General features: G+C 50.6%; 9 protein-coding genes across 27 annotated transcripts; 3 read left to right on the top strand and 6 right to left on the bottom strand.

The window, feature by feature from the left end:
* Nucleotides 1–1,480: 1,480 nt before the first annotated feature.
* Nucleotides 1,481–6,843, bottom strand: ALDOA (aldolase, fructose-bisphosphate A). Of its 4 annotated transcripts, none has more exons than XM_032430974.1 (9): nucleotides 6,685–6,843; nucleotides 4,134–4,260; nucleotides 3,837–4,048; nucleotides 3,210–3,264; nucleotides 2,954–3,114; nucleotides 2,518–2,601; nucleotides 2,234–2,408; nucleotides 1,872–2,071; nucleotides 1,481–1,783 (listed from the first exon to the last, which is right to left on the bottom strand). In XM_032430974.1, exons 2-9 carry the CDS (start codon nucleotides 4,243–4,245, stop codon nucleotides 1,688–1,690), a joined length of 1,095 nt encoding a protein of 364 aa, XP_032286865.1. In that variant the 5' UTR covers nucleotides 4,246–4,260; nucleotides 6,685–6,843; the 3' UTR covers nucleotides 1,481–1,687. The 4 variants fall into 4 exon arrangements, with proteins under 4 accessions (XP_032286865.1, XP_032286864.1, XP_032286867.1 ...); XM_032430973.1 differs by lacking the exon at nucleotides 6,685–6,843 and adding an exon at nucleotides 5,573–6,163; XM_032430976.1 differs by lacking the exon at nucleotides 6,685–6,843 and adding an exon at nucleotides 5,292–5,425.
* Nucleotides 6,844–6,987: 144 nt separating this feature from the next.
* On the bottom strand, nucleotides 6,988–13,230 carry LOC116648754 (keratin-associated protein 10-2). 4 transcript variants are annotated; one of them, XM_032430979.1, is made up of 5 exons: nucleotides 13,160–13,230; nucleotides 12,888–12,923; nucleotides 11,978–12,121; nucleotides 11,633–11,788; nucleotides 7,215–7,737 (listed from the first exon to the last, which is right to left on the bottom strand). In XM_032430979.1, exons 2-5 carry the CDS (start codon nucleotides 12,891–12,893, stop codon nucleotides 7,624–7,626), a joined length of 420 nt encoding a protein of 139 aa, XP_032286870.1. In that variant the 5' UTR covers nucleotides 12,894–12,923; nucleotides 13,160–13,230; the 3' UTR covers nucleotides 7,215–7,623. The 4 variants fall into 4 exon arrangements, with proteins under 4 accessions (XP_032286871.1, XP_032286870.1, XP_032286869.1 ...); XM_032430978.1 differs by having other exon boundaries at nucleotides 13,179–13,213; XM_032430980.1 differs by lacking the exon at nucleotides 7,215–7,737 and adding an exon at nucleotides 6,988–7,054 and having other exon boundaries at nucleotides 12,888–13,225.
* A 12,039-nt stretch (nucleotides 13,231–25,269) lies between these two features.
* TLCD3B (TLC domain containing 3B) lies at nucleotides 25,270–31,500 on the top strand. The gene is made up of 5 exons (XM_032431192.1): nucleotides 25,270–25,725; nucleotides 26,596–26,679; nucleotides 29,320–29,554; nucleotides 29,999–30,094; nucleotides 30,346–31,500. Exons 1-5 carry the CDS (start codon nucleotides 25,601–25,603, stop codon nucleotides 30,631–30,633), a joined length of 828 nt encoding a protein of 275 aa, XP_032287083.1. The 5' UTR covers nucleotides 25,270–25,600; the 3' UTR covers nucleotides 30,634–31,500.
* A 303-nt stretch (nucleotides 31,501–31,803) lies between these two features.
* CUNH16orf92 (chromosome unknown C16orf92 homolog) lies at nucleotides 31,804–32,608 on the bottom strand. The gene is made up of 3 exons (XM_032431193.1): nucleotides 32,500–32,608; nucleotides 32,031–32,189; nucleotides 31,804–31,914 (listed from the first exon to the last, which is right to left on the bottom strand). Exons 1-3 carry the CDS (start codon nucleotides 32,561–32,563, stop codon nucleotides 31,823–31,825), a joined length of 315 nt encoding a protein of 104 aa, XP_032287084.1. The 5' UTR covers nucleotides 32,564–32,608; the 3' UTR covers nucleotides 31,804–31,822.
* A 5,455-nt stretch (nucleotides 32,609–38,063) lies between these two features.
* On the top strand, nucleotides 38,064–43,507 carry DOC2A (double C2 domain alpha). 3 transcript variants are annotated; one of them, XM_032430654.1, is made up of 11 exons: nucleotides 38,064–38,203; nucleotides 38,858–39,135; nucleotides 39,479–39,558; nucleotides 39,759–39,833; nucleotides 39,956–40,065; nucleotides 41,695–41,821; nucleotides 41,918–41,977; nucleotides 42,058–42,221; nucleotides 42,304–42,385; nucleotides 42,474–42,570; nucleotides 42,673–43,507. In XM_032430654.1, exons 2-11 carry the CDS (start codon nucleotides 38,871–38,873, stop codon nucleotides 42,816–42,818), a joined length of 1,206 nt encoding a protein of 401 aa, XP_032286545.1. In that variant the 5' UTR covers nucleotides 38,064–38,203; nucleotides 38,858–38,870; the 3' UTR covers nucleotides 42,819–43,507. The 3 variants fall into 3 exon arrangements, with proteins under 3 accessions (XP_032286545.1, XP_032286548.1, XP_032286547.1); XM_032430656.1 differs by lacking the exon at nucleotides 38,064–38,203 and adding an exon at nucleotides 38,250–38,395; XM_032430657.1 differs by lacking the exon at nucleotides 41,918–41,977 and having other exon boundaries at nucleotides 41,695–41,822; nucleotides 42,056–42,221.
* Nucleotides 43,428–51,731, bottom strand: INO80E (INO80 complex subunit E). 3 transcript variants are annotated; one of them, XM_032430666.1, is made up of 7 exons: nucleotides 51,424–51,731; nucleotides 51,198–51,268; nucleotides 50,930–50,982; nucleotides 48,171–48,249; nucleotides 47,963–48,074; nucleotides 47,469–47,585; nucleotides 43,428–43,788 (listed from the first exon to the last, which is right to left on the bottom strand). In XM_032430666.1, the coding sequence occupies exons 1-7, from the start codon at nucleotides 51,502–51,504 to the stop codon at nucleotides 43,567–43,569; spliced, it is 735 nt and encodes a 244-aa protein (XP_032286557.1). In that variant the 5' UTR covers nucleotides 51,505–51,731; the 3' UTR covers nucleotides 43,428–43,566. The 3 variants fall into 3 exon arrangements, with proteins under 3 accessions (XP_032286557.1, XP_032286558.1, XP_032286559.1); XM_032430668.1 differs by lacking the exon at nucleotides 43,428–43,788 and adding an exon at nucleotides 43,963–44,422 and having other exon boundaries at nucleotides 51,424–51,559; XM_032430667.1 differs by lacking the exon at nucleotides 47,469–47,585 and having other exon boundaries at nucleotides 43,542–43,788; nucleotides 51,424–51,559.
* Nucleotides 51,732–51,824: 93 nt separating this feature from the next.
* On the top strand, nucleotides 51,825–54,978 carry HIRIP3 (HIRA interacting protein 3). Of its 2 annotated transcripts, none has more exons than XM_032430653.1 (7): nucleotides 51,825–52,289; nucleotides 52,367–52,481; nucleotides 52,588–52,702; nucleotides 52,942–53,954; nucleotides 54,055–54,223; nucleotides 54,307–54,405; nucleotides 54,488–54,978. In XM_032430653.1, exons 1-7 carry the CDS (start codon nucleotides 52,225–52,227, stop codon nucleotides 54,649–54,651), a joined length of 1,740 nt encoding a protein of 579 aa, XP_032286544.1. In that variant the 5' UTR covers nucleotides 51,825–52,224; the 3' UTR covers nucleotides 54,652–54,978. The 2 variants fall into 2 exon arrangements, with proteins under 2 accessions (XP_032286544.1, XP_032286543.1); XM_032430652.1 differs by having other exon boundaries at nucleotides 52,367–52,487.
* Nucleotides 54,979–55,086: 108 nt separating this feature from the next.
* On the bottom strand, nucleotides 55,087–74,623 carry TAOK2 (TAO kinase 2). 3 transcript variants are annotated; one of them, XM_032430650.1, is made up of 19 exons: nucleotides 73,853–74,620; nucleotides 70,620–70,786; nucleotides 70,365–70,436; nucleotides 70,165–70,266; nucleotides 69,624–69,669; nucleotides 69,396–69,492; nucleotides 69,131–69,244; nucleotides 68,933–69,024; nucleotides 66,373–66,466; nucleotides 66,205–66,286; nucleotides 65,229–65,396; nucleotides 64,793–65,071; nucleotides 64,468–64,629; nucleotides 62,435–62,800; nucleotides 62,148–62,351; nucleotides 61,598–61,837; nucleotides 58,253–58,465; nucleotides 57,123–57,305; nucleotides 55,087–57,030 (listed from the first exon to the last, which is right to left on the bottom strand). In XM_032430650.1, the coding sequence occupies exons 2-19, from the start codon at nucleotides 70,749–70,751 to the stop codon at nucleotides 56,509–56,511; spliced, it is 3,168 nt and encodes a 1,055-aa protein (XP_032286541.1). In that variant the 5' UTR covers nucleotides 70,752–70,786; nucleotides 73,853–74,620; the 3' UTR covers nucleotides 55,087–56,508. The 3 variants fall into 3 exon arrangements, with proteins under 3 accessions (XP_032286541.1, XP_032286542.1, XP_032286540.1); XM_032430651.1 differs by having other exon boundaries at nucleotides 55,088–57,030; nucleotides 64,793–65,053; nucleotides 73,853–74,619; XM_032430649.1 differs by lacking the exons at nucleotides 55,087–57,030; nucleotides 57,123–57,305; nucleotides 58,253–58,465 and having other exon boundaries at nucleotides 59,299–61,837; nucleotides 64,793–65,053; nucleotides 73,853–74,623.
* Nucleotides 70,712–86,432, bottom strand: TMEM219 (transmembrane protein 219). 6 transcript variants are annotated; one of them, XM_032430661.1, is made up of 6 exons: nucleotides 86,300–86,432; nucleotides 85,060–85,261; nucleotides 84,786–84,975; nucleotides 78,487–78,716; nucleotides 76,955–77,124; nucleotides 75,417–75,518 (listed from the first exon to the last, which is right to left on the bottom strand). In XM_032430661.1, exons 2-5 carry the CDS (start codon nucleotides 85,222–85,224, stop codon nucleotides 76,987–76,989), a joined length of 723 nt encoding a protein of 240 aa, XP_032286552.1. In that variant the 5' UTR covers nucleotides 85,225–85,261; nucleotides 86,300–86,432; the 3' UTR covers nucleotides 75,417–75,518; nucleotides 76,955–76,986. The 6 variants fall into 6 exon arrangements, with proteins under 6 accessions (XP_032286551.1, XP_032286552.1, XP_032286553.1 ...); XM_032430662.1 differs by having other exon boundaries at nucleotides 85,060–85,258; XM_032430663.1 differs by lacking the exon at nucleotides 86,300–86,432 and adding an exon at nucleotides 85,366–86,293 and having other exon boundaries at nucleotides 85,060–85,258.
* Between the last annotated feature and the right edge of the window lie 35,355 nt (nucleotides 86,433–121,787).

Genomic DNA, 121,787 nt, shown 5'->3' with positions numbered 1-121,787 from the left:
CTGTCCAAATCTCTTTCCACGGCCCCGGAGAACTCTCTGCCATAGAGGACCTCTGAAGTGAGAGGCAGAAAGGAGGCCACCTTGCTCACACCTAGCTTACATCTCAGTCAACGTGACCTCCCTGATTCCAGAAGAGTCCCCGACATCCCTCAGTTGCTTCCTCTTGTCCGCCAAGTTGTATTCCTTTTTTTAAAGGAATCCGTTCTAGTTTCTCCACCTATCACTTACACGTTCTGGAATTCACTCTTTTATAAAAGGTCCAAAGCCCCAGACTGACATTTGAGATGATGGTCTGTAAGCACACTTTGTGGCGTCTGAGCCTTTGCACAGGCTGCTCCCTTTTGAAGAGTCCTTTTTGCTATCTTCTGTTGACCTTCCATTTTTATTTGCTTTACTTGGTTTCACAGAGAATTGAGGCTAGGCACAGAAGTGAGGCCAAAGTTTAGAGGAGCACTAAGAGTGGGTTTGGTTTTGTATGTAGGCAACATGCAAATGTGCATTGAAGGAAAGGACCGAGTCCTTAAAACTCCTAGAAGGTCCTAGTCAGTTAGTTCTATGAGCATCACTACAGGGATTCGGTTAAGTCCAGAGAGACAATAGTCAAGATTATTTTTTCTCTCTAGAAGTAAGCTCAGACAGGAAAGGGCCTCGTATCAGGAAATTCAGGAAATGGCAAGACTCACGAGGTCCCCGGTTATGACCAGGATCTAATTTAACAGCTCAGAAGAGCTGATGCAGTTACTGCTACACCTCAGCCTGGGTGACCGGGGAAGGGCCCAAGGTAAGGCACAGGGGTTAAGTGCAGGGCCTTCATTCTGGCTACATGGAATACAGCAGCTACATTGGCTCAGGGCTTAACCCAGAACCTGAGCCCCACAGTTGTTTGTGTTGCTGAGGCCGCTTTGGAAAGGGATTCCAGGTTTGTCAAGGGCTTCCCCAGCCCAAAGAAGATTAAGAAGCCAGTTCTAATCCCATCACCTGTTAAGATGGGAAAACAGACCAGCTCAACAGTGTAAATGAAGGACGTATGTATTAATAATCTTGTCTTCATCAAGAAAGGGCAATCTCAGGCAGTACGGCCTTAAGCATGGGCACCTACTCATATAGATCACTTCTGTCTCCTGGCTTATAGCACTCGGGAAATGTTGGCTTTTGTGACGGTTTTTGTCACAGGGGCCTTCTGTGTCTCTAAATTCTGGGTCTAAAAGTGCAGCTGAGCCTCACAGTTACACACATAGTCCCCAACTGTGAGCTTTATCAGGTGCTGCTGGCAAAAGGGGGCGAAGCCCTTGGTGGTGGGAAGAAAATTTCACAAGCTCTCTTCTTGAAGCCCCAGACAAGCGTAAAACAATATAGGAAGGTCCTCTCCCAACCCATTCGATTTTCTCCTGCCTTGCAAGGACAAGCAGAAAGGACTCTTCTAGGCTCTGCCACCTCCCCTGGCCCTCCCCGGCCTGAACACCAGACATGGACAGCAGACTCCCCCTTAAATAGTTGTTTATTGGCAGTGGACTGGAAAGAGCGATGGAATTAGCATATACAGACAACACCACACACCAATGTCACGCGGGAGGCAAAGTGATGGGAAAGAGCAGCCTGGAGCCCCGGTGAGGCCCCCTCTTCAAGAGTGAGTGTGGGAGGGGGCAGGGGCTGGAGTGTTGAGGGGGCAGCCTTCGAACACCTCCGCTTAGTAGGCATGGTTAGAGATGAAGAGGGACTCGCTGGCCGCAGCCCCGGCCTGACCGCTTGGGGTGTACTTTCCTTGGCAGGCGAGGCTGTTGGCCTAAGAGGGGAGAGGAGCCAGAGTGAGGTCTCATCAGAATTCCATCCACCCCGACACCCTGCCCACCTCCATCCAGTCCCATCCTTACCAGGGCTCGCTTGACATACTCCTCCTGGGCAACCTTCAGGTTCTCCTTCTTTCCACCCCAGGCCTTCAGGGCAGAAGCCTGCAGGGCTCGGCCATAGGAGAAGGTCAGGGCCCACGGCTTCAGCAGGGGGCACTTGTTGATGGCGTTGAGGTTGATGGATGCCTCCTCCTCACTCTGGCCTCCAGACAGGAAGGTAATCCCTGTAGAACAAGGGGTAAAGTGGGGTAAGTGGTTGTAGGCAAAGACCTGGGGATTGGTAGCAGCCTCTAGAAACGGACGTGAAAATCTGACCAAATGGGCTTAAAGACTGTGGGTGCACTTCATCTACCTCCCAGAGGTCAAGAGGAGGATGTGGGTCTCACCAGTGACAGCGGGGGGCACTGTGCGGCGCAGGGCTGTGACGGTTGCCATGGCGATCTCCTCATGAGAATATTTCTGGGTGCAGGCGTGGCCTGGGGTTACCATGTTGGGCTTCAGCAAAGTGCCCTCCAGGTAGATGTGGTGGTCACTCAGAGCCTTGTAGACGGCAGCCAGCACCTACAGCAGAGCAGGGCCAAGGTGGATCGGGGTGGGGACAGGGGTCAGCCCCAAGGCCCCCGGCCCAGCTGCCCAGCCACCACACTGCCCAGGCAGGCAGGCCCCTTACCTTCTCGGTTACATACTGACAGCGCTTCAAGTCGTGGTCCCCATCAGGGAGGATCTCAGGCTCCACGATGGGCACGATGCCATGCTGTGGGGTGAGGGACAGGGTAGCCATGAGGCCTCCTAACCTGGAGCCCACCTACAGCTCTCCACAGCCACCAGCAATCTTCTGTCCACAACGACAGAGACTCATGGTTTCACAGCCCTCAGCGGACTGCAGGAGACAGGCATGTCCTCCAAGCCACCCACACAATCCCTCTTCTGCCCCTCTGTTCACAGAGCCCTCGAGTATCCTCCACGGGCCCAAGCCGGAAGCTTGGTGAGGATCCAGAACAGGTGCCTTGGCGGGGGGAGGGGGCATGTATCCTGACAGATGGGTGGCAGGCTAGCTGGAACAAAAAGGAGGTGGGAGGTGGCCTGTTGGGGACCCGCCGGCCCACCTGCTGACAGATGCTGGCGTAACGGGCCAGAACGTTGGCATTTTCCATGATGGCAAGGGCCGAGGGGGTGTGTTCCCCAATCTTCAGCACACAGCGCCACTTGGCGAAGTCAGCTCCATCCTTCTTGTATTGGGCACAGCGCTCAGACAGCCCATCCAGCCCTGGATGGGGAGCAGAAGTCAGAGCATGGCGGAGGACGGGATGGGTGCCACCCAGAGGGGTAGGTCTGGAGGGCAGGGAGCAGAGCAGTTCTCACCTTGGGTGGTAGTCTCGCCATTTGTTCCTGCCAGAGGTACCACGCCCTTGTCCACCTGTTGGGGGGGTTGGGCAACAACGTAAGGCGGGGGAAGGGACCTCTAGTACTCCACTCTGCCCTCAACTTTCCTTAATCTCTCAAGCGGTATCTCGCTTTGCAAACGTTTTCACGTAGTTACAATACTTGATCCTAGGAGGGAAAATACATGGGGATGTGATCGGACAGAGCCTGGGCTCCTAGCACTTACTAACTCGGTGAGCCGCACACATCACTGCCTTGAGCTTCTGGTTTTTTTCTCTGTACGATGAAGGGAATACTGTGCTCTGAGAATTACAAGGATTAAAAATGCCAAGCAGGGGCACCTGGCTGGCTCAGTCGGTGGAGCCTGTGACTCTTGATCTCAGGGTTGGTTGTGAGTTCAAGCCCCAGGCTGGGCGTAGGAATTACTCAAAAATAGAGTATTAAAAACAGGCCAAACAGGTCCCCTAAGTTTGTAGCTTTTCTCACATATGCTTTGGAGGTGATCTGGGGCAGACCCCACCCAACATCCATCCCCAGCCTACTACTCTGGCCTTCTCTCCCGGAGCGCTCGCTCACCTCTCACATCCTGAGACCCCGCCCCCTCACCTTGATGCCCACAACACCGCCCTTGGATTTGATCACTTGGGGGAAGGGACGCCCATCATCTGTCTTCTGGTAGAGCGTCTCGTGGAAAAGGATGACGCCCCCGATGCAGGGGTTCACGCGGTCGTCGGCGGTCAGCAGCAGCTGTCGGTAGAAGCGCCGGTTCTCCTCTGTGTTCTCAGTGCCGATGGACTGCAGCCGCTTGGCGATGCTCCCTGGGAGGGGGCAGCATACAGAAATAAGGGGGTCAGCCGGTCACCCTTGACCCTAGGCTCTCCTCCTACCGTGTCCTGCCCGTACCAGTGGACTCATCTGCAGCCAGGATGCCCCTGCCCGGAGCCACGATGCGGTGAGCGATGTCAGAAAGCTCCTTCTTCTGCTCCGGGGTCAGCGCTGGGTATTGGTGGGGCATGGTGCCGGTCGGTTCCTGGGCAAAGGAGGCCGATAGGGGAGGACTGGTTAGCGGGGGCTCACTGTGGTCTTCCAACCAGCAGGGCCCCTTGCCTGGAGGTTGGGATAAAGGTTCCCTACCTCCCCTGCTCCATACAGGGAGGTATCTGGCCACTTCCTGTCCCCAGGCCTCCCCTACACCCAACTTCCCTATACTAGGCCTGCCTCCTGTACCTTTCCTAACACTGTCTGTTGCTGGGTGTTTCCCAGCTGTGGGTGGGGTTGCATACTGGCATCTGGGGCAATGCAATAGGCCAGAGCCATGGACAGACGGGTCATGTAGAAGCCGGACCCTTCTGGCTTGCGCTCTGCCATGGGGTCACCTTGCCTAGAAGCAGAACCGAACCGGAGTAATTTAGAATTTAGAGGGGGTACATAGGCAGAGGGCCCAACCCAAGGACCCAGAGAAGGGAAAGTTCTGTGTTTCAAGTCCCACAGCACAAAGGCCAGAGCTGAGATTAGAACCCAGATCTTCTGACTGCCAGGGCCTTCCAATCCACCCAAGATCCCAGGGCTGGCCTAGGCTCCAAAGCCTCAAGGACATCCCAAGGTCAAGCTTCTCCACCAGGGTTGGGGGAGGGCATTCGGAAAAGGGTGTTAGAAGAAAGGGCAGGAGGGTAATCAGAAGCCCAGGAAAGGGCAGCAGAGGAAGTCCAGGCCGGGGTGGCGGAAAGGGGTAAGGTTTGCCGATCTCACTGCTCATACAGGGTGAGAGAATTGTAGAGAGGCAAGCGCCCCACCCCTTCCCCTGAAAGTGCTCCTGTCTGCTCGCACGGCTGCAGCTGTTCCAGGCTCACCATCAAGGTCACCCAATAAGGAAAGACACGAAAGTGTTAAGGGCCATCAGGCGCCTCCAAGGGGTTTCCCCTCCTCGCCGCGGGTGCCCACCTCCCAGGGCAGGGCCCAACCACGCTTTCGGGAACCCTGAGTCAGTTTTATGAGCTGGCCCCCATCCCTTGCTGCCTCTTAGGATCCCCGCAGAGGCAAGGGGGCCGTAATGCTTTGCACCTGGGGTCCCGGCAAGTAAAGGAGAGAGAGAATGGCCCTTCATCTCGTCCTGCTTCCTCCCTCGCCATGACGCAGCGCGCGGAGCCGCTGCATTGCGCAGCAAACCAAGAGAGCTCAAGCTGGAGAGGGTTGCGGAATCCCGGCTTAGAGCTTATGTGTGGGTGGTAGTGGGGCGCGAGAGATGCTGGGACCGGGGTTGGGGGAGGGGGGGCCGACTGCCGACGGCCCCCAGGATCCTTCTCCACGGTCCCTGACCTTCGCACATGGCGAGGGGCGCTCACCTGGCACGGGAGGGGGCGGGTTTGCGGGGTGCGGCGGCGGAGGCGGCGGGCCGGCGAGCAGACTCACTGAGCGAACGCGGCAGTGGTTACCAGGACCCTGGTTCTGCGGCGCGTTCCAGGAGGAACGCAGCCTATTCAGCTCCCGAGGGGGCGGCACAGGGGGCGGGCAGGAGGGAGGTGGCGCCGGGCTTTATAAGGGCACGGCGCCAGCCTCCGCCGGGTTTTTTCCCTTGAAGGGGGCGGGAGGCGCCCTGGCGTCCAATTGCAGGCGAGGATCGGCGGAGAGGCCGCCCCCGAAAGGCGAAGCCCGGAGGCGGCGCTTGGGCGGGGACAGCGCGGCGAGAACACGATCCCTCCCCCGGCCCCCTAGGACGTGACTCGGGCCACATCCTGCGGGTCGCCGGGGCCCTCCCCTCCCTCTCCCTCCACCCCCCCCACGTTGGCGCGTTCTGGGGCGCCGTGACTCAGCCGACTGGGGCACCGGAGGAGATGGGGAGGGGGAAGGGGGTGCAAGAGCCTGAAAAGACGGAGGCTCAGCCTCCCCGCCCAGCCCCCGCCGGGCGGCCCGAGGCAGCCCCAGCTTCCGGCCGGCGCTGATGGCCGCGTGTGTCACGCTGTGGCACACCCGGAGGTCGGGCGTCGGCCGGCCTCGCCCGCAGGCTCCCCTTGCGGGCTCAGGGGCGCGGGGCCACCTCTCCCTGGGTCATCAGCCCGCGCGGAAGAGCGGCTGCACCGGGAGGAGCCCGAGAGGGCGGCGGGGCAGCGGTTCCGGGAGGCCCGCCCGCGCGGGTGTCTGCGCCCCGGCCGCGCCCGTCGGGCTCACGGGCTCTGGGCCCAGCGGGCCAGCCTCGCCGCGCATGCGCAGGCGCTTTCCGCCCCGGGCCGGAGCCGACCTGCCTGCAGCCGCCACCGCTCGTCCCCCCCCCACCCCGAGTCTGGGGACGCGGCGCCAGAAGCCCCGCGAAAACGTCTCCCTGGGACCTGACTTCCCCCTCCAAATCAAACCTGTCCCTAGCTGGTCAGCCCCCAGATACATTCCGAACCCCCTCATCCTAACCTGGACCCCGTAGGCCGCCCCCCCCCCGCCCCCGCTGCGTCCCGCCGGCACCCACCTGCGAGGAGGCAGAAGGAGCGAGCAGAGCCTGGTCAGCAGCGAGTGAGCCGGGCCGCTCCCGGGCTGGGTTATAAGGCAGCTCCCGCCCTCCCCCCAGTCCACGTCTGCAACCTCCTCCAGTGACCCCTGCCCTTTGCTTGCCACGGATCCGCTGGCAGGGACCTATATTTAGGGAAACATGAAGCCCCTGACATTCATGCCAGCGTGGGGCCTACAGTGAGGGAAGGGGGAGGAAGGCCTGGGCCTGCCCTAGTTGGGGGGCAGGGGCGTGCCCTGCCCACTCACCGGTACTTTGGAGGACATTTCCTTGGAAATCCAGCCTGAAGCCCTCAGAGGTTGTCAAGAGAAATCAATCTTTGCACAGGGATCTGTGGGGAGGGAGAAGAGGAAAGGAGACTCGGATCTGTGGCCCTCCCTGCCTCCTTCTCTATCCTCCCTCCCCTCTGGGCCCTGATGATGGCTCTTGTGATTCTGGGGAGACCATGCCTTTGGTGGGAGAGCAGATGCAGGCGCGATGCTCACCTCAAGATAACCGAGAGTCCATGGACACTGTGTGGTTGTGGTACCCCTATGTCCTGATACTCCAGGCTCAAGTTTGTCCCATGAGGTGGTCTGTGGTGAGCAGTGTCTCCCACCCTCACCTTCAATTATAATAGTTTATGTGGCGAGGAGGAGAGGTGGGCAGGGCGCTAGCCCCTCTCCCTCCTGGCTCTCCAAAGGGGCTGCAGTCCAAATGGCCAGGGGCTCTCTGAGTCCTGCTCTGCAGGGAGCCAGGCTCTCCACAGCTGGTTCCCAGGCCGATGAGCTGCGCAGGCCATTTGTGGTTCCAGGGGCCTGGAGAAAGGTGCCTGGAGGCCCCGTCAGGGAGCGGGGCAGGGAGCGGGGCATGTGGGCCCCGGGGGCTGGCCACTCCCCAAGGGGCAGGGACTCTGGGGCCTCATCGGAGCTTGATCTCGAAGCAGAGACAGTTGAGGCTCTGGCAGTCCGGAGGCTGGCAAGCACAGGCACAGTCACAGAGCGGACAGCAGCGGGGACAGCCAGGGGCCCAACCCTGAGGGAGAGGAGAGAGGGGTGAGGGAGGGGGGCAGGAGGAACGGTGACCAGTCCCCTAAGCTGTTTCCCTCTCCAGGGAGAAGGGAACAGAGAGGCCTGGGAAGCCCCATTTGCCCAGTGGAACAGAGGGTACCATCTACCATTTCTTGGGAACAAATCAGTTCCCTGTGCTGTTGAGAAATCAGCTAGGAGGTGGCGTTCCAAACAACTGAGCTCGGGAGCTGGAAGAAATTATTCAGGGGGTTCTTTCCTTCCCATTTTATAGGCAAGGAGACTGAGAGATCAAGTAGCCCTGTTCCATGAAGTCCCTATGTTCAGCTCAAAGTTGGTTCTACTATATCCTTGTGGCCTCCTTCAGTTCCAAATGAGGAGACGAGGGAAAGCACACACACATTTTCCTTCTATGATAAAAAGAACTTGGTTCTGTTTTCTTCCTTGGCATGAGACCAAACTGCAGGACCTCTTTCAATATTTCTGAGCACCTACTCCCTGCAAGCACAGACTGTATTCATGAATCATTCTGAAAAATCTCCCAGTTGTCTTTGAAAATGGTAATTGGCAGATTTTTTTTTTTTTTAATGTTTTCAAGAGTCCCCTCTCTTTTATTTATCAGAACCTTGGGCAGGGGGCCTCTTTACAAAAGAGGAAATGGAGGCTCAGAGAGGGAGAGCCCCCTTGACTCCACTGCCCCCCAGAGCCAGAACTATAAGCTTCTTTCTGGGTCTGCGGGGACAGGGACAGTTCATCTCATGTCACCAGTGAGCTAGCATGAGGACTCATCCTTGGCAGGTATGTGAGATACAAATGAATGTCGAATGAGTGGATGAATCAAACCGTTTTCCCCTCTTTGGGCAAAGAAGAAAGAAGAGGACTCCTCAGCTCCCGGGGGGGAAAAGAAGGGTCTGTCTCTTGGGGAACAGGACAGCATGTCCCTCGCGACAAGAAGGGAGAACTGGTCTATTTCAGCCTCCTCCTCTCCTGCCCGGTGACGGGTGATCTGCGACTGCTTCACGCATGGGCTGGAGTCAGGCCAAGTGGCTGGAGTGGGACACACCCCGGACGTGCCAGGAGATTGGCTCCTTGAGGCCTGAGGCCAAGCTAGCTGACAGTCCCAGTTGCACACCTCAATCAGATGCCAGGCCAAGCCAGGAATAGGGGAATGACCTTCGAAACAGCTGAGGTTTGGGGGTGTGCTGTCAGACGACTGGTGAGATCAGATATCACTAGGGGCTCCAGTGAGGGGAGGGGATCTGCTGGCTGCAGGGACAGGGGTCTGAGCTGGGCTGGTGCTGCTGTCAGCAGGACTGTCTCTCCAGGAGGAGGCTACAGGCGTCATGGCGGAAGGGGGAGTGAAGCGGTTTCCTTGTATCTGACGAAGGGGTGGTTTGGGGCATCCCTGGGGAGTCCCAGTTTGGGATGAAGTGGGCTCTGTGAGGTTTTGGAGGACCACACTGTCATTCTGCGTGCAGCACTGGTGGCTGAGAGAGCCTCCGCCACCCTCACCTCAGAGGAGAGGGTATTAAAAGCATTTCTGGGCTCTGTCCACTGGAAGGGTTTAGAGCTAGTCATTAATAACTGTCTAATGGATTGCTCGACTCTCACAAGCAGCCATGTGGCTTCTGGAAGGAATCTGCTACTTCAGTACATAAGCAAGAATGCCACAAGCCTGTTAACCCTTGTGTCTCTCTAGGCTCTGCAGCTTCGGCTTCGATTCCTTTCCCTGTGATTTTGTGACGGCCCGCCGTCTCTGGTGTCCAGAGCTCAGGCCCAGATTTGAATCAAATCCAGGGCCAGGTTTGGCTCACTCATGTTTTGAGCCTCAGTTCGGTCATCTCTGAAACCAACTGAATGCCTGCTCCAGAGGCTCACGGTGGGGCATCAGGGGAAGGAGCTGAGCCCGATGCCTAGTACATGGTGAGCACTCCAGAAAAGGCAGTGATTCTTGCTACCGCTCTCCGCGGCCCCGGCCCCGGCTAGACCTACTGGATGTGGGGCCCGGATGCCTGGCTTTGTGTCTGTCCCACCCGCGCTTCTGATCACACACAGGGCTGAGAACCAACCACCGTGCTATGTATCACTTCGTTTCTCATGCTCTAGCGTAACTGCCTACTTCCTCCTCTCTGCCCTTCGTTGCAGTGGAAGCCCCGTGTGGGTTGGGACCCAGTCCAGCTTCTTTCGCAGAGCCCCCAGGGCCTGGCACAGTGCCTCAACGATGACTGCATAGATCTTTAGTAGGTGAAGGAATGGGTGAACGAGTGAATGAGATCCTTGCCACATGCTTGGTGAAAGCCCAGAGCAGGCAGGTGTCTCCCCCAGAGAGGAAGAGAAATCTGGGTTTGCGTCCTGGCCTGGGCCTCAGGTAAGTCACTCCAGCCTCTGGAAGGCTGTTTCTAACAGCTGTAAAGTAGGCAAGAGCTTTGTCATATTTGTGGTTGTTACTGTTACTACAAGGAAACTGAAGAACAGGCACTTTACTGTACTTTGTGCAAAGACAGCTCAAGGACAGAACGATCCTGCCCTGCCCTGTGGCCATTCTAGAATCCTTCCTTCCTGGCTCTGGCAGAAGCCGGGTGGATCAGGCCCTGAGGTCTCCAGGTCTGGAATTCCCTGGACCTCACCCTGACCGAGGAGGAGAGGCCCAGACTGACAGAAGGGGCAAGGAGCAGCATGCCCCCGACAGGGGACCAGAAATTGCTTCGTAATTGAGCATTTCCTATAAAACAGGGAGTTTTTAGGACCTAGGGCCGTCTTCTTTTTCCCCTTTGCCCCCTTAGCCTCAGTCCTGGGCTCCCTTTCCCAGCTATCCCTAGGAAACCAGAAGCAGATTTTTTTGTAAGAGGAGAGCCCCTTGCCCCATAATTTCCTTCAAAACTCAAAATATCTCCCGGGAATTTGACCAACTATGGTCAGCCCAAGTTATGAATTTGCTTGTCTTTCATCCTCCCGCTTTCCTCCTGGGGAAGGTCACCACTTCAAGGGCAAGAGCTTCGCTGTCTTAAATCCGAGCCCCAAATAGGAAGGTGGTCAATTACATTTACCATCTTTCAACCCACAAAAGCGAAAATGGCCTGCCCTCCAGGAGCCAGGCTTCTCCCTGAGGATTCTATTTCGACGCACAATGGAGCAATTTACTGTGCACCACTCTACTATGTAACATTGTAGAAGCGACTGAACCTCCCTCCGCCAACTCCCCCCCCCTGCAAAAGGACAGAAATACTTCCCCCTCTACATACACAGGCACGGAGAGGAGGTCAAGGTGTGATGTCAAGTAAAAAGGGCAGGTAGCAGAAGTGATGAAAGAGTATTTGGGGCATGACTGCATCTTTGCCGAATACGGGTAGCTAACACAGCAGTGACAGCAGTCTTTCAGTATATGAGGGCGCACACAAAGCATAGTGGCCCTGGTTACAGAGCCGGTTTATACGCTGACTGGTGCCTTCTACGTATTTCTACATGCACACTTTGTAATCAATGCTTTTCATACTCAGAACTATATATATCTAGGTTTTTAAAAATACCCAGCTCTCGGGGTTGTTGAGTAAATGATAATGTCAATAAAGTGGCACAGAATCTGGGGCGTCGGACTCACTCAGTGAACAGAAGGAGCTCTGTGCCGGCTTGTTTTTTCTTTTAACCACCATTTTCAGAAGCCAGTGTGCCCTCCAGGTTACACACCTGTCCCCAGCTGCCACCCTGTTTTCTTTCCTCCAAGTAGCTTTCAGCACCAGAAAGTCTGCGATGTGCTGTTTACCGTGTCTTTGACTGTCGCCAACTGACCCGGTCCCCAGAGCCGGTGCTCAGCAATCCATGTTGTTGAACACCACCAACAAAAGAAATGCCCAGAGAGGGCCCGGGTCAGGGCTCAGGGCGCCAGGGCTGGGATGGGAACTCACCGCTTCTGTGGGCTGGGGGCAGCAGGCGTCCAGGCAGTGGGCTGGGCTAGGCAGAGGGAAGTCACAGGCTTCTGCACAGGTCCAGCAACAGTCCTGGGGCCTGGAGGCACCTTGCTTCCTGCAGGGGGAGCTGCAGCCGGTGCAGCCACCATGGGCCTAGGAGATGCAAAGGGGCAGGATCCGGGCCAGATGGTGGGGGGGAGGAGGGGGGGACACGGCACGGAGGGATGGACGCGGTGGCTAAATGGCAAAGGAGCCTCAGGGTAAGGGCCTGCCGATGAGGGCACTGACTGACCACTTCCTCTTCCCCGGAGCCCCCCCTTCGGCCTCCGCCAGGCCCCTCACCAGTAGGCAGTGCCTAGCCAGCAGCACTACGCCGAGCAGCAACAAATAGACGCCTACAGCGATGAACACGATGGCAGGGATGGGGAGCACCAGGGGAGGACTGCTGACGGGAGCCGGGGTGGGATTCCACGGGCCAGAGGAGGCCTGCACAAGCACAGGAGGAAGGGGTGACAAGGAGGTGGGAGGGGCTGCGGGGAGCACCAAAATACCAGGAGGGACACCTGGACGCGGCTGGGATGAGAGGAGGAACAGCCACCAGATGGCGGGGAGAGAGTCATTAGGACTACACTATCCTGATCCCCAAACGTGACTTTTCCCAATCACCCCCTTTTCAGGACCATCAGTACCTGCTGGTCACTCGAGAATTTTCCAAGACTTGTTGATCTTCCTCTCAGAATGCCTCTCCACACAGACCTATTGTCTCTGATTCCTCGGCCCTACTTTACCATCCCTCAGGCCCTAAATGTCTTCCAACCTGCAGTTTTGCCCCTTTCCACACCAGCTGTGTTGTGTAACCCTCCCTTCCTTACAATCCATCAATGTCTCCCACGGACTCAGTCCAGACTTCTTATCTCAGTGACAAAGCCCCAGTCTAGCCCTGCCTACCTCTCCCTCCCTCCTCCTCTGTACTCCGGCCAGACTGAAGTCTCCCTGCCCAAGCTGTTCCCTCAGCCTGGGATGCCTTTAAAGCCTCCTGGATTACTTGGCAAGCTTCTCATCTTGCCAGAAAGAGCGGGAATGTGCTCTCCGTGTGCAGTCTATTCCGGGCACTCTCTCACAGCTCTGGTCCTGAGCTCGAAGGGTCTCTGTTGGGTAAACAGCCCCCTCTCCAGTCTGCGCTCGGGCTCCGAGGCGAGTTTAAGGCCCTGAGGGGGCCGCTCCAGAAAAGGGGAAGGGGCCTAGGACTCACGTCCATGGGTCAGGACAGCGCCAGTCAGTCCAGGAGCTGCAGAGGAGAGAAAGTCCTGGGTCTCAGAGGCTGAGAGGGGCCATTGGACTGGGATGCCCACTCCGCCCCCCCCCCCCATTCCCCGCTTGGAGAAACTGAGGCCGAACGATGGCTCCTGGTCCGGACAGTGGGGATCGGGGGTCCGGGGATTCGGGGCGGCGTCCCCCTCGCAGGCCCCAGCCTGACCCGGCCACACCCCTGGCTGTCCCCACCCCCCGGCTCCCTCCAGTGACCGGTCCCCGGCGCCTGCACCCTCGGGGCCGCGGGCAGTTCGCGGATTCCGCGCCGCGCTCGTCCAATCGGCCGCCGCCCAGAAGCTCCCGCTGCGTCTGGCCGTTGCCATGGGGATCCGCGCGCCGCTCCTACGGCGGCCGCCGAGACCCAAATTCCTTCTCCCCGCCGCTCGCCGCTCTTCCCCGGCCCGATCCTCTGCGGCCGCCAGCCCCTCCTAGTCGCGGGCCTCTGGGTTTTCCCGCCGTTACTGAACGGAAAAGGCGATTTCCCCGCTGCCACCTGCCCGGGTCGGGTCCTCATCCCGTGCTGGGTCCTGCGGCGCCGCCGAGGGAACACCGACCCGCCGGGCGGCACCACCAACGTGCTGGGTGACTTTGGCCAAGTCACTGCGCCGCGCGGAATCCATTTCCTCCTCTGCAAAACGGGGAAACTCCTGCCTTACGGGGATGCTGTAAAAATCAAAGCTAACTTGTCAATTGTATAGCGTTCTACTTTTTTTTTTTTTCTTCTACTTTACCCCACTCATTTTTTACTGACTGTGCTCCAGTTTAAGACTTGGGCGGGTCTCCTCAACCTTCGGTCACTGTCAAAGTCATTTCCTGCCACCCACCTCAGATCTTGTCCCTTTTCTATTTTAACCTTCCGAAGGACAAAGTTCCTCCAAAGGACAAAGTTCAAATGCTTAGCAGACTGTTCACCTCATCCAGTCTGGGCCCCTCCTATCTTCCTTTTGTTCATTTACAGCATATCTCATCTAGGCTCGGCCTCCAGCCGGGAATAAAACAGATTTCCTGTCCTCATGGGGCACACATTCCACTGGGGGAGGAGGAGCAGATAATCTGTAAACAAATAAGTAAGACTGTTCCGTGTTCCATCATTCATTCTTCCAGTCTTCCACCGTAGGATGTATTCAAGGTTCCTGAGCAAAGGGTTCCACAGCTCCACACATTTGCAGATACTGTTCCCTCTGCCTAGCACACCCTTCCCCTATTTCCCCCTGAAGAACTCCCTCATCCTCCAAGCCTCTGCTCAATTTTGCCTCAGGGAGGTCTCCCTGCCAACCTCCGGGGGAGGTCGCTGCTTTGGGCACCTTATATGCATGCCCTATTCCAGCACTGATGACTATGTATTTGACTTCTCCCCTTCGGTGCCTGGCTCCCTGGTTAGACAACAAGTGCCTGGGTCTGATTCATCCCCATATCGCAAGCCCTGGCAGTTGGTGTGGTCTTGGGGGCCTCCAGCGAGTACTCACTGATTCTAAGAACGAATCAAATCCAATGCCATCCACCAATGAAGGGTGGTTATCGAGATGCCCTGGTCCCATGGCTCACAAGCCACTCAGACCTCCCACTTGCATTCCTGCCCTTTGGGATCTACACAGACATGACTGCACTCTGTACACTCATGTAAGCACACCAAGGCCTCAGACTTCATCCAATAACTGCATCTGGCCATGTTCCCCTGAAAGCAGTGATGTTGGAAAGAACATTAGGGTTCGAAGCTGACGGCCAAGAAAGAGTTCTTGAGACGTCTTTGGTGCAAAAATGTGATTTTTATTAAAGCACGGGGACAGGACCCTCCCGCAGAAAGAGCGGCAATGGGGTCATGAGGAGTGGCCCATTATATACTTTCAAGTTGGGAGAGGGTTAGGGATAGCGTAAGTCTCTAAGGAATTTTGGAAGCAAGGTTACCAGGACCTTGAGGGGGCTAGCTATTGTTGGGAAAAGGTCATTTATTACCGTCTAATAAACCCTTACTCATGAGACCCTTCAGATGTATATCAGTGGGCCATATGCTTGGGGGATGATTGCCAACATGTATCTTGGGGGGTTTAGAGATAAAGGAAGTTTCCAAAAGAATTTGTATATGTTAAAGTAGGCTTACAGGATCCTGGGAGGTGGGGGATGGGCTAGGATTGTCTTTTGCCCTTAGCAAAGTGTCAACATGGAGGCAGTTGAGTCCCTAGAGGAATGTCACTCTGCCCGTTTCAAGGACTTGTCAATGAGCTGTAGGAAATTTAATAGTTTGTTTCTGCCTTTGTTTCCCACATCAGCAGTACCACCACATACCTACTTCTGTCCACATCCCCCCCCCCATGTACCTCGTCCCTGCTGCTGCCCCTGGGGATTTCCAGCACCCCGAGGCAACCCCAGAAATCGCCAGGGTTTGTGTCCCCGGGTGCCAAATCTCCCTTCTCACCTTCAACCACACTGACAGAGTCCCATCCCTCCTCTGCCACCCCCAGCCCTCTCAGAGGGAGCTTCAAACCCAGGAGACAGGAAGCTAGCTGTCCCCAATGTCACCATTGCTGACTCTAAGGTAGAGTCAGGTTGCCTTCTTGGGGCTGTTGTCTTGTCTGCCCCATCTTCTTTGCAGAATCCCAAGGCCCAAGATGAGGCCAGTTCCCACCCCAGCCCCAGGAAAGGCCTCAAGTGACACAGACTCCCTCCCTCTGTTCTGTTCCTGCCAACAGAGAGATGTCAGCCTTGGCAAGACCTCTGGACACATCCATGGCCTGCAGTGGTCAGACTCACTGCTGATGGTATTCTGTTCCTACCATGGGCTCATACATTATGCAGGATGGTGGGCAGTGCACCGGGCCTGCTCTCTGCAAGACAAACCAATAGGACGGGTGATGTATGCACCCACTTTGCCAAGGCTACTTCTGCCCACATCACACCATTTGTTGGAGGCAGGAAGAAACTGACTTCACGATGGCCAAAGAACCATAAGGTCTCCCTCTCCCTCAAGTTCAAAGCTGGAGATGTCAGATATGATCGTGTGGAGTTTTGCACTGACCCCAGGAAGGAAAGAAAAAGATGATGTACTCTCAGTCCTTGTGGGGTGGGTGGGAGATCTGAGACCCACCGAACACCCAGGAGATGAGAGAAACCCAGCCAGGCCTGCCCTCAGGCGAGAGAATGGAACCCGGCTGCTCCGATTTTGATCTTAGACTTTCGGCCCCTCCTACGGACATCAGACGATATTGCCTCCCAGAGGTTATCAGCGTCCTTTTAGGAAAATGAAAGGCCTGTGCTCCGGTAGTCACGCCCAGGGAATAAGAAGTGGAGATGACCAGAGCTAGAGCAAACATCAATCAAACCCTCTTCCCAGACTCTATTTTATTTAATCCTAACAGTAGACCTGAGTGGCATGAACAATTATTTCCATCTTATTTTAATTTTTATTTTTTCTATTTTATTTATTTATTTGAGAGAAAGTGAGGGGGGAGGGGCAGAGGGAATGGGAGAAGCAGACTCCCTGCTGAGCAGGGAGTCTAACACAGGGCTGGATCCCAGAACCCTGCGGTCATGAACAGAGCCAAAGGCAGACGCTTAACTGATGGAGCTACCAGGCCCCCCCATTATTTCCACTTTATAGATAGAAAAGAATCCTGACCTGGTTGAAAAGAATTTTAGGTCAGGCAATGGATTCTAGTTGTGCCACTGCGTATCGGTGTGACCCTGGGCAAGTCAGCTGACCTCATGGAGCCTGAGTCGCTCATCCGGAAAGTAGGGATCACCTAAGATGCAAGGGGGCTCGTGATGATCGGAGAAAAGGTTATGTACAGTCCCCAGCATAGAACAAGGGCTCATGAAAAAATAGAACCCGAACAAGTCGGAATGCATATCACAGTGAGAATTTACAAGGGGCCACATCGGAGCACATCTCATTCACTCATCCTAGCAGCCCGAGGGAGAAGTACTGCTCCAGTCCCTATCCTCATTTTACGAAGCGAGAAAGCACTTGCCCAAGTTCTCCTGGCTAGTGAGTGACAGAGCTAGGATTTGAGCTCAGGCAACGGAACTTTGTGGGTATACAACTGAGGCTCAGAGAGGTTCTGACACTTGACCAAGGTCACACAGCCAATCTATGGCAGAAAAAAAGGGCCTGGACAAACTCTTCCTTTTCTCGCTCCACTCATCTATCCTCCCCCTCAGCTTTTTCTACTGCACAGATAAAGGGTGGGACTGGGCTTGCTTAAACAGTGCCTAGCCTGGGACAGGTACAATAAAAGCACTAAATAATAGATGCTCTGGCCTGCTGGGCGGGACTCTCCCCAGAGCACGGGTGGGGGGAATTGGACCCTTCCCTGGGTATCATGTGGGAAACAGGCCACTTCTGGCTGCTTATTGTTTACTTATTCACAGCCTCCCGTGCTAAGACACCTGCACGCCTCCCAGGGCCGAGGCTGCGCAGCACCCAGGCAGAGAGGATGCGCAGGACAGCATTTGGACTCAGGAGCCTGGAGTAGCAGGAAACCGTAAACTCCAGGCCCCAGGTGAATTGTGTGACAGGTGTGTGAGGACCGCGTTGGGGTGGGGGTGAGAGACTGCCCTGGGGAGCCAGGCTGGGGCGGGGAAGCGGCCGGAGTCCCTGGAGCCTGGACGGGCACCTGGGGAGCATGACCCACGCCTAACCCCTCTCTGGGGGCGCGGTCCCAAGGGCTGCACCCCCCCGCCCCCCTCAGAACTGGTGCAGTCTCCCCTCCTCCCCCGAGGAGTTCAGGGCACCCCTAGAACGTCCTGATGAGGGATCACAGTGTGTGGAACGCGTCCGGTCTCGGGTTTATTTAACATGCTACACCCATCTGCAAGGAAGTGGGCGCCCGCGCACGAAAGCTATTCTCTTTCCAATTCCTCTTCAACACTTCTGATTATTACAGGAGCATGTCTCATTTTGCTGCCAGAAGCCCTTTAACACCTCTCTACCCGTGCTTATCTTGCCACGTCTTGTCTTTAACAAAGGGAGTGCAGGCCTCCAGCTCAGAATGCGGAGCAGGTGAAAGTATCTAGCTTGAAGGTTAGAACACTTTTTTTCATTGTATTTATTTCTTGGTTACTTTCTATTTACAGCAATTGATACTGGCTTTCTATTTTCAGTAGTGATAAAGAGTTTCCTTTTAAAGTGCTTGGTTAAGGGGCGCCTGGGTGGCTCAGTGGTTAAGTGTCTGCCTTCGGCTCAGGTCATGATTCCAGGGTCCTGGGATCGAGCCCCGCGTGGAGTCCCGCATCGGGCTCCCTGCTTGGCGGGAAGCCTGCTTCTCCCTCTCCCACTCCCCCTGCTTGTGTTCCCTCTCTCGCTATGTCTCTGTCAAATAAATAAATAGAATCTTTAAAAATAAAAAATAAAAAAATAAAGTGCATGGTTAAGAGTGGGTACTCTGCCAATTAGACTACTAGGTTCAAATCCTAGCTGTGCCCACTTAACTGCCTGTGTGACCTTGAGAAAATCACACAACTTCTCTGTGCCTTGATTCCCTCCTCTGTGCTTCGATTCCCTCCTCTGTAAACGGAAAGTAATAATGGTATGTCCTCCTTAGGTTATTGTGACCACCATATTAGCTAGTATACGTAGAAGGCACAGATTGGTGCCTGAAAGCTAGTATGTGCTGCACGGTTGTTTGCTACTGTTAGGTCAAATAAGGCAAAAACAAACAGACAAACAAAACCCTAGAGAAAACCTCTTTGGACCAATCCCACCATGTTCCATGTGAGAAAGCACAGTTTTGAAAAAGATAATTAAGTGGCTGAGCTAGGATCTCTGTAGGACTCTGGATTCCCGATCCATTTACCAGCCCTTTCAATCCTCAATAATTAATGTAAGGTCTCTCTGCATGCATCTGTGGAATGGGACTAATAGTGTTTCATTGGATGTTGAGATGGTGTGAACCTGAGCCGGAGTGATGGCTCTAATGGATTTTGACAGGGTAATATCGCCCCCAAGGGGTCAGAAACAGGTTCTTGGTGGCAAAAAAAAAACCCCCAAACCAAACCAAACCAAAAAATCTCTTTTTAGTATATTAAGCACAGTTATAGAGTATATCTGTGTTATCAAAATTTCATGATGAGTGGTGATTAGGAAACAAAATGTCTAAAAAAGGCTGCTTAGGGGAGAATAATGGGAAAAAAAGGTGGAGAAATAGTGCTCTAAACCAAATATTTACAACTTGAGTTGTTACCCACAGTGGGTTATGCAGCCAGTGCAAGGCATCCTGATCGGATGGTGAGAAGCTGGTGGGGAGAATGGCCACTAATAAGGCAACTAAAGGCTTCATGTTTAACAATCTTACCTTGTGGCGCCCAGGTGGCTCAGTCGGTTAAGCATCTGTCTTCAGCTCGGGTCATGATCTCAGGGTCCTGGGATCGAGCCCCGCATCGGGCTCCCTGCTCAGCGGGGAGTCTGCTTCTCTCTCTCCCTCTGCCCCTCCCCCCTGCTCGTGCTCTCTCTCTCTCAAATAAATAAATAAAATCTTAAAAAAATGTAGACAAGAAAAGTTGAAGAGAATATTGGAATAAAAACTGTCTATTAACTTTGTTTCTAAAATTTGAACCATCTTCATTAAAAACAAATCTTATCTTGTGGGGCACCTGGGTGGCTCAGTCAGTTAAGCGTCTACCTTTGGCTCAGGTCATGATCCCAGGGTCCTGGGGTCGGGCTCCCTGCTCAGTGGGGAGTCAACTTCTCCCTCTCCCTCTGCCCCTCCCCCCTGCTCATGCTCTCTCTCTCTCAAATAATAAATAAAATCTTAAAAAAAAAGCAATCTTATCTTGCTCTTGGTTTAACCTTTAACTTGCTGTTCAGAGTCCTTTCTAGAGGGGGAAAATGGAGTAGCTAAAGAAGCAAGAACCATCACAGAGATAAGCTCTGAAATTGTGACTGATGTTTAAATTGTATCAAAATAATGTTGTTGTTGTTGTTTTTTAACCTTGCAGTTCCTTTAGGAAAATGAGTTTATGAGTTTTCTATATCTGCTTAACATTATAAAGACCAATGCAGTCAGGGGCGCCTGGGTGGCTCAGTTGGTTAAGCGACTGCCTTCAGCTCAGGTCATGATCCTGGAGTCCCGGAATCGAGTCCCACATCGGGCTCCCTGCTCGGCGGGGAGTCTGCTTCTCCCTCTGACCCTCCCCCTCCTCATGCTATCTCTCTCTATCTCATTCTCTCTCTTAAATAAATAAATAAAATCTTAAAAAAAAAAAAAAAGACCAATGCAGTCAGAAGCGTTGGTGGTATAGCGGTGAGCATAGCTGCCTTCCAATGCAGTCAGAAAATAGGATTTTAAAAATCCTACCTCGTTCACTTCCTGTGTCATCTTGGACAAGGTACCAAACCTCTCTGTGCCTCTGTTTCCCCATCTCTGTAAAATAGACACGATAATAACCCACGAAGCTGTTCCTCTGTTAATGAGGCAATGAGTTGATATTTTTAAGCACTAGGATCAGTGTCTGGCCCATAGTAAATGCTCTAGAAGTAGCATTTAATGACCTGGAATTATTATTAAACCAGCTTCACAGATGAAGAATTGAGGTCCACAGGGATTGGCCCACCATCATTCAGGGAACGGAAGAGCCTAAATTTGTTTAGCATTTTAAAAATTAATTCCAGCTTAATTTAAATAAAGTGCACACATTTTAAGGGCACGCCTACCTATGTGTACACTCGTGATCAGAATAAGGGCATTCCCAACACCAGAAGGCTCGCTGGGGTCTCCCCTCAGTCAACGCCTCCCCCCCAAGTTGAGTGCTATTCTGATTTTTCACCGAAGATATTCTGCCTGTTTTGAACTTCATCCAAATGGAGACATACAGTCAGTTTCTTTTATTATCCGCAGTCTGATTTTGAAGCCCAGATGGTCCCACCCTAGAAACTGCCATCTTAACCATTATCCTATACTGTACTGCCTTTTTTGTTTGTTTGTTTGTTTGTTTTGTACTGCCATTTAAAGCCACGACTCCTTAGGGTGTTCTTATTCTCCCCCTCCTTCCTTTTCCTTGCTCCTTTTTCAACTCCGCCCAAAACGAAGCTGTCCATCGAGCCATTGACGAATTCTAATTGGTCAGTTCTGCGTTAGAAGGCCCGCACAGCCCACCCCCGCTAGGGGAGGTCCCTCTGCCAGGAAGCACATGATAGGGCACATGTGTCAAGAGGTGGGCCAATGGGAGGAGAGCATGTTCTAAACCGTCCACCCATCCACCAATGGGAGCGTGGTGTTCCTGCCCTCTTCAACTGCCCCAGCCGAGCTGCCTCTGCCTCGTGCCCTTGCAGTTTGACACCTTCCTTGTGTCCTAAAAGAAGGTCCCCTCAAAGCTGCCTAAGAGATGCAGGATGGCGGGCCCCAACTCCCTGCACGCCCCCTGGGCCTTCTGCACCCCTCCCCTCCCTGGAGGGGAGGGGAGGGGAGGCTTTCCCAGACAAAAATAACATATATGTAAAAATGTATGTTTTCAGGGGTTCTGTTGTTTCTTGTTCTTTTTTTCTTTGTTAATGGGATAATGCCTTGGTTTTTCTTTTTCTTTTTAAGAAAGTATTTTTAAATTTCAAATATCTTTACAATTTGAACACCCTCTTTCCTTTTTCTGAGTTCTGGGTGCTGATGAGAATCACCAGCCTCCCTCCGTAGCCTCCACCTTGCCCCTCAGAGGTGAGAACCTAGGAGAAGGGAGAGGTGTAGGCGGGCAGAGGATGGGATGGGGTGGAGTTAATAAGAAGGAGCAGGCACATCCTTAGGGTTGAAGGATGAAGAGAAGAAATTTTAAAGTGTGAGATGGATTGGGAGGTGTAGACCAGCTCCAGGGATTACAGGGAAAATGAATGAAATTGTTGGAATGGGTTGATAAAAAAAAAAAAAAAAGGATGTTCAACTGTCCTGGATGAGGGATATTTAAAGTGCAATAACGATCCCAAAGAGGGCCGCATGGATGGCTCAGTCAGTGAAGCATCTGCCTTGGGTTGAGGTCATGATCTCCCAGTCCTGGGGTCCTGGGATTGAGCCCCACCTTGGGCTTCCTGCTCAGCGGGGAGTCTGCTTCTTCCTCTCCCTCTGCTCCCCCTCCACCTGCTCATGCTCTCTCTCTCTCCCTCTCAAATAAATAAAATCTGTTTTTAAAAAATCCCAAAGAGATTAGGGAAGAACAATGCTTGATGGCTTACAGATGGATGGATCCCATGGGCCATTGGGTTATCAGGGTGAAGGGAGTCTCTGGGTCTGAGGGACACTGTGCATTCTCATGCTCACCTTTTCTCACCTTCTCTACCCCAGACAGGCATGACCCTACTCTTTGTACTGGGCTGCATTTTCTTCCCACTGAGCTTCACTGTCCTCTGCTGGGGCCTGCAGAACCACTCCAACCTGCGGATGGAGAGAGCGGAGGCTGTTTTGGTGGCGTCCAAGTAAGAAGACAGGGTGAGGGCGTCCTTCCTGGGCCAGGCCTGGTGGAGAATGAGCTCCTGCTTTCAGGAAGAGTTAGTGGTGAGAGCGGAAGCAGTGTGTGTGTGTGTGTGTGTGTGTGTGTGTGTGTGCGCGCGCGCGCGCGTGCACGCACAAGCCGGGGGAAATTAAGAGTCAAAAGAAACTGGCTATGGGATCTTTTGCAAGTCATTTAACCTCTCTGAACTTCAGAGCACCCCCCACCACTTGTAAATGGGTTTACTAAGAACACCCACCTTCCGGTCTTCATGGAGACCTCGTGCGAGGATCAGGTAAATTCATGTCTGTGAAATAGGGGTGGCCGACTCCTGCAAGGAACAGGGCTGTAGGCTCTGTGGAGGATGACTGGTGAGCTGGAGGACTCAACATTCAGCCCATCGAATGGGGTATCAGCTGCTTGGCCCCAGCCCAGCATTATGGAGCTAGGACGCGGGCTCCATGTTGTCTGATCTTCTGATTCTTTCTTAAAAGAAGTTGAGCTTTGATGTGAAATCTCCTAATTTGCAAACACTGACAAATAAGTTAGAATTTAAGAAAATACTATCCTGGCAACACCATACTGGCTGAAGAAAGCATGTTTGTGGGCCGGATTGGGCCCTTCCGCTGCCAATTTATGACCTGTTTGACACAGCTTAATACATGTGTGAGCTATCATGGAAACTTAGGTAGGAGAGGGAGCAGGCAGAAGGCAGAATTTACTTGGGTGTCTAGGTGAATTCCTGGAAGACAGAACAGTGTGTCTGCCTGCTGTAATTCACGTCGTCCAGAGAGAAGCCACGACTTGACCAGGTTTGTAGTCCTGAATCAAGTAGTCACATTATGGTGCTCTACCATCGCCCATCCTCCCCGCAAACTCAGCTTCGCTCTTTGGCTTTGGAGCTATCCAGTTTTGCCAGTTCTCATAGCTGTGTTATCTTGGGCAAGTTTTTTGTCTTTTTTTTTTTTTTTCCCCTTAAATCTCTGAACCCGTTTCTTGTCTATAAAACAAATATTACCATCTGGGAAGATTAAATAAGAATGAACATAAACCACCTTGCTTCATGCCCAGCACGTAGTAAACACTCAAGAAGTTGGGTCCTTTTCCCCCTTAGGGTTAGGGTTAGCCTTGGGGTCAAGAAGCTAGGTGCACTATTGTCCTTAAATTGTCCCTAACTCCTTCTGCCAAAGGCCGGAGACCTCTCAGTCTGTTCTTTCCGTATGCCACTAGAGGGCAGCACAAAATTGCAAATCCAGCCCTTTGCCTCTTGGGGAGGAAATGGAATGGTCTTTGGACAGGCAAAGACAAATTGTGGGGTTGCTTATTGAGGTGTACTTTAGGGTAGGCCTGGAAACCAAAGTACGGTTTGGGTACAGGCCCCACGTCATGCAGAAGCCCAGAGGACAGTGGGGTTCAGGACAGGAAGGCCAAATTCCAGGAAGGCAGCACGAAAGGGTGAGAAGCAGCTCAGAGGCCGACGGGGTTCCAGCCGGGCCTCGGACATGCAGTGTGACCCTGGCCAAGTCACTGTGCTTCAGTTTCTTCGCAGGTGAATGAGGGGTTTGAACCAGCTAATCCCTGGGGTCCTTTCCCACTGGGGAAGGACCTTTCCCACTGTTGTTCTGTGAAGCCCCCGGGGAAGGGGAGCCAAGAAGATAATAGACCTGAAGAAAAAGAAAGTGACCAGTGCTTAGGGGAGGCCAGGAGAGGCCAGGTAGCCTGAGGGACAGGGTGGGAGCATCCTCCCCTTCCTGGTGGGTTTTCAGAGAGGCAGGGTTTCCTCACCCTCTTCAAACCCGGCAGCCACTCTGATACCCAGCATGGGAGGTCTCCTGCCTCTTCTAACTATGTGACCTTGGGGAGGGCCACCGAAGGCTTCAGGACCATTCCTTGCCCCGTAAGAACGCGACAAGTGCCGTTACCTCAGTGCTATTACAGTTGGTAGACAAGATCACCAGACAGCCTTGCAGTGAAGACTGGATCTAAAGGCACCTCACCTACACCTTATAGTCTTCCCCCTTCCCATTGGAGTGAAGGATACGGGGGGGGGGGGGTCTCTGAGCCTGCAGGAGGCTGTGTTGAGCTGTTTTTATTCTCATCCAGTCCTTAAACTCATCCTTCAGAGACAGCAAGATGCACAACTTTGTCTCACTCCCTCCCCAAAGGAATCCTTTTTCTCTCTGCTGGAGTGGCGCCCCTAAACTGGGACCCCAGCAGGCCACTGAGGGGCAAGCATTGGGAGGTACTGGCAGAGGAAGAAATGGCAGGCATTTGCAATGTGTTGGTGGGAAACAGGGTCAAGCCCCCATCTGGGGGCTCAGAGCCCCCTCCCAGCTGGCCAGGGAGCCCAGGGCCACCTTCCTCCCCAAGAGGAGAGCCCCACACTCCCTTGGCCCATGTCCCCAGCAGCCCCCTGTGCCGCAGCTGCTGTCTCTTTAAGGGCCTCCCCCTCCCTCTTTCTCTGCTCCCCCCATCTCTGTCGCAGCCGCTGCTGTGGCTCAGAGCTGCATGGGGAGACGCTGCTGCAGGTCCGGTTTCTTGGTGTCTGGTCGGTGCCATCATTCCCCACCCCTCCCCCGCCCTCCCCAAGCTGGTGACTCCCCCTCCCCCTCCCCCTCCCCACCGAGGGGGCAGGGGGCTGGGCAGGAACTCTCTATAATGCCCCGCGCAGCCTCCAGGCCGGGCGGTGGGGACCGTGGCGGTAGCGAGAGGCGGGAGAGCCGAGCTGACCGCTGACCACTGGCCGGGCCGCTCCTCTTGTCTCCCTCCCTCCCTCCTCCCTCCCTCCCTCTCCCCCTCCCTCTCAGGGCTGGCACCACGGTCCCACCCCGCCTTCTCGGGTCCTCCCAGCCTCTCCACGTAAGCCCCCCCTCCCCACCTGCCTCTCCTCTCCCTCCCCTCCCCCACCCGCATCCTCCTCCTCCAGTACCCTTTCCCTCTCTGTCCTCTTATCAAGTCCTCTCCTCCTGTCTCGCTTCCAGCCCTCTGGCCAGCTTCCTCCCGCTCCCTTTCCCGGATCCTTCCTCTACCCAGTCTCTCCCCATTTCCCCAGTCTCATCTAACTCCCTTTCTCCCTTCCTCTGGTCTGACTCGCCTGCCCCATCCCGTCCCCGCCCTGTCCCCTTTGTGCCCCTTTTTCTTTTTCTCTCTCCCTCCCTGGCTTGGTGTCCCTTCTCCACCTCTAACTCCCTTCAGCTCGGCCTCCCTGTCCCCTTGCGGCCGCCAGCCTCCCTGCCCGAGGCCTGAGCCACCATGCTGACCCCAATGGTGGCTGGGGGGGTGGTGTTCCCCGGACTCTTTCTCCTCTCCAAGAACACGCTCCAGCGACTGCCCCAGCTGCGCTGGGAGGAGGCTGACGCGGTCATTGTCTCAGCCAGGTAAACTGCATCCCTTCCCCCGGCCCCTCTCCCCTTCTCAGGCATTATGGGGGTGGAATGGACCCCAGTCCTTCCCTGGACCCTTGGCCCATTAGGGACTGGCGGTTCCTGAAGTGGTTGGTGGGCTTTACCTCCAAGCTTCCTGCCCCCCTCACTGCCTTACTCACTGTCCCAGGAGACCTCGTCCAAACCCAGCCATCTGGTCTACTAGTATCCAGACTGCTTTTCTTTCCTCTCCCCCATTCACCCTCCCACCCTCCAAAACAGGACCAGCATGTGACTAAAACATTCCTTTAAGATATTAGGGGCAAGGGGCAGAGAGCTGTGTATTAGTCAAGTCACATGTTTGGGGGTACAAGGGACAGAGGAGTGAACGGTAGAACTCTGTACAAGCTAGAATGAGGGCCAGAGTTGGGGAGGGGAGCATGGGGACAGTCAAAGAGTGAGCAGGAAAGTGGCCAGGGGAATTCAGGGTCACCGAGGAGTGGCCTGGTGACTGGGTGGCTAAGCGCTGTGAGAACAGGCCGGGGGCACCCCCTTGCCATCCAGTGCTGTCCCTGTGCTGCCCCTCCCGGGGAAGAGACCTTGTTATCAGCATTGTCTCACCTCAAGATGACCTCCCTTGTGTCCTCCTGAGGCCACTCAGTGTCCCTGACTGACCAAGGGAAGGAAGCTGGCAGGGAGGAGTGGGGTGCACTGAGAAGTAGCAGCGGGAAGTCCTGGAGCCTAGGGTGGGAGGCGAGCCCCGGGCAAGCCGGCCTCAGGCAGAGACGGGCAGAGAGTGGCCCGAGACGCAGTAACTGGACAGTAAAGAGGAGAAACTGAGGGCTGTGTCTCCTTCCTCTACCTCTGCTCCCTCTTTCTCCCTAGGCTAGTGTCCTCTGTCCAAGCCGTCATGGCCTCCACCGCTGGCTACATCGTCTCCACCTCCTGCAAGCACATCATTGATGACCAGTAAGTGCCACGAGACCACCTTGGCCCAAGTTCCCGCAGCCCGTGTGTGTGTGTGACTCCCGAGGACCCCAGGTCTTCCAGGGGACTCCTTCAGTGGTCCCCAAACCCTTCACTTGGGACTGAGCAAGTTAACTGCATTAGCTGCAACTCAACACCCAGGGATAAATTTATCCATGTCCTGTCCTTTAAGGTCAGAGCCAGGGGGAAAAGGAGTGGGAATCAAAAAGGATTGTCAGAGTGGCTCCTAGGCTTCCTGGCCTCTCATACCGTAGTAGGTCCTGTGTGCCTTTTCCTCCCCACTTCCTCCCTCCCTTACATCCCTCAGACCCCCTTTCTAACCAGCACCCAACTGGGGTGCCTCCCTCCTCATGCCAGGCTCACCCCTCTGCTCCTCCCCCAGTGCAGGTGTCCAGTCTCAGCTCTGTGCGCAAGAGGGAGACAGGAGAGAGATGACAGAGACAAGGCCACTAACGGTTGGGCCGTGGGGGGGTGCGGGTGGGGGAGGGGGAGGGGGAGGGTGAAGAGGCCAGAAGTTGGCACCGGCAGCTGCCGCAGTGCTTGGGGCTTGCCAAAAAAGCCCAGGCCTGCGATGTGGGGCCGGAGGAGGCAGGAGAGGGGCCCTGTCCGTGGTGCTGACGGGCCAGCTCCAGGTGACCCGCGGGCTGCTGCCGAATGGCCCGGCAGGGTGCTGAAGACGCCCCGCGCTTAACTCCTGGCCCTGACCCCCTTCTCTGGAGACTGTTGGGCCGCAGGAACATTGTCTGGAGGACCCTGGCCTGGCGGCGCCCCTCTTTCTCTACAGATGAGTTCCCCTATCTGTGGAGTGGGGTACATCCCTTCCTGGAAGGGCTACCCTGAGGAGGCATTGAGCTGCGGGAGTCAAATGCCTAAAGCAGTTCTGGCTCTTGTTCAGTGGGTGCTTAACTCTTTCTTCAGATCCCATTTGGTAACTTGGCTTCCTCTTCCCCTCTGCCCTTCTGCTCCACCCCTGGGTCTAAGATGAGCCTGGATTCCCAGGCATCTCTTGCTCTCATCTTTTCACACAGAGGTCACCTTTCCACTCTTACATTTCCTCCCCCCCCCACGCCCACCCCCAGGTCTGTTCTTATCCCTTCCCCTGTAATCCTCAGGTGGGTGGGGGAATATCAGGGTTAATCCAGGGACAACAGCTGTTCCTACTCCTGAGCACCTAACTGCTGAGAGTGTGCGGACGGGTTTAACTCTTCAAGTTAAACCAGGACTAGTCCCCCCACAAGCCACATGGCTCCTGGGGCTGGCTCTCCCAGCCACTCCTGCTCCAACTCCACTTGGGCCAGTTGGACCCCTTTCCACCAGGGCTCTCCCTGCTTGTCTAACCTGGGTTGCTGCTCCCTCTCCTCTCTCCCTTTCTCCAAGCTCCAGCATGGGTCTCGGGTTCTCTTTGCCCCAAATCATCCCTGCTGGAGTGGGCTGCCTGTCCCCTTGTAGGCAGTCTTCCTAGGGTTTGCATTCTGTCTCCATCTCACCTGATCCTTCGCTGGCCTCCCCCCTCCCCGCCCCAGGCCCTCATTCCTCTTCTCCCTTGGGCAGCTCCTCATATAGGGTCTCAGCTCCTTTTCTTCATTACTCCGGCTGACTTTGCTTTCATCCCTCCAACTAGCTGGGCCAGTTCCCTGACCTCGCACTCCCACCTCAGACCTGCCACGGGGCTACAGCATTTAAGAGAAAGTGCTCAACGTGCTGAGTCAAGAAGAAAAATGCAATGTTGCATATTCATGTGCTTTTCATTTTTGTTTACTCTCAAAGTACAAGGAACTTTCTCTGTTCTTGACTCCTTTTGCTCAGCGTTTTCTCCTTAATGCTTGGCTGTACCTGAAAAACAACAACAACAACAACAAGAGGTTGGGCCGTATTCAGGCAGAACAAGCAGCGGTAACGGCACCTCCAAGTCCCCAGTGAGGCTTGTCTGTGACACCTGTCTCGAATCTTCTAGGGACAGTGGAGCCAGACTTCCCATGGTTGGTTATTCCTTGGCCAAGTCACCTAGTCTCTCAGTTTCCTCAACTGTAAAGTGGGAGTGGTAACCATCCCCACTTTGTATAGGGTTTCTGCGGGGAGTGAATAAGTTTATGCATGTAAACGATTTTGGATATTAGAACAGTGCCTGCGTGTCAGTGGATGTCAGCAATACGATCGCTCTCCACTGCTCTTGCCTCTTCTGCTGTTATTGTCCTAACCTCAGCTGTCTCTCAGATCTTGCCTGAGCTTGCTTTCTCTGTCACTGCCCTGTGGTCTGTGGCTGTCCTTTGGTGTCTTTTCCCTACCTCACCTCTCCCCATATTGCAGAGAGAGAGAGAATATGAATGAATGAATGAATGAATGAATGAATGAATATGAAAAATGGGTGGGTTCTGAGGTCAGACAGTCTGGGTTTGATTCCCAGCACCCTTACCTACCAGCATTGTGACCGTCCCACCTTGGGCCAGTTTCTTGCCCTCTACCCCTGGGTTCCATCACGGACCTCGAGAGTCCACTGCTGTCTCAGGGTTGTTGTGAATATCACTTGCTCCGGTGGCACGTCCAGTGCTGACCCCGGCACCTGGTCACTGCTCTGTCCATCTCCTTTCCTCTCTGATGCCCCCCTCTCTCTCTGCCCAACAGACACTGGCTTTCCTCTGCCTACACGCAATTTGCAGTGCCCTACTTCATCTATGACATCTACGCCATGTTCCTCTGTCACTGGCACAAGCACCAGGTCAAGGGGCACGGAGGGGACGAAGGGGGGGCCAGAGCCCCGGGCAGCATCTGGGCCGTGGCGCGCGGCTACCTGCACAAGGAGTTCCTCATGGTGCTCCACCACGCCGTCATGGTGCTCGTCTGCTTCCCACTGTCGGTGGTGAGTCGGGGTGCTGAAAGCCAGGGCCCCCTGTCCTGCTCACGCCAGCGCCGCAGGAGCCCGGGGAGCCCTGTGGCCGGGTCCCCCAGGGGCAGGGCAGGCCCAGGATGGAGAGTTCCCGCAGAGGGTTTTCTGAGCACCAGGCCAGCCCCAAACAGCGAGAGAGTCTGGGCTCAGCCTGGCCCGGGCTGGATATGCCCAGCCGTGGTGCCTGGGAGCTGTGGTTGCAGATCTCTGAGCCTCAGTTTCCTCGGCTGTAACATAAGGTATAGAGGCTCCCGCACGGGATGGTTGGAGGGATACGGTGACGTCATGCTCGCAGCTTGGCCGCTGTACACTAGAGGTGTTCAGACCTTCCGAGCTGAGCCTCTCCAAAAGTGGCCGCAGAGAAGAGAGGGAGGGAGTCCAGGGAGAGGCCAGGCTAGTTCTCCCTGTCCTCCGCAGGTGTGGCGTCAGGGCAAGGGCGATTTCTTCCTAGGCTGCTTGCTGATGGCTGAGGTCAGCACCCCCTTCGTCTGCCTTGGCAAGATCCTCATCCAGGTGAGAGGGGGCCTGAGGCTGTGCGAGCCTGAAGGGAGGGCACTTTCAGGGACCTTCAGGGAGGGCACTTTCAGGGACCTTCAGGGAGGGCACTTTCAGGGACCTTCAGGGATTCTTTAGCGGGCCAGGCCGGGGTCAGGGGAGGCGGGGGCGCAGGGGGCCGCGGAGGGGAGGGGGGTCGGAGTTGCCCGCCCCCACCCTGCTCTGCGCCCCGCCCCCCGCCCTCTGACCGCCCCGCCCACCCACCGCAGTACAAGCGACAGCACACTCTGCTGCACAAGGTGAACGGGGCCCTGATGCTGATCAGCTTCCTCTGCTGCCGGGTGCTGCTCTTCCCCTACCTGTACTGGGCCTACGGGCGCCACGCCGGCCTGCCGCTGCTCGCCGTGCCCCTCGCCATCCCGGCCCACGTCAACCTGGGCGCCGCGCTGCTCCTGGCCCCCCAGCTCTACTGGTTCTTCCTCATCTGCCGCGGGGCCTGCCGCCTCTTCCGGCCCCGGGGCTCCACGCCGCCCTCTCCCTGTCAGACCCAGGACTGAGGGTGGGGCCGGGGGACCCTCCACCCCCCCCACCCCATACCTTGGGGACGGGGCTCTGGGGCTGCCCGGCAGGAGGTGGGAGCCAGGGCCCTCTCGCCCTGGCGGCCCCAGGACCGACAGGTGCACTGCAAAGGGGCGGGACATCTCTGCTCCCGGGCTGAGGGGCAGGGAGCCGGTGAAAGGCAGGGAGGGGGTGCCTCTTCTCCCAGCAGTGCCTGAGCTGAAGGTAGCAAACCCCTTCCTGCGCACCCCTTCTCCCATCACCAACCCTGGGGCCCTGGGGAAGCAAAGGACAGAGGAAGGGGGCATCACTTCCCATCCACTGAGGGCTAGACGGCCATGGGGAACCTGACTCAAGGGGACCGGGACTCCGAGGATGTGGGGGAGGCCCTGCTACCAAGGCCATCCCAGCCTGTCCCCCTGCTGCAGACTCCTCTCGGTTCCGCACCATCTGAGAGGGAGGGGACACCCTAACTGACCCTCCCTCCCCCGCCCCCGCAGGCCTTGCTTGGGGCTAGCTGCCTCCACTGCTCCTTTCTCTCAGGGAGGCCAGCCTGAGGGATCTTATTTATTTTATTTATTCGCCCAAATCCATACTAGTCTGTGGGGGTGGGGGGAGGGAGGTGGCTGCTACCCCCAACCTTCGCAGTGCTGAGCAATCCCGGGGGCAGGTGAGGGGGCACCCCGTCCCCTCCCCACTGGGCTGCACATCTTGCCCTCGGGCCCCGGCATGTCCCTGGTGCTACACACCTCTCAAGGCTTCCTCCAGTCTGGGGTCAGGGGACCCTGGGAGGTGCTTTCCAGACCGCTAATAAAGACGATCTGATCTGCGTGAACGCCACCAAGGCCCTCTTCACCCAGTTCTTTGGTGCGGGGAAGGGTGGGGGTCTGGGGGTAGAAAGCACGGGTGGCCCCAGGACCCCAGGGTGGGGCAGGACCCCCTGCCTGGTTATCCGAGCAGTCAGGCAAGAAAAAAGCAGACTTTTATTCCTCAGCAGGAGAGGAGGGCGGGTTTGGGCACTCAGGGCAGAGTCCAGGGCCCTTGTCCGGCTCCTCAGGCCCCTTTCTGGCAGCTCCTATGGGATATGAGATCAGAAGTGGGAGGCCACACCCTGCCTCCCTAGGCTTTTGGGTCCTTCAGCCTCTCCCAAGGCAGGCTGAGGTGGGAGGGGCCCGGGAAAGGGGGGCCTTACATGTGTGTGCAGAACTGGTAAAGGAGGAAGAGGAAGGCCACTACCAGAGCGCCCACCAGGATGTGATGGAAGAACTCGGAGTTGGATCCTGTTAGACAAGGAGGGGAAGATGGGGATCCTGCCTCCTCTCCAATGGAAGGGCCAAAGGCAGCTCTTCCCCAGGCCCTGGCAAGGAAGGAGGCCCCTTCTCAAGCGGGTTCATACCTGAGTTAACAAAGATGACAGGTTTCTCTCCAATAAACTGGGCCACAGCCAGGAGCCTGTCTTGGTCTGAGTCTGGGTAATCAAAGAAGTCGGGTCTGTCTATGAAGAGCAGAGACCCTGCTCCCCGGACCGAGGTGCTGGCACGCTCCCGGCTGGGTGCTAGGGAGCAAAGTCTCTGTCAAGAATCAAGCAGACCCCTGCCCTCCACCCCAGGAGGCTGTGGCTGATCCAGGACCCTGCCAGGCCACACAGCCTTAGTGTGGCTGGGAAGGGGTTTGATTTTGTTCCAGGAACATCTTAAGGATCAACTAAGCTCTCCATGCGAAGGCCCGTGCTGGATTTGGGGGGGTGGGTGGGGAGAGACGGGCAGGGAGAGGCAGGCCCTTGCTTGGCCTCCCAGCTCCTAAGGCAGATTGACCCTTCACCCCAAGACTTCCTCCTCCCCACCGCTGCCAGGACAGCTTCCCACCTGTTTCTATGGCCCCCAGCCCAACCAGGAACACCCATGCCCACGCCCACTGCCACAGCCTCATGACCCTTCCACTCCTGTGACAGGGGTGGGGCTCTGTGATGTCACAGCCTGGGGCCATTCTGAGCATAAGCTCTGGGGTGAGGGGAGAGAGAAAGTGCTGGGAGCTGGGAACTTCCCCCCAAGTCCCCACATCAGAAGAGGACACTTTGGGACCACCCCCTCATCTCCGCCAGGGCCTTCATCCTTTGATTGGGGTGATGTGAATGATAAAACAGTAACAGGGGCAGCCCCAACATTTAGAAATAGGAAGGACTTGGGCGCAAGCTTGCTGGAAGCTGGGACTAAGGAGAGCTGCCTTTGTAGAGCAGACACGGTCTTTCCTGGGGTGGGGGGCAGGGAGAAACACCTCCAGTTACCCCCGGAATCCACTCTCTGCATGGCCTCCCTTACCCATCACAGCTAGCCTGTCCTCATTACACAGACAAGGGAACCAAGGCGCAGAGGGGCAAAGTAATGTGGGCGACGCACACTTCCCAGGGCTGTGCATTTTCCTCTCTGAGGCTCCCCCCTGCTTTGGGTCCCCAAATTCAAGGGTCCCCAAATTCACGTCCCTTAGTGCTCAGCTGAGGACGACCCTGGGGTTGGGAGCCGGGAGAAATAACAGGCGTTTCCCACTAGGTGGCAGCAGTGCCCACGGGTGCCTGTTTCCCTCCTACCCGCGAGGGCACCGCTCCCGCTCCTCCAAGCCCTCCTCCCGCCTCTTCCCGCAGGTGCTGCAGGAAAAGGTACCGCTGCGGGAACGGCAGGCACGGGGGTTGTCAGAGGAAAGGCCCCGCCCATCTCGAGGCCTGTCTCTTGGTCACCCACAGCGCCCTCGCAGGCTCCTCTCTCCGGGTGGGCTCCTCCAAGGGCCATCCCATTTCCCATTTCCAATCCCTGCTTTTCTCTATTTGTCCCTTCCCAACGACCACTGTCAATCCTGCGGGCCTCCAAGAGTTAGCTCTCCTCTGATTGGCAGAAGGGCCTGTCTGTCACAGATGTGTCCCGCCCCACCCAAGCCCAAGGACAGTTCAGGGTCTTCTTGGTTTGATTACACAGATGCCTGTTCAAGAGTCTCCGGCAGTCTCGGTTCTGTGACTTCCCCCAAATCAGGCATGTGTCTGTGGCATGTTGGGAGGTCCTCTGTCCTATGATGGAGGCGCCCTCCTCCCCTGGGTCCCCACCCCTCCTCTTTTTTGCCCTCAGGGGCTACCCTCTCAAGCGTCCTCACAGTAGCCCCTGGGGAGGTCCTTGCCCTGCTCAGCTTCTATTTCCTAAATGGTAAAGCTCAGGGAGGAGAAAATGGAGGAAAAGGAGACAGACTAACATCTACGGGACCTCCCGTGGGCCCCTTTCCCCTACACTTCTCTCTTCTGGGAAAGAGGAAGTGACTTAGCCGAAGTCAGGCACGTGAGGAGCAGCGAGGAGTCTGGCTCCTGACCCCGGGCCAGGGTTCCCAGCCCAGGCCTGTCTGAGGCTGCTGCCACCGTTTAGCCGCGGGAAGGGGTCCAGAGCCTTTAGCCATTGGAGTGGATCTTGCCGTTTCCTCACTCGCCCCAAAAGGATGCGGCTGCCCTGTCCCCCAGAAAAGGCTCCTTTGACACACGCAATGACTTCTCATTCATTTATTCATCCAATCACTAAGTACATGCACTGAGCCCCTGCTCTGTGCCAGGCTCCATTTATGGCTTAGAGAGAAATCACCAGGGCACGGTCTCTGCCCTCAGGGATCACAGGGGAAAGAACTCTTGGATGCACATCATTATAGACAGATAACCCCTAAGGGGCTGTCTACACTTGCTGTCTCTGCTCCCTCACCTTTAACGACCTAGCTTCGTCCTCACCGCTCCACTGAAGCCACTTTTGCCAAGTCTACCAATGACCTCTTAACTTGCCAAATCTAATGGTTACTTCTGCTCAGTCCGTCTGTCTCGCAGCAGCACGCCCATGCCCCTGCCTCTTGCCGTGGGAGCCATGCTCGCCCATTTTCAGGGTCCCCCCTTCTCCAGCCAGCTCAGCCTTGGACCTTCTCTTTTCTGTCTATATTCTCTCTCCCTAGGTGATCTCATTCAGTCTCATGGCTTTAAATACCATCTATATGCTGGTGACTCACAAATGTATATTTCGAGCCTAGTCCTCTCCTCTGAGCTCCAGACTCCTCTACCCAGCTTCCTGCTTCGTGTCTCCTTATGTCCAAAACCATCTCCAACTCAATAGATCCCAAATGGAGCTCTTGGTTCTCCTATCCCAAACTGAGCTCCTGCTTTCCTTCGCCGCAAAGGGGTCTCACCATTCCTTGAGATGCTCTGCTCCACACAAACACCCAGGAGTCATCCCAACCCTCTTCCTCTCTGTCTCCTGACAGAGCCGTCATCAAGACCTGCTGGCTCAATTTCCAACATAAATCTCAAATCCATCCGCCTCCCTGGCAGCTCCATTGCTGCCACTCTTTCAAGTCAACCCCATTCCTCCCCTGGTATTTCGACAGCCTGTGGACCGGGGGACTTCTCTCTGTTCACTCCTCCCTCGAGGAGAACAGATCAGAACGCTCGGCTCCATGACTTAAAACCCTCCAATGGCTTCCCCTGGTGCCTGTGCGATTATGAACACCTTACCCTGAGCTGCAAGCCTCTTGCCCAGCCCCATCCACCCACCCACCTGAGTTCTTAACACAGCCCCCCTCGCTCAGCACACTCCAGTCCTTGCACACACCTGTGCCTAGGACAGCTTGCCCCCCACCCGTGAACTGGCTAACTTCTCCTATCTTCTGAGTCTCAGTAGAGACCACACTTGGTGCAAGAGGACAACTCCCATGGCCTTCGGATCATGCCCTATCCTATCACTGCATCGGAATTGTCTGTGTATCTGTCTCTTTCCCCTACAAGGCCCTGGAGCTAGAGATCACTGATCTTGGTCATAGACTTGCACCAAAGCATATAATAGGTGTCCAATAAATATTTATTAGCCAAATGGATGGATAAAAACCTTTCCACAAGCCAGCGCTCAGCACTGTCTGCCATTTGCCCCGCAACTGGCTCGAGCTCCCACTTCATCCTCACCTTGCCCCCACAAGGCTTTCTGGAGCCGTGCTGCTGGGCCTGAGCTAAGCCCCCGGCAGGCAGCAGCAGAGGAGGGCAGGACTTCTCGGCCAGCTTGCTCCCCCCATTCCCCGCAGGCCACGTCTGCCTCTTGCCAAACCCACCAGCTCTAGTCCTGGATGGGGGTCTCCCTTGATCCTGCCTCCTCTCTTATCCTGGATAGCCCCAAAGGAAACCTGACGGTTGCCTTTAAATAGATATTATTTTAATGTATTCTTTTGAATAGGGAATAGAGGCGAATGGTACAAAATCCAAAGGGTACAAAAGCACAGAAAATAAGACTTTCCTATTCTTGCCCTACCCTACCCTCCAGCAATCTCCTCAGAGCTTGATGTAGTTACCACTTTCTTGGGCAGCTTTCCAAGGATAAGTTATGCACAAAAAACCCCCGAACACATATAAACTCCTTTCTCCCCATTCCATTCATACTGTTCTGCGCCTTACTTTTTTAGGTTAAGCTGCGATTGGGAAGACGGCTCTGTACAAGTGTGTGCATGCAAGTACAAGGGCCTCTTTCTTTGTTGTGGCTGCATACTCTTTCACCGTTCGAAATTGTGTCAGAACTGATTGAACTGATCCCCTGCTCGTGGACATTTAGGTTGTTTCCCGTCTTTTGTCATTGCAAACATGCTGCATTAAAGAACCCTGAACTTTGATTATTTTGCTCATGGGCCAGCATATCTGTAGGATAAAATCCTAGAAGTAGAATTTCTGGGTCAAAGGTCTGTGTATTTGTCATCTTGGTACCCACCATCAGAATGGCCTCCTCAGAGATGGTGCCCATTTACCCACAGCGTTGTACGCATTGTGTGTTAACAGATGCTTTGAGTTTTGTCATCTGGTAGGTGATAAGTGCTATCTCAGTGTGGTTTGACTTTGCATTTCTCTCTCTTTTTAAAAAAAAAATCGTGTATTTTAAAAAAATACACATAGTATTTCTATCTTAACCATTTGCAAACATACGGTTCAGTAGTGTTAAGTACATTCACATTATTGTGCAACCACACTTCTCTTACTTTTAAATCACAATACTCCGGGGTGCCAACTGAGGGCCAGGCCCAGCTTGAGGGAGCCTCCATGGCCCTCCCTGGTGGTGGGGGAGACGGAAATGTAAACAGGCGGTAGAACGGAGCCTAAGGTGGCGCATTGGAAGCTAGGGGGTGGGGTGGGGATACTCTAGGAAGACTGCTAGGAAGAGGTGACCCAGGATGACTCCCGAAGGAAGGGAAGCTCTTCCAGGCTGGGGAGGTCCTGTGAGCAAAGGTCCAGAGGCCTCGGAGATCCAGGTGTGTTCTAGGAACTGCAAGTAACGTTCCTGCCAGACAGCCGCGGATCGGAGAAGTCAGGGTCTTGGGCCGAAGGGCCTTAAAGGCCACTGTGAGGACTCTGTCTTGGGGGGACGGCGGGTTTGGGGCAAAGAAGAGCAAAGGTCCAAGGCTGGAGTTTGACAGGCAGATGGCAGGGTTCGGGTGGGAAATGGCAGACTGGTGAGGGACTGGACTGCAAGGCTCCCGGGCGTTCAGAAGGAAGCCCGACGCCCTTCCCCACCTGACGGACAGAACTGGAGATGGCGGGGGGGGGGGGGTGAGGGAGGGGCCCCCGGCCCTTGGGGGGTGAGTGGGGCGACAGGAGGGACGCCGGAACAGGTACAGAGAGGGGGGGGGGGGGGCGGGGGGAAGCCACAGCCTCGGACCTGTCGCGTCCCTCAGACTGTGAGGTTCCCGGGCCCGGCTCGGAGACCCCCAGATCCCAGGCCAGCGAGAGCGGGCCGATCAGATCCCCGGCGCCTGCCCACCCCGGGGTCACTGCGGATCTCTAAGCCCCGCCCCTACGGATCTGGGGAGGGGAGGGCCCGCCAGCCTACTCCCTCCCCCCGCGCTCTCTCCGTGGGGGAGGGGCGTGAGGATGCGCGGGGGGCGGGGGAGGAGGAGGAGGAGGAGGAGCAGGCGTCGCCATGGCAACCAGGCGGGTGGTCCGGCGCCGCAGACCCGGGAGGGAAGCGAGGAGACGGCCGGGGAGGCCGGCGCCGCGGGCTCGGCGCGGGGGCAGGGGCGGGGGCCCGGGGTCTCCGGGGAGTTGGGGAACACCGGGCAGTTCTCGCCGCTGGTTCCCGGTGGCGCAGGGAGCCCGTGTGTCTGCGAGTGTGTGTCGGCGAAGTTCTCCGCGGTGGGTTAGTGCATGTGTGCGAGCGTGCGCACGTGGGCGCAGGCGTGTGCGCGGGAGTGCCCGTGGGTGTGTGTGTGTGTGTGTGTGCTGTGCACTCGCGTGCACCCCGGTCGGTGCCCGGCGGGCGCGGGCGGGAGAGTCCCGCCCCCTCCCCAGCCTCCGGCCGCCCCTCCCCGCCCCCCCGCCGCCTGCGCCGGCTGCTTCCTCGCCTCCACCTCGCTCACCCCCTCCTCCCCGCACTTTCTCCGGCTCTCCCTCCCTCCCTCTCGGCTCTCACCGCCGGACTCCGCGCTCTTCTCGCTGGCCGCCGAGGGAGTCGCCGGCCGCCACCGCCCAGCCTGTACCTGCCGCCCCCCCCCACCCCAGGGCTTGGGCACCTGTTGGAGGCACAGACACAGGTGCAGAGGGCTGGGCCGCCGGGGGCGTGAGGGTGAGGGAGCGCGTGTGTGGTAGCCTGTGAGCCCACGGCGTGCTTAGCTCCCTGGAGGCTGCAATTTCTGGCTCCTCTTGGAGAGCCAGTCTCAGGAGGAGGCGTCCGAGGCGGGGGTCCCCCGCGGGGGGCTGCAGGGTAGGGGGGACCAGGCACGCAGGTAGGCAGGCCGATCCTGGGGCTGAATGAAGGGACAGTGGGCCATGAAAGCCTAGAGGGGTGGGTGACACCCGGCCCAGACAGGCCCCTGGTGCAGAGGGATGGACAGAGCCTAGGAGAGGCAGAGGAGGGGGCCTGCAGGGCTGCTTCAGAGGCAGGCAGGGCCCAGGGGCAGACAGCATCCCAGGATGAGGGGCAGGAGCTGGGAAGATGGCATCGGGACTGTCCAAAGGTATGTGGGCATGGCCGAGGTGGAGCCAGGACCTATCTGGGGGAGTGGGCTGGCTGCCCAGCCCCGGTGCAGCGAAGCTGGGGGTCTGGAGGGCTCAGGCCTCCTGCCTGCCCACCAGCTGGCCCAGGCCACCCTCTCCCTCCACACCTGGGAAGGGAAGCCAGGGAGGGCCCCACCAACTGGGGAGGTTGCCGCCTGGGGCTCACGCTCTCTTGGACCTCCCTCCTGCAGCCAAGGGTGCTGCATGAGGGGCCGCAGGGGCGACCGCATGACCATCAACATCCAGGAGCACATGGCCATCAACGTGTGCCCTGGGCCCATCCGGCCCATCCGGCAGATCTCTGACTACTTCCCCCGCCGGGGACCAGGACCTGAAGGCGGGGGCAGGGATTTCAGGGAGGCCCCTGCCCGCCTGGCACCCCTGGCCCTGGCCCCGCCTGCAGCCCTCCTTGGGGCCACCACGCCCGAGGACGGAGCGGAGGTGGACAGCTATGACTCGGATGATACCAGTGAGTCTGGGGGTTGAGGGGGGGTGCTTCTGGGCTGTGGAAAGGGGCTGGGGCCCTGCTGGGCGTGTTGGGGGAGGTGGGCTCTGCCTCCAGGGCTGCAGTCAGGGTGGAGATTACAGACAGTTTCCGAAAGGCTCAATATTCAATATTTCTGCTGAGACACTCAACCACCCACACAGCCCCAGTTGCGGCCCAGCCGGGGACCCAGACGCTCGCGCGCACCCCCCCCCTCGCAGGCCGCCAGACGCCCAGGCACGCGCACCTTCCCCAGCCTGCCCACGGGTCTCTCACACACACACCTGTCCTTACACACTGCCTCACGCTGGTCTTTCCTCTTCTCCAGCCGCCCTGGGCATGCTGGAGTTTGACCTTCTCTACGACCAGGCCTCCTGCACTCTGCACTGCAGTATCCTCAGGGCCAAGGTGGGTACTCCCGGCCTCCCAAGCCCTGGCCCCGTTTGCCTGTTTCCAGGTCCCCAGGTTGGACCCCTCCTCCTTCCCCCGACCGCTATCCCCCGGCACCCTTCTTCTTGACTCTCCACACCCCAAGGATCCACTCTGCAGCGGGAGGGAGGGAGGCAGGGCTGGGAGCTTGCAGCCCTCTTCCCTCCCCTCCCCTGCAGGGCCTCAAGCCCATGGATTTCAATGGCCTGGCCGACCCCTATGTCAAGCTACACCTGCTGCCTGGGGCCTGCAAGGTAACGGCCTCTTCCCTCCCCCAGCCTGAGCCGGCTTGTGGGTCTGTCCCCAAACATCCCATGCCTTCAGCCTCCGTGGGTCTGGGGGACGTGGACTGAGAACCTTCGTCCCCACACCTCAGGCCAATAAGCTAAAAACTAAGACTCAGAGGAACACGCTGAATCCCGTGTGGAATGAGGATCTGACGTACAGTGGGATCACGGATGAGGACATCACCCACAAGGTGCTCAGGTGAGGGCTCCATTCCCCCTGTTACCGAGGATTCCAACTCAGCACCTCCTCTGGGAGCTGTCATCGCCACCTTCTTTGGTTGGTTGATCTGCCTCCCATTAAGCCCCTCTCAGATGCTCGGGAACAATCACTGGCTCCCCATCCCCCTTCGGCAGCAGGCCAAAATGTTTCCCCGGCATTCCTGCCCTCCAAATATCTCCTCCTACTGCTGGTCAGCTTCAAGACTCCTGACCTCTGCCTGTTGTGTCTCTTCCATGGAAAGTGCTCCCCGCTGTGCCTCCTCCTGGAAGCTTTCCCTGGTTGCCGAGCGCCCTCCCCAAAGCCCCAGACGTCAGACCTATGTAGCAGAGGTCTGCCCATCCTCATGCCTGTGCCCCCCTAACATCCCGTGCTAAGGAGTGAAGTCTTCAGGGACAGGGAACTTGCTCCATCATCCCAGGAGGTGGGGCTGTGGGGACTATAGTCCCTGGCCCGACTGAAGGGCAGCACGGCCCAGGCTTGTGAGGCCTTTAGCTGTGTTCTTGGCAATGGGGAAGCCGGGGCAGGGTTGGCACTGGGGCGGGGGCATGGTCAGCCTTGGGTTTTGGAGATCATTCTGCTGGCTGTGAGGCTGACTGGGGATCGGGGCGGTGGGGGCGGGGGGGACAGAGGCAGACACCGGGAAGGCTGGCCCATCTTTCAGATGTGAGCGCATTAGGCCTGAGTAGCCGAGTGTGCACTGGTGCCCAGCCCTGGGTTATGCAACTTGACATTTATTTCCCTTGATCCTGATAGTTGTAGGAGGTGGGTGCTCATATCTCCATTTTATAGATGGGAATTGAGGCATAGGGAGCTTGAGTGACTTGGCCAAGGTCACACAGGTAGCTAGTAGGTGGCAGAGGTAGGAAATGAACAGCCCTCCATGACAGCTCCTCAGGAGTGTCAGGACAGAAGGAAGCGCAGGGAGCTGCAGAAGGGGACGAACGGAACTAAAAGCAATCATTTCTTAAAGATTTTGTCAGAGAGGGAGAGAGCGTACACACAAGCAGGGGGAGAGGGAGAAGCGGACTCCCTGCGGAGCAGGGAGCCCGACGCGGGGCTCGATCCCAGGACCCTGGGATCACCACCGGAGCCGAAGGCAGACGCTTAACTGACTGAGCCACCCAGGCGCCCCTAAAAGCTGTCATTTCTTAATCGCTGGGCTCCCGTGTCTCTCCCAGGCTGGTTCCCTGCTCCAGGCAGACAAGGACAGGAGTGCCAGAGGAGGCGTGGGATCCTCGCCCGACTGCCCAAGGCTCCTCAAGGCGCTTCCAGCCCTTGCACACGGAGTCTGGGACCCACACCCACCAATGCCTGCTCTGGGCACGTTGTTCAGTTGGATCCCGTCCCCAGGCTCTGAATGGAGGCAGTGGAGGGTGGCGGTCCTCAGGATTTGTGAGGGCTTCCTGAAGTAGCTGCGCGGGTCCCGATGGACCGGGGGTGGCCGGGGCAGCGGGACAGGGCACCACACAGCCCGTGAGACAGGTGAGGCGTAGAGTAGGGCAGAGCTGGGACTGGCTTCAGGTGCCCCGCGTTCGGTTGGAGGACCTTTCTCCCCACCGGAGCAGGCTCAGGTACGCCGGGGGCCCTGACCCTGCAGTTCCCCGCCAGGATCTCCGTCTGTGACGAGGACAAGCTGAGCCACAATGAATTCATCGGGGAGATCCGAGTACCCCTCCGCCGCCTCAAGCCTTCACAGAAGAAACATTTTAACATCTGCCTTGAGCGCCAGGTCCCGGTCTGTGTAGGGGCTGGGGCGGGGGGGGGGGGGGGGGGGGGGGGGCGGCGACCCTGGGGAGGCTAGGTTTCCAGAACCTTCTCTCCGTCCCCTCAGCTGGCTTCACCCTCCTCCATGTCAGTGGCACTGAGGGGCATCTCCTGTTACCTGAAGGAGGTGAGGTACCCCACAGGGACCGCGCCCGTGTGGGTGGGAGGTGGCGGGGATGCGGGCTGACCCCCGAGTCCCCCCCACAGCTGGAGCAGGCCGAGCAGGGGCCCGGGCTGCTGGAAGAGCGCGGGCGCATCCTGCTGAGTCTCAGCTACAGCTCTCGGCGCCGGGGGCTGCTGGTGGGCATCGTGCGCTGCGCCCACCTGGCTGCCATGGACGTCAACGGCTACTCTGACCCCTACGTCAAGACGTGAGCCCGCCCTTCCCTCCCCTGGGGGCCTGACCTCCTCCGCGGCCTGATGCGTCCCTGACCGCCCCGCCCTCCTCTGCAGGTACCTGAGGCCTGACGTGGATAAGAAATCCAAGCATAAAACGTGTGTGAAGAAGAAGACTCTCAATCCGGAATTTAATGAGGTAAGAGGGGAAGGGCCCAGAAATCAAGCCGGGGGTGGGGGGGGCTGGGGCCGGGGCCTCACGGAAGCTGTGGCCTGCCCTGCCCCAGGACTTCTTCTACGAGATGGAGCTCTCTGTTCTGGCCACCAAGACTCTGGAAGTCACAGTGTGGGACTACGACATCGGCAAATCCAACGACTTCATCGGTGAGGGGACGAGGCTGCCGGGTGGGGCCGAGGGGGGGGGGCGGGGGGGGGCAGGCCAGCGGAGACGGGCCCTGACAGTGCTGGCCTCTTGCTGCCCCCCAGGTGGCGTGTCCCTGGGGCCCGGGGCCCGGGACGAGGCCCGGAAGCACTGGAGTGACTGCCTGCGGCAGCCGGACGCAGCCCTGGAGCGCTGGCACACCCTGACCAGCGAGCTGCCCCCCGCCGCCGGGGCCCTGTCCTCAGCCTGAGTGGGTGGCAGCTGCCCCGCACGGGCCCCGCGGGGCCAGGACCCAACCTCCGCACGAGTGTGTTGCACGTTTACACGGGGTGGATGCCCCGCCCCCCACTACCTGTCTTATTTTGTGAGAGTCTGCGTGACCGTGGGTCTGTCCTCTCGTGAGGGGCCGTGGACATCTATATTCACATATGCAAACTTCCTCCTGCCTGACTCGCTCCCACGCAGATATGCAAACACCCCCGCAGGGGGCTGCCGCGCCTCTCTCCTGCCCCTCCAGGCTGCCCCGTCCCCCTCGGCCCACAGGGAGGAGGTCGGATTCGGGGGGGTTCGGAGGAGGGGAATGTCTCCAAAAAAGAGAAGGCCAAAAAACAAAAACAAAAAAAAAGAGCCACTCCTTTAATACAGAATCTTCCTTAAAAACCAACCAACCAACCTAGCCCTGTACAGCTGCCCTTTTAAATGGGGGGGCCCCGCAGGCTCTCTGCCTCTCCCAGAGGTAGCAGATGCTCCCGGCCACTCATTTAAAGAACTGTCCCCTGGATGGGGCCAGGATGGGAGGGCAGGGCCTCTGCCCTCCCCCCCACCCCCACCCCCGCGGGGACCCACCTCCCGGGGGACATCCGTGCATGTTTACGCCTCTTCTGATCGTGTCAGTGGCCGCAGCATGGCAACTGGGCGTCAATAAACGTCTCTGCGGAAGCTGGGGGCTCATGTGTGCTGGCGTCGGGCACAGGGCGGGGGCTCGGCCAGAGAGGGGGTCACTCTGGGATGTCGATCACCAGGTCATCATCCCCGTCCAGGGCATCATCCCCGCTGCCCGCGTCGCTGAACATCTGCCGAGGGACGGCGCTCAGGATCGTGGGAGGAGGCATCTTGGGTGGGGGCAGTGGGGCCAGGGCTGCCCCCACCCCGGCCCCGGAGCCCCGGCCTGGGAAGGTCAGCGGCCCTCCCACAGGGCAGTCGGGGGGGCCCACCGCCATCTGCAGCAGGGGGAAGAAACACAGGGAGGGCTGGTCAGGGAGGCACTGGACCTCCAGAAGGCTGGCGGGGGCCTCTTAAGGCAGTTCTGGGGGGACAGGGGAGGGGGGCGAAGGCTCATGCCAGGGGCAGTGGACACAGCCGGACCAGCCAATGCTGGAATCGGGGTGGGGGAGGCCTGCCTCACCTCAGCCCCTTGAATCTCACCCCAGTGAGTGCCTGCAGGTGAGAGGTGGTGATGGAAGCGGTAATGAGGGTGGTGGTGGTGGTGGGGAGGGGAGTCTCCCAGGAAACCAGGAGGGGAAGGCCGGGCCCCGCCCTCTCCAGGGAGGCCCCTTGGCTGCCCCGTGACAGCACTTAGAGCTGGTCAGAGCCAGCCCGCAGTGCCAGCCTGCCTGCCTCTGGGCACCTCGGACCCCAGCTGCCGGCACCGGCCTCTCCCTCCTACTTCGGGACTCACTGATGAGCTGGACGCTGTCCTAGGCCTTTGCCCCCCCCGCCGGGTGAGGCTTCTACCTCATCTGTCTTGGGATCCCCGCAGCTCACCTGGGCTACGGTACCAGCCTCCTAACTGGACTCCCTGCCTTCAGCCTCTCCCAGAGTCAGCTCTTCCACACTGCAGCCAGAGTGAGCTCTCTAAAACATAGACCTGAGCGCGTCATTCCCCCACTCAAGGGACAGGCGGGAAGCTGCGCCCGACAACAGGCCAGCCCCTCCACCTGGAGTGTCCTTTTCTAGCCACCAAAAGTCTTGCTTTGTCCTCTGAGGCTGGGACATGGCCTCTGTCCTGCCCAACCCTGCAGCCCCCACCCCCTGCCAGGACTCCCCCCCACCCCCACCCCACCAGAGAGCTCTGTGGGCCCAAACAGCACCTGCTACGTGCCAGGTGACTGCCATTAACGACCATTCCGACCACCCTGGAAGGGAGGGGAGGTCACGGGCCAGAGGAGGAATCTGAGACTTGCAAATGAAGACTCCGAGGCTCAGGCCTGCTAGGTCCCCGCTGGGCAGGTCCCCGCTGGGCAGGTCCCGTATGGCCCCGGGTGGCAGCGGCAGGAAGCGCTTATCTGTGTCTCTTCAGCGGCTCCCGGGGCCTGCTTTCACACCTTCCGCCCTCATGGCCTACCGGCTGCCTCTCCAGGAGCCCCCAGCCCCACTGCTGTCCTTGGGGTGGTGGAGGGCCAGAGTGGGCCTTTACCTCCTGGTCAGTGCCTCAGGGTACAGGAGTTGGCCAGGACTGGTGACAGACAAGAGGCCCAGCTCCATGAGGACAGCCCCCCTCCTCTGGCTGCCACCTTTGGACCCCACCCTAGTCCCTACGTCCCACCCCTTCCTGGCCTTCCTCAATGGCCTCTGTGTGACCAAGAGCAGCTCTTGTTTATCGACAACTTACTAGGGACCAGGCACTGGGCTATGTGTTTTCTCTCCCTGAACTTACTTTATTCTACACTGACCCCACCAAACAGAGAAGAAAGCTGAGGCTCAGAAAGTGAAATGACTTGCCCAAGGTCACACGGGAAGTGTGTGGAGGACTCAAACCCACTCCATCTGACGGGCCCAGGCCCTTAACTGACCTGCTCCTGTCTTCACGGCTGTCCTTTGTCTCCTCAGATCAAGCCACCCAGAAACTTCAGTGACGCCCACCCCTTTACAAGGACCTCCTGGCCCTGGGCACCCAGGTCTCTGTGATCCCCCCTCACCCTATGTTTCTGTCCACTGTCCTTCTCCCTTCTCCCTCCTGCGTCAGCTCAAACAATACTTCTGCCACGTCCCTGTCCTCCTTCCACTCTTGCTGAGCCTGCAATTTCCAAATCTCACCTCCCCTGGGCTCAGATGTTACCTCTTCTTTGAGGCCTTCCCTGATTTACCCCCTCCTCCACCACAGCAACTGATCTGGGCCCATCTCTCAACCAACCTCCTCTCTCCTCGATGGCCACAACTCAGCTCCCCGTCACCTCTCCGTCAGGACCCAGCACCTTGGCCTCACACCGCAACGCCACACACGTGCCATGCCTCCACCCATTGGCTCCAGGCTTCACCGCCCCTGGCCTTCCGCACCATCCCGCCCTACAGGCCAGAAGCAAAAGCCTGCTGAGGAGAGTGCGGGGCCAAGGTCACATGGAGGGTAAGAGGCAGAGCTGGGATTTGAACCCCAAACCAGCACTCCTAACCACCACAAACGGTGACCTCCCATTTCGCCTCTGGCCCCCGTCTACCCACTTTGAAAGCTGTCCTGTCTAGTCCCAGTTCTACCCTGACTCAGAGTTGGAAGGGCACTGTGCCTCCTGGACCCTACTCTCTCCTGGGGCTCAGCGCGCAGGCCTCTCTCTTCCCCTCTCCAGCCATGTTCTCCCCCAACAATCACACCCACCTCCACGCTGAGGACTTCAGTGCACCCCACGAGCCCCAGGCTGGCAGCCTCCTGTATCTCGCTGGCCTTTCCAGACAGCATTCAGCATGTCCCAACTCCTCGTCTTCCTTCCCACAGCTGCTCCTCCCGGGCCTCCCGGGCTCAGAGGGAGGCTACCCCTCTTCTTCAGTTGCTCGGGCCCCAAACCCTGGAGCCGCCCCTGGGCTCCGCTCTTTCCCACAGCCCGCGCTGGTCTTCCCATGGCTCCATCTTTGAAACTGATGCGTCAGCCACTTTTCGGCGGCTCTATACCCTGCTTTACTGCAGGAGCCTCCTCGGGGGTCTCCCCACTTGCATCCTGACCCAGCGCCTCCCTGGTCTGTTCTCCACACAGCTGTGAGTTCCATAAAGCAGAGCAGACTCCCCTCGGCCCGACCTCCTGCAACGGCTCCCCATTTCATTCACGGTACGAGTCTCTGCGACACCGAGAGGGCGCTCCACCATCCTGCCCCCTGGTTATTTCTCTGACCTGCTCACCACCACCCACCACCCCTCCCTTGCCTCCGACCACACTGGCCTCCTTCCTGCTGGGGGCCTCTGCACTGCTGGCTCTCCCTGAAACACCTGTTTAGAGAGCCACATGCTCGCTTCTCATTTCTTTTAAGCCTCTGACCAAATAATGTCCGAGACCACCCACCCAACAATACCGGCCCCTCTCTACTCTGGAGCTTCCCACCCGCTCTACCTGGCCCCATTTCTCGGCGCTGGCACCTACTTATCTTGTCTGTTTTCCACCTCTCTTGCTAGAACGGGAGCTTCGTGAAGGCGGGGATTTTTGTCTGTTCTGTTCGCTACCGCACCTGCAGCACCTCGGACAGCGCCTGGTACAGAGCAGGTGCCCCAGGAACACTCGTTCTGCATGTGGTTTGAGCACTCACTTACACATGCAGAAGAGGCAGAGACGGTCAGAGAGACCTGCTCAAGGTCACATGGTTTCTAACTGGTGCAGTCTTGACTCCAGATCCCACAACTCTGCCCGTCCTCTGGGGCTGCCCGGCATCACAGGCCACCTGTGAACGATGAGCCTGGCCCCCACGAGTCTTCGCTCTGAGTGCCCCAAGGCTGGTCCTGCCCTCATTTTTCTCCACATCAAGTCTGTGGGCCAGGACATCTCTGACCCACCCCTCAGCGCCTAGCCCTAGGTTGGGCCCCCAGCAGCCCCAAATCAATCTTTGGAAGTTCTCGGACAGGCCCCAGCCCATCTCGAGCCTCCCTCAGATGGCGGTCCTCCTGCCGTTCTGGCCCCTCCCTAACATCCCCCAATCAGGGTACCTTGAGTTTCCGGGGCAGGCGGGGCCGTTTCTCCCGCTTGGGCCTCAGGGGGCTGGGCTCGGGCAGCTGCAGGGCCAGGTAGTCAGAAGGGAATGGGGGGTAGGGGGGGGAAGCCAGCTGCAGGCGGGAGTGAGGGGATGGAGATGGGAAATGGAGTGGATGGGGTGGGGGGGGGAGGGAAGAAACGCAAACAGGAGGAGGAATGGAAAAACAAGAGGTGGTGATGAGTGTGGCTCCTGAGAACAGAAGGGGAGGGGACAGCAGCAGGACTATGTCCTGAGCTCTGCTCTCCTCAGTCACGCCTGTCCCCCATTCCTACACCAGAGAGAAGTGGGCAGCCCCGACTCACACCCCTCCAACGGACGCTTGCTGCCACACCCAGACAGATGTCCCCAGAGTTGGGCCGGCCTCCCCCTGAGGCCCGTCTGCCCAAAAATGCCCACTTTACTCCCAGGCGGCTCAGTTACCGCTTCCCACCCTTGACCGCAACTCACCGAGCTCAGGTACGGGGAGGGGGCCGTGGAGGCCTGAAGGGGAAACCCCGTTGAAGGAGGCAGGGAGAGGCTGGAGGGGGAGGGGGCACCCCCCAGCGGAGGGCTTCTCTTCCTGGAGAAAGTATGGGGGGGGTGTCAGAGGCAGCTAGGAGGCCCAGGTGCCCCCACCCACCCCCACCCCCAGAGAAGAACGATGGCTTCTTCCCACCTCTTGGGGGCTGGCGTGTCCGACAACTTGGGTGTTCCCTCTGTCTCGCTGTTATCTGAAGATGCAGTGGCATCTGAGTCTGTGAGGGGGTAGGGCTGGTCAGAGGGAGGGTGGGGGGCTCCAGCCTACCCCAGAGAGGTGCAATCTCAACTCTATGGAAGGGCCCCAGGGAATGTGACTCCCCAGTTGGCACACACGTGCTCTTTGGGGGAGGCCCACAGCTTCCTAAAATGTCCTTTACAACTGACTTCCTGCCTGGACTCCTCCCTCGTAACACAACTGTCAAGCACTTAACTGTGTGCTAGGCTCTGAAAAGTTCACCCCCGCTCCCTGTGCTCACAACCATCCAAGGAGGAAGGTGAGAGCATCATGTCCTCCTTCCAGATGAGGTCACTGAGGCTCAGAGAGTAAGGTGTGGAGCTGGGACTTGAACCCCCATCTCTGACTCGTTCACCATCTTCTGCCACTTTCCTTTATGAGCCTCCTAAGCTGCCTTCAGCTCCTGCCTCTGTTCCACTCCCCAGGTCCAGGGTCCTGCTAAGCTACCCTTCACATCTCTCCTGTCTTTATCCACTGCTCCCCATCCCAACGACCACCAGCTCAGGCCACCACATCAAAATCACCGGCTCAGCAATCTCACCTCTCCTGCCACCCACTGTCCACGCAGCTCCAGAATGATCCATCTGGAAAGCTGATCCCAGCCTTCCTGGTGACATCCCCTCCTGCCTGTGAACATCTGGAGTGCTTCTTAATCTGGTCTCAACCTACCTTTCTGGTCTCCTGACCGAACCGTACTCTTCCTTCACATCATTTCCTCTAAAAAGAAATTTATCTCCCAGTTCTGCACTTCCACTTAGAAGGCCCATAGCTCATTTGACAAATAACTGATACCCGGGATATAGACTGTCCCCAGTTTCTCTGCTCAGATCAAAAGGCAAAATTAAACACCGCCTCTCTGAGAAGTCTTCCAGAATCCCTCAGGCTCAGTTAATTGCTGGCTCTCCGCAAAACTCTCCACTCTCACTTGTCAGGGCTCGCCTCACGTTGTGCTAAGATGTGTCATGTGTGGGTGTCTCCCTGACCAGACGGTGGGCTTTTCCAGGATACGAGTGGCGGCTTATGTCTCTGGTTCTCCCTCCTCAAGATTTATCCCACTCTGACCATGAACATGCTGTTTTTTCTCATGGCTCCTGTCCTGAAGTTCCCCTCAAACAGGAAGTTACCTGGAAGACCTCAGGGAAGGAACAGGCAGGCAATGAGAAGCAGGATGAAAAGCCAAACGGTTTGCCTTGACCCACATGAGCTGGCTCCTGCCTATTTCTCTGACCTCATCCATCACCTACCATCCCATCATACATAAAGTAATGACCATTGTGTGTTCCAATAAAACATTATTTACGAAAACAAGTAGCCTAACTGACTGTTGTCTGCTGACCCCACTCCAGACCAGTGTTTAAAGGCACCATGGGGAGAGGTGATCATATATGTCATAGGTTATGAGGACCCCACGCTGGAATAGGACCACAAATGCCCACCTCAGCACTTTTTCAAACTGTGGGTCTCAACCTATCAGTGGGTCATGAAGTCAACTTAGTGGTTTGCAACCAGCATTAAGTTAAAAAAAAAAAAAAAAAGTAAAGAAAAAAGCAGTCTAGGGGCGCCTGGGTGGCTCAGTCGTTAAGCGCCTGCCTTCGGCTCAGGTCATGATCCCGGGGTCCTGGGATCGAACCCCGCATCGGGCTCCCTGCTCTGCCGGAAGCCTGCTTCTCCCTCTCCCACTCCCCCTGCTTGTGCTCCGTCTCTCGCTGTGTCTCTCTCTGTCAAATAAATAAATAAAATCTTTAAAAAAAAAAAAAAACAGTCTAAAAACCATCAGAACAAATTATATACGATGACCTTTAACGCTGTTTCATTTTGTTGTCTTATAAGCAAGTATGTCCGTGGGGCCTTGGTCTGACATGATAAGGAGTGCTCAAAGCAAAGTGTGGAAACACTGCTTCAGCCCTTCTGCTCTGCAGACAACCTGGTCCCTTCTTACCTCAGGGCATCTGCACTGGCCATTCCCTCTGCCTGGAAATCTCTCACTTGTATCTTCACAAGATTGGCTTCTGCTTCTTACCTAGGTCCCAGCTCAAACATTCCTTCCCGAGAAACGCTTTTCTGGAGCATTCTACTGACGCTGTCATCTGCTTTTGCGTTGTTTGCAAACTAAGAACAGCTTTTACGTTTTTAAATGTTGGGCGGGGGTGGACTCAAAGGAAAAATACTACTCATGACATGTGAAAATCACATGAAATTCAAGTTTCAGTGTCCATAAATAAAGTTTTATTGAAACACCTCCATGCTCACTTATTTACATATCACCTATGGCTCCCTTTGCACCACAACAGCAGAACTGTGTAGTTGCAACAGTTCTGCAAAGCCTGAAATATTTTTTATCTGGCCCTTTACAGAAAACGTTTATCAACCCCTGCTCTACTCCGATCACTACCATACAACCCTGACTTTATTCCTTTCAAATCTAAGATCCTAGTTTCTTTGCTTTCCTGTTACCCCCAGCCAGAACGCAAATTCCACTGTATCCCCTGTGCAAAGCAATAAATACTCGAGTGAAAGAATGGTAGAGGTGAAGGGCAAGCAACAGATTTAAGAACCACTGGAGGTTTTATCAGCCCCCACAGCCTATAATGAGGGGCCCAGGAAGCTTGCTGAAGTGCCAGGAGCCACTTCCTCCACTAATTTTTCATGACCTTGCTCACCAGAAGAATCTTCATCCACGTTCTCGTACTGCAGAAGTCGGTCTAGAAGGAAACTAAAGGAAGAGGTGGGGAGAACAAGAGTGTTTATTCCCATCTCAGCAACGTTCTCCTGGACCCTGTCCCCTCTAGCTGGTCCAAGGGATCCTCGCAACAGCCCCAAGCCAGGCGCCATGCATCTGTGGCCCAATTCCAAGGATGGGGTCCGAATGTAGATCCACAGGAGCCACACCACCCGCAGACATTCCCCCTTCCCCCCACCGTGTCCCACCTCTTATCCCGGGACACCTTCAGCAACTTCCTCTGCGCCTTCCTCAGCTCCTCCTGGAAGCACTCGTGTTCCTGTATCACAAGCAAGGTGGACGCTGAGCCAACGGTCATCCGTAAAGGGGCCCGGAACCCGGCGACAGCTGACTCCGCTCCCTTTACACGTGGGTAAACTGAGGTCCTACCAGCGCCAGGCCTCAACCCCCACAACCTCTCACCCCTGCACTCACGTAGATGAGGAACTTGAGCTTCCGCTTCAGGTTCCGGTATTTCTTCTTGTAGTCCACTTCGCCGTCCGCCGGCCCGTTCATGACCTGCCCCAGGAGCAATGCCCCGCAGTTGTCGGCCGTCCCGCTGCCCAGAGCCTGCGCACAGCCCCGCCTCTCACGCCTCCGCTTCCGGAGACTCCGTAAGGCTGTGTCCGCCGGGACTACAACTCCCAGCGTACCCCGCGCCCAAGGCTCTTAACCACAAGGGTTGCCCTCTTAGGAACACCGGGAAAAGAACGTAGCTTCCAGGGGCTACGCTGAAGATGGCGTCGCAGCGACGCGATGATGTCATAAAGATGGCGGACGCCGGAGGTACCTTTGCGGATTCGGGATGTGCTTAGCAATCGCAAGCCACAAGACTTTCCCCCAGGGATTCCTAGTCTTCAGGCGAGGATATCCTTTTTCATCTGTCTTTCGAAATCACTGCGGTCTAGCTAGTGCCCGTGACCACGGACGGAGGCAGTGTCGCGGGTTGATTACGTTATTACACCCGAAGGCTGCCGGCGTCGAGTCGGTTTCTAACGAGAATTTTTAAAAAACGATTGACCCTAAGAAAAGGGAGGAGCCGCGAACCCCTCCAACTACCTGAGGCAAGCAAGTTTTGTCTGGCAAAGCTCCCGGTCCAAGCGACCCGCGACCAACCCCCAACGGTCCCTCCTCTCACGGCGCCGCGACCCTGCGAGTGCGCAAGCTCCTGTCAAACGCGGTGACGGAGGCCGAAGAGAAAAAAAGGCGGGAGCCACCAATCCCAGGTGGAGCAAAATGGCGCGGGAGAACGAGATGCAGGAGTTCATCCGTAGCTTCTTCCGAGGCCGCCCGGACCTCAGGTGCACTAGAGGCTGGAGTTGGGGTTGGAAAGGGCAGGGGCGGGACGGGGACTCCGTCTTGACACGTGTCTCCGCAGCACGCTCACGCACTCCATCGTGCGGCGGAGGTTCTTGGCTCACGCGGGCCGCGACCACCTGGAACCCGACGAGAAGCAGGCGCTGAAGCGACTGGTGGAGAAGGAGCTGCTGAAGGTGCAGGTGTGGGCGCGAGGCGGGGTTTGTTGCTGAGGAGGAGGGGGCTGGGAGGGGGTAGGGAACGCAAACTTGGTACACGTTTTGCACTCTCGCGCACACACAGGTGGATGAAGCAGGTGCCAGGGAAGAGAGGCTAGATCTTGCCAAGAAGGCAAAGAGGCCTCCCACCCCCAGCAGTGGCCCCGTGAGGAAAAGGTTCCGTTTCAATTCGGAGTCAGGTTAGTGCCTTCTGCATAGTTGGTGCATTCAGAAAGTATTTACTGTGCGTGCATGTTCTCCCAAGGCATTAGACGAGGGCAGGAGGCCAGTGAGGCAGGAACCAGCCATGGGGTGGACTGACTGACAGCTGTGTTTCCTGTTGCCCTTCCCTCCATCTGTCAGAGGCAACCAACCCCAAGTGGAGGGAAGAAGGGCCAGGAGGAACCCATCCCGACCTTCTTTTCTCTCCACATTCCAGAGGCCAGCTCTGCAGCTTCCAGTCCAGACTGCTTTGGCCCCCAAGCAAAGAATGGGATGGCGGCGGTAGAAGTCAGTCCAGCTGAGGGGGAGAGTCCAAAGCAAGCCTCAGAGAAAGCAGTTGAGGAGAGCAGTGATGAGGAAGAACAGCAGAGGGGCCTGACTGCAAAGACTGGATTAGAGAAGCTGGCGGCCAAGGAGAGCAGTGAGGAAGAGGAAGAGGGCTCGGCCAGAACAAGTGAGGTCTCAAAGGAAGAGAGCAGTGAGGTAGATGAGGAAGAGGAGGAGGAGTCTAAAGGCAGGATTAGGAAGAAACCTGTGACAAGGAATAAGCAGGCACCAGGCAAAACCTTAACCAGTAGGAAGCAGGCCAGGGAGGAGAGTGAGGACAGTGAAGAGGAACCTATCCAGAGCACAAGAAAGAAGGCAGTGGGAAAGAAAGGAGCTAAAAGCCACCAGGAAAGTGAAAAGGACAGTGAGGAGGAGGAGGACACCCTAGCCAAAAAGAAAGACAACAGAGAGGAAGAGGAGGAGAATTGGAACGCTGGAGCCCAGGGCAATGGACGGAAAAAGTCAGCTTGGGAGGAGAGGAGCTGTAAGCAGAAAAGCAGGGCAGCAAGACTGCTGGGAGAGTCGGGGGACAGAGAGGAAGAAAAGGAAAAAGCAGGCAGTGGGGATAAGAGCGGGGGAGACGAAGAGCCCCTGGTGCAGAGGAAGAGAAAGGACAGGACCCCATGGAAGGGTGAGAAAAGGCAGAGTGGAAGCAGCGAGGATGGGGAAGACAGCTGGAGAAAGGTGAAACCAAGTACTGAAGGCACTGGAAAGACAGCCAAAGTGGGCAGTATCAGTGGTGAGGCGAGCGACTCGGAGAGGGAGGTGAGTGACGGTGAGGCAGGGGGTAGCCCTAAGAGGGAGAAGGAGAACCACTCTTTCAAGAAGAGCTCCAGGAAAGGCAGGACGCGAAGCTCCTCCTCCTCGTCCACAGATGGAAGTCCGGAACCTCAAGGCAGGAAGGTGATGAGGGGGGACGATGGGGTGGGAGGCCACCTTCAAGGAAGAGGGAGGCCCTGACTCAAGTGCAGAAGGTTTGGCCTTCAGCTGCTTTCTTTGCCAGGCTGGCTCTGGTCGCCGCGGTGAGGACCACCCAGCTGTGATGAGGCTAAAGCGTTACATTCGGGCCTGTGGTGCCCATCGCAACTACAAGAAGCTGCTGGGCCCCTGCCGCTCACACAAGGAGCGCCTCAGTGTCCTCCGGGCAGAGCTGGAAGCCCTGGGCATGAAGGGTGAGGCTGGATGTGCCCTGGGGGCCGCAGGAGAGGGCCTGGGCAGCTGGGGAAGAGAGGATCACCAGCCTCTTCTGCCCCAGGTAACCCTTCCTTAGAGAAGTGCCGGGCCCTGAAGGAGCAGCGGGAGGAGGCGGCCGAGGTGGCCTCCTTGGACCTTACCAACATCATCAGTGGTTCAGGTGAGGGGTTTCCTCCCACTCTCTGAGACGGGGCTTGGATTTTCTCAGATAACTGATCTGCTTTTTCTGCCCCTCTATCCAGGCCGGCCACGCAGACGCACAGCTTGGAACCCTTCAGGAGAAGCAGATGCCCCAGGGGAGCTATACCGCCGGACTTTGGGCTCAGAGGATGAGCAGCCCCGTGCCCCACCCCCAGACTGGTCACATATGCGCGGCATCATCAGCAGTGATGGAGAGAGTAACTGAGCTCCTTCCCTTCCCCAGGAAGCTTTCCACTTGGAGAAAGCAGATCAGCACCCACAGCCCCCATCCCAGTCGGTGCCTGCAGAGCTTCAGAAGCAGCTTTCTTCAGAGAAGACTTTGCACCCCCAGGGACACAAGTTGTTGGGATCCTATTTCTCATGTTCTCAGTTTAAGGTGTTTACAGGGGTTTATTGTTTAAGACTCAATAAAGGACTTGTTTGAATCACCTCATCAAAACTGGTCCCCACTTGGGGCGCCTGGCTGGCTCAGATGGAGGAGTACGCGACTCTTGATCTTGGGGTCGCTGAGTTTGGGGCGAAGAGATTACTTAAATAAAACTTAAGAAAACGAAAACCGGCCCCACCCTCACTCCCTGTACTTTGAGCCAGGAAGATGAGGAGTGTCCACTGTCCCCACCCAGTCTGGTTCCCTTTTATTTCCCCCAGGTTCTCCAAATGAAGTCCCAGCCTCCAGACCCTACCATCCAGTCTGCCACTGGCCTCTATCAGAAAAGAGTGGGGCTCCTACCCCGCTTCCTCCAGCCCGACCAGCAGGGCCCTCACCATCCTGCTTTTAAGCTGTGTTACATGCCTAGCTGGGAGGAGGGTCTGAATAACTGGCTTTAAGAAAAATGTGAGAAACATAATGAATTGACTTGGGGACAGCTGGTGTTTACGTCTTCCTTCTCCCCTTCTGGAAACAGCCACTTAGTCCCTGGGCCAATTCTTTTCGCCTTGAAGGGGTGGGTACGGGGCATAGACCTGACCAATCCGAGTACCTCAGGCCTCTGGCTACAGACTGAGCCAATGACGTCACTAGGACTTTGCTGGCATACTCGCTGTTGAGATTGCTGCTAAGATGTAGGCTTGGAGCTGCCAGGAGCCGGTGTGTGAAGTGAACCTTCTGAAAATCTTTGAAGCCCAAAGCAAAGGGAGTAGAGGCCAAAAGACTGATGAATTCCTTTAAAGTTCTGGATCTAGCCATGCCCAAAGTCATTAAAATCACTGAAATTTTTAGTTAACACAGCCCAATAAATTCCCTTTTTAAATACAAGTCACACTATCACCTCCGGCCAAACAGTCCTTAATACACACCTTGGACAGAAAGGGTGAGTCCTGGGGTCTGTTAGAATAACCAACAGTTTATTAAAAGCTTGCTGTGGGGCTCTGTGCCAACCCCATAGCTGGGAGGGGCTCCCATGACTGCCCCCAGGCCTGGGAGCAGCCCCTTCGAAGGTCCTTCCCTTGTTCCCCTGCCCCAGCTCTGATCTCAATTAAAAAAAAAAAAAAAAAAAAAAAGATAAAGGACAAGACGGCACAGGACGTCAGACAGCAATGGTGGAGGGGGGGAATATGGAGAGACCAGGCAACCTGACCCCAAGACCCCATCCTGATCCTTCTTTCTTAGGAAGGCCTTTTCCTTCTGTTCTCCCCACCCCAGACCTGCTCTGCCACACCCCAGGTCTGGGGGGCCTGGCATCCCCAGTCCACAGCCCCATTACACGGGGTAGTATAGTTCTCTGAATATAATATATCTAGACCCACCCTTCCCCTCCCCCAGGGGACCAGATGAATATTTGACACGCACATCTCCCTCCTTTCCCGAGGCTGTGATGGAGAGAGACCCTGGCACCATGGTGGGGAGGCAGGGGCTCCTGGTCAGCCTTGAGGCACCGATGCCCAAGCTGGCCCTGGGCCACTGGCCAGCCCAAGAAGCTCATGAGATGAGGAGGTCTGAGGGGAGCTGGAGCCAACATCCTGTCCCCCACCCTTGGGTGGGCCTCAAGCTTACAGCCCTCCAGGATCAGGCTCCACCCACCCCTGCCCCTGTCCCATTCATCTGCTCATCCACCCCTGCACTTCAGGAATAGAAGTGGGAGGAGCCATTGAGGATGTGGGAAGCGACACTGGTGCTACGGCTCAGAGGCCCAGGCACTGCAGCGGCAGGGGGGCCCACGTTGTCACTGCCACTGCCCCCCGAGGCTGCCCGCCGCAGGGGCTGAGGGCTGTTTCTTAGCAGCAACAGGGCTCCACCACGGGGTGTCCCACTCTGTGTGGGGGGTCCCAGCCAGTTTGGGGGACCTGGAGGAGCCAGCAGAGAGGGCTGACGCCAGGCTGGGGGGGGCATGCCCGGTGGAGGAGGACCATGGCTCCAATGTGCCCCCGATCGGGGAACAGGACGCGAGGGCCAGGCAGGGGCAGGGGGTGGAGCAGGATAGCCCTGGGCAGCAGCCTCGGCTGGGATGCCCCCCAGAGCCATACTGGAGAAGCCCAGCCTCATGCTCTCAGCATCGAAAGCCTCGATCTCACGGGCCTGCCGCTCGAGCAAACTCCGGATTCGCTCGGAGCGCCCTGTCTGCAAGGCCAGCAGCTCCTCTTCCACCTGGGACACCCAGAAGAGAGGTTAGCAGGTCCAGGGGCAGGAAATGGGGAGCCTGCCCTCCCCAATGCATCCTGGTGTCAGAGTCCCCTTACCCGCTGCTCCAGCAGTGCCCGCCTCAGAGCCACCCTCTGCTCCAGCTCCCGCAGCTCCCGCTCATGCTGACTCTCTGTGCGGATCTTGATCTTGCTCTGGTAGGCATTGAGCAGCTCCAGCTCCTGTTGAAGCTGCTGCCGAAGGGCCTGGAATTCTGCCTCCTGGGTCTCATCAAGCCGCAGCTGGCAAACGGGAAGAACTCATTTTAGGGGCCTCCTCCCCCACCCCCACAATCCTCCCCTGCCCCAGGTAGGCCTGGGCCCTAAGGTTTCAAGCAGCAGCCAGTCTCAACATCTATCAGAATGAAAGGTCGTCATACCCTGTGACACAGCAATTACACTTCCAGGAATTTATCCCCCAGGTATACTTGCACATGTGCTCGGAGATGTTCACCGAAGCGTTGTAATAGCAAAATACTGGAAACAACCTAAATGTCCACCAATAAGGGATGGGTTAAAGAAATTATGGTACATCCATACCATGGAAAATTCTATGCTGTTTCAAAAATGAGACAGGTGTACTGACATGGAAAGATGTCCAAGAATTAGGTGGAAAAAGAAGAGAACAGTATGTACAATCCGATCCCGTTTCCGTTTAAAATTGTATGTAATTTTCCAAATATGCATAGGGAAAAAACCTAAAATACAATTATTAACAGTTACCTCTGAGAGGTGGGATTGGATGAGAGAATGGCAATGAATAGGGGCACTTTGATGTTTTACACTGTATGTAGTTTTTAACTGGCCCATTCCAGTGTTGTGTGATCTTAGAGAACAGCAATCTTCAAAATCCTCCAGAAGTCTGAGTAAATCGGCCCAAGGGCCACAATCATTTTAATTTGCTCCCTGTTAACACATTAAACTAACTCAGGCCCAGGAAAAAAATTATAGCCACTCTTTCCTTGGTGGTTCTTGGTAGTCAGGCTGGCTTTGTCAAGACCTTAAGAAAATACTTGAGAGAGACAATAAAACCATGGCAGAGAATACTAACAGTGGGAAAGTATCCAAGTTTCCCCCAAGAACAAAAGCCCCGTCTTTGTCCACACTCCCCCATTCCCACTCCCCATAACTAAGCCGGGCGTACAGAGGCCAACCTCCACCATGCTCCCTCCCTGGACCCCAGGCCTCACCGCCTGTGAGCTGAGCATCTCTGAGATGGACTGGTCGTACTGCTCGGCTAGGATTGCCAGCTTGCGGGTCTGTTCTTCTTTGAGCCGCTTAAGGAGGCTCTTGTGCTGAGCTTTGGGTGTGGTCTCCAGCAAGTGTGCCCGCAGGGCCTTGTACTGCCGAGTCTGGATCTTACACGTCTCCTGGAACTGCTTCTTGATCTGCAGCTCCTTAGACTATGCAGTGGACGGACCAAGGGGAGATGGGGGCAAGGGAGAGGAGGAGGAAGAAGAGGAGGAGGAGAAACAACCAGGGGAGAGGGGGAGGAGAGAGGGAGAGAGAGAGAGAGAGAGAGAGGAGACAGAAGCAGAGACAGGGAGAGGGAGAGAAACAGAAAACATGTTAGACAGAGGGGGCGGGGGGAGCTGTATACAGACAGACACAGAGAGATGGGATTGTGTTGAGAGAGATCAGGAAGGTTCTCAACGGGCAAGAGATACAAAGTAAACAAGACAGGTTCCAAGAGCATGTTCAGAGTTGGGTAGAAAATTCACAAGAAACAGCAGGAGAGTTCATGGACAGGGAACTGAAAATCTTTAGGGTACTGAGTGCACACAAGAAGCTCTGACCATGCAAAGAGGGAGAAAATACAACCCAGAGACAGAAGCCAAGTGAGCAAAGAGTGAGAGAACCAAGTCACACAACACACCCATGGAAGAGAGCAACACAGCTAAGGAAAGACAGAAGGAGTCCCAGGTTCAGCACCTCAGGATGGGAGGGAGAGGAGGAGGATAAGCTCCGAGCTGAGAAATGGATAAGGAGTAGCCCCATCTTGGGCCACACCAGGGGAAGGGGCAAGGAGGTGTCCAGAAAGGGCCTGACAAGTTCAATGGGCCAGCAGCTGCTACCCTGACCAGATCTCCACATTCCAGCCCGGCCCCTTATGTACTCAGCTCCCACTCCAAGCCCACAACCAATCCCATTTCCATGCCCCCCCCCTCTGCCTGCCCCCCCCCACCAAAACTCACCACCCCCTACTGTAGAGGATTTGTAGTCCCATCCCCAAGCCCTCTAGGGTAAAGCCTAATGCCAGGAGAGAAATTCAGCTCCCAGATAGAAGGGAACCACATAGGGAATGGGTTGGGAGAAAAGGCAGGGGATGAGGACAAAAGGACCTGGAACCTAAGGACTCTCTGGAAAGAATCCACCAACAGGGGAACTATGGGACCAAGAAGTTCTGTGGAAGCTCAATAGGGGCTCAGACCTCTGAGCTGGTGGGTCATGGTGCAACGAAGCTATGAAGGCAGAGAGGATGAGGCTGAGGAGTGAAAGGAGTTAAGATAACGTAGATGGGGGTGAAGAGGTCATGGAACTGGGGGCCAAGGGTCCAGATTGGGGGCATACCCGGGATGCTAGGCGGCAGGACAAAGCAGACAGAGGCAGCCTGGGCCAAAGGTACAGTTCCGCTCAGATATTTTATTTGTGTTTGTCTTTTTCTTTTTTTTGGTGGGGGAAAGGGGACAGGTTGGAAGGGAGACAGAAAAACAAAATCAAAGAGAGAAAAAAAAAAACATGACTTCCCACCCACCACCACCCCTGGCCCCAGGCCTGAGTTGATGAGGGTGAGGATGAGCACACACACAGCGGGAGAACAGCAATAATTTAGGGTGGGGGAGGAGTGTCAGGAGAACACAAAGTGTAACTTCTGGACTCCACGGTGGAGGAGGCTGCCTGTCTAGAGGTCCAAAGGACTGGGGTGAGGTGGGAAAGCATACTAAGGAAGGAGGGGTGAAAGGGAGGAGAGGATTGGGACTGGAGAAACCTCACTGAGTAGTGGGAGATAAAGTGCTCGATGCTCTAGATTCGGGCTGAGGAGGAGCCAGAGTTGGTTACCTCCAGGGAGGCAGGGCCCGGGACTGGCGGGTTCGGGATCGCCGCCCAGTTAGAGTCCCAGGCACTGGCTGGCGAGAGGCAGGAGGCCCTAGCCGGCGCTGGCTGCGTGGCAGCAGCCGAGGGATACGGCTGGGCCTTTCACCCCGGAGCAGGCCCCAGCTGGCCAGTGTGTGGATGGCCCAGGGGGGCAAATGGGAGGCTAAACCCTGGCTGGCCCGTGCCAGGCGCCAGTTCCAGCCCTTGCACAGGGTCCAAAACCTCGCCAACAGGGCTAGCGGGTGTCGGGCAGTGCGGGGATTACCCCGCCGGGGCCCAGGGACAGGCAAACGGCTGCGGAAGCCATCCTTGTTGGTTTTGGGGTAGAGTGCAAACAGGCCCCGGTCCCCCACAGCCCCACAGCCCTGTAGGGCACGAAAGGCCATGGGCGATAGGCGCAGGAGAGCCCGCAACCAGAGTCGAGAGATACCCCGGCGCATCCGGGGGCCCTGCTGCCGCACCCATTTGCCCCCAGCTGCGAGAGCTGCCAGAGGTAGAGCCAGGCCTGGCCAGGCTAGGAGCCAGGCAGCCCCAAGGCCCAGAGGGACACCCATAAGGCCACGGCGCCAACTCAGACCCAGGACGGCCCCCAGTGCGGTGCCCTGGGCCAGGAGTAGGAACAGACTGGGGGGCAGGTGCAGAGCTGTACAAAGAAGTAGGTAGGAGGCCCCCAGGCCCACCAGCCCCACCTCAAGGGCCAGCAGTGAGGCCTGCAGGCCACCCCCGCCCTGCGCCGCCAGCAGTGGGAGGAGCAGCAGGAGTAAGAGGGGCAGGAGGCCAGAGGAGGACCCCACTGCGAAGGAGAGGCCGGCCAGGAGACCATGGGACAGAAGTCCAGGGAGCTGGCTAGCAGGGCCGTGCCTCAGATGTGTTGGAGGGGGCTCAGGGGGGATGTCTGGTGAGGGACAGCCATCTCCAGGATCCCTTGGGGTCCTAATTGGAGCTCCCTCTTCCTCTTCCTCTTCCTCCTCGGGGACTGGGGTCAGTGCTGGGCCTGGGATCCAGCCAAGCTCAAATTCCTCATCCAGTAGGCTCCCATCCTCTTTCCCCCATAACCTCCATTCCCCAGCTGTCTCCTGGCCTACAATGCTCCTCTCCTGGGGTGCCAGGGATGGGACTCTAAGTTCTTCTACCTCCTCCTCAGGCAGACCCCAAACTTCCTCCTCAACCAAACTCCTATGTTTTTGTGGACCGGGACTAGGGGTTCCTGATTCTTCCCCCAATATCCTCTGTTCCTCTGGCTCCAAGGTGGCCCCTTCCTTTCCCAGAATCCTTCTCTCTGGAACTGCTTCCTCCTCCTCTCCCAGAATTCTTTGGTTCAGGACTGCCTCCTGGTCAGATGAGCAGGGCTGCTCTTCTCTAGGGGTGCCTGTGCTGGGTGGTCCCAGAGCCCCAGGAACGGGGAGCGGGAGGCCCGGGGGACGCTGGCCTGCACGTACTTTGAGGCTCTTGGGCTGCTGGCGAACCTGGGCCGCGTGCTTCTGCCGCAACTCTTGCTCACGCCGCTTGTTGTACTCCAGCTGGTTGCCCAGCTCCGTCTGGTGCTGCAGGCGGGTGAGCTCCGCCCGTGTGCGCTGGACGGCCTGGAGCTGCCGTAGCTCCAGCTCCCGTGTGGCCTCATGCTGCCGCAGCAGCAACGCACACTCCAAGTCCTTCTGGGTCTGCTTCTTGTTCAAATCCTGAGGCAGAAGGGAGGCAGGGCCCCGAGCCCGGTCAGGAAGCCTTGTTGGTGTCGAGAGAGCCCCAGGACTCCCAGGGAGCTGAGCACGGGGAGCTGAGGGGTGTAAGGGAGCCAGGCTCCTGGCCGGCCTGGGAACAGAAGCCCAGGGAGCTCAAGCAGGGTCTGACAGCACGAGGAAGACAGGGGCGTGGAAGAGAAGCCAAGCCATGACACAAAAGAGGGCAGAGGAGAAAAATGACCCCAAGCAAGGCAGACGGAAGGGGTAGGCGCCTGTGCTGCGGGAGGGAATGCGGGATGGGGTGGCCTACCTCCCGCAGCAGGTCCTGGTCCAGGCTGTGACGAGCCAGCAGCATCTTGCGCTTATACTGGCGACACTGAAGCTCAAAGTACTGGCGCTGCCGCCGCAGGAGCCCCGCCTCCTCCTCCGCCTGGCACTGCTGGAGCTGCTCCTTCTGCCTCAGAAGCCACTCGGCCTTCTCCCGCTTCGGGGTGCTGGGGTTCTCCTGGAGCTCCTGCGCAAGGCAGGGGGGAGGGCAGGGGGGTCAGGGCGCCTCGCCTACCACAGGCCCCGCCCGCGGCTGCGGCCCCATCCCACCTCTTTCAGCTGCTCCTTCCGCAGTTTGTAGGTTCTCTTCTGCGCCTCCAGCAGGGCGGCCAGCTCCTTCTTCTGCTGCCCAAGGATGTGCTGCTGGAACTTCCGCTCCTCGGCCTGGGCAGCTCGAGCCTCCTTCTCACCGATGGCCTGGTGCCGCCGGGACAGCTTTTCTGCCTCAGCCCCAAAGCCAGCCCGCTGGGCCTCAAGCTCCCGCTGCAGCCGCGCGCTGTGCTCCTCGCGCTCACCCCGCAGCCGCGACTCCAGGGCCAGCAGCTGCTTCTGGTGCTGTCGTCGCATCCGCTTATAGCCACTCAGCTGCTCCCGCAGCGCCGAGTCCTGCTCGTGCTCCTGGATCTGGCGGCTGACCTGGGGCAGGCGAGAGGGTAAGTGGGGCTCAGCCTTGCCCCATCTCATGACCACATGCGATCGTCGTGCTCCCCTTGGAGGACACACGCTTCAGACTCGGGTTTAATTCTCATTTGGTGCTTTCCTCACACTCGGCCCCTCTGAGCCCGCTGCCTCCACAGGCTGAGGGACACTCAGTCTATTTCACAGACCGGTGAGAGCCGCACAGGGCCCAGTGCAAGAGTGGCAACAATTCAAGTTAATTCAAAATCAGACATACCTGGGCTACACTCCCAGCTCGGTCACTTACTAACCACGTGACCTCAAGCTAATTAACGACACTAAGCCTCAGTTCCCTCATCAGCTAAATGGGGCAATGATACCCTTTCGTAGGAAGCTGTGGAAATTAAGTCTGATAGAGATGTCATAGCGTCTAATAAAATGCTCTGACCTAACAAGTGTTGGCTTCCTTCCATTTCAGCAAACGCTAAGGACTCCTCACACAGCCCAGGTATGGAGCTGGGAGCTGGGCCATGAGATGTTGGGAGTATAAAGAACACTGGACCTGGATGTCCCCATCTGAGGTTTGGAGTTCAGGTCCCACTGTGAAGTGGGCATGACTCCCAACTAGTCCAGGTGGTCACGTCCCTGGAAGTCACAGAGCTCTCTGCACAGCACCACAAAGCACTAAGCACCACAGGATCTGAAGAGCTGTCTTAGCACAACAGTCAACCACAAGCATTAGCCATAGAATATATTAGACTGACCACTAGCCTCTAAGGGATTTGATGTTGGTGCCTACAGCCAAGCAAGAATGTAATCTAAAGGTTTATTGAAAGCATGGATGGGGGCACCTGGGTGGCTCAGTCGTTAAGTGTCTGCCTTCGGCTCAGGTCATGATCCCAGGGTCCTGGGATCGAGCCCCGCATCGGGCTCCCTGCTCAGCGGGAAGCCTGCTTCTCCCTCTCCCACTCCCCCTGCTTGTGTTCCCTCTCTCACTGTCTCTCTCTCTGTCAAATAAATAAATAAAATCTTAAAAAAAAAGCATGAAAGAAAAACTATGTTTTATGAAAAGTCTATCCATCCTTTCCTGTGAACTGAGAAAAAAATCACCATGACTTGATTTTAGGAGGACCAAGGTCCTGCTGAATTTGAAAATTTGAGAATGACCAAAGGTGTTTGGGCAAGTGCCTTGGACAACAGCATGTCTGAGTCACGACTGTCTCATCTCTCAAATGGGCTTGTACCCTCTCCCTCCAGAGGAGCTGGAAGGATGAGATACAGGCATGGGTGTGGGCCTAAGAGCCAATCAATGGTATGAGGCAGACACTGGCCACCATTCCTTGCCCTTCAGGAACATAAAATCCAGCACACCTATCATAATGCCATTTAAGAGTAACACAGCACCTGGCTGGCCAGGAGCCTGGGAAGACACCCCAGGACATGCTACTTAAGCCTAGCCACAAAAATGGCATAAGAGTTTACCAAGCAAGTTTACCACATTGGGCAATGTAACCAAAACAGTCTGTTAGGAGAAGAGAGTGGGGAGGTCGAGGAAACAAGGCGAGAGACAGCAACAGAAAGTGAGGGTGGAATCTGGACTTAATTCAGTGCCACAGGAGGAAAAAATCATCTCTGGACTTACGGAGTTTGGGGCATCCAGGCTGAGGGAGAATGGCCACACTTACCAGGGAGGCAGTACGAATGGTGGCAAAGTGGTCCCGGTTGCGGCAGTAGGCCCGGCGGCGGGCAGAAGAGGTGGTAGAGGTGGGAGCTGGGGCTGCCGGCTGCTGGAGAGGGCCAGGGGTCATCTCTGGCTGGTAGGGGTCATCATACAGGTTGTCAGAACCCTAGAGGAAGGGAAGGTAACAGGGATGCCCAAGGTTCAGAGGTCACTGGGCCCAAAGGGAGTTCCCTGGAGACCCAGTGAGACTTAGAGGAGCAATCACCCTTGCGGGGAGAGCTGGGGCTTGGCCTTGTCACCGTCAGGCTTGCTGAGGGTGGGCTGCATACCGGCAGTCGGTGGATGATGGAACTATGGGAGGTGACTGTGTGCTCCCCCTCCTGCATCATGGCCATCTCTCGGGCTTCGGGCCCTTCCTCTTCCTCCTCTTCCTCTTCTTCTTCCTCCTCCTCCTCCTCATTGTCTGAAGCATCTGCTAGGCTGTTGACTGAACTGCTCTGGCTGGAGGCGCTGATGGACATGCTGGGCACTGAGTGGCTACTCTCTAGACTGGTCAGCGTCCCAGCCCGGTGCATGTAGGGCTCGGCCTCCTGTGGACAGGGCGCAGGCTTTTGGGCAGGGAAGGGGAAGGACAAGGGGTGTGTATATGGAGGCAGCACAGGGAGACGGAGGGTAGGAAGAGGGAGAGGGAAAGTGAGCCAAGCAGCTGCTAGGAGGCAAGCACAACACGGTGGTATAAAAGGGTGGCATGGTAAGCAGGGTCACCTCCTCTTCCTCTGGGGCCTCAGCACCAGGGCCATTGGGTGCCTCTTGGAACAGAATCTTCTTCATCTTTCGGTACTGCAGGTTGTCCAGCTCCCGCACAGCATCCTTAGTCCTCTGGATGAGGTCCATGATGACTGTGGGTGGCCGCTCCCGGAGCACAAAGCGGTGCTGAGGGGAGAGAACGCTGAAGCCTGCTGCCAAGCACCTTGCCCCCCAATATCCCCTGAGCTTTGGCATTCCCTCTGTCCTGGAACACTTCCCTGGGGCCCATGCCCACCATGAACTGATGCTAGCCTTGTCCTACCCCTTGCTCCCGCATGAACTTTCACCACCCAATCACTACTCCCGGGACAGGCTCCTGTTCCTCCAGGCATGGCTGACAGATAAGAACAGTCAGGAGATCTGGATTGTAGTCCAGGTCCTCTATCAAAGTGCTGTGTGCCCCTGGACACATCATGAGGCCTCTGTGGACCTCATAAGGTATCCCATGATTATAAAACAAGTAGGTCAAACTAGACTGTCTACATCAGTTCCCAACCAGGGCTCCTTAGGCCCTGCCCTCATGGATCTGTGAAGGGAATGGGGGCCCCTCTACTTTTGATAACTCAAAACACACCTAAGGGAAATCATACATTTACCCATGACAAGGCTACACAGGCTTTTGGCTTGAATTACATCAGATCAGTGTGGTAACCCTGGTTATCGCACGCAGACCAGAAGCTCTGGCTGGCAATTATATACATCTTTGATTAATAAAAGATGGGAAAACAAATTATTACTTAATAAATAAAGGCAGTCTCGTAGACAAAATCTTACAAAATACAGAGTCCACTGGGCACTGGGAATGGGGACGGGAATTCATAAATGAAACTCTTAGTGGAGGAAGAATTGGGAAACACTAATGTCCCTGAGGGGTTTCTCAGGTGATTCTAACAGGCAACAGTTCTAGGAGAATGCTAGGCCAGTGAGCCCTCACCTTCAGAAGAACCTCTGAGGTTGGTCTGTCTTGAGGGATTTTCTGAAGACAGGAGTCAACAAAATTCCGGAAGTACTCAGACCTACAAGTCATGGGAGGATAAGGGAGGGGTGGGAAGGGCATGAGCCAGGCAGCCTTACCCCTGGGCCCAGGAATCCCAGTCCTCACCAGTGTCCTGACTGGAGCACAGGGGACTCGTTCTGTGCAATGTGGTATAAGGCACTCATCGCATTCATGTTAAACAGCGGTGGTTTCCGTTCGGCTACAGAGAAAGGGTCAACAGGGAGAAGGTGAGAGGTGGCAGGTAGGCAGAGGAGGCTGGAATGGAAATCAAAAGATTTGGGTCCACACCCCAGCTCCCTGACTTCCTTGCTGAATGACCCTGACCAATTCTCATAATCTCAATTAATTCCCTCTATAAAATGTAACACCTACCCTCTCCCCTGCACATGGTAGAGCAGGATCAAAGAAAACAATATGTGCATAAGCACCAAAGGAAGCAGAAGGAAACACAGTTATCAGCCCAACTAACATTTATTAGGTTCCAAATAAGAGCAAAAAACTTGGTGAGTGTTATGGGGAAGTTAAGGAAAAACAAGAGACAGGCCCTGTCCTCAAGGAACTTCCAGTCTAACAGGGAAGGAGACAGAAAAATGGCTGGGAAGCTGGGTGTGCATGCTGGGCCCTCAATCTGGTACACAGGCAGGGGATTAAGGGCAGGTCTTTTGGAAAAAGGGATATCGGAGCTAGGCCTCAGATTAGAAGTTATAAGCCAGGAGCTCCTTGTGGCCCAGACAAATGTTTTGTGTCATTTATGTTTTTTGGCCTAAACAGTGATTTTTAAATTAAATTCCAACCTAACAATTTTTTTAAAAAGATTTTATTTATTTATTTTGACAGAGAGAAAGAGAGACAGTGAGAGCAGGAACACAAGCAGGGGGAGTGGGAGAGGGAGAAGCAGGCTTCTGGCTGAGTGGGGAGCCCGATGCGGGGCTCGATCCCAGGACCTTGGGATCATGACCTGAGCCGAAGGCAGACGCTTAACGACTGAGCCACCCAGGAGTGCCTCCAACCTAACAATTTAATAACCATCATCATCATCATCATCTAAATTTTTAGTTTCTCCTAAAAAATTAGATCTGGTGAAAAGGAGCTGACATTCCTGCATAATGATGGGTTAGAGCTAAGAAAGAGCAATCTCCAGTTTGCCAGGGCCTTCTCCACATTGCTTCTCTGATACAGACTATCAGCTGCCATTTATAATCAGGACTGATTGTTTCTTCAATAGTAGAGAAATATTTCTCTCCATTCATGTCTCTACCAAAAACTAGGAATAAAAAGGACAGCTCTCCATTCTTCTTATACCTGGCCTTATACCTTCTTATACCTCTGCACATATTTGCATCACCTGTCCGGCTGTGTCCTCAAATGACAAATGCAGACATGCGGAGATGGATGTGTGGATGGATGGATGTCCAAATCTCGGACTCTGGGCAGAAGACAATACAAACCAGGGCAAGAAAGTGGAAAAGTTCATGGCACACTCAGGGCGTGGAGCTCATGAAGGGGAGAGCCAACCTTCAGGAAGTGGAATCTTTAGCTTGGTGGAAGGAAGGGTGGGGATGGCGTCACTCTTGAAGGCAATGGGGAGCATTAACGGCTTTGCGGAGGGGAGCGAAGCAACAGCACCCAGCTAGGGAGGATCTCTCTGACATGAGAGAGACTGGAGGGAAGAAGAGACTATTGGTAGGAAAGATCACTGCAGGAAGTCATTGATAAGAGAAGCTAAGGGCATCTTTTTCTTGGGCAACTAGCTGTGCCTGGCACCTTGTTGAAGGCTTTACGAACGTGACCTCACAAACTGTTGTTTCAGTAGCGTAAGCTGGCAGAGATGAGAACCTTGACAGGGCTTCAAGGCCTGATGAACTCACTTGAGCCTAACTCTCACTGCTTTTTATGTGGCATTACCTGCAATATTCCAAACAACTGAAGCTAGTCTCAGCAACTCATGCCTGCTCTTACCTATCTGGAATGCTCTTCCCTACAGTCTTCTCACAGCTACTATTTGTCTTACGGCTCTGCTTAGACAGAACCTGTCTAAGCCTCAGCCCCTGAACTAGGTCAAGTCCCTTGTTTTATGGTTGTACTGTTCCTGTAACTTCCCCTTTCAGCTTCTATCACGCTGAGAGAAAACATGCCTGTTTCCCCAACTAGAATATAAGTTCCATGAAGGCAAGAACCTCATTCACTGCTACACTCCCAGAACCTGCTAGGATAGCATGGCACACAGTGGGCATTCAAAAAAGACGTGGGCACCTGTGTGGCTCAGTAGGTTAAGCGTCTGCCTTCGGCTCAGGTCATGATCCCAGGATCCTGGGATCGAGCCCCACATAGGGCTCCCTGCTCAGGGGGGAGCCTGCTTCTCCCTCTCCCTGCCGCTCCCCCCCCCCCCTTCCTTGCGATGTGAGAAAAATTAAAAAAAAATTTAAAAAAAAAAAAAAAAAAAAAGATGTAGAACTAGAGTAGTGGACAGGAAGGGAAGAATGCTCCGAAATCTTCAGGTCTAAGAGCTGGCAGGATTTGACAGCTGCCTGAATAGGGGATCAAGGGTAGAGTCAAAATGGACAGGAGCTTGAAAACCTGAGGATGAGGTGGTATGGGGATGGTAAGAGAAAGAGAAAGGAGTGGAAAGAAAAAAGGACGAAGGAACAGAGGATGTCGTCCTTACCCAGCTCAATGCAGGTTATCCCCAAGGACCAGACATCCACCTTGCCATCGTACTGCCCCTCATCCATTGCCAGGATCACCTCCGGAGCCATCCTGGGAGAAAGGTCAGGAGAAAGAGGCTGATCACTCACCCAGACTCTGCCAACTCCTGCTCCCAACATCCTGGGGACTCTCTCCACTCACCACTACCCCCACTCACCAGTATGGGGTGCCCACAAAGGAGTTGGCGGGTGCCATGATAGATGCAGAGCCAAAGTCCCCCAGCTTCACCAAGCCTGGCTCTGATAGCAAGATGTTTCCAGCCTTCACATCCCTGCCAGAGACAAAGCACAGGGATAAGGCATGCATCTCAGGAAGGCTGGGCAGGGGCTTTAGCACCAAGTTTCCAAGAGGGCTGTAGACCAGCTGAATGAGAAGTGGTGTAGAGTGCACCCCCTCCCAGCCATTGTCAGTGCAGCTTGTACCTATGGATCATGTTGTGGGAGTGCAGATAAGCCAGGCCCTGAAGGGCCCCGTGGGTCACAGCTGCAATCTCCACCTCCTGAAGGGGCTTCTTGTGCACTGGGGAGTGAGGGAAAAACATCGAACTGAAGGGAGCCCAAGGGTGGGGCTGGAACAAGCTCCCCTGATCCCTTCCCCTACAGCTTCTTTGCCCTTCTCCCTTCTCCCACTTGTCGGCCAGAGCCACTTACCTTCTAGAAGGTCAGAAGCTGAGCCCAGGCAATACTCCATCACCAGCTAAGAAAAGATAAAGGGTCAGAGATAAGCATATCTGGCCACCCCTGCCCCATCTCCCTTGGACAGAGATCCAGAGAGTTTCTCTGCCTATCCTCCACTCAGGCATTGCCCCCGGGGGGTAAAGACAGAGAGGAAAGACAACTGAGAAAACGACGTGGTCATGGGAGAGTCCCTTAGAGCCAGGGCCTCCTCTAGAAACAGCCCAAGATACCACCACTCCCATCTGAATCCCTTCAAAGCCCCATTCTATCTCCATTTCCTCCAGTCTACGTGCCCCTTTCCAACTACTAACAGTTTATGCCAATCTTCAAACCAGCCTCTCCTTCTGGACAGACATTGCTGTTCATGGGTTTGTCTGAGGACTAAAGAAGTTGGGGGAGACTTCCTCCTTTCCGAGGTCCCTATAATGGCACCTGGAACAGGGCCCACCTAAGAGACTGGACCAGGACAAGGATGGGGGGCAAAGATCAGGCCAGAGTCAGGGGGCTAGCTCACCCAAGCCGTGTGCTCCCTCAGGTAACAGCCCCGGTACTGAATGGTATTGGGGTGCCGGAGCTTCTGCAGGAACCGCACCTCCTTGATGATATCCTGCCACTTCTGAGAGGAGGTCAAGGGAGGAGAGGCTTACTCATCCTACACATCGAGACTTGGGTCCCCTGCCCTGCCCCCCACCAGTCTTGTCAAACTTGACCCACCTCATTTGACTGCTTCCCACTGTAGGACATCTTCTTGATGGCCACCACCTCACTATTCCGGACATCTCGGGCCTAGAAGACCAGACCAGAAGGTGGTGAAGGCCCCTGGTAAGAACTGGGCAGCGGAAAGACTTGCTGGCCCAACAGGAGAGGGCAGGAAAGGCTGGTGTGGTATAGTAGTGTAGAGGGCTGTGGACCCACAGCAAGAAGAATGCAGTGCCCATCCCTACCCCATTCTCCGAAGTCCCAACTCACAAAGTACACGGCTCCAAAGCTGCCATGGCCAATTTCCCGGAGATCAGAGAAGAGCTTTTCAGGGTCATCCTTGAAGAACAGCTCAGCCACATCGGGGTCCTTCAGGCTCCCGGCCCGGCCCCCAGCTGGCATGATGGCCCCTGGGGGCCCTGAGAGTGGGGCCTGACCTGGAGAATGAAGAGCAGACCCTTAGAGCAAAGATGGGACACTCAGAGAGAGGAAGGGGCCTCTCAAGTTTCTGTCTTCTCCTCCCCTAGTTCCCTGATGAGGGGGAGGCACCGCAGAGGAAGGGCAAGGGGGAGATTAGGAACAACATCAAAGCTCCAAAAAAAATGAAGTTGCCCTGGCAACCAGAGCACGGGGGCCGGGTCCCTGGAGTCCCTAAAACTGTTAGGAAGACTGAGAGCTAAGCATCCTCACCACCCCCAGCCCTCAGTAAATCCATTTTGCTACAACCCTTACTTCTCCCCTCAAGAATAAAAGATCCCGCCTCCCAGCCAGAACCCCAGATTCCCAAGTGTCCTGTCCCACAAGTCCCATACCCCAAATATTTCCAGGCACCTTCCTGTTCCCCTTGGCGTCGAGGCCCCCTCCTCCCTCAACCTCTCACACCCTGGAAGAGAGCAGGAAACAGCCAGGCCGGAGGCAGTGGAAATCCGGCCATTGTTAGAAGTGGGTACTGGCCCAGAAGGGCCAGAGGACTTGCTCTCAAAAAGGGCTAGGGACACTGTGGTAGGGAGGAGATGCAGAACGGAAGGACAGGGATAGAAACGGCATCTGGCTTTTGGGGCCTCTCTGTGACCTGGGCCGCCTTACTTGTCCAGTCCAACTGCATATGCATCATGCACAGGTACAGGACATTTGTGGTGTACAAATAACATTTATTGAGCATGTAAAGTAAGCACCTTACATGCATCTCTCTCATTCAATCCTTACCACAACTTTATGAGGATTTACTATTACCCTTATCTTGCAGATGAGGAAACAAGCTCAGAAAAGGTTAAGTCTTGCTGAAAGCTGGTCCCCTATGCTAGGCATGAAATAAGCAGGGCAAGATAGTGATCACCATTTCACGGATGAGGTGACTGAGGCATAGAAAGGAAGCAGGATTTCTCCAAGGTCAGAGAACAGGATCTTCTCTCCAGTCAGGCCAGTGTGCTTATTACTGTCTTAGCAACTCACCTCAAGCTCATCCCTCTCCTGCAGGAAGCCTCCCTTGACCACTCTAGCCTTTGGGGGGAGCTCCTAGAGCACCCAGCCCAAAACCCAGAGCAAGCTCCTGCAGTACAAGGAAGCCAAGGACCCCGCCCCTTTCCCCCAGGGAATTCCAGGCCAGGCTCCTGGCTAAGCACTTGTTGGAATTCAGGCACAAAAGAGCCTTCAGCAGAGTTGGACTCCCAGGGCAGACAGAGTTCTAGCTCCTTTAAAGCACCTAACAATTTAGCATGTGATTATATTCTGTCGTGCATGGTTTCCTGTTGTGTTGTTAATTTTGTCTCCTTAGCCCAACTGGAAGCTGGAGGGCAAGAAGTAAGCCTGACTCTCGCGTGGGCCCCCAGGGTGCAGAGGGCTCAGAATAGCCTGGGAGATTGATTGACTGCCTTCAGCCAAGCCCTCAGCAGCTCCCAAGCTGCTCAAAACAGGCCCCTTTCTCCATTCTCCTGCCAGCAACCCTGCCAAGCACCCCTCACCCCCACCCCCACCACACACCCACACAAAAAGGCAGGTGCTCACAACTTGCCAAAGCAATCTTCTTGACCTCTTTACCAGCACCCAGCCCAGAATGCCAACCCAGGACCCCAAGCCACATATAAGGGATGCCAACAAAACATCACGCAGGGCCTCTTCCTCAAATAATGAATATTTGAGCAATTACCAAAGTCTGTGCTAAATCACAGCCACTTTCTAAAATGGACAATGTTATCACCATTCTGCAGATGAGGAAACCCAAGTTTGTCCCTAAGCTACACTACCAGTACATCTCATCAGCAACACACCACACAGGGTTTTGAGTAAGTTCCTTATACTTGGTCTTCTCTTTGGTAAAATGGATTACAGCCTAGGGCTGTTGTGAGATTTTTAATGAGATCTCAAACCTAGGAACACTAGGCAGACACTTAGCATATGGATTTTTCCTTCCCTACCTCCAGGGTCACCACAAGGATTTAATACTTTGGAGAGCATCCTACCCCAGCAGCTTGGCTTTAACTGTGAAGAGACACCACTATGGCTATCATTTGTCAAAAGAGAGAGCCCTCTCAGGAACCCAGGCCAAAGAATGGAATCAGGGTAAAGATGAAGGTCACAGTAGAGAGAAAAATCCACGAGACAGAAGACAGGAGCCAGAGCCTCCCATCAGGAAAAGCTTCTGAGTACAGCCCTCCTAAAAAGGAAGCTCTTCTCCCCCTCATTCTTAAATCTCACCCCAACTCATTTTCCTCTGGATTCCTGGCCAAGAAGAGATGCCAAGAAACAGGTATGGAGCAGGGGCAAAACTTGATCAAGAACTTGGGTTCAAATCCTGATTCTGCCACTGTGTGACCTTGGGCAACCTCTCTGGGCCTCAATATTCTCAACTGTAAAATGGGAAGACAGCAACAAAAGAGGCCCCCACAGGGTGAATGGAGGGGGAGGTGTCACATGAGAGAACAGATGTAAAGCACTTTGTAAATGACAGATCGCTTGACAAATGTATGAGATTACACCATCAGCAAGAGGTTGGAAGGTAATGATATAGCTGGGAGAAAATATTGCCAGGCATTCCCTAACACAAATGCACACACACACTTCCTTGAAAGGACAAGAAATCCAACCAGACCATGCCTAAAAAACAGATAAGTGGACCCACCATGGAGATCAAAGGCAAGGGAATCAACACCCAAAGCAATCCAGAGAAAGGGGTATAATCACGGAGAACAGGTAGCTGTGAGGGGCAAAGTGAACATGGGAGAAGACCAGAAGAGTGCAAACCCATCTGATTAGCTCAAGCACCCTAGGGCGTGACCCCCATGACATCAAAGACCCTGTCACCTGATGTTCCCCCATCAGACAGACATAATGAAGGAAGAGGAACAAGGTGGCAGCAAAAGGCACGGCTAGCCAGAGGCTGACCACTGGCCCACTGGGCTTCATCCTGAGGAGAGGGCCTACCCAGGCCCAGTTCCTCAAAAAGGAGCACCCTTTCTTCTCAATGCTAGATACAGGGACCCGCGCCCCTGCACCCCGTGTCTCACCTGGTAGGGGTCACTATGGTGCCCCAGCGCTTCCGCCTCCTCCTGGGGTCCTCCAGCGGCTCTGCCAAGCAGGGAGAGGGGCAAGGAGACCTTTCCCCTTGCCACCTCTTCCTCGGCTTTCGCCCTTCCTGAGGGGCGGGCCCGGGAAGCCTCCCCTGGAGGGGAGGGGGTGACAACCTGATCTGACCTCGCGGTCCAGTCCTCCTCCTCCTCGAGGGAGACAGTTGCTGAATCCCGGATTTCTGGTTGTGGGGTCTGAACCCCAGATATTTGAACGAAGGGAGGCTGAATTTGATATCTGAACGCGCGGGGAATGAACCCCGGATACTGGTGCACGCAGGGGCCTGAACCCCAGATTTTTGAAATCCTATGAAACAGAGCCCCAGGTTTAGAGAGGTTGGGACCCGAGTCCTGGATATGTTGGGTCTGAGGGGCTGATACCCGGATATTTGAGAAGCGAGGGGTCAAGCCCGGAAATTCGCGACCGAAGGGCCTGAGCCCCAGGTCTTCGGCCACCGTCCGGCCGCACGGCCCCTCTCACGCCGGGGTCCGAGGGTGACAGCCCTCACTCCCGTCCCGGCCTCCTCCCTTCTCTCTCCTGGGGGTAGCTGAAAGATTGTAGCTAAGGACGGTCCCCGCGCCTTCTCTCCCTCTCCTCTTCTCAGTCTCAGCCTCTCTCCGCACCACGGCCCCGGTCTCGTCCCGGTCTCCCTCTCCCTCTTCCTCCCAATTCCAAGATGGAGACCGGGCGGGAGCGCGCAGGCGCGGTAGGGACGCCGGGCCAAAGGGGGCGGAACCTCAAATGAAATAGCCCCGCCCCTCTATCCTCACTGCTGGGGCCAGGGAGATGGGCAGCCACCGAGTCAGAGTGCGCGCGCGCTCCGCCACGCGGACCCTCGATGGGAGGAGGCGGGGAGAAGGGCTAGGCTTGGAGGGGGAGGAGCTCAGCACGCAGTCCGACAACTGGCCGTGGAGAGGGCTGCAGCGCATGCGCTCGCCCCGCCTTAGCGCTGAGCCCGAGCTTGTTGCTAGGGGAAGCTTTGAGGGGGCGCGAGTGGAAGGAAAGAAGAAGCCGGGATCTGCGCCTGCGTATAAGGTAGCGGTTGGGAGGGGCAAGGGAAGGAGACTTGCTGGGCGCAGAAAAGGCGGGAAAATGGACTGCTCTGGTTAGTAACCATACAGCCAGGGCGTGGGCTCCCAAATTCGAGGAATCTTTGCTGGGAAAACTCAATCTGTCAAATCCCTTCAGGAAGCAAGCCGTTCACAATTGCATGACCTGCACAAGGTCACACAGCATTTATGTCAAAGCATCCCCATGGTTCTCTCAACTAGTTGGAACTATCGATTTTCTTTCATAGAAAAAAAACAAGACATAAGGTGGCAGAGCTGCGATCAAAACCAGGTGTTTTCCAAAGGCAAGTCACAATAGAGGATAGAGCTGCAGTAATCCACGCCCTATGCCAGCCTGTATCCCAAACTGAAGAGTCAACAAGGAAAAGTCCCCCAAACCTGTCTACCCTGAAATTCCCACCTCAACCCAATCCCCAATAAACACCCTGGGCAACACTGGGCAAAAAAGCCTTTTATTTTCCCCCACATTCCAGCTCTCCATTTTTTGTAACATTTCTTCCAACTTAGAACAAAGTCTGGAGAAGTTGATTCACACCTGGAGAAAAAGAAGATTAAAAACAAGGGCAGAGGGTGCCTGGGTGGCTCAGTTGGTTAAGCGACTGCCTTTGGCTCAGGTCATGATCCTGGAGTCCCGGGATCGACTCCCGCATCAGGCTCCCTGCTCAGCAGGCAGTCTGCTTCTCCGTCTGACCCTCCCCCCTCTCATGTGCTCTCTCTCTCTCTCTCATTCTCTCTCTCAAATAAATAAAATCTTTAAAGGAAAAAACAAGGGCAGAGGGGCGCTTGGGTGCCTCAGTCCGTTAAATGTCTGCCTTCAGCTCAGGTCATGATCCTGGAGTGCTGGGATCGAGCCCCATGTTGTCAGGCTCCCTGCTCAGCGGGGAGTCTGCTTCTCCCTCTGCCTCTGCTCCTCCCCCTGCTCGTGCTCTCTCACTCACTCTCTCAAATAAATAAAATTAAAAAACAAAAAAACAGGGCAGATCAGAGGGCTGTTGGGGGAAGCTCTGGAATGGCTGCAAAGAATGAGGAAGGAGCAGAGGAAGTGGGTACAAGCACTCATCCCAACTGGGTGGGTGGCTTCAGGACCCCAGGATCTGCTAGGAGCCAGAAAGCCTTCATTTCCCAGTCCACTCAGATCTAAGAAAAGCTAGGAGGGTTCCACCATCTCCTATCCCAAGTAGGTGGAGCCTAGCCCTGAGCAAAATAAGCAAAGTTGATCTTGAGCATCCAGTTCCTCTGGCCAGAGCCCTTCCCTGGGCTTGGTCTGTTTCCACTTCTGCCATGGCTATCTCCTAGGGTACAGCAGCTAGTCACTGAAGCTGAGAACAGTTTAAGAGCTGGGTGCACAACAGATAACTCTCAAATTACATGACCTCCACCTCACAGAGTGAGACTTTTTTACAGAAATATCTTTTTCCTTAATGAGCGGACACATGGACTAGTTAGCCAATATGTTCCCCGCCCACTGCCACCTTTGTGAGGTGTGTTCCTCCAAAGATCCTGTTAGCAAAATCAACTTTTTCTAAATGCAATGAAGGCTAATGGAAAAGAGAAAGTGTATGTAAAATGCTTGGGCACATACTATGTGCCTAGTAAATGCGCATCATCAATCCTTTTGTGCTGTTCAAGGTGAGTTTTACAAAATTTGCATCATAAAACTGGGTATCAGAATTTCAGGACAAAAGCAAGGCAAACATAATTCATATCCAGGATGCATCATCAAATGTGAACCCTGTTAACTCACCACTGTTGCCAAAAAGCTTGGATGTGAACTACAGCTATGGATGAATCTTAAAATCAGAATGTTAACCGCAAGAAGTCAGTCACACAAGAATATGTACGATTCCATCTACATAAAGTGTAAAAATAAGTAAAACCAAACCATATTGTTTAGGAATGACTCTATCTCAGTTCTAATTGCCACTTCCACCCCACCCCCTACTCCCACAGGACTGGGGCAAAGAACCTTACCTGAGAACAAGATGGGAACTAGGCCAGCGCCCTCAGAGCCGGGTTCTAGACCAGTGGGACTCCCGGCGTGGGTGGAAGCACACAGCAGTGAGACAGCAGAGAAGGCCACAGAAGAGAAGCAGGAAGGAGCCCAAAACAAGCAGTCTGGAGCCACACAGAGCCAGCTCCTCCTAAGGATGGCCAAAGGGAGGGAAGGAGGAATGAATGAGAGGGAAGGAAGGTGGAGAATCTTCCTCTGGGAAGACATCTTATCCCCGGAGCCGAGAGCTATAGAGAGAAGCCCCCATGAGGGGAGAGGGCTCTCTACATCCAGTGAGCAACCAAAGGGAAAATGTAATTTCTATACAAGCTAATTGTCTCAATGGTCTATGAACTGCTTTCTTGCCCAACCATTGAAGTGAACCCCCATAATGTCTCCATTAGATAGGAAATTCACTACTGCCCACATTTTAAATGTGCTCAAGCAGGGCCCGGTCTGGAAACCGTATTTTCTCTGATTCTAAGCTCCCAGGTGATGCTCCTTGCCAGGTCTTTGCAAATGTGAGAGAAAAGCATATAGTAGCCTCCTAACTCTAACCTCTAACTGGTCTGTCTCCTCTACTCAGTCTCTCTCACCCAGCACCAATGGCCCCCATGGCCTGCAGTATCAAGTCGTAGTGTTTTAGCCTCAAGTCGCGGTGCCTCACAATCAGGCCCCTGCCTCTCCCCCTCAGTCATTCCTAAGCCCCTCCTTATGGAGTGCCCTCGAAGGCTGAACACTTCAACCTCTAGGCCTGTGCTCATGCTGGTCCTTTTGCCTGGAATGTGTTTCCCCTCTCCTGAACCCCCTCTATCGCATTCTCTGCCCACATCTTCCTCCTCTTCAAGGGTCACCCTGAAAGGGCAGACAAAGCCTGGGACTGCAGTCAGAAGGCATAGGTTGAAATCCTGGGTCTGCCACTTATCCAGTTGTGTGGCCTTGGGCAATTCACTCCCTCTCTCTAAGCCTGTTTCCTCATCTGTAAAATGGGATAATAACAGCTACCTCAAAAGGCTATTTTAAGATCAAATGAGATAATGAACCTGAAAGCACTTTGTACATTATAAACTACTATACACAATTCTCTTTCTTAAATGCCACCTTCTCTGTGAAGCACTCTCCATAAGTGTTCAAGTTAGGGTTAATTGCTCCTTACTCCATGTTTGAATAACACTTTGCTCACATCTCTATGATAGCGATTAGCCCATTCTGCCTCTTATTACAGCTTCTGCATTCCTTTAAGGTGGAGATCATATTTTATTCTGTGTAAAGACAATCATTAATAATAACAGCTGTCACTCACCCAATCTCTATTATGTAGCAGGCGTTGTACTGGGCACCTGACATTCATTCTCATTCATCTTTATTTGTTGGCATCAGGAGATAGTATCATGTTTTCCATTTTACAGATGAGGAAGCTGAGGCTCAGAGAAGCTCAGATGCTTGCTCAAGGTCACACAGCCTCTGAGGCAGAATTATAGACTATGAAACCCCAACAACCTGAGGCTCTTACCGAGGTGAGCAACTTGGTGAGCACAAGGCCTTCGTGGCTCCAGACCCTGATACACTCCTCAGCCATCTCAGGACTCAAGGTGGCATTTCCTGCTCCCTCCTCTGAGCAGGAGAGGGGTGGCTGGCTGGAGGGCAGGATTCCTGGAGCAGCACTAAAATACAGGCAGGTTCCTGGGGTCCTTTCTGTGGTCACCCTGGCAGTAATGAGGACGAGCTCTCTTGCAGAAGATCCTATGAGAGGCAAAGGACAGGCAGTGGAAGAAGATGGAGGGTGGGGTGGAAGCCATTCATCTTCAGACTTCCATTCGTTTCTAAGGCTTCCTTCAGTAACAGCTGTTTTGGCACTGAGTCTATTCAATAAAGTACTCTATGCACTATCCCTGTGTCATTGAGAAATGACAATAACTATGTACCAATATAAACAAAAAATTAAGTTTGCTTGCAATCAATAAAACAATCATGCCAATACTCACAAAGTTGCGGTGAAACTGGGGCAGATACACATTGCCAATGTCAGTCTGTATAAATGAGCCTGTCCTTTTTAAGAAAGCAGTCCCTACCAGGTACCAAAATCCATGAATAGGTTCACACCCCATTCCAAATTAGCGGGGAAATTTAGTCAATGGCCTTGGGACAATTTCCATTTGGGGAAAAAAAAAGTTAGACTCATCTCACACTACAAAATAAAGTCCAGATGTGTTAGAGATCTATACAAACACATTAAACCAAACAAAACCCAAAGAAAATACAGAAGAATATTTTCTAAGTTTAAAGTGGGGAAGGCCTTCCTAAAAAAGACACAAGACCTATAAGCCTGAGTAAAGGGTGAGAGCAATAAACTTAACCTTGTAACAGTTGAAGGCTTCTCTATGATGAAAGATAACTTAAAAAAAAAAAAAGTAACAGAATGGATGAAAATATCTATCCATTTTTTGTAAAGATTTATTTATTGGGGGGAAGGGCAGCAGGAGAGACTCTTTAAGCCGACTCCCCTCTGAGCGAGGAACCCATGGGACTTGATCTCATAACCCATGAGATCCTGACCCGAGCCAAAACCAAGAGTTGGATGCTTAACAGACTGAGTCACCCAGGTGCCCCAAAATGCCTATATTTAATTGGCAAAAAGGTTAACAATCCAGAATATATAAGGATCTTCTAAAAATTAAGAAGATAAAACAAGCAACTTAGAAGACAAATGAGCAAAGTATATGAACAGGAAATTCATGGAGGCATGAAAACGGCCAAATAAACCTAACAAGAAGATGTTCAACCTCACTAACAATCAGAAGAAAGTAAATGAAAACAATCAGGCAATTTCTTTGGTCATTAAATTGGTAAAAATTAAAAAGACTGATAATAACAAGAGTTGCTGAAGATGTGGGGAAATGGGCACTCTCACTGAGTGACACCTTTTAGAAGACGATGTACCTGTACCTGTTACAATTTTAAATGGGTACAGATTATGACTGAGAAGATGCCCATCAAACTGTGGACACTGCAGGGGAGGTGGGACAGATTGTTACATGTGCTTTGTATACTTCTTTGTGATACGAATCCACAACAAAACATATTTGTCTATTAAAAAAAGGTCCAGGGGCGCCTGGGTGGCTCAGTCGTTAAGTGTCTGCCTTTCGGCTCAGGTCATGATCCCAGGGTCCTGGGATCGAGCCCCACATCGGGCTCCCTGCTCGGCGGGAAGCCTGCTTCTCCCTTTCCCACTCCCCCTGCTTGTGTTCCCTCTCTCGCTGTGTGTCTCTCTGTCAAATAAATAAAATCTTTAAAAAAAAAAAAAAAAGGTCCATACCCTTTGACTCAGTAATACCACTTACAGAAACTCATCGTAAGGAAAGGATTCAAAAGAAAGATGCCGGGGCGCCTGGGTGGCTCAGTCGTTAAGCGTCTGCCTTCGGCTCAGGTCATGATCCCAGGGTCCTGGGATCGAGTCCCACATCGGGCTCCCTGCTCGGCGGGAAGCCTGCTTCTCCCTCTCCCTCTCCCCCTGCTTGTGTTCCTGCTCTCGCTATCTCTCTCTCTGTCAAATAAATAAATGAAATCTTAAAAAAAAAAAAAAAAAAGATGCCAAGTATACCAAGATGTTTATTGTGACTTTACCCCAAAAAAAAAAAAAAAAAAAAGGAAGCAATAGAGATGTTTAACACTAGGAAAAGCATTACAAATGATGGCCCAAGCACTTAATGGATCACCTTACATCCATTAAAATAATAACATTCAGGCCAGGCAGAAAAAAAAAAAAAATGATGTCATAAGCGAAAAAAGAGAAATACAAACCAGGATGTATACATATATATATATATATATCTATATATATCATAATGACAACTAAGAAATGCACATGCAAAACCACCCCCCGTTTCTCTATGTTCCCCAGATTGAATCAGTCACCATGTCCTGTTAATCCACTGCCAATATCTCTCTCAGATCAGTCCCCTTCTTCAATGGCATTGTCTTAGCTAGGGTGTCCTCATCATCTTTCTATTGCAACCACCTCCTACCTGCTCTTCCTGCCATTGGACACACTTTTACCAGGCAGTCAGCCAACAGAGTGTGATCTTTTTAAAACAACAACAACAAAACCTTACTATTTTCCTGACAAAAATTTTGAGTTTGCCCAATGTACTAGATAAAGTTCAACTACCTGGGTTTGGCACACAAGACCCTCCAGAGGATTCTCTCTGCTTCCTCAAACACATCTCTTGCCACTCATTCAACACTCCTTCCCCTGCACAAGTCAAACTGAACCCCCTGAAGTTCTCAAACATGCCATTATGGTCCCCAGCTGCATGCCTTTGCATATGCTTGTCCCTCTGGCTGGAAGAGCACACTCCTAAACCTCCATCAAGCCTCAGCTCAGGCACTGAATCCTTGGAAAAGCCTCTTCACTAACCCTGTTTGACAGACTCCTGAGTATTCCCACTGTACCTTGTGTGCTACTTTACACACTGAAAGGTATTTACTTCTGTTCACATCTGTATCCTTGCTAGACTGTAAGCAGCTTGAGGTGAGGACCCATGTCTTACACATCTCTATATTCCCCATGCTTGGTACATAGTAGGTGCTCAGTAATTATTGCTTAGATGATGCAATCACAGGTGGATTATTTTTTATTTTGTTCAGAATAATCTTTGATGATATTATTCTGTTTCTGACCATCATAAAAAGAACAGGGCTTGTTTGCAGAAGCAGAACTTGAGAAGCTGATCCTAAAATCCGTATGGTAATTAAAGGGATCTGGAATAAGCAAAATAATTTTTAAAAATAAGAACAAAGTTGGAGGACTCATATTTTCTGATTTCAAACTTAATACAAAGCTGCAGTAATTAAGAGTGTGGTGCTACCATAAGGACAGACACATAAATCAATGGACTAAAACTGAGAGTCCAGAAATAAACCTATATATACATCTATGGTCAATTGATTTTCAATAAGGGTGCCAAGACTATTCAAAGGGAAAGAACAGTCTTTTCAACAAAACATGCTGACACAACTGGATGGCCACTTGCAAAAGAATGAAGTTGGACCCCATCCTCACACCATTCACAAAAATCAACTCAAAATGAATCATAGAGCTAAATGTAAGAGTTAAAACTATAAAATTTTAGTAGAAAATACAGGGGTAAATCTTCATGAGGTTGAGTTAGGCAAAGCCTGCTTACTAAAAGCACAAGCAACTAAAGAAAAAATAAACTTGGGGCGCCTGGGTGGCTAAGTTGGTTAAGTGTCTGCCTTCGGCTCAGATCATGATCCTGGGGTCCTGGGCTCAAGCCCTGCATTGGGCTCCCTGCTCAGTGGGAAGTCTGCTTCTCCCTCTGCCCCTCCCCTGCTCATGCTTTCTCTCTCTCTCTCAAATAAATAAATAAAATCTTAAAAAAAAAACAAAACACCATCAATAAAGTGAAAAGACAACCCAGAGAATGGGAGAAAATATTTGCAAATCATACATCAGATAAGAGACTTGTATTTAGGGGCGCCTGGGTGGATCAGTCATTAAGCATCTGCCTTCGGCTCAGGTCATGATCCCAGAGTCCTGGGATCGAGCCCCACATCAGGCTCCCTGCTCCACGGGAAGCCTGCTTCTCCCTCTCTCACTCTCCCTGCTTGTATTCCCTCTCTTGCTCTCTCTCTCTAATAAGTAAATAAAAATCTTTAAAAAAAAAAAAAAGAGACTTGTATTTAGAAAATATAAAGAACTCATATAACTCAATAATTAAAAGGCAAATTATCCAATTTTTTTTAAAAGGCAAAACTCCGAATATACATTTCTTTTTTTTTTTTTTTTTTTAAAGATTTTATTTTTATTATTTATTTGACAGAGAGACACAGCGAGAGAGGGAACACAAGCAGGGGGAGTGGGAGAGGGAGAAGCAGGCTCCCCGCAGAGCAGGGAGCCCGATGTGGGACTCGATCCCAGGACCCTGGGATCATGACCTGAGCCGAAGGCAGTCGCTTAACCGACTGAGCCACCCAGGCGCCCCGAATATACATTTCTTGAAAGAAGATAGACAAATGACCAAGGAGCGCATAAAAAAAATGCTCAGTATCATTAACCATGCCAATCAGAACCACAATGAGATACTACTTCCCAAAGACTAAGATGGCTAGAATAAAAAAAAAGATAATAACAAGTGTTAGCAAGGACGTGGGGAAACTGGAACTCACACACTGCTGGGGGGAAGCAAAATGGTGCAGCCACTTTGGAAAATGGTCTCACAGTTCCTCAAAAGATTAAACGCAGAGTTACAATATGACCCAGCAATTCCACTTCTAGGTATTTCATTTCCCCCAGGAGAAATGAAAATGTATGATCATACAAAATCTTGCATGCGAATGTTGATAGCAGCATTGTTCGTAATAGTCAAAAAGCAGAAACAACCCAAATGTCAAACAACTGATGAATAGATAAATAAGATGTGGAATATCCATACAATGTGTTATTCAGCAATAGAAACACAAAGTACTGATACGTGCTATGACATAGATGAACCTTGAAAACATACTGATTGAAAGAAGCCAGTCACAAAAGAGCACACATTGTATGAAATGTTCAGAATGAGCAAATCTACAGAAAAAGAAAGGTATATAGTTGCCTGGGTCTGGGAGGTTAGGAGGAAAAGGGGAGCGACCGCTAATGGGTACAGGATTTCTGTTGAGATAATGAAATGCTCTAAAATTGATTGTGGTGATAGTTGCACACTTTTGTGACAATATGTAAAGCCACTGAATTGCACATTTTAAATGTGTGAATTTTGGGGCACCTGGGTGGCTCAGTCAGTTGAGTGTCTGCCTTCAGCTCAGGTCATGATCTCAGGGTCCTGAGATCGAGCCCCACATCGGGCTCCCTGCTCAGTGGGGAGCCTGCTTCTCCCTCCCCCCCGCTCATGTGCTCTCTCTCTCACTCACTCTTTCTCTCAAATAAATAAAATCTTAAAAAAATTTTTTTTAAAAATTTAAAAAATGTGTGAATTTTGTTATATGATCATATCTCAATAAAGCTGATGTACATGTATTTACAAAATAAAAAACAGGAAAAATTATCTCAAGTCTGTATATTATCAGACACCTTCCTTTACTCTCATTCTTTGACCACACACATGTACACCTGGACATCAGAGACCTCCCCCCGCCACACACACACACACACACACACACGCACACACACACACACGAAATTCACAAGGGAATCTTAGAATTGGAAAGGACCACAGAAGGCAGAAAGTTCCACCTTTCTCTCCTCCCTTTTCATTTCCCCAATTTCAGACAAGGAACCTGAGCGCAAATCTCACACAGGAATCAATGGCACCCACTGACTCCCTCCCCTCCCCCCATCATTTCCCCAGAAGACTCTCAGCTCTGTGGGAATGGATGATGTCTAATTTTTTTCTGTATCCTCCATAGCACATGGAGCTGTGGTAAGAACAGAGCAGGCACTCAGGACACTTGCTTAATTGAAGAGGACATGCTTGAATATCCCTGAGGAAAAAGAAGGTGTCTCTAAGAGAAGAAAGCAATAGGGATGAAGAGTGATAAGAAAGAACATTAGGTCAAATCTACCCCATCTCATCACACCTCCAAGGATGAACCTCAGAGCTGGAACGGAAGAGAGAAAACACTTAGAGGGAACCCACATAGTGTCACTGTGTTCACTGAAAGTATCTAGTCCTTACTACGGCAGAAGGGACTAAGGCCTTGGGATATGCCCAAGGTAACCAGGCTGGGGAGGTCAAAGACAGAACCCATCGCTAAGTGTTCTGACACCCAACCCACAGTCCTCCTTGATCTCACCTTTCAATCCCATCTGACTAGCCTGGACCGTGGCTTGGAATGTCTGTGTCTTGTTCCTGTCTGGACCATTTCCGAAGTTCAAGGTGGTCAGTAAGCCCACGACTTGAGGCCCACGCCACTTCCCTGTGACTGTCCCATTCACGGGGCACAGGGTCAGCTGGCCAAAAGATCTCAAGAAAGAGACCCAGTCCTGTGTGCAAAAGAAAGGTGGAAGAGAGGTGAGAGATTAGCAGCATGAGCAGGCCTGTGTGAAAAGGACGAAGAAGGTACTCACCTGAGGGATGTCAGGGCTGCGCAAGCCAGTCCTGTGGGTGAGGAGGAAGCTGCCAAGGCCCAGGCCTGAAAGGCCAAGAAGCAGCAGGATCAAAGTGGCACAGACCAGAGGTGGGTGGTGGGCCAGACACAGATGCAGGTTGTGCCCTGCCTGGCAGCTGCCCATGGAGAGGAGAGGGGTCCGGGCCTCCACGGAGAGCCTGCTGGAGGACAGGAAGGAAGAACTGGACAAGAGCCTGCCAGTCAGAAGGCACTTACCCATTTTATTCAAAGGGAAGTTAAAGCACTGAAAAGACAAGGGACTTGCCCAAGGCCACACAGCCAGTTAGTGGCAGCGCCAGAACAAGAATCCAGGGCTCTGAACTCCAAGTGTTCATCCCCATGCACCACTCAATAAATGTTTGCTGTATTTCATTTCTGAAGTAATCAAGGCAGAAGCGAAGCAGAGCACACTGTGCTGGAAAGAGGAACCCAAAAGGAGAATTCTTAAGGGGAGAAATTCAGGAGGCAGCTGTTCTGGGGCTAGGGTTTGGCTGAAGAATGGTTCCATCCAATAGCCTAGACAAAGGAAGTGTCTGATGAAAAGAACTCCACTCTGGAGCAAAAACGGTTCAATCTGTATCCTCCTCTGCTACTCACTGGCTATGTGAGGAAAATCAGTTAACCTTTGGGAGCTTACGGATCCGTGAAAGAATGCCAAATAATGAGGACCAAAATGTGACAGAGAAAGCAGTTTTGCATAGTACTCGGCCTTGCAGGAACTCAACAATGTCCATTTCCTTTCCATTTCACTGTTTCATACTGATCTTTAAAACCAGGTGAAGCAAGGCAATAAATACTGTGGTGGAAACTGAGGTTCGGGGACTTTCACAAAGGCGTGGCAGGGCCAAGGTCTGAAACCCGTCTTCTGCTCCCAGGTAGAGTTCCTTCTCCCAAGCGAGAAGCGACAGCCCGATGAAAAGGAACCTCTGGAAGACGGGATAAACATACGGGGTGGGGGGAGAAGGAGGGCTCCAGGGAAATGCAGGTGTCACAGATGCCCAGTCCCTGCCCTGCCCCCCGTCCCGGCACATCTGGAAAGGGGGAGAAAGCACGAAGGGGGAGGGCAGAGCCTGAGTTCTGCGGCTGGCGGTGCCCCTGAGCCTCCCCTCCCCCCGCAAAGCCCCTCCTGCAGGAACTCAACACCCGCAACATCCCTTCCCGGTCCTGCGGCGTCGGGTCCGCCTGCCGCTCCCCCTCACCGCTCGGAGCCGGGCGGAGGCCGGCGCCCCCCGCGACGTCACGCGTGGAGCAGCGAAGGGGCGGGGTCCGTGCTCCCCCCACCAACCCCCACCCACGCGGTGGGGATTCGCATGCGCGCTGTCTACGCGGGCAGCAGCCCGGCCCCTCCCAGGCCGGCTGGGGGCGTACCAAGAAGGAACCCAGTGAAGGGGCGACGGAGAAGAAACTACTCCGCGGTAGGTGAGTAAGAGGGAGAGAAGGCAAAGGAGCTGATTGTGGGGACGTTGTTAGAACTGTAAAGCATCACTCCGGAGACATTGTGGGGCGTTTCAACGAGAATCGCGTCGCAGGCATTTTTCTGTTGCTCGTCCCCCTCCCGCGCCAATCGCACAGCCCGGCCGCGCCCAGGTTCCGGATCTGAGTTTGGGGTCCGCCCGGGGGCGGAACTCCAGCCCTGAGATTCTGGCCTTCCGGACTCTTTGGGCTCCGCTCTTCTCGGCAGCCCCAACGTCTGCACCTTACGCTTGGCCCCTGGTTTTAGTGAGTCCTTAATGCGTAGGATCCTACAGCTGCCAGACTGTTCAATAGAGACCATCTCATTTCATTTCTGCCGTATTTTAGAGATGAGAACACCGACGTCCCCCTTACCTGAAATAGCAGGACGGATGGAGCCAAGAACCCGGGGTTCAAATCCTAACTTTGTGCCTGCCTCTGCACAAGCCATAACCGTGCTCTTTTTGAGGGAGCTGAGTTTCTTAAAGGGGTTCAACCCACCTACCCCACTGGTTGGATGGGAAGCTTAAGAAACAAAGTGTGGGAAAACATGGGCCCAGTGTGCACTGAGCACAAAACCGCGCTGGACAAAAATGCTCTTTGAAACAAAATCTTAGTACTCAACTCTACTGAGGCTCCGTGAAGACAGAGACAAGGTCATTCCTGTACCACCCGCTCCGCAAAAGTTTATGGCCCCAAATCCTTTCCCATGTGGTAAAATGATATTCAACAAGGGTGCCAGGACCATTCCATGAGGTAAATCTACTCTTTTCAACAAACAGTATTGGGAAACCTGGATATTCACATGTGAAAGAATGAAGTTAAACCTTTACCTTATACACCATATACAGAAGTTAATTCATAATGCACCAGAGAACTACATGTAAGAGCTGAAAGTATAAAACTCTTAGAAGAAAACAGGAAAGCTTCATGACATTGGATTTGGCAATGATTTCTTGGGCATGACAGCCAAAGCACAGACAGCAAAAGAAAAAAGATAGGTAAGTTGGACTACATCAAAATTTAAAATTTCTGTGCGTCAAAGTACGCAACAGAGTGAAAAGGCAACCCATGGAATGGGAGGAAATATCTGCAAAGCATGTATCTACTAAAGAGTAAATAATATATAGAATATGTAAAGAACTCTTACAATGTAACACGGGAACAAAAATCCTGGTTAAAAAATAGGCAAAGGAGTTGAAGGTATTTCTCCAAAGATATACAAATGGCCAATAGGCACATGAAGAGAAACTCAACATTACTAATCATTAGGGAAATGCAAATGAAAACCACAATTAGATACATCTCACAGCTATTGGATGGCTACTATTTAAAAAAAAAAGGAAAGTGTTAACAAGGCTGTGGAGAAATTAGAACCCTTTTGCATTGTGGGTGGGAACTTAAAATGGTACAACCACTAGGGAAAACAGAATGGTGGCTCTTCAGAAAATTAAAACTAGAATTATGAGAGGCACCTGGCTGGCTCAGTTGGTGGAGTGTGTGATTCCTGATCTCGGGGTTGTGAGTTTGAGTCCCACATTGGGTGTAGAGATTACTTAAAAAAAAAAAAAAAAAAATCTTAAAAAAAATAGAATTACCATACTATCCAGCAATTCCACTTTGGGGTACATACCCCAAAGAATTGAAAGTAAAATCTCTAAAAAATATTTGTATACCCATGTTCATAGCAGCATTATTCACAAGAGCTAAAAGGTGGAAGCAACCCAAGGATCCATGAACAGATGAATGGATAGAGAAAATATGGTATATACATACAATGAAATATTATTCAGCCTTTAAAAGGAAGGAAATTTTTTATATATATATTTATTTATTTGACACAGAGAGAGAGAGAGAGATCACAAGCGGGGGACTGGGGGGGCAGAGGGAGAGGGAAAAGCAGGCTCTCGGGTGGAGCAGGGAGCCCAACGCAGGGCTGGATCCCAGGACCCCAGGATCATGACCTGAGCCACCCAGGCACCCCTAAAAGGAAGGAAATTTTGATACATACGATAACATGGATGAACCTTGAGGACATTTTGCTAAGTGAAATAAGCCAATCACAAAAAAGAGAAATACTATAAGATTTCACTGATAAGAGGTATAGAATAGTCAAATTCATAGAGACAGAAAGTAGAATGGTGGCTGCCAGGGGGTGGGGGGTGTGGGGACAGGAATGGGGAGTTATTGGGGCGCCTGGGTGGCTCAGTCGTTAAGTGTCTGCCTTCGGCTCAGGTCATGATCCCAGGGTCCTGGGATCGAGCCTCACATCGGGCTCCCCGCTCCGCGGGAAGCCTGCTTCTCCCTCTCCCACTCCCCCTGCTTGTGTTCCCTCTCTCGCTGTGTCTCTCTCTGTCAAATAAATAAATAAAATCTTTAAAAAAAAAATAAAAATAAAAAGGAATGGGGAGTTACTGTTGTTTCATGGGTACAGAGTTTCAGTTTTGCAAGATGAAAAGAATTCTGGAGATGAATGATGGTAATGGTTGCACAAGGTGAATGTAATTAACACTACTGAATTTCTACACTTAAAAATGTACACATAGGGGCGCCTGGGTGGCTCAGTCGTTAAGCGGCGCCTTCGGCTCAGGTCATGATCCCAGGGTCCTGGGATCGAGTCTCACATCGGGCTCCCTGCTCAGCGGGGAGCCTGCTTCTCCCTCTCCCACTCCCCCTGCTTGTGTTCCTGCTCTCGCTGTGTCTCTGTCAAGTAAATAAAATCTTAAAAAAAAAAAAAAAAGGTCTTTTCATAGTTTGAGCACAGTATTTACTCAATAAATATTTGTTGTTTAATGTATTGAAAACGACTTCTTACAGGCCAGTTTGCCAGGGGAACTTAGCAATTTTCAGTTTCATTTTAAAATTGGGAGCACACTGCCCATGCTGCATGTTTGTGAAATTTAGGTTAAAAGCTAAAAGAAAGTTTATTTGGTCGACAGTTATTTTTTAGTGCTACTAAAAATAGCACTAAATTTTAGGACTACTATGGTCCAGGCACAAAATTAATATCCATATAGCAAAAGCTTTGTCAATGTTTCCACTTAATGACAAGTCTAATTTGTAGGGCAAGATAAGACATGAAAATGCCCAATGTAGTGCTGGTACACAATAGGAAGTCAACAAATGTGAGTTTCCCTTCATTATTCTTGTACTACAGAGTAATTAGGCATATTTGGAGAGCAGTTCTTGTAAATGACCACAATTGATATTTACTTAGGTAGCCCAATGAACAAATTCTACGGACCACTAGAGACAAACTGGTTACAGCAAGGAACTGCCTGAAGGCCTGGAAATCAGGGTAAATGGATGTAAACAAATGTCTTATATAGAAAAAAAAAAAGTTGGGGTGGGGAGGAGCACAAGAGGACACAAAATTGTTGGTGCATTGTAATCCGCCAGGATTATACCAATGTTCTGACTTGGTAATCCACTCATCAGGTCCTGAAGGTGGATGTTACTGGAGAAAACTGGTCCTAGACAGCTTAAATAATTCAAACAAGGTCACACAGTAGTAGGAGGCAGAAGCTGGCTTATGATTCAAGCCTGACTACAAACAAATGTGAGAATCAGAAAGCCAATTGAGAAGCGAATCACCCAGTCTTTTGGAAAGAATTGGGAGAGGGGTTCCTCCATCACTCCACAAGGATAGATTCTTCTAGGTGCCCTGGCCCAGATAAAAGCTCTCAGGGATCTGTTTGATTTTTTTCCTTCTATATTATCAAGCTCTAAAACTCTTTGGAGTCACAGACCTCTGTGAAAATCTGATGAAAGCTTTTCATTCAGTCAGATATTCATTCAATAAACATCTCTGAGCTACCAGGCAGTATTCTGTGACCTGGGAATACAATGGTGGACAAAGTATTCAGGATCCCTAGCCTTCTGGAAAGTAAAATCTGCCTATGGACCTTCTCCATGGAAAAAGGCACTTTTGCCTGAATGTTTATATACAGTTTCAATCAGCAGAACCTCAGCCATCTTGGAGCCTATCCTTGGACAAGAGCCCCTACATACTGCATAAGGTTCCTTCAATTGGACTTCAATTTTGTGTTTAGTTTCATATCAGGACTTCTTGACAAAGTTAGTCTTTTTCCTTTTACTTCTTGGTTTTATCCTGTGTTATTCATCTATTCAATCAACTAATTCATTCATTCAGCAAACACTTGAACACTTGTTTAATGCCAGGCATTTGGTTAGGCACTGAGGGAAGCCACATTTCCTACCAATGAAAAGCCTTAGTGAAAGAGACAGATGCACAAAAAATTATGATAAAATGTCAAATACCATAATAGATAGATGATACCATAATATAAAAAAACAACAACTACTCTCTTCTGAATAACGTCTAAATGGGTCAAACATTTAATGGCCCTCAAATGTCGTCTTATCAATAACAAAACCAAATCAGCATTATCCCTACTTTACAGGTGAGAAAACCAAGGCTTAGCAATGTTAGGAAACTTGCCCATGATTTTCAACTAGTCAACAGCTATATGTAATACACACATACAAGCACACACATGCACACACACATACACATGATACAAATATTGAGAAAAAAAAAGAATATGTTTGCAAACCTGGAATAAGATACCTTCTAACGCAAGACATAAATACCAGAAGCCGTAAATGAAAAAATGGATCAACTTAACATTTAAAATTAAAAGCCTCTACAGTAATCTCTTGGACATTGGCCTTAGCAACATATTTATGGATATGTCTCCTCAGGCAAAAGAAACAAAAGCAAAAATAAACTATTGGGACTATACCAAAATAAAAAGCTTTTGCACAGTGAAGGAAACCATTAACAAAACAAAAAGGAACCTAGTGAATGGGAGAAAATATTTGCAAACGATATATCTGATAAGGGGTTGATATCCAAAATATATAAAGAACTTATACAACTCACCCCCCCCCAAAAAAAAAGCCAATCCAATTTAAAAATGAACAGAGGACCTGGATAGACATTTTTCCAAAGAAGACATACAGATGTACAACAGACACATGAAAAGATCCTCAACATGACTCATTATCAGGGAAATGCAAGTCAAGACCACAAGGCGATATCACCTCACACCTGTCAGAATGGCTAGTATCAAAAAGACAATAAATAACAAGTGTCGGCAAGGATGTGGAGAAGAGAGAACTCTCGTGCACTGTTGGTGGGAGTGTAAATTGGTGCAGCCACTGTGGAAAACAGTATGAAGTTTCCTCAAAAAATTAAAAATAGAAATACTGTACAATCCAGTAGTTCTACTATTGGGTATTTACCCAAAGGAAATGAAAATGCTAATTCAAAAAGATACATACAACTCTATGTTTATCAAAGCATTATTTACACAGCCAAGATATGGAAGCAAGTGTCCATCAATAGATGAATGGATAAAGATATGGTATATATATACAATGGAATATTACTCAGCCTTAAAAAAGAATGAGATGTTGCCATCTGCAACAACGTGGATGGAACTAGAGGGCATTATGCCAAGTGAAATAAGTCAGAGAAAGAGAAATATAATATGATTTCACTTAAATGTGTTAATTAAAAAAAACAAAACAAAAAAACCCCAGAGTCTTAAATACAGAGAACAAACTGGGAGTTGCCAGAGGGGAAGTGGGTGGGGAGATGGGCAAAATAGATAAAGGGGATTAAAAGGTACAAAAAAAAATTAAAAGTCTCTATTTGATGAAGGATTTCATACAAGTGAGAAGTAGGAGAAAATAACTGTAATATATATTAATAGTCAAGGGATTAGTAGTAGCTAATAATGCCCCCCTACCAGGTGAAATTTACATAAAGTAAAATGCACAGATCTTAAGTATGAAATTTCATAAGTTTTGACAAATGTAATGCCCATGTAAACGCCCCAATCAAAACATAAAACATTTCCATCACTCCAGGAACTTCCTTCATTCCCCTTTCCAGTAACTCCCCATCTCCTCTGTCCAAAGGAAAACAACTATTCTCATGCTATCATCAAATATTTAATGTTATTTCTTTAAATGTTCAAGTTCTCTTAACTAGATGGTAAGTTTCTTTAAAGGAAGACCTGCCTATTTTTTTTTTGCCTAGTTTTTTTTTTAGTGTGATAAAATACATATAACATAAAGTTTGCCATTTTAATCATTTTAAAGTGTACAGTTTAGTGATACTACATTCATAATGTTGTACAACCATCACCACTATTTTTTCCCAAAACTTTTCATCACCCCAAACAGAAATTCTGTAACCATTAAGCAATTACCCATTACCCCCTTGACCCAGACCCCAGTGACCTCTTTTCTACTTTCTATTTCTATGAATTTGTCTATTCTAGATATTTCATATAAATAGAATCATACAATGTTTGTCCTTTTGTGTCTGGCTTATTTCTCTTAGCATAAGGTGTTCAAGGTTCATCCATATTAAGTGTATGTCAGAATTTCTTTTCTTTTTAAGGCTGAATAATTCCATTGTGTATACACACCACATTTTGTTCATTCATTTGTAGATGGACACTTAGATTGTTTCCACATTTTGGCTATTGTGAATAATGCTGCTATGAACATTGGTGTACAAGTAACTGTTTGAGTCCTTGTTTTCAAATTTTATATGCCTAGAAATGGAATTGCTTGGTCCTATGGTGATCCTATGTTTACCTCTTTGAGAAACTGCCAGACTGTTTTCCACAGCGGCCACACCACATTCCATCCCCACTAGCAACATGCAAGGGCTCCAATATCTCCACATTCTCACCAACACATATTTTTATCTTTTTTATAACAGCCATCCTAGTGCATTGGAAGTGGTGTCTCATTGTGGGTTTTACTTGCATTTCCTAATGACTAATGGCATTGAACATTTTTCATGTGCATATTTGTCATTTGTATGTGTTCTTTGAAAAAAATCAAGTGCTTTGTCCATTTTTGAATTAGGTTGTTTGTGCTTTTGTCATTTGAATTGTAGGGGTTCTTTATTCTGGAAATTAATCTCTTATCAGATATGTGATCTGCAAATATTTTCTCCCATTCTGTGTGTTGTCTTTTCACTCTCTCTTTTTTTTTTTAAAGATTATTTATTTATTTATTTGACAGAGAGAGACACAGCAAGAGAGGGAACACAAGCAGGCGGAGTGGGGGAGGGAGAAGCAGGCTTCCCGCGTAGCAGGGAGCCCGATGCGGGGCTGGATCCCAGGACCCTGGGATCATGACCCGAGCCTAAGGCAGACGCTCAACGACTGAGCCACCCAGGCGCCCCGTCTTCTCACTCTCTTGATGGTGCCCTTTGATATACAAGTTTTTCATTCTGATGAAGTCTAATTTTTCTATTTTTTTCTTTTGTTGCCTGTGCTTTGATGTAATATTTAAGAAATCATTGCCAAGGTCATGAAGATTCGTCCCTATATTTTCTTCTAAGAGTTTTATAGTTTTAGTTTTTTACATTTAAGTCTATTATTCATTTTCAATTAATTTTGTATATATGGTATAAGGGTCTAACTTCATTCTTTTGCATGTGGATATCCAGTTTTTCTGGCACCATTTCTTGAAAAGACTGTTCTTTCCCCCATTGAGTAATCTTGGCACACTTGTCAAAAATCAGTTAACCATATATAGAAGCATGTGTTTCAAGACTTGCAAAATATGGATCTAATAATTTTTTTTATTTTAATTCAATTAATTAACATATAGTGTATTATTAGTTTCAGAGGTACAGTTCAGTGATTCATCAGTCTTACATAACACCCAGTGCTCATTACATCCCATGCCCTCCTTAATGTCTATCACCCAGTTACCCCATCTCCCACTCCCCCACCCCCAGCAACCCTCAGTTCGTTTCCTATGATTAAGAGTCTCTTATGGCTTGTCTCCCTCTCTGGGATCTAATCATTTTTCACAAGATTTTTTCATACCTGTTTTTGGATGATCAGTGTATAGATGATATTTGAAGCCACTGATGAAAAAGAAGTTGTTTTCAAATTACATTATTGTCTAAATCTTTTTGATTGCGCACTTCTATCAGGAAGAACTTTTGAGCCTATACCTTTGACAGATATAACTGTTTACTTGTAAAGTTTTTTACAATATTTATTAATGCATTATTTATTATATAAAACATGCAAAAAATAGATAATTGAAAAGTGTGAAAAAATCAATTGACCTTAGATATGAGGGTTTATTTCTGAGTTCTCAATTTTATTCTATTGGTCTATATGTCCATCCTTTACCAATACCACACTGTCTCCATTACTGTAGTTTTGTAGGAAGTTGCAAAATCAGGGAGTGTGAGTCTTCCAACTTTGTTCTTCTTTTTCAAGATTGTTTTGGCTATTTGGGGTTTCTTGCAATTCCATATAAATTTGAGGGTTGGCCTTTCCACTTCTGAAAAAAAAAATCCACCATTGGGGTTTGATAGAGATTGCACTGAATCTAGAGATCTCTTTGATTAGTATTATCATCTTAACTATTTTAGGTCTGCCAATCCAAGACACAGGATGCCTTTCTATTTATTTAGGTCTTCTTTAATTTCTTTCCCCAATGTTTTGTAGTTTTAAGTGTACAGATCTTACACCTCATTGATTAACCTTATTCCTAAGTATTTTATTATTATTATTATTATTATTATTTTGACAGAGAGAGACACAGCGAGAGAGGGAACACAAGCAGGGGGAGTGGGACAGGGAGAAGCAGGCTTCTTGCTGAGCAGGGAGCCCGATGCAGGGCTCAATCCCAGGACCCTGGGATCATGACCTGAGCCGAAGGCAGCTGCTTAACTGACTGAGCCACCCAGGCGCCCCTGACATTGTTTTCTTGACTTGCTTTTCTGATTGTTCATTCCAAATAGTGAACTTTTATTGAAAGTTTGCCATGTACCGGGCGCCTGGGTGGCTCAGTCGTTAAGCGTCTGCCTTCGGCTCAGGTCATGATCCCAGGGTCCTGGGATCGAGTCCCATATCGGGCTCCCTGCTCCGCGGGAAGCCTGCTTCTCCCTCTCCTACTCTCCCTGCTTGTGTTCCTGTTCTCACTATGTCTCTCTCTGTCACATAAATAAATAAAATCTTTAAAAAAAAAAAAAAAGAAAGTTTGCCATGTACCAAACATGGTGCTATGGCCTTTATAGGGATTATTTCATTTAAATCTCAAAAACTACACAAGAAACATACTGTTTATTATTACCATTCCACTTTATAGATGAAGAAAGTGAGAGTGCTTTACAAAAGTTATACATCTATAAATGGTGGAGCAAATATTTAAACTGAGGCAGTTTAGGGGCGCCTGGGTGGCTCAGTCATTAAGCGTCTGCCTTCGGCTCAGGTCGTGATCCCAGAGTCCTGGGATTGAGCCCCGCATCGGGCTCTGTGGGGCTCTCTGCTCAGCGGTAGGCCTGCTTCTCCCTCTTCCATTCCTCCTGCTTGTGTTCCCTCTCTCTCTGTCAAATAAATAAATAAAATAAAATAAAAAATAAAATAAACTGAGGCAGTTTATATCTAGATCTGTGTCTTTAACTTGTGAAGTATATTGCGTCTAGCATGTCTTGAATATATTATATAAACTTTACTGATATCTTTCCAAGATATATATTTAAAAAACTATCTGCCAAATATTTGTGTATATAGAAGATATAATTTTATATAAAATTATATATACATATATTTTATGTAATTATATATATATTTTTTATTATATTCACATTTAGTAAAAATAGATAATAAAGGGTCTGGAAGGGCACACAGGACCAGTCATTAACTTTAGGGGGGCACGTGACAGTAGTAATTTTGCTTTGTCCTAAAAAGGAATTTAGTTATTCCTTTTTTTTTTTTTTTAAGATTTTATTTATTTATTTGACAGAGACACAGTGAGAGAGGGAACACAAGCAGGGGGAGTGGGAGAGGGAGAAGCAGGCTTCCCGCACAGCAGGGTGCCCGATGCGGGGCTCGATCCCAGGATCCTTAAGCAGACGCTTAACGACTGAGCCACCCAGGCGCCCCTAGTTATTCCTTTTTTAAAAAAAATATTTTATTTATTTATTTGACAGAGAGAGAGGGAGCACAAATAGGGGAAGCAGCAGGAGAGGGAGAGGGAGAAGCAGGCTCCCCGCTGAGCTGGACTCTGGGATCCAGGACCCTGGGATCATGACCTGAGCCAAAGGCAGCCGCTTAACAACTGAGCCACCCAGGGAATCCCTAGGAATTTAGTTATTCCTAATGTTATTTGAAAAAAACTTATTTTTCATCAATGGCTTCAATTATCATCTATACGCTGATTATTCAAAAATCCCTATCTCTAGGCCATACACTGAAGTCAAGTTTAAGGTCCATATTTTCAAATGTGTTTTTATTTATTTTTATTTTTTTAAGATCTATTTATTTTATTTGAGAGAGACAGTGTGTGTGTGTGTGTGTGTGTGGAGGGGAGGGGCAAAGGGAGAGGGAGAGAGAGTCCCAAGCAGACTCCCAGCCAAGCGTGAAGCCTGACATGGGGCTCAATCCCACAAGCCCCAGATCATGACCTGAGCCAAAACCAAGAGTCCAACGCCCAATGAATTGCACCACCCTGGCACCTCTCAAATGTCTTTTTAAAAGCTCCATTCATATGGGGCACCTGGGTGGTGCAGTTGGTTAAGCATCCAACTGGTGATTTCCACTCAGGTCATGATCTCATGGGTTTTGGGATCAACACCCATGATGGGCTTCATGCTCAGCAGGAGTCTGCTTGAGATTCTCTCTCTCCCTCCCTTTTTGCCTCTCCCTTCACTTATGCACACACACTCTCTCTCTTTCTCTAAAATAAATCTTTTTTAAAAATTAAAAAAAAAACAAAACTCCATTCATTCAACAAACATTTGTTGAGTGTCCTCTGTGCGCCATGAACTGTTCTAAGTTCTGGAGATCTAATGGTGTGGACATATCTCTGGCTTCAAGGGTTCATAGCTTTGTCTATTCCTGGTGTCTTACAGGAATAGACAAAGCTCATGGAATGACATCAGTGAAGAGGGCAGGATAGAGACTCATGGAATGACATCAGTGAAGAGGGCAGGATAGAGACCTCTAGCAGGCCATCCTCCCCAGAACTACCAAAAAAACCCAGAAAAAAAACCGTCAGAATGAACATATCAGAACTCTGGAAGATAGAGGTTTACAGCAACTATGTGAATTCTTAACCAACAGGAACTGGGTAAGAGAGCTTTGTGGTGTTTTAATGTTAACCTTACTCCACCCCTTCCTGGCACAGTGACAATCTTGATGACTGTTTCTGGTGTGGGTACCTGGTCCCAAAGGGAACAGAATGGACCTTTTCCCAAGGAATTATATTTGTGTGTTTTGACCTGCTATGGGTTCCCTGAAAGACTGATGTAATTATTTTGTCTAATTCAGAACACCCTCAGGGCAGAGAAGCAGCTACATGGAAGACCTTCCCAGAAAACATTAAAAGCTAAATGAGGGGCGCCTGGGTGGCTCAGTCATTATGAGTCTGCCTTCGGCTCAGGTCATGATCCCAGAGTCCTGGGATCGAGCCCCGCATTGGGCTCCCTGCTCCCCGGGAAGCCTGCTTCTCCCTCTCCCACTCCCCCTGCTTGTGTTCCCTCTCTCGCTGTGTTTCTCTCTGTCAAATAAATAAATAAATTCTTAAAAAAAAAAAAAAAAAAAGGCTAAATGAACAAGCCAGTGCCAACTGGGGCAAAAGATAATAGATGAGGCAAACAATAGGTATACCAAAGGCCAGTGAGGAAAAAAAAAAGGGAAATGAGAATCTTTGGAAAATAGGGCTTTGAAAAACTCCCAGGGCAGGATACATGCTCAGAAAATACATGAAAAGACCATAGGTTTCATTTCTGGCTGGTCTTTAGGTTCAGCACAAGCACTAAATGAAGGCAGAGTTGTGAGTGGCCAGGCTAAGTGCTGAAGGAGTGCCCCAACACAGAGACAAATCTGAAAAGACCCAGAAAGTATTTTTTTTTATTTTCCTTTCCTCTCCTCTTCCCCTCCCCTCCCCTTACTCTTCCTTCTCTCTCTCTTTTCCACATCATAATTTCAAAATGTTTAGTTTTCACAAAAAATTACAAAGCATGCAAACAACAACAACAGCAAACAGTAAAATATGGCCCACTCACAGGAAAAAGAAAGTAATAGAAACTGTCCCTGAGGAAGCACAGACTTTGGATTTCTGAGACAACGACTTTAAATTAACTGTCTGTAATATGCTCAATAAGCTAAAGAAAACCGTGGACAAAGAACTAAAGGAAACCAGAACAATATCTCAACAAATAGAGAGTATTAATAAAGAGATAGAAATTATAAAAAAGAACCAAATAGAAATTTAGTAACTGAAAAATACAATAATTTTTTTAAAGTACAATGATGTTTTAAAATGTGCACAGGATTTATTTTAATCAGGTATGATAAGACATGGAAATTAATGTCATGAAGGAAGAAGTTTATATACTCAGAGAAACCTAGAAGCAAGAAGCACAACAACCACACAGGGCAACATGGAGAAGGACCAGGATCAGTCAGGAGGCAGAGGGAGTAGGAGGAAATTGTCTGCTTGATATTCTCTCTCTGCCTCTGTCCCTCCCCCTGCTTGTGCTATAAATAAATAAATAAATAAATAAATAAAATCTTTAAAAAAATTAACTCAAATGGATCAAAGATCTAAACTTAAGTGCTAAAACTATAAAAATCTCAGGAAAAAACAGGGACAACTCTTTGAGATATTGTATTTGTCAATGATTTCTTGGATGTGACACCCAACAGCACAAGCAACAAAAATTTTAAAAAAGATAAATTGGACTTCATCAAAATGTAAGTTTTGTGTACTCAAGAATACTACCAAGAGAGTGAAAAGAAAACCCACAGGAGAAAATATTTGCAAATCATGTATCTGATAAAGGGTTAATATAGAGTATATAAAGAACTCCTAACCAGTCAACAACAGCAAAAAACAACCCAACTTTTAAAATGGGCAAAGGACTTGAATAGACATTTCGCCAAAGGAGATATACAAATGGCCAATAAGCACATGAAAAGGTGCTGGGCATCATTAGTCATTAGGGAAATGCAAATCAAAATCACAGTGACATAATACTTCACATCCACTAGGAAGGCCATAATAATAGCAATAAAGAAAGGAAAATAACACATGTTGGTGAGGATGTGGAGAAATTGGAGCCCTTGTACACCCTTGTACATGGGTAGTGGGGATGTAAAATGGTAAAGCCACAGAGGCAGGTAATCAATAAATTAAACATAGAACTACCATACGACCCAGCAATTCCACTCCAAAGCATATACCCCCAAAGTTGAAAACAGGTGTTCAAACAAAAACCTACACACTAATGTTCACAGTGTCTCTATTCATAATAGCCAAAAGGTAAAATTACCCAAATGTTTATCAACCGATGAATGGATAAACAAAATGTGGTGTATATATATATACACACACACAATGGAATATTATTCAGCCTTTAAAAGGAAGGAAATTCTGACACATGCTACAACGTGGATGCACCCTGAGGACATTATGCTAAGTGAAATGAGCCAGACACAAAAAGACACATACTGTGTGATTCCACTTACATGAGATCCCTAGCGTAGTCAAATTCACAGAGACAGAAAGTAGAATGGTGATTGCCAGGTGCTGGGGGGGAAAGGAGATTGGAGAATCATTATTTAATGGGTACAGAATTTCAGTTTGGGAAAATGAAAAAAGTTCTGGAGGTGAACAGTGGTGATGGTTGTACAATGTGAATGTACATTTGCCACTAAACTGTATACTTTTTAAAAATTCATTAATTAACATATAGCTGAACCGTACACTTAAAGATGGTTAAAATGGTAAACTTTATGTTATGTATATTTTACCACGATAAAAAAGATGGAGAAAAAAGAATGAAGTACTGACACCTGCTAAACAACATGGATGAACCCAGAAAACATTATGCTCAGTGAAAGAGGCCAGACACAAAAGGTCGCATATTGTAGGATTCCAATGTTATGAAATATCCAGAATAGGCAAATCCATAGAGACTGAAAGTGGCTGCCGGGGGCTGGGCAGAAGGGCTCTAGGGAGTAACAACTTAATGGATCTGGGGTTTCCTTTGGGGTGATGAAAATACGTTGGAACTAGATAGAGGTAATGATTGTACAACATTGTAAATATACTTAATGCCACTAAACTGTACTCTTTAAAATGGTTAAAATGGTAAATTGTATGCTACATGTATTTTGCCACAGTTTTTAATTTTTATTTTTTAATTTTTATATTTTTTAAAGATTTTATTTATTTGCCAGAGAGAAAGAGAGAGAGGGAGAGAGTGTACAAGCTGGGGGGGGGGGGGGTGGCAGGCCGAGGAAGAAGCAGGTTCCCCGCTGAGTAAGGAACCGGATGCTACACAGGACTTGATCTCAGGACTCTGGGATCATGACCTGAGCCGAAGGCAGCCGCTTAACCAACTGAGTCACCCAGGTGCCCCTTGCCACAATTTTTTTTAAAACACTGAGCTTGGGGCGCCTGGGTGGCTCAGTTGGTTAAGCGACTGCCTTCGGCTCAGGTCATGATCTCAGGGTCCTGGGATTGAGCCCTGCATCGGGCTCCCTGCTCCGCGGGAAGCCTGCTTCTCTCTTTCCCACTCCCCCTGCTTGTGTTCCCTCTCTCGCTGTCTCTCTCTCTGTCAAATAAATAAATAAAATCTTAAAAAAAAAAAAATATTGAGCTTATTACTTTTGTTTAGTATACCCTCTCTTGCTGTATCTTTTTTTTTTTTAAGATTTTATTTATTTATTTGACAGAGAGAGACACAGCAAGAGAGGGAACACAAGCAGGGTGAGTGGGAGAAGCAGGCTTCCCACGGAGCAGGGAGCCCTGGGATCATGACCTGAGCCGAAGGCAGACGCTTAACGAATGAGCCACCCAGGCGTGCCTCTTGCTGTATCTTCATCTCAGGTAACAGCACCATCATCCACCCAGTCTCCCAAGCAAGAAAGCTCTGAGTCAGCCTTGACTCCACCCTCCCCCTCCCCACCCCAATTCCATCCATCATCAAAGCTGGAATCCCTCCCTTCCTCTCCAAGCCTACTGCCTTTGATTACTTCAGGATCTCATTATCTCTCATTGGGACCACAGCAGCTGTCTCCTCACCCTTCTCACTGCCTCTGGTTTCTCCTCCCTTCAATCCATCACCCACGTTGCCTATCGGGTTAGCTTCCTAAAAGAGCAATCTCAAGATTCCGTTGCTCCGCTAAAGACTTCTGTGACTCCGGGAGTAAATTCTAAATCCTGGTGCATATAAGATCCTTCACTACTTAGCCTCAACCCTGCCTTCCTGCATCACCTTCCATTTTTCATTCCAGGCATTCCACACCACCATGCTTTTGCTGGTACCGTTCTCTTCGTGGAACACACTTACTTACTTCTACCTTGTACATACTTTCTTTCTTCAGGACCAACCTTAGAGGCACAACCTCTGTAATGTTTTTCCCCACTCTCAGAGTGGAGACCCACCCTCATCATGCCTCTGCAACACTCCACCATTACAGTACCCAGCACCCTGCCTTCCAGCTTTCTTGTAGAAAGTCTATCTCCTTTGGATTGCAAATTCCTGAAAGCAGAGTCTGTTTCACGTTCTCCTCATCTCTATAACCTCAACACTCACCTGGTGGCTGCCACATGGTAGTCTCAAAATGTTGGAGAGTTCCCTCTCCCATTCTCCTCAGTTAACTCTTCCAAATCTCTCCCACTCTCCTCAAATCCTTTACCCAATCTCTGAAACTTCCATCTGAGGTGTCAGCAGATGACCTCACCAGAAAGAGGCCATCAACCATGAAATCCTTGAACTTCCTGCCCTTGCCACATACCCCCAAGCTCCACATACACACTTCCCTGCATGCTCATCCAAACTTTCCTCCTTGCCTCTGTTCACAGAAGAACATGCATGTGTCCCTCCTCCCGTCCAAGGCCACTCCTCTCACTATGCTCTAGATGCCCTCTCAACTCCTCAGTGCTTCCTCAATCATCCTTCTCTGTTTTTCCACCCATATTCATTCAACAAAAATTTACAGAGCAACTCTTTGTGCCTGGATGCTAGGATTATAGTGGGGAACAAATTAGATAATGCTCCAGACCTCATAAAGCTTCCATTGTGGTAAGAAAGATAGACAATTAACAAGTAACTTTGAAATGGATGTGAAGGAAATGAATATGAAGATATAGGGGATAAGAGGTCATTTTAAATAAGGAGGTCAGAGAGGTATTATGTTTTGCTTTTTTTGTTGTTGTTGTTGTTTTTGTGTGTGTGTGGAGGTGACATTTGAGCTGATGCCTGAAGTTTTCTGTGTGAAAGTCTGGGAGATAAGCATTCTGGGTAGAAGGAATAGCAGTGTAAAGATCCAGAGAGGAAAGGACTGGCTTGTAGGGAGCTGGGGTGATCACAACATGAATGAGGGGAGGGTGGTGTGAAAAGAGGTTGGAGAGCTACTCCAGGGCTGGGGCCTTGTAAACCATTGTAAAGAGACTGGAGTTTATTATAAAGAGGAATGGGAAGCCAATGGAGATTTTTAAGGAGAATAATGATATGATAATATATACGTTTTGAAGTGATCACTCTGGCTATTAGAAGGAAACAGGTCGAAAGGAGGCAATAGTGGGAAAGAGGAAATTAGGAACAATTCCCAACGTGCAAGGAAGATATGATGGACTAGTGCCAAGGTCATCATATGGGATTGAAGAAAAGTGGTTGAATTGAAGACACCAGAGGCAATGGGACTTGGTGATGGAGGGAAAGAGGGAAATCAAGGACTCTTCTCTACTGGTTCCCATCCCTCATTCAAAACACACTCATATGCATGGTTTTAATTATCCTCTGATGACTAATTCTAATGGATCCAAAATCTCAAGAGCAAACCTTTTGGCTAATGTATCTAACATCTGACTGTCACCTCCAGCTCAGCATATCTAAAAGGACTCATAATGAGCCCATGTTCTATCTGCAACTGCTCCCCTCCACCTCCACTGTTCCTCTCTTGGTTGACACCACCACCTGTACACTTACCAAGCCCAAAACCTTGGAATCATCCTTGCCTCCTCCTGACTCCTGAACCCTCATATCTAAGCAGTCTGAAACCTTACTGCCCTACAGATATTTCTCAGATCCACTCTTCCCTCTGCCCCTGCCTTTGTGCAGGCCCTCAACACCTCTTTTGCCTGGACTATTGAAACCATTTCCACTTGTTCCCCAGCTGAAATACCAGTCTGATCATTCATCTCCCACTGCTTTCGTGGTAAAATTGAAGCTTCCTGGTTTGTCCCATAAGGCCCTTGGCAGTCATATTCCTGCTGACCTCTGCAGCGCCATCCTCTACTGCTCTAACCCCCTTGTACTTTAAACCCCAGTAAGAACTGAGCATTTATTGTTCCCCAGACATAAGTTACTAATTCAAGGGGCGCCTGGGTGGCTCAGTCGTTAAGCATCTGCCTTCGGCTCAGGTCATGATCCCAGGGTCCTGGGATCGAGCCCCACATCGGGCTCCCTGCTCGGCGGGAAGCCTGCTTCTCCCTCTCCCACTCCCCCTGCTTGTGTTCCCTCTCTCGCTGTGTCTCTCTCTCTCAAATAAATAAATAAAATCTTTAAAAAAAAAAAGTTACTAATTCAAATATTTATGCTTAAGCTGTTTCTTCCATGTGGATCACTCCCCACCCTCATCTGCCTGAAACATCCGTACTCATCATTTACATGTTGAATTTATATTTCTGGTCTAGACCTCTCTCTCTCAAACTCCACATTCATATATTTCACTGCCTGTTTGACATCTCCACTTGCATGTCTAATAGGTCTCAGAGACTTAACATATCCCAAACTGAATACTTGGTCTTTCCCCCTGACACTTGCTTTACACCTTCAGCCTTCTTATCTCAGTTGAGGGTAACTCAATTTTTTTTTTTTTTCCAGTAGCTCAGGCCAAAACCATTGAGGTCATTTTTAACTCCTTTCTTCCTTTCTCATGCCACTTCCTGCTCAATGACTCCACCTTAAACACATATCCAGAATCCAACCACTTCTTACCATCTCCACTACTACCATGTTGGTCCAAGATCCCATCACCTTACTTCTGACTTACTGTACTCTCTGCTTCTACCCTTGTCCCCACCCCACAGTCTAAATACAACATCCAGAATAATCTTTTTTTTTTTTTTTTTAAGTAGGCTCCACACCCAGCATGGAGCCCAATGCAGGGCTTGAACTCACGACCCTGAGATCAAGACCTGAGCTGAGATTAAGAGTTGGATGCTTAACCAACTGAGCCATCCAGGTGCCCCGATCCAGAATAATCTTTAAAAAAAATTTTTTTAAAGGAAGATCATGTTACTCCTCTGCTTAAAACCATGCAATGACTTCTCATTTTACCTAGGGGAAAAACCAAAGTTGTCTCAGTGGCCTAAAGGCCCGTATCATCTCTCTGACCCCCTCTCCTACTATCCTTCCCCTGCTTCAGTCCACTGGCCTCCTTGCTGCTCTTCAAATATGTCAGGCCCACACTTACCTGAGAGCCTTTGTGCTGGCTGTTGTCACTACCTGGAAAGCTTTTCCTTAGATATTTCCTAACTCGCTTTTGTCAAGTCTTTGTTCAAAAATCACCTCCTTGACAAGGTCTACCTGACCACCTTACTTAAAATTAGTATTCACATCCCCCTCTACCATAGACACTCCTTATCCCCCTTACACTATTTTGCTTTTTGTTTTTCCATAGTGCCTATCACCTTGCAACATACTATATAATTTACTTATTCATTATGTCTACTCGTTATTGACTCACTAGGACATAAGCTTCATGAGGACAAGAATCTTTTTGTCACTAATATATCCTAAGAACCCAGAACAGCATCTGGCACATAACACTTAACACATGTTTGTTAAATAAATGAATTTTTCAAAACTTATCTCAGATATTGGGTTCTTCACCAAGTTTTCCCTAGCTGTGAACACACCCCACTCTCCCTCAAACAGATGAAATGAACCCCTCCCTTCCTTGTGCTACCTTTGTACCTTGTACTGTTGTTGCATTTTCCAGATAATATTGTAGTTTGCATGTCTAGATTATTAGGGCAAGGTTTAGGACCTGTCCTATTAATTTCTACATTCTTGTGGCTCAGCTCAGGACCTGACAATAATATACATGGATTATTTTGATGAATAAACTAATAAAGCCACACCAAGATTGAATGTCTGCAAATACCCCGTTGGTGAGGGTCTGGGAAAACGGGCCCACCCTCAGTGTTGACGGGAGTCTAAATTGATTTAAGCTCCCTACAGTACAGAGTGAAAATATCTATCAAGGTGGACATAACCTTTGACCCAGAAATTCTACCTTTAGGAATTTATCTGACAAACTTATTCATGTATTTCAAGATGCATTACAAAGATATTCATTGTAGCATTGTTTATAATATCAAAACAAACAAAGAAAACCAATAGAATTGTCCCATCAGTAGGGTCACAATAGAATATGATTCATCTACTAAATAGGATGAGACGTACCTACATGGACAAACCTGAAATAAGCTCCAAGTGGAGCTTATTCAAGTGGAAACAGTATAATGTAGGAAAACATATAGTATGTTAATATGTGCATTTCACAAAAAGGAGGAGATTAGATACACACATGCTTATATATGCATAGTATGTTTTGGAAAGATAAAGGAGAAACTGAATAGGGGCTGCCTCTAGACAGGAGAATTAGAGGTCAGGGTGGGGGGAAATCATATTTTTATGGCATACTCTGTTACTGTTTGAATTTTTTATCATGTGTATCAGCTTTTCAATAATAATTAAAATTTTTCTAAATAATAAAAAAAGCCTCAAAGGTGCATATTGGGCAAGGATGGAGAAGAGATGCAGCTCTCCATTATGCTTCAGGTGATTGATTGATTGATTGATTAATTGAAAAATGACAGATCTTTTTTAGGAGCCTCTGTCCCAATATCTCTCTCTTTCTCTCCCTCTCTCTGTCTCTGTCTTTATCTCATTACTTCTTTGGTCATCTCTTTCAAAATGAGCAGCTTGGCCACAGAGATGTCTTGTCAGCAGAATGGTCTGGTGGTAAAGAAGACAAGATCTGGGCTGGGAACCTGATCTGGCATAGAGCCACTCCTTGAGCAATGTGGCTATGGCGCACTGGACTGTGCCCAAAGCAACTTGATTCAGGCTGTTAAGATCCACGTAGTACATGGGGGGCAGTCAGAGACTCTATGTAGTGGCTATACTCAGAATGGGGTTCGAGTAATTAAGTTTCTTACAACAAGCCTGACATTATGAGCACAGGAAGATAGTCTTGACTCCAAGGGCCAGCACTGGCCAGGGGAGTCTGGGATGCCAAGGAGGGAGGGCTAGGTCCAGTCCTAGGAAACTGTTTTGACATTCAGGGAAACTGAGGCAGAAACCTTGGTCCACAGAGCAGAGGAAAGGGGAAAGGCAGGGGCTGGGTGGGCTTAAGATTCCCAGGGCTCTCCTCAGGCAGTCAGAGGAAGCCATAGGTCCCTGGACTTTTTAGAGAATAGAGGGAAGGACATATTATGTGGGAAATGGCAAGGATACAGAAAGGGAAGTGAGTTAGTGGGGTATAAACTCCAGCACTTAGCCTAAAGCTTTTTCTGTTCCTCCCACTTTCACAAGCCAAAGTTGTCATAGAATTGGGTCCCTTGCTCCTATGATTCTAGTGCTGGAAGGGTCCTGAAAGATTCTAACCAATGCCCTGGGTGATGGCAGAATCCTAAATTCTGGGCGTGATTCATATACTCACAGAACTGGTAAAGCCTTCAGAGACCGTGGGACCTGGTATACAAGGCCCTTCTCCTGCTTTCTCCTCGGGAACGGCATGCCTGGAAGAATTTTCCCCACAGCCTTTTCCTGCCTGGCCCCAGTCCCAGCTCCCAATAAGCCCATACCTGAGACAGCTCTGCTTTCTCCTCCTCCAGAGCCGGCTGAAAGTCAGGAGGCAGCAACACTGCTGCAAAGCCCAGAAAGTCCCCCAGATTGCTGGTAGTCAGACCAGCTTCATTAAAATGAACTTTGTTCCCCGGGGATTTGATCATGGAGGTGTTATTGTGTACTTGATCACAGTTCCTATGGCTACAGGCTCACAGCGGGAAGGAACCGGTATACATCAGCATCTCCCTGTAAAATAGGGCTTTGACCTCATTTATAGTCAAACATGCAGCGGGCAACCTTGCAAATGGCACAGCATGAATAGAATTCAGAGAGTTCTGATGACTTAAGTAGAAAAGAACATTAAATAAAACAGTACATGTGAAAGTATGTGTTCAATCTCTGGTTCAGCTTAGGTACTTAATGGCTGTTAACTATTCATAACACTAATCTTTACATCATCCAACTGAAAGGTTGCAAACTGACAGTCCTCAGGCCAAATCAAACCCATAGACCTCTACTGTATGATTTCAGACTGCTTAAAACTTGTTTTGAGTTAACTTTTTATTTTTTTATTTTTTAAAAGATTTTATTTATTTATTTGACAGAGACACAGAGAGAGAGGGAACACAAGCAGGGGGAGTGGGAGAGGGAGAAGCAGGCTTCCCGCTGAGCAGGGAGCCCAATGCAGGGCTCTATCCCAGGACCTTGGGATCATGACCTGAGCCGAAGGCAGATGCTTGACGACTGAGCCACCCAGGCGCCCCTCCAGTTAACTTTTTTTTTTTTTAAAGATTTTATTTATTTGAGAGAGAGAAGGACAGAGAGAGAGCATGGGTGGGGGGTCAGAGGGAGAAGCAGGCTCCCCGCCCAACAGGGAGCCCGATGCGGGACTTGATCCTGGGACTCCAGGATCATGACCTGAGCCGAAGGCAGCCGCTTAACCAATGGAGCCACCCAGGCGCCCCTTGAGTTAACTTTTTAAAAATCAGTATCTTTCAGTGGGGGAAAAAAAACAACAACAAAAAACGCCAATTGCTAATTTCCAGTGACAATGCCCTCCTGTCAAAGGCAACCAAGAATATACCTATAATTGAACAAAGTTGGGTTTATTGACTCATTGCAATGAAGGAGACCACACAATATGGGAAATTGTAGGGCATCTCAGTAAGAAGATATTATAATTTTTTTTAAATGTTTTATTTATTTATTCATGAAAGTCAGAGAGAGAGAGGCAGAGGCAGAGGGAGAAGCAGGCTCCCCGCCTAGCAGGGAGCCCGATGCGGGACTCGATCCCAGAACCCTGGGATCATGACCTGAGCCGAAGGCAGACGCTTAACCATCTGAGCCACCCAGGCACCCCAGTAAGAAGATATTAGAAATGACTTATTATAGGACTTGAGCTTGTGTTAGGTTTCTGGGGAAGACTCAAGGAAAGGGGATTTGCTGTGGTTTGAATGCTACGAGGAAGTGGGGATAGTTCTGTGATTGGAGATCTTAATTTTTTATTTTATTTATGTATGTATGTATTATGTATGTATGTATTTAATTTATCTGAGAGAGAGAGAGAGAACACAAACAGGGGGAGCAAGCAGGCAAAGGGAGAGGGAGAAACAGGCCCCCCCCTGAGTAGGGAGCCCTATGTGGGGCTCGATCCTAGGACCCTGGGATCATGACCTAAGCCAAAGGCAGATGCTTAACAACTGAGCCACCCAGGCGCCCATGGATATCTTAAAAAAAAAAATTTTTTTTTAAAGATTTTATTTATTTATTTGACAGAGAGAGACACAGCAAGAGAGGGAACACAAGCAGGGGGAGTGGGAGAGGGAGAAGAAGGCTTCCCGCGGAGCAGGGAGCCCGATGCGGGGCTTGGTCCCAGGACCCTGAGATCATGACCTGAGCCGAAGGCAGATGCTTAACTAACTGAGCCACCCAGGCACCCCTTAAAAATTTTTATCTAAAAGGTGGGAAGAAAGGAGCAAAACTAAAGCTATAATTGCTAAAGCAGCATAATTGTCATATTAGCCAGGATGGGGATATTTGGTCATTTCTGTTTGGATAATATTCTTGTTTTTGTCTGTGTTCAGTCATGATAGAATGGTCTTGTTTTTGTCTTGATCCATCACAGTGGTGGCCTTGTCTTGTTGTGTTGGTGTTTTGTTTATGTTCATCAAGAGAAAACCACAGTCTAGTTGCGTCATACGGGCTCCTATCAACACCAAAGCCTAGATGCTAGGCCAGGCCAGCTCTAGGCTGTCAGAGGATGCTTTCTCTTTCCCGGTCTCCTTCTTAGCCAAGGGCAGATGGAGTCAGCCTCGGGACTTTAGTCTACTACCCAGCTCTTCACCATTGCCAAGATGTTGCTCATTAGGAGATTGTGGAGAGAACATCCATAGTTAGACTTAGTCTAGACATAGTCAGTCTCACCTTTTCCTTTTGTTACAGCATGAGTTGTTGAGTCCTCTGGCATGATGATGGTTGCACAGTAGCATTTGAGACTCTGAAGTCTCAATTTGGTACATCAGCCAACTACATTCCAGGAAATTACCAGAAACAAACTGGTTATTATTTCTTGTAATAGGCCCTGAAGACAGGGGCCCAGGTTATCAAATCCAGGCAATGAAAACATGTCCCAAAGTCCAGGTTGTCTTTTTTAGAAATTCAAGTGACTTCTTTTAGCAGAGTCACAGACTTTTCTACTTGACCTGTATTTATGCAGGTGCAGCAAGAGGTGTTTGCGAAAGCATAACTTTCCCCTTGGTTAATAAATTTAAATTGGTTGTTGGCTGCTGAGTAGATGTTGTATCATTTATGATGTCTGCTGAGGTTAGAGACAAGTTTTGGATCATCTTTTCCAGTAGTATTATCCCTCTTTGGGAGGTAAAGCTCATATTGTATGCATGATAAGGGAGTAGGTTATCCCTCCTGGGAGTTTTCCTGAGTAGCTTGTTCTTGTCTCATTTCAGAGATTTCTAGGTACCATTGTCAGAAAAACATGATCCACTGGAGAGGTGGTAGTTGAAAATATCTGAGAGGCTCTAACAGTTACCCTAATATGCAGGATAAGTTAGTGTGCGGCAGCAGGTAAAAGCTTGATGTCTAAATAAGAAGTAGGACCCCAGTGAGGCATAGGTTGACTTGAGGGATAAATAGCATTTATCACAATAAGTGTATACAATTTTTGGACTCTTGAGGTGGACAGATTCCTTGAGTGGAATTACACAATTACTGTAAGTAGGTTAGAGTGTCTATAGCAAGAATAGCCCCAACATTAATTCCCATTCCTGATAACCTAGGTTTAACTGGTACAGATATAATGACCTCAGCAAAAGCATTTCGTTCAGGTCCAATTTTATAGGACCAAACTTTGGAATTAATTATGTGAGGAAAACTTAAGACCAGAAAGGACTTGTGGAAGGAAATCTACCTTCTGACATATTTGAAGCTATAACATTTTTTTTTGTCAGCAGGAATAGGTGGGGAGGCAACAGATCCAGCAATGAGTTAAATTCAGAACAATAGAAATAACAAGTGTTGGTAAGGATGTGGAAAAAATGGAACCCTCACTGCACTCTTGGTGGGAATGTGAATTGGTACAAGCACTGTGGAAAACAGTATGGAGGTACCTCAAAAAAATTAAAAATAGAAATACCATACAATCCAGTAATTCCACTGCTGGGCACTTAACCAAAGAAAAGGAAAACACTAATTCGAAAAGATATATGCACCCCTATGTTTATGGCAGCATTACAATAGCCAAGATATGGAAGTAATCTAAGTGTCCACCAATAGATGAATGGATAAAGAAGATGTGATATACATAAAAAATGGAATATTACTCAGCCATATAAAAGGATAAGATCTTGTCATTTGCAACAACATAGATGGACCTAGAAGGGTTATGCTAAGTGAAATAGGCAGAGAAAGACAAATACCATATGATTTCACTCATATGTAGAATCTAAAAAAAGTAAATGAACAAACAAACAAACAAAACCAGAAACATAAATACAGAGAACAAACGGGTGGTTGCCAGATGGGAGAAGGGCGGGGGGGATGGGCAAAATAGATGAAGGAAATTAAGAGGTACAAACTCCCAGTTATTAAATAAATAAGTTATGCAAATGAAAAGTACAACATAGGGAATGTAGTCAATAATAATACAGTCAATAATACTATAATATTGTTGGATGGTTACTACACCATATTATTGTGGTGAGCATTGAGTAATGTATAGAATTGTCCAATCACAGGGGCGCCTGGGTGGCTCAGTCGTTAAGCGTCTGCCTTCAGCTCAGGTCATGATCCCAGCGTCCTGGGATCGAGCCCCGCATCGGGCTCCCTGCTCCACGGGAAGCCTGCTTCTCCCTCTCCCACTCCCCCTGCTTGTGTTCCCTCTCTCACTGTGTCTCTCTCTGTCAAATAAATGAATAAAATCTTTAAAAAAAAAAAAAAAAAGAATTGTCCAATCACTACATTGTACACCTGCAACTAACATAATAACATTATATGTCAAATATACTTTAAAAATAGAAAAATAAGGGGCACCTGGGTGGCTCAGCTGTTAAGCGTCTGCCTTCGGCTCAGGTCATGATCCCAGGGTCCTGGGATCGAGCCCCGCATCGGGCTCCCTGCTTGCCGGAAGCCTGCTTCTCCCTCTCCCACTCCCCCTGCTTGTGTTCCCTCTCTCGTTGTGTCTCTCTCTGTCAAATAAATAAATAAAATCTCGAAGGCAGACGCTTGACCGACTGAGCCACCCAGGCGCCCCAATAAAAATAAATTTAAAATGGCATATTGTAGGGCAACTGGGTGGCTCAGTCTGTTAAGCGACAGCTCTTGATTTTGGCTCAGGTCGTGATCTCACGGTCCTGGGATCGAGCCCCACATTGGGCTCCATGCTCAGCAGAGAATCTGCTTGAAGATTCTCTATCCCTCTCCTTCTGCCCCTTCCCTAAATCTCTCTCTCTATCTCGAATAAATAAATCTTAAAAAAATAAAAATAAAATAAAATGGTATATTGTACTTTACTTAGATTAGTGATAGATAACATTTAATAGATGATTTTAATATTTTTATAATATGCACATTGTGTAAAATAATTAAGCATTGCCTACCTATCTGTGAAAAAAGAACTCAGAGCAGTAGCTAAGGTCTGAGAAATATGCAGCAGCATATTTTTTTTTTCCTTAGGTAAGAAAGAGAAACCACCGGGGGGCAAAAGTAATAGAATGATGGAATATACAGAAGATCATATTTTTAAAAGATTTTATTTATTTATTTGACAGAAAAATGTCGTATGTGAGAGAGCACAAGCAGGGGGAGCAGCAGAGGGCGAGTGAGAAGCAGACTCCCCGCTGAGCAGGGAGCCCCATGCAGGGCTCAATCCCAGGACCCTGGGATCATGACCTGAGCTGAAGGCAGATGCTTAACCGACTGAGCCACCCAGGTGCCCTGATACAGAAGATCATATTGAAAAAACTTTAGTCAGTTAAAGAGGGGGTGTTAAAGACAGTAATAGGTAAGATTTCCAAGAGAACAAAGGGTATGGAAAAGGATACTGAAGAACTAAAAAATCAATCTTGTTCTATTGTCTTCTGCAGAAGCTGTTCAATTAGCATCTCGTTCCATCATCTGGGAGAGACACTGCCCACAGTCAACAACTTCTAAGAGAATTGCTAAGAATCCTCGGTGTGAGGTCCCCTAATGGACTAGATGCCCAGTACTCAGCAGAAAGTGATATATGTCTTCTTATTTGGGAAATATGAACACAGGGATCAACAACTTGGAGTTTATTGTTATGTCAGTTATTTGTTAAAAGTCCTTTTTGTAGAGGCTCATGGGCAGTTTTTTCCTGATCCTTTTCCAGAAGACCAAATCTCCAGGTATCAGATCATGCAGAGCTGCTTAGGTGGGTGTTTTGGCAATACAGCTTGTTATTATTGGTGATAAGTCTGGAGGTATTATACGAGTCTCTGCAGAAATTAGTCATATAAGTTTACAGTGGGATCAATCTAGGATTGAAGTAATTCCCAGATGCATGGGGCAGTTAACTCAGAAGGAAATAACTTCTGAGGATCCTGGAGGGAACTGATCTTGTTGTACCATGGGCAGTTGCAAAGCTTGGGGTTTCTGAGAGTTTTGATAATTATGAGTTTTTGAATTTCTTTAGTTCTCTTTTTTTTTTTAAGATTTTAATTTATTTATTTGACAGAGAGAGACAGTGAAAACAAGCAGGGGAGTGGGAGAGGGAGGGGGAGAAGCAGGCTTCCCGCTGAGCAAGGAGCCCGACTTTGGCCTCTATCCCAGGACCCTGGGATCATGACCTGAGCTGAAGGCAGGCACTTAATGACTGAGCTACCCAGGCACCCCCTAGTTCTCTTATTTTTGCCAAAGATGGTGGATGGTATAAAAAGTTTATTTTCCAAGTAGATTAAGAAAATAATGGTACCAGGGAAATATGTGTTTCTATTACCAGAGAGATAAATTGAAACCCCCCCCTTGGGAATTCTAAAATCAAGTCATTTTTTCTCTACCAGTATGCGCATAGCTCTCTAGCAAGAGAAAGCCTCAATCCATCCTCAGAATAAACAAAAATAACCAGAACATACTCAGAGTTCGTTTGGAGTTGTTCACAGGGCCTGGAGGCTTTGGTTCCTGTTCATGTCCTACCTTTATAGTACTGCAAAGAAGATGTCATTGGCAGTTAGGGTATGCGTTGGAAACATCCTCTGCATTACCCTGAAAGTCACCCCCACCCATGTTGGTTCAATGTTGTTAATTTATCTCCGCTATGTTGGCAATATCAAGTAGCATTCTTGCTAAACTCCACTTTGACTATGCTTACCTCTAAGATAACAACAAAACATCTAAAAGTTCTTAATTTGCTGTCCATTTTAGAGGGAGATGTCAGGAAATCTCTGTTTCTTTTTAAAAATTTAATCACTTTTTATTTGGAAATAATAATAGATTCACAAGTAATTCCAGTAATTCCACTGGTGGGCATTTATCCAAAGAAATGATAACAATCCCGATGGTAACATCTTACATCACCACAGTACGGGGTCACAATCAGGAAAGTGCTACTGGTACAATCCACAGACAATTCAGATTTCACCAGTTTTATGTGCATTCATTTGTGTTTGTGCACATATTGAATTTTATCACATGTAGATTTATGTAGCCACCACCACCATCAAGATACAGAACTGTTGCTTCACCACAAAGATCCCTCATATTATCCTTTATAGTCACACCCATCCCCTCTCCCTACCCAACCCCTATCTTAACCTTTGGCAACCACTAATCTGTTCTTCATCTCAATGATTTTGTCATTTCTACAATGTTATATAAATGGAATCAGACAGTATGGAACATATTGTGATTGGCTTTTTTCATTCAGTATAACTCCCCCGAGGTCTAAGCTGTTGCATGTTTCAATAGTTTGTTCCTTTTTATTGCTGAGGGGTATGATAACCACTGGCTGAGAAGCCTAACAAGAGATGGGAAGGCAAGCCAAAAATTAACAATAGCTGTTACCACTCCTAGGATGGAGGAACAAGTGTTAGTGTTACCAGATCCCAGGGCCAGGGTCACCTGTAGAAGCTGTAGAATCATGGCCAGCCTCTTCCGTGGGAGCTGGACCCATGTGAAAGCTACAGCCATCACAGGAGAAGCTACCTGACATGGGGATGGGAGTGAGGGTGGAGGAGGGTGCTGGGAGAGAAATACCCTGGCTTCTTCCTTCCTTCTGCTTTACAGTCTCCCTCCATTGCTTTCCTTTGCTTCAACTGGAAGCCAGCTGACATGGCTGCCTGTGACGTGCAGCCTGGAGCAATCACCCGGCCAAATAACCGAGCACATCAGGGGACTGCGAGGAGTGGATCTGAGGGCAAACAGGCCCAGAACCCGCACAAGAGCACATGTGAGCGTTCAATTTTATGTAATAATGCCACATGGATTTTCTAACTTAGAATTTCTATTTCCGATGCACCTTGAAGTCATGAATTAACCTCAAAGTGTAAACCAATAGCAGTATAATTTTTTTTTTTAATCTTTCATCAGCTTGCAGGATGGGTGAAGGTAATTAATTTACCATCTGAACTGATTTAATATCTGGGGACAAGCCTATTAGGATAAATCCAAGATTGTGATAACATAGGCTGCTTGGAATTTTTTTGTTTTTTCTTTCTTTTTAAATTATTAATTGTGGCAAAATACACATATGATAAATCTTATCTTATGGCTTAGCATCTTAGCCATTTTTAAGTGTATAGTACACTTTTAAGGTACTGTTCAGTAGTGTTAAGTGCATTCACTTTGTGCAACCATCACAACCATCCATCTCCAGAACTTTTTTCATCTTGCAAAACTGAAACTCTGTCATCATCTGGCAGAGGGAGAGGGAGAAGCAGACTCCCCACTGAGCAGGCAGCCCAACACGGGGCTCGATCCCAGGACCCTGAGATCATGACCTGAGCTGAAGGCAGCTGCTTAACCAACCCAGGCGCCCCTATTTAAGTGCTTTGCCCACTTTTTAATCAGGTTAATTTTTGGTTGTTGCTGTTGTTGAGTGTAGGAGTTCCTTATGTATTTCAGATATTAACTCTTTAGCAGATACCTTGGCAAATATTTCCTCCCATGCCATGAGTTGTCTCTTCACTCTGTTGATTGTGTCCTTTGATGCACAGAAATTTTAAATTTTGGGGCGCCTGGGTGGCTCAGTCGGTTAAGTGTCTGCCTTCGGCTCAGGTCATGATCCCAGGGTCCTGGGATTGAGCCCCACATCTGGCTCCCTGCTCCGCGGGAAGCCTGCTTCTCCCTCTCCCATTCCCCCTGCTTGTGTTCCCTCTCTCTCTCTGTCAAATAAATAAATAAAATCTTTAAAAAAAAAAAGAAATTTTAAATTTTATGTAGTCCAGTTTATCTAATTTTTTTTTTTTTTTTTGTCTGTGGTTCTGGTGTCATGAAGCTTTTCCCCTATGTTTTCTTTTAAGGGTATAATTTCAGGTCTTATGTTTAGTTCTTCCATGCATTTTGAATGAACTTTTGTACATGGTATAAGGTAAAGGTTTAACTTCATTCTTTTGCATGTGGATATCTAGTTTTCCCAACACCATTTTTTGAAAAGACTAGCTTTCCCCCATTGAATGATGTTGGTATCCTTGTTGAAAATCATTTGACCATATGTTTGAGGGTTTATTTCTCTATTCTATTCCATTGGTCTATAGGTCTATCCTATGCCAGTTGCCACACTGTTTTAATCACTATAGCTTTGTAATACATTTTGAAACCAGAAAGTGTGAGATCTCCAATTTTGTTCTTTTTCAAAATAATTTTGGCTATTCAGGGTCCATTGAAATTCCATAGGAATTTTAGGATGGATTGTCCTATTTCTGCAAAAATCACTGTTGAGGGCTCCTGGGTGGCTTGGTCGTAAATACAATCTTTAAAAAAAAAAAAATCATTGTTGGGCTTTAGATGGATTTGGGTGGGATCAACATCTGAACAATATTAAGTCTTCCAACTCATAAACATGGATGTCCTTCTATTTATTTGGGTCTTCCTTAAGACCTTCCTTTCAGCAACATTTTATAGTTTTCAGTGTACAAGCCCTTTGTCTCCCTGGTTAAGCTTACTCCTAAGTATTTTATTATTTTTGATGCTTTGTGAATGGAATTTTTTTATTTTTTTATTTTTATTTTTTTAAAGATTTTATTTATTTATTTGACAGAGAGAGACACAGCGAGAGAGGGAACATAAGCAGGGGGGAGTGGGAGAGGGAGAAGCGGGCTTCCCGCTGAGCGGAGAGCCCGATGCGGGGCTCGATCCCAGGACTCTGGGATCATGACCTGAGCTGAAGGCAGACGCTTAACGACTGAGCCAGCCAGGTGCCCCTGGAATTTTTTTTTAAAGATTTTATTTATTTATTTGACAGAGAGAGAGAACACAAGCAGGGGGAGTGGCAGGCAGAGGCAGAGGGAGAAGCAGGCACCCCGCAGAACAGGGGGAGCCTGATATGGGACTTGATCCCAGGACCCTGGGATCATGACCTGAGCCAAAGGCAGTTGCTTAACCAACTGAGCCACCCAGGCGCCCTGGAATTGTTTTCTTAATTTCATTTTCATATTGCTCGTTGTTAGCATATGGAAACAACTGATTTTCATGTGTCGATTTTGATTCCTATACCTTTGTTAAATTCCTTTATTAGCTCTAATGGTTTTTTTTGTGGAATCTTTAGGGCTTTCTACATATAAGATCGTGTCATCTTTGAACAAAGATGGAGCTCCTGGGTGGTACAGTTGGTTAAGTGTCTGACTCTTGATTTTGGCTCAGATCATGATCTCAAGGTGGTGAAATTGAGCCACGTGTCTGGATCCACACTCAGTGAGCAGTCTGCTTGAGATTCTCTCCCTCTCCCTCTGCCCTTCCCCCTTCTCATACTCTCTCTTTAAAATAAATAAATAAATCTTTAAAAAAAAAAGATAATTTTACTTTTTCCTTTCCCATTTGGATGGCTTTTTTTTTCCCCCCCAATTTGGACGACTCTTAATTTTTCTCTTGCCTAACTGCTCTGGCTAGGACTTCCAGTACTATGTTAAATAGAAGTGGCAATAGCAGGCATTCTCATCATTTTCCTGATGTTAGAGGAAAAACTTTCAGTCTTTCATCATTAAGTACCATGATGTTAGGTATTGGTATTTTTCTTTTTTAAATAAGATTAATCAACAAACACCATTAAAGCAGGGATGTACACGGGAATCTCTAGAAGGTCCTTCCAGGATTTGCTAGTTCCCTAACAGAGAAAAACAACCATGGGCTTCTCCTTCTTCATGTAAGAAAAGGAGGGTGGCTGGGCTTACAGAGTTGTAGTAATGGACAGTAATGTGTAAAAGGAAAATAATAGTATTTCATAGGCAGATAGGCCACCAGCTGAGAACTGTTGAGTGTTTTCTGTCAGAAGAAGAGTCTTTAATATGGAGAACCATATAGTTAGCAGAAACCTTAGAACTAAATCAAGGGAAAGTTTCACACATTCTGCTATTGTTTCTATAGCTCTTAGACAAGGTAGCTATGCCTTGGCTATTGGATCTAATGAAAAACTGACATAAGCAGTAGGCATCTGATGATCCCCATGTAATTGACCAGTGCCCCTAATGCTTGTTCAGACTTTTCATGAATAAAAAGGAAAGATGCTTGTGAATCTAAAATCCTAGAAACAGATCTTTTCATAGATAGTTCATACCAGTCTTTGTGCTTAAAATTGATTATGCTTTTTTTTAAACTGAAAAGTATACAATCATTGACAGATATTTATATTAACTTATACTTTACTCATGTATAAATAACTTAGGAAGAAAGCCTCTCTTCGATTTAGTAATTACATTTTTAAAAATTATGAGTGTAGAAGACAAAAGAGCTCTCATAATAGTTTTGAATTCATTAAAGTTTGGAGAATTCCAGATAAACCTAATTATTCCCATTGTTCCTCATTTTATAAAGTAAAGAAGATCTCTGTGTTACCTAATGGCCATTTTAGAAAATCCAAAGATAGTTTAGGCATAAAAAATAGCCTAAAAATGTTATTAGTCTAAATTTGAGGCCTGAATTTAGGAAAGGCAAAATCAAGAATAGTTGTAGAGGAAACAATACATAAGAAACAAATATCTAGGGGCACCTGGGTGGCTCAGTCGTTAAGCGTCTGCCTTCAGCTCAGGTCATAATCCTGGGGTCCTGGGATCGAGCCCTGCATCAGGCTCCCTGCTCTGCGGGAAGCCTGCTTTTCCCTCTCCCACTCCACCTGTTTGTGTTCCTTCTCTTGCTGTGTCTCTCTCTGTCAAATAAATAAAATCTTAAAAAAAAAAAAAGAAACAAATATCTAAAGAAAAATATTTGTAGGCAATGTAAAAAGACACAGCAATGAGCAACAATGGTTATTAGGAACTTAAGTTTTTTTTAAAAAATAAGGACTCTTTTCAAAAATGACCAAGAGTATATTTAAAAAGTACCAAAGAGTTAAGAATCCTAAAATTTTTATGGCATCACAAAAGACCCCGAGTAGCCAAAGCAATCTTGAGGAAGAGGAACAAAGTGGAAGGTATCACAATTCCAGATTTCAAGCTATACTACAAAGCTATAGTAATCAAAAGAGTATGATACTGGCACAGAAATAGACACATAAATCAGTGGAACAAAAAAGACCTTAGAAATAAACTCACACTTATATGGTCAATTAATCTACAACAAAGGAGGCAAGAATATACAATAGGGAAAAGACAGGCTCTTCAATTAATGGTGCTGGGGGAACTGGACAACTACATGCAAAACTGAACCACTTTCTTACATCATACACAAAAATAAACTCAAAATGGATTAAACACCTAAATGTGAGACCTGAAACCACAAAATTTCTTTAAAAAACACATCGGGAGTAATCTCTTGGACATCAGCCTTAGCAACATTTTTCTAGACATGTCTCTTCAAGCAAGGAAAACAGAAGCTACAATAACCTATTGGGACTACACTAAAGTAAAAAGCTTTAGCACAGTAGAGTCAACAAAACAAAAAGGCAACCTACTAAATGCGAGAAGATATTTGTAAATGATATATCCAATAAGGGGGTCATTATCTGAAATATATAAAGAACTTATACAACACCAAAAAAACACAAACAATCTGATTTTAAAATGGGCAAAGGATCTGAATAGACATTTTTCCAAAGAAGACATACAGCTGGCCAACAGATACATGAAAAGATGCTCAACATCACTAATCATCAGGGAAATGCAAATCAAAACCACAAGGAGATAATCACACCACACCAGTCAGAATGGCTAGTATCAAAAAGACAAGAAAAAAACAAGTGTTGGCAAGGATGTGGAGAAAAGGGAACCCTGGTGCCCAGTCACTGCAAACGCAAACTGGAGCAGCCGCTGTGGAAAACAGTATGGAGGGCCCTCAAAAAATCAAAAATAGAAATATCATATGATCAGGGCGCCTGGGTGGCTCAGTTGGTTAAGCGACTGCCTTTGGCTCAGGTCATGATCCTGGAGTCCCGGGATCGAGTCCCGCATCGGGCTCCCTGCTCAGCAGGGAGTCTGCTTCTCCCTCCAACCCTCCCCCCTCTTGTGCTCTCTCTATCTCATTCTCTCTCTCAAATAAATAAATAAAATCTTTTAAAAAAAAAGAAATATCATATGATCCAGTAATTCCACTACTGAGTATTTACTCAAAGAAAATGAAACTACTAATTCGAAAAGATATATTCACCCCTGTGTTTATTGAAGCATTATTTACAGTAGCCAAGATATGGAAACAACCCAAGTGTCCATTGGATAAATGAATGAAGAAGATTTGGCAGGTATATACAATGGAACATTAGCCATAAAAAGGAAAGAAATCCTGCCATTTGTGACAACATGGGTGGACCTTGAGGGGGTTATGCTAAGTGAAATAAGTTAGAGAAAAAGACATACCATATGATTTCACTTATATGTGGAATCTTAAAAAAAAAAAGAGTCATAGAAACAGAACAGATTGGTGGTTGAAAGAGGCAGGGCCTTGGGGTGGGGGAAATGGGTGAAGGGGGTCAGGAGGTACAAACCTCCAATTATAAGATAAATAAGTTCTGGGCATATAATGTACAACATGGTGACTATTTAAAAAAGAAAAAATTTAAGGTAAATAATATATGAAAACCTTGATAATTTACTTAATTTTTAAAGTCAATACAAGGGCGCCTGGGTGGCTCAGTTGGTTAAGCGACTGCCTTCAGCTCAGGTCATGATCCTGGAGTCCCAGGATCGAGTCCCGCATCGGGCTCCCTGCTCGGCAGGGAGTCTGCTTCTCTCTCTGACCCTCCCCCCTCTCATGCTTTCTCTCTCTCAAATAAATAAATAAAATCTTTAAAAAATAAAAATAAAAATAAAATAAAATAAAATAAAGTCAATACAAAACAGGCACCTGGGTGGCACGTTAAGCTCCAACTCTTTTTATTTTTTTTAAGATTTATTTATTCTTGACAGAGAGAGGGAGCATAAGCAGGAAGGGAAGAGGGAGAGGGAGAGAAAATCCCAAGCAAAGAGCAGAGTCCCACCTGGGGCTCAATTCCACAGCCCTCAGATCACAACCCAGCTGAAACCAAGAAAGCCCAACTGACTGTACCACCCAGGTACCCCTAAGTGTCTGACTCTTGATCTCAGCTCAGGACTTGATCTCAGGGTCATGAGTTCAAGTCCTGCCTTGGGCTCCACGCTGAGTATGGAGCCTACTTTAAAAAAAAAAAAATCAACACAAAAAATAAGAAGGCTTAAATCATGAGAAAACTAATGCTGATCTAATACCAACCA

Source organism: Phoca vitulina, unplaced genomic scaffold (assembly GCF_004348235.1).
Source record: "Phoca vitulina isolate PV1807 unplaced genomic scaffold, GSC_HSeal_1.0 scaffold45, whole genome shotgun sequence".
In the NCBI taxonomy this organism is placed as follows: Eukaryota; Metazoa; Chordata; class Mammalia; order Carnivora; family Phocidae; genus Phoca; species Phoca vitulina.
Note: the sequence above shows the minus strand (reverse complement) of the source record. Positions and strands in the feature narration are given on the sequence as shown.

Bases quoted from the DNA above. Each gene is read 5' to 3' on its own strand.
- TMEM219 (XM_032430660.1), bottom strand. From the start codon at position 85,320: ATGGGTAAGTGCCTTCTGACTGGCAGGCTCTTGTCCAGTTCTTCCTTC. The intron at 78,717-84,785 runs GTGAGATCAAGG...TGCCTCTCATAG, and splicing joins TAGTCAGATGGGATTGAAAG to GATCTTCTGCAAGAGAGCTC. The intron at 77,125-78,486 runs GTAAGAGCCTCA...GGCCATCCTTAG, and splicing joins TCACCAAGTTGCTCACCTCG to GAGGAGCTGGCTCTGTGTGG.
- HIRIP3 (XM_032430652.1), top strand. From the start codon at position 52,225: ATGGCGCGGGAGAACGAGATGCAGGAGTTCATCCGTAGCTTCTTCCGA. The intron at 52,290-52,366 runs GTGCACTAGAGG...GTGTCTCCGCAG, and splicing joins CGAGGCCGCCCGGACCTCAG to CACGCTCACGCACTCCATCG. The intron at 54,224-54,306 runs GTGAGGCTGGAT...CTTCTGCCCCAG, and splicing joins GGAAGCCCTGGGCATGAAGG to GTAACCCTTCCTTAGAGAAG.
- INO80E (XM_032430666.1), bottom strand. From the start codon at position 51,504: ATGAACGGGCCGGCGGACGGCGAAGTGGACTACAAGAAGAAATACCGG. The intron at 51,269-51,423 runs GTGAGTGCAGGG...CTTGTGATACAG, and splicing joins AGCTCAAGTTCCTCATCTAC to GAACACGAGTGCTTCCAGGA. The intron at 47,586-47,962 runs GTGAGTTGCGGT...TCCCGCCTGCAG, and splicing joins CCTCCCCGTACCTGAGCTCG to CTGGCTTCCCCCCCCTACCC.
- TLCD3B (XM_032431192.1), top strand. From the start codon at position 25,601: ATGCTGACCCCAATGGTGGCTGGGGGGGTGGTGTTCCCCGGACTCTTT. The intron at 25,726-26,595 runs GTAAACTGCATC...CTTTCTCCCTAG, and splicing joins GCGGTCATTGTCTCAGCCAG to GCTAGTGTCCTCTGTCCAAG. The intron at 30,095-30,345 runs GTGAGAGGGGGC...CACCCACCGCAG, and splicing joins TTGGCAAGATCCTCATCCAG to TACAAGCGACAGCACACTCT.
- LOC116648754 (XM_032430979.1), bottom strand. The intron at 11,789-11,977 runs GTGAGGGGCCTG...TGCATCTCCTAG, and splicing joins TGGCTAGGCACTGCCTACTG to GCCCATGGTGGCTGCACCGG. The intron at 7,738-11,632 runs GTGAGTTCCCAT...CCTCTCCCTCAG, and splicing joins GCCCCCAGCCCACAGAAGCG to GGTTGGGCCCCTGGCTGTCC.
- ALDOA (XM_032430972.1), bottom strand. From the start codon at position 4,598: ATGGCAGAGCGCAAGCCAGAAGGGTCCGGCTTCTACATGACCCGTCTG. The intron at 4,049-4,133 runs GTACGGGCAGGA...GCCCCCTCCCAG, and splicing joins GGCTGCAGATGAGTCCACTG to GGAGCATCGCCAAGCGGCTG. The intron at 1,784-1,871 runs GTAAGGATGGGA...CTCCCCTCTTAG, and splicing joins AGTATGTCAAGCGAGCCCTG to GCCAACAGCCTCGCCTGCCA.
- TAOK2 (XM_032430649.1), bottom strand. From the start codon at position 70,751: ATGCCAGCTGGGGGCCGGGCCGGGAGCCTGAAGGACCCCGATGTGGCT. The intron at 69,025-69,130 runs GTGAGTGGGGGT...CCTTTCTCCCAG, and splicing joins TTTGTGGGCACCCCATACTG to GATGGCTCCGGAGGTGATCC. The intron at 66,287-66,372 runs GTGAGGACTGGG...CATGACTTGTAG, and splicing joins GTGCTCCAGTCAGGACACTG to GTCTGAGTACTTCCGGAATT.
- DOC2A (XM_032430654.1), top strand. From the start codon at position 38,871: ATGAGGGGCCGCAGGGGCGACCGCATGACCATCAACATCCAGGAGCAC. The intron at 40,066-41,694 runs GTGAGGGCTCCA...GTTCCCCGCCAG, and splicing joins ATCACCCACAAGGTGCTCAG to GATCTCCGTCTGTGACGAGG. The intron at 42,222-42,303 runs GTGAGCCCGCCC...CCTCCTCTGCAG, and splicing joins TCTGACCCCTACGTCAAGAC to GTACCTGAGGCCTGACGTGG.
- CUNH16orf92 (XM_032431193.1), bottom strand. From the start codon at position 32,563: ATGAGGCTGTGGCAGTGGGCGTGGGCATGGGTGTTCCTGGTTGGGCTG. The intron at 32,190-32,499 runs GTGGGAAGCTGT...TTTGCTCCCTAG, and splicing joins GCTGGGGGCCATAGAAACAG to CACCCAGCCGGGAGCGTGCC. The intron at 31,915-32,030 runs GTATGAACCCGC...CTTGTCTAACAG, and splicing joins TGTCATCTTTGTTAACTCAG to GATCCAACTCCGAGTTCTTC.